Below are 133,943 nucleotides of genomic sequence, written 5' to 3'. Positions count from 1 at the left end.
CTAGATGAAGTAAATAGGACATATTTCTATCAAAATCTATCTTGACCAATACAAATCATGAATTCCGAATTCGTTTTGTTTAGATGTCAATTGTCACTAGTACAATTGACAGTTTGACAACACTCTATGAAACATAATTTTCAAAGGGCAACATCCAACTTGTACATGCACCAATAATGTACGTCTTTCTAACTTCGTATTAATTAGAACTAAAAAAAAAAAGGAAAATCACTAAGCTTTGTAATTATCTTATTCATACGACACATAACATCACACAGAGTATTCAGGCTTCATAATAAAAGGATTGACGAAATATGTTTCACTAATTGCACCCAACACTAAAGCAATTGTCATTGCAAATTATACTAGTATATACGGAACATATAATTTATGCATGCTATCAATGCTCTATTATCCTCTTATCTTTTTTACATTTCAAATTGTACTTGGTATGTCAAAAATTGTAACTCAACCTCATAATCATAATTACTAATAGGTAAAAATTCAACAAAACTTTCCCAACATAATCATAATGTAAATGGAGATAGTCCATTTTACACAAATGCACGTGTGAGTAAAAGATCAAATTATTGATATATGAAAAGTTCCATTAAGCAAACATATAGAGGTAATTGAACTTAAAAGCTTCTTTTTTTCTACCATTATTTGCACGCTAGATGTGATCATTTATAGTAGAGAGGCTTTCTTTTTGTCGAGAAAACAACATGATAATAATGCATAATAACTTTTTAGACGTAGAAAATTTTGTTAACATTCTAATTAAGTCATGAATCCAGCACACAACCTAGCTCATCACACACACACGCTCAATCGGAACACTAATACAAAGTGGCTATGTATGTCCCTCTTGTTTAGCTAGCTTTCATCATTGTGTCTTGTCAATTGTTACTACGTGCGGCTCTTTTCCCTTTTGCTTCCAATTTTTCCAACTCGAATATGTTCACTGAATAGTGGCGGATCTTGAGCAAAATTGTTAGGGGACCAAGGTCTAATCCTCTAACATTTTGCTAAAAAATAACAATATGTTAGAGGTATAAAACATATTCCTGCGCCTCAACCATCAGCTTAAGCTTTTGGTTGAGTTGGTCCTCTAACATGGTATCAAGAGCCAGCGTGACACAAAGGTCACGGGTTCGAATCTCATCCACCCCTCCTTCAAAGTGGAATTAATTCGCACCAGGTATGGGTGGGCCTGTGTTGCATCCACATTTCAAGCCCAAAGGGCCTTTCATGTGAGGGGGAGTGATAGAGTATAAAACATATTCCTGGGCCTCACCCATCAGCTTAAACTTTTGGCCCACCCCTATTTCTCTCCATCGTATATGAAGCATATATATTATTCGTGAGCAGCTAATGGCGTCCTTAATCTATTCAAAATCTAATATGTACGTAGCGAAAAAAATGTCCTTGAATTCCTCTAATTGTAGTTGACTCGTTCGTTGTTAATGGTTTAACAACATTATTGTAGGTAACCACACCCCGATGTTTAAACTTACGTTATTTCATCAACTTAGTATTAATTTAATTTAATATATTCTTATGGACATCAATTTTCGCAAGTCCGACCTCTTGTCCAAAACTAAAAATATGTAGTTTTATGGCCTTATTTGGTAAGAGCTTTTTGGAGAGCTTTTAATTTTATTAGAGGTTTGATCATTTTAAAAAAATAATTTGAATTTACTGTTTTATACGGAGTAATAGGGAAAAAAAATATCATTATAAGAGCTTTTTGAAATTAGCTTTTTGAATAATTAGTTTTTTTTGCAATTAAATACATTGAAACATCTAGCAATTAACAGTTATTTATCAAATATTTTTAAAAAATTAACTAGTCAAACTAGGCTAACTAGCGAATATAACTAGCTAGTCAAACCAGTTAATACAATCAAGCACTTATATCAATCTTACCAAATAGAGCATGTCATATTTAAACTATTGAAAAACAGTATTATGGAGGGAGACACACGAGAACTTGAAAAGCGATGAAATTTATGAAAACCCTTTTTTACCCTTGCTCTGCCCATGGGTTTATCTTGGCGGCTTTGAGCCAGAAGAAAATGTGTCAAAAAAGCAGCCTTCAATTCAACTATGCATTAAATTGAACTATCTTGTACGTACGTTAATTATGTTGGTGGAAAACGTTACATTCCAACAATACTATAGCTTGGTGAATGGTGATGTAGTCATGTATTCCCCGTCTAGCAACACAAATTAATACTTCGTATTACATTTCTTATTGACCTTCTATTTCATTCCACGCATATTAGTCAACAATCTAAAAACTATTTGGTGCTAATTAATTATATTCTTTATTTTAAACATGATCGTTATTGTTTAGTAACTATTGTTAGATTAGAATAATATTCCTTCAGTTTTGCAATGATAAGAGAATGTGAGAAATATAATTGATGTGATCGCTGATGTATGTAAACATATAGTATATAAACTATTAGGCTAATAATTATGTATTAATATTATTAATATTACCACTGAATTAGTTTTAGTATTTTAAGCTTACCATTGATAATTTAATTTTTTAGTGTTTACCATTGAGAAAAAATAAAACTTCAAGAGTACCATTAAGAATTTCCCAATTTAAAAATATAATTGAATTGATACGAATGGAAACAATTACCGTGGACACACATAAGACCTTCATGCAACTTGAATTGAATTGATACGAACGGAAACATATTACCACGATACCAAGACTCATTACCCCAACTTGATTTAAACTAAATCAATAAGTAGTATGAACAAAATCATATTACTATGGACACACACACACAAGTTTGGAGTATGGACATTATTCTCTATAATAATACATATAACTTTTTTTTTTTATTGTTTACTATTGTTGACTAGTGACTAGTTATATACCCAAATAAATGAGACATGATTGTAATTGTAATTTGTAAGTCATAAACTAAAGTAGTGAGAATATTCTTGTCAGAAATGGGGAGAGGTGAAATTAGGTTAAACATCAAAATCACGAGGGAATTGAATTAGAGATATCATTCTTGCTAGATTGCTAGCTGGCAGCAGCCGTAGCTTGCTTCTTAAAGCACAGGATCATTGCTCACAGTTTTCCTTATGTTTCATACGCATGTTATAAATCAATATGGTAAATCTTATAGATTAAGAAAAATCAACTTTTTCGTCTTTATTTAGTTGGCAATTGTTGAATATACAAAGAAAATTAACACATGAATAGTATTACTTTTCTTGTGGGAAAAAATTATTTACTTAAAATTAATTACTTAAAATGTATGGTTTGGAATATAAGATATAACTTTAAAATATTAATTATAAATTTATAATATTTCATCCAACGCATATTGTGTGCGACTAGGCACACCATGTCACCTTCTGACTGCTTGTAAAATAATAAAAATAATAAATAACACTTATAATACTGATCGAGTAATCCTTGTAATACTGACCTAAAATAATCCCGATAATTTAATAATGACTGAATAACCCTTATAACACTAACGAGGTAACCCCTGTAACACTGACCAAGTAACCCCCATCACCCCATGATGGTTGGCCACACCGTGTGATCAGCCACATATAAGAATTATAATTATAGTATATATCAAACTTGCAGTTTGTTGTCAGTACAATACATATATATAGTATATTGTCCCTTTTTAGGGATAGAGAGATTTTTTTATGCAATTTCAAATTTCAAAATATAGTGCCAATTGATAAGTCTATACTTTCTTCACCTTACTTAAGGTCTTAATTAAGTTACTACGGAGTAAATAATATCCAAGATATATTATTCACATGATGTCATATCTAGGTATAGAATTAATATATATATATATATATATATATATATATATATATATATATATATATATATATATATATATATATATATTCAAATGAATTTCATTAATAAGGTTGTCTAAGTTTAGTTCATTATAGGCATAAAAGTTTAATTAATTTAACACAAGCAAAAGTTAATCAAATTTAGGTTAACAGAACCTACCCTTAATAAAATTAAATATTCTTTTTGTGTGACTTCCCTTTTTCAATTACATAGAGAATTAGGGAAACAATAATTATAATTATATTCAAACTAAATTAATTCACAACTTAATAATGCTAGTTTACTAGATGGGTCAAGTGATCATGGTATAAACATAACTTTATAGATTTGCATGTAGGCATTAATGCACACAAAATCTATGGAATGTAGAAAATCTTTGATGGAAATGTCTTCTTCATCACTTTACATATACAAAAATGTATAGTATATGAATTTAATTTCTAAACCAAGGCTGGATGCATAAAATCATAATAATGGTACCCATTTCAAAGATTCTCATAATCCCTTAAGATGGGTTGTAATAATACCCAATTTGGCCCACTCAATTTTGAAACCCATACTTTGGCAACATACCAACCCTCTTTTCTATAAGCTACCTATACTTTTTTTCATTAACCGTGTAATAACTAATTAGGGAGAGAAAAAATCTATAGGATGTTACTTTTCGAATCTTTGCATAATTATGTTTAGAAAAGTGTGCATAAAATGTTCCTAAACCTATTTAGTATTGTTTTTTTAGTGTATAGTATGTCACACACTCACAACGGATAATGATGTGCATAAGATCTAGCTTGATCCTATTTCTTGAGTACTACGTATGATGTTACCTCTGATACTCTCACAGCTAATAATTTGTACACGAGATCTCAATCCAGCATTTCGAGTACCACGATGCTACTCTGATACTCACATAATAAATAATGACGTACACGGGTTCTTAGGTTGATCGACTTAATCCTTTCCCTAGTGGATACCTATTGGGTACTACGTACTATGTTACCTTTGATACTATATCGACATCCAACCAAGTCATATTCTTTTTATTACGGTGTATTACAAAATAAGAGAAATAAAGAAAGAAAATCTATTGCGGGTATCTTTCAAATATTTGCATAGATATGTAAGAGAAGTGTGCAAAAAATGTTTCTATTTATGTATAAGCATATAAGATCGAGTTGATATGAAGTTGAAAAAGTCATATGACGTGAGAAAAAAAAATTGGCATAACAATTTAAAAGCTAAATATTGGTTCGTCCTTTCATATCTTTGGAAAAATCTATACTAAGTTAGGTCATGGCATTGTCGCTTTTATAAAGATCTTTCTTTGTCTAACCAAGATTTTCTTGACTAATCTATTTAATAGCAATTTGCAAAGTGTTTGGAACTCAAGAAGAGAGCAACAAGTGGATGTAGATTACAGATTTTATCATTAGATATGGATCATGCATGTGAATAATGAAGCTTATTATTGTTGTAAATGTGATTTTTGTGGGACATTCAAATTTATACGTATCAAGTAATATGTGGTCTAATGGATATGGATGGATGGTATATACTAATAAGGTTTGACCCTTGACCATCTATCGTAGTCTTTAAATTACTCCGTATGTCTTATATGTGATCAAATCGTAACTTAGCCAAGCTCATTAGCGATAGGGATTTAGACATACTTTCTTCCTCGCCCCTCGATCACTTCTAAGGAGCATATATAGAGGGACACATAAAAAGTTATGTATGTTCAAATGAGTTAACATTTTACTTGTTCAAAAATAATAATATCAATGACGAAATACAAAAATTTCATTGCTTGAATTCTTGGTGTCACCTAAATACCTAATAGTCAAATTACACTTCTAGCTCTTTGCTTGATGGGAAGGGTAGTTGATCTAGGTATAGGTAAGAAATATTTATATCAACTCTCCATTCAACTCTACTTGATCCGATCCATTTGACCAAAAATGTGTATATCTACTTAACTTGCTTGTTTGATCTAAAAACTCTCACGTATCTATTTAAATGAGTCGAGTAAAATGTGATGGAGGTAGTACATTGCATAGATTAAACGCAAATCAATTCAATTTTTAGACAATCCATGTACATCATAATTCATAATATAATTAAATTAATATTACGGCTGGAGTAATAATAACCTAGCTTGGTAAATGATGAAGAGAGTAACTATTTACAAAACTTTAAATAGTAATAGTAATAGTACTAGTAAGGTTATAATTATTATCCACTAATGACCAGGCATTAGTACAGGTATAGTTGGGACCATGTTATAAATTATTGTCTTTCACTCTTAAGTTTCGTAATATAAACCACCAAGGCACCAACATCATCTTTAAAGTTATATATGGATTGCCACTTATTATTTTCGTCAAATATATCAAAATAAAATGGCCAAAATCCATATTAAAGAAATGGAGGGAATATGAGTTTACTAAAATAATATACGAGTAGACTTTTAGTGAGTTGAATTGGATAATTAAATAAAGAATACGCTTTTCTTCTTGTATGTTGTATCAATGTTTTTAAATTTAGACTTAGAAGCTTGACTTGACTATGGTTTACTAAGGAAGACTATGCTTGTACAATAATTATACTCGTAACACAATATAATAGTTGTTCATAATCGAAATATAAATTTTTTTATCAGGTACGTAAGAAAAATGAACATACATTACAATACATACCCTACCAAATTCGATCAGTATTCACAGTCATATGTGATATGTGACAACATAAATAAAACTAGCAACATAAATTGCTGAATAATAATTATATAATGAAGATATTAATGGGTTAAAAATTGAAAAAATGTGGAGTGCATAATTAATTAGGTTAATGAAGGACCATGAATATGTAGTCGGGACCATAGGTCCATAGCTTTTGCCATACTCCTTAAATTTTGTTTTCATAATATAAACCACCAACTTCTTTAAAACTAAATAAACTATGTTGAGTATATTTTGGCAATTTTCTAATTATTTTTAATTATTTTGGATAAGAGTTTTGATAATATTACTATTTTTAAAATTATGAATGCAATAAAATCATGTAAAATTTATTAGGAAGTTGATAGGAAAGAACCCTTGACTTAAGATCTTGATATCACATCTCCCTTGATTTGGTACATACACTATATTACCAAACATGTTCTTCATGGTAAGTCGCATTGGTAACTAAAAGTCTTAAAGTAACCAATTATCTAAGGGCAATACCTTAAAAAATAATTAATTAAAAATAAAGGAAAATAACTACATCCACATATCATAATTTCCAACCTTTTAAATTTTTTAAATTTTATTTAATATAACTTTTTTTTTTTTTTTTTTTGGATATATATAGGTATCTACCCTGTAAAGCTGAACTTAGATCTCCTACATTACTCCACTTATTTTCTTCTTCATTCATCTACAATTCAACATCATTTTTCTCTACAAAAAAGTAAAATGGCTAAATTTTCTCGTCCATTTTTATCTTACTTCTTCATAATATTCATAATTAGCCGCTTAATATCAATCATAGGTGTTAATCAAAGGTTATGGACCGACCTACTTCCTCTTAATCTTTTAAGTTTAGACATTTCCTCTAGGTTAAGCCTAGACAAATCATCTCTAGCCATGGCTTCCACTGATTTTGGCAACCTAGTCCACACGAACCCGGCTGCCGTGTTACACCCTTCTTCCGTTGGTGATATAGTTTCCTTACTCAAATTCTCTTACAACCATTCCTTCCCTTTCAAGGTAGCGGCTCGAGGCCGAGGTCATTCTTGTAGGGGTCAAGCCATGGTTGAGAATGGTGTTGTTATAGATATGCCATCTTTGAGCACTCCTACACGTAACAACATCAATAATATTAACGATAAAAATAATAATTATGATAATTATTATTATAATGATAGGATTAGGGTTTCTCATGATCCTTTACTAGGGTTTTATGCTGATGTTGGTGGTGAGCAACTTTGGGTTGATGTGTTACATGCTACACTAGACCACGGTGTTGCACCCGTCTCGTGGACCGACTATTTGTACCTCAGTGTTGGTGGAACCCTATCGAATGCCGGGATTAGTGGTCAAGCTTTTCGTTACGGTCCTCAGATAACCAATGTTCATGAATTGGATGTTGTTACTGGTATATTATCATATCCTTCCTCTAATATTTTGTTTGCTTCCTAATTATTATTGTTTTTCTAAACTTCTAATTAAACTTTGTATTATACGATTTTATATGACCTTGTGATTATTAATTATTTAACACTTATTTTTCAACAAGCTCCTTGGGACTTATGGATTGATTTTATTTATAACATAGCAAGCTTGGATTTTATCAGATTTTTTTTTTTAAACAAAGGGGTTATACACAGTTAATTATGATAATTATTAAATTCATAAAAAGATTAAAAAAGAGAATCTATGTATTTTGCTTACAAGATTATATTTTTATTAATATCTTAAAAGATTTTTTTTCCCCATTATTTTTCTTTGGTTTAGAAGATTTACTTTAATTTATTTGGTTTCAGGAAAAGGAGAATTAATCACATGTTCAAAGAAGATGAACTCGGAGTTATTTCATGCGGTTTTGGGCGGACTTGGACAGTTTGGAATTATTACTAGAGCAAGAATTAGACTAGAAGCAGCACCAAAAAGGGTAATTTAATTAAATTATACACTTTATACATAAACTTCTTTTATATTTGTTGAATGTGGTCCGGGTTATCGACAATATTCAACTTGGTGTTGCACCAAAATTATTTTTGTGGTAAACATTAGGGAATCTAGTAAGTACTCCGTGGTGTTATGACTTACATACGTCTTTAAGTACCATGTAATCATATGAAATGAGTCGAAATATTATGGTGAACTCTAAGGAGGATTCAAATATGTGACCTTATACACATAGTTGACAACTTGATTGACATCCTAGCAAGAGCTTCTAGTGAGCTTCGTAAAATTTTAGTTGAGGATATACGTGGTGTGGCCTTGCCTCGCCTAGAACTACTTACGTTCCTCTTCTTCATTTATTCTTCCATAATTTTAATCTTTTTATCCTCATCACAATCAAAATAAAAATTTTAGCTTTGTCGCAAAACTTGATTTGATTTAACAAATTCGCGACTTTGAGCTAATTTTCTCTCAAAAAAAGGACAATAAAAACCTTCTTTTATGTTCATCAATTGCTCTGATAATGAAATGGTCTGTCACATAAATGTTACACATGATATAATGTGGCTAATTATTATGAATGTTATTTCTTTCCTACAAAGTACATACAATAATCACAAGACTAATTGTACTAAGTAATTAAATACAAAGCACACATTAATTAAAACTTAGCTTGGAAAAGCCATGACAAAGGTGGACCTCTTTTGTTGTACCTTTTTCCATCTTAGTGTAGTCTAAACATGTGCTTTTACATCAATCGTCATCTTATTAATTAATTTGTATTTAACTTAATTAATTGTTTGATTAATTTTGTAGCTGAAATGGGTCCGGATGCTTTATGATGATTTTTCAACATTTACTAGAGATCAAGAACACTTAATCTCACTTTATGGAAATTACCAAGAGTTAATCAACATCAATCATGGTTTAAACTATGTTGAAGGTTCTATTATTTTGCAACAAGCTGATCCCAATAACTGGAGATCCTCTTTCTTTTCATCTAATGATCAAGCTAGAATTACTTCTTTGAATGTTCCTAATGGTGTACTTTACTTCTTAGAAGTGGCAAAGTTTTATTATGATCACGATGATGACACCAACACGGATAAGGTAATAATCAGTTGTTACATTATCCCAACCCCTCATAATATTTATCATTATATTACGTGATTTCTTTTGTGTTTGCTTAACATGTTATGGTACATGAACATGTAGGAACTTAAGAAGCAACTTGAGGGGCTAAACTATATTCCGGAATATATTTTCACTAGGGACGTTTCTTTCGTCGAGTTCTTGAATCGTGTTCGAAAAGGAGAGCTAGAACTTCATTCCAAAGGACTATGGGAAGTTCCACATCCATGGCTTAATATCTTCATACCGAAATCTCAGATTGAGGATCTTTATCATGTTATTCCTAACATCATTGCCAAGGATAACACGGGTTTAGCCGGACCAATCCTCCTTTATCCATTGAACCGTAACAAGTATGTCACACTCATAATTTTAGTATCTTTATCATTCATATGTTAGGGTGCGTTATCTTCACCTGAATTTATGTGATTTGAACATATCAGACTTAATTAGCCTTAAAACTTTATGAAAGTTAAAGATAATGCACCCTTAGTTAATTACACATTACTAATTCAAATTACACCAACAACATGATTATTATTCTATTCATAACATTTTAAACTCGGATTTTTGACGGGTAACCTATAATGCAGGTGGGATGACAAGATGTCCGCGGTAACACCCGAAGAAGATGTGTTCTACACACTAGGGTTGCTCCATTCTAGTGGTTATGATGATTGGGAAGCATTGGAGAGAAAAAATGAGGAGATATTAAAATATTGTGAAGAACATGGTATTAAGATTAAGCAATATCTTCCTCATTATACCACAAAAAAAGAGTGGGAAAATCATTTTGGACACAAAAAATGGAGAATATTTCAACAAAGAAAGAATTCATTTGATCCAAAAATGATTCTGTCACCTGGTCAAAAGATATTTAATAGTGTAGACCAAGGTAGGTGAAGATCAAAGTAGGTCCATGTAGAAGACTTGCATTATGCCTTAGCTTTAGTCGTTGTACATAGAATATTTTGTAAATGTTATGAAAATTCTCTCCATTTTGTCTAGTATATATGGATGGTCAAATTTATGCCAAATTGCCAATAGATAGATAGTAATTATACGTAATTATGGATATGTATTTGTCGTTGTAATTAGTTTTATTTAGACGTGAGAGAATTAATAAAATATATAGGGATATTTCTTTATCGTGATGGACTTATTTAAAGGCAGACTACAATTAAAACAAGTGATTTAATGCACTTATTTAAAATCTACTAAGGGCATGTTCACATTTACTGAACTAAGTTGAACTGAACTGAACTGATTGGAGCTAAACTGAACTGAACTGAACTGATTGGAGCTGAACTGAACTTAACTGAAATGAATATTTTATGAGAGAGGGAAATTAGGAGCTGAACTGAACTGAACTGATTGGAGCTGAACTGAACTGAAATTAAGTAAATATGAACAGGCCCTAAGTGAATACCTTTAAGTATTGTTATTGAACGTGTTACTCCACATATTATTATAACAATGCTTTATATCTTATAAGGATGTGCAATTGTGCACACAAGTTTGTAACTAAAATTGAAAAAATAAATTAAGATCATTCTGAAAATCTTATTTCAGACATATTTTTATAATTACACTTCTTTATTTATTTTTTATTTTTTTATGCAAAAAATTACACTTCTTTATAAGTGCATGCAATGTGAATAAAAGAAATATGTGTAGAAAAGAAGTATTAGCTAGTACAAGTGATATGCATTTAGTCAAACGAAATACATAACTCATTCATCAAATCGTGTAGGGAGAGTAAAAAAAGGAAGTACTATATGATTTGTAAGAGGTAGTAATAAATTCATATAATAGGTGTGAAATAACGGTTTGTTGTACGTTGAAGGTATGTAGTAAGCTAATTTAAGGGACTTTGAAAGTACAATAATTCATAAAGAATGACGACTTTGATGGCTTGGTAGCATGAACTATCAATATCATAATTCATATACAAAGACTTCGTATTCTAGAAGATAATGAGCTTATTTGAGCGGAATTAAAATTTTGAGAGGATGTCCGATCCAACGATATACTTACTTTGCACTTCGTGTTTTTGTTAAAAGAGGCACCATCAATAATACGTGTTATATCAACAGGGCCGTCCCTGGGCAGGGCATGCATTAGGTGCCGCTGTCTAGGGCCCAATTACAATTGATTCATTTTTAGTTATAGGAATTTGCTTAATCATTTATGGCTAGACTCTAGTCTAAGCATCTTCCCCTACACCCCTCCCTAACACATCGTTTAACACCCCTTCCCCCCATGTATCTACTTTCATAGTTTCTGCAGTACTACACCCCCACAAAATGAAGCTTACAATTACTCCCTACAATCCCAAAAAAAATTCAGTAACTTCCCCTACCCCACAAATATATATACAAAACAAAAAAAAAAAAAAAAAAAACCATCTTGATCTCTCTTTATTTTACCTTTCCATTATTTCTCTCATCTAAGCTCTAAAACTTCAACCATGGCGGACATTAAAGACGAAGTCAAACAACCGAAGCGAATTTTACCGAAAAAAACTAGCGGAAATCAAAAGAGTATCAATTTCAAAGTGATTATTTCAAATAATTAGTAAAATTAACATCTACTTGCTTCAATTTCAATTTTCAGTTTGGAGAAATCTATTTCAGAGAACAAAAACAATTATTCTTCAAAAATGTAAGCATATTACTCAAACTTCTTAAATTTACAAGAATCTATTCAAAAAATTTATTAAAATGTTTATAATGTAAAAATTGAGATGATGGTAAAACACCTCTACAAAAAAACCGGCAAATAAAAATCTCCTATTGTAGATCCAACACTTTCAAAGATATACAAGCGTTAAATGCTGCAGATGTAAAAATAGTGTCTCGGATGCTTAGGTAAAATGAACAATTACAAAGCACTATGTGTTCATTTTCATATCATATTATGAAATTATTTACATGTTTACCTATAAATACATGTTAATATGTGTTTATTAACATATTTAGATTTATTTTTTTTAAAAGAAAATATGTATTAATGATTTGTATAAAACATTATGAACGCATCATGCATACAAAACTTGAAATACCATACATTCAAATGTTTGTTTAATAGTTTATATATGTGCATTTACATTTATTAATATGTTCATTATTTTGAAATATTATGAGCATTTCTACATACATATATGAACATTTTTAAATGCATAATAAACAAAGCTAGATTATAGTTTTATACCATTTTAAGTGAAACATTTGATGGAATTTAGAGATGGATATGCTATTCATATTTTATAGTTCATATATGAGCATCTACCTGTAAAAATATGCCATTTATATTATTAAAAAATAATGTTCATTTGTAGATACATATATGAACATATATGAAATACATACTGAACATTTCATTTCTTTTCTTCATATCAAATTGATATACAAGCACAAGCTACATTGTAGTGATGTGTCATTTAAAGTGGTGTAGCAATGTGGATAACACAAACTGTGAAGTTTACATTATGAAACACGTGGAAACATTCACCGGTGATCAAAATAAAAATGAATTTGTGACTTAAACCCAAACAATGTAAGTCCATTAAATTAAATGTTAATTTACTTAAAATATATTGTTCATTCATATATTATTAAATAACAATTAACGTTATTATTCAATTTTATCAACTGGTAGACCAAATCAGGAAGCTGAAGATGCAATACACAACTCAGCTAATGTTTTTGAAGAAAACACTGAATGTAGGATCAACAGAAGATTATCAAGAAAATTTACAAAAGAGTAGTATTACATGTTCATTTCTAAATTAATATATGTTCATTTATACAAAGATATATGTTTTTATATATGGTCAATAGAACTTATAGATTTTACTCGCTTAAGAATCTTTATTTGGTATTTTTGTTTTTTTTTTCCTAATAGAATTTGATATATTTTTTTCTTTTCTTTTCTTTTTTTTTTTAATATTGTACGTTAAATAGTATTTCTTTTTTAACATATAACAACTCGGTGTTTTGTATTCATGAAATGTTCATTTGCAAATAATATACATGACTAACAATATTAAGGTTGACATACAACATTGCTAGCTTAATAGAAACACAACCTTATATCCATTACATGATAAAAATATAAAATCCAGTCTCATGAAACTAGTAATTTTAAAGCTATGGTTTCCTAATGTACTCCCTCATTTACCATTACTAGCTAGTGAACCTCTTAGCTACATTTGTATCAAAAAAGGCTAAGAACTTATCATACTTAATAGAAGTCTGTCCTAAACCACCTCGAACACTTCTTAGAACTTACACTAGTAGTAGCTTCAACAATTCTTGAAACACTTGTAGCAACTTGAACATTTGTTGAAGCACTAGAAGCAGTGTGAACATTTCTTGAAACAATAAGAGCAGCTTGAACATTTCTGATACCAGCTGCAATAATTATAATAAACAAATCTAATATCAATAATGTTCACTTATATAAAAACATTTGACCAATTAGAATAAAGTTACAATACATTATTATTATATTAAAAAACATATATATCTACACAAATGATCATTTATCATTACATAACTGAACATCTTTATAACACTACAGATTAACATATAATAAAATTTGTTCACTATTTAAAAGGCATATGAACATATATAAACCAATGATCACTTTCAGAAACTTAAATATTCACTTGTAGAATATTAGGGCCTGTTCACATTTACTTAATTTCAGTTCAGTTCAATTCAGTTCAGTTCAGTTCAGCTCCAATCAGTTCAGTTCAGTTCAGTTCAGCTCTTAATTTTCCTCTCTTATAAAATATTCATTTCAGCTTAGTTCAGTTCAGTTTAGTTCAGTTCAGCTCAGTTCAGTAAATGTGAACAGACCCTTAATAAAACTAAAAGACTCTTTACAAAAACTTAATGATCACTTTTAAAAACTATATAATCAGTTTTACAAACTTAAATATTCACTTACAGAAAATTTTTATTAAATATTTTAATAAGAAATATAGTACTTAATAGCAAAAAAAAAAAGTATTATTTTGAATATTAGGTGCCACTTGAGCAGTTGTAGGAATTTGTATATTGAAACAGTAGGAACAACTTGATCATTGGCTTGAACACCTATTATAATTGAAATTTGAACATTTCTAGGAACTCCAGGAAGGACTTCAGGAACTTGAGCATTCTTTTGAATACTAGGAGCATTTGTTGCAGCACTAGGAGGAACTTGCTTCTTCTTTAAACAAATATATCTTTTCATACATAATGAATCGTCTCTTCATCGCCTCTTACACTTTCCAACTCTAACTCCAAAACCTTTAATTTCATAAATGCGTATTCGTTATACATTTCATAAGTTTTCTTCTTCAGATTTAAATTTTGTTTCCCCACTAAATCAGGCTTACTTGTTTCTTCAAGAATAATAACATTCTGTTTTGTCACTGCAATAATAAAATGATGTAATAAATGAACATATATATTCAATAGCAACAATGTTCAATTATAATGACGGATTTGATCAATTAGAGTAAAGTTACCATAGAGTATATATAAATGAATATTTATCTTTACATAACTGAACATTATAATGACACAGTATAATAACAATTAATAAAATATATTCACTAGCTAAAAGCCTAAAAAGTATATGAGCAACTACAAAACAATTGTAATCATTAAAATTCACATGTAAACACATATTTTCATGCATATACAGCTACAATAAACATGTTATTTACTACTGAACACAAATATAACCCTAAAATGAACATTTACTATTACAAAAGTGAGCATTGTTTTAACTATAATTGTTTATATACAACACATAAAACTGGTAAAAACAATCAAATGAAAAAATTATTAATAACTATAAAAGCTCATATAAGATGCACATAACTGGAAAAAATAGAATATTAAAATGAAATTAAATAAGAGCGATAACTAGATTTGAATGAACAATCTAGTAATAAGATTACAATCAAACTATAAAATAAGAACAATAAAACGAAATAACAATCGAAGAGAAGAAGAATTGCGGCCAAATGTATAAATCAAATCATCATAATCACTACAATCAAACAATGACAATAGGAAAACAAAGAATTATCAAAATTAAAAGCATTACAACCAATACTATGAAATCAAATCTTTGTAATGAAACAATAACAATAAAAAAACAGAGCATTACCAAAAACAAAAAACCGATTGATTAGCATTAACGACACAAAATTACTCACACCAATCCTTAAACGAATCGAGTAATCCAACTCTAGCAGAAATAGCATATTCACAATCATAATAAAATAAAAACTAAGTTAGAAATCTCCATAAAAGAAGAAGAGAGAGAAAATTGAAGAAAAAAAAAGGAGAGAGAATATGAAATCTCTGTAAAAGAGGAGAGAGAAATTTTTATATAGTGGCTTGAATGAAAAGTAAAGTAGGAAAGATGAGAATTTTTTTTTTTTCCTTTTTTTACAAAAAAGGCAAAGTTGCAAAGTAAAAACGGCGTAGTAAGAAGGGGGTGTAGGGAAAGTTGCATAAACTAGAGTCTAGGGAAAAATTTGTAGGGCTTGAGTAGTGTGTTTAGGATAAGGTGTTTGGGCTTGACATGAACTCTTATTTAAAGGTATGATCTATAAATAAGATCCAGGGTTGCAGTAAGTCATAATTAAGTTACAGTAAATTTGACATCAAGGCAACCATGTTCCAAAAACCCTAAACACTCTCCTCACTCACGGCTCTCCCTCTCCCCTCACGTCCGTACGGTTGGCGCCCATAGGTGGTGGTTTGTGGTGGGTCTTGGTTAGTTTGTCTTTCTACTCCGTTGAATGTTGATTGAAGCATTCAATCACGACCAACTAGCATTAGTGGAGATTTAACTTGTGTCCGTGGACCAAGTAGAGGAATCACTCTTGGGGTTTTTATCTCCCATTGTTCTTGCTCGATCGCACGTGGAATCACGCTTCAAAAGTACAATTATATGTTCTTTATGTGTTTTGCAATGTTCCTTGGGATTAGGTGCTTTATGAATATAATTCATGTTTATTCCGTAATTAGTACCTATAAACTCGTACAGGCTATAGTGTTCACTTTAAACCTCTATTTATTTTTTAATCTATTTTTATCTCTTTTTTTCCCTCCAATTTCTCTTATCGTATTTTCTCTTTGTTGGGCATTGTTCTTCATTCTTCCCCAATTGAACCCAACACCCAGTTGAATTTCTTCACCAATCTTCAAATTTACTTCACTGAACTTCAATTTACCCAAAATCGAAGCAGGTAAATCTAATGATTCCCTCTTTTTTATTCAAAATTTCTGATTCGTTATTATTCTTGTTGAATTAGGGTTTATAATTGCAGTTATTTTTTTCCCCAATTATGCACTAGTTATGGCTACAATTGTTTATTTAGCATGTTTTTAGCTCTAATTTTGAGGAACCAGAAGTGTCATTTTGGGATTTTAGTATAATTATCCTGTTCATTTACAATTTTGAAGAGGGTTTTTGTATAATTGTTCCGAAAAATACAGTCTTAGAATTGAGATTACCAATTTTTATCGATTTATGCAATCTTGAGTGAAGATTAGCCAATCCAATTGCTAAATTGAGGCAATGTTGTAAATCACATTCATTTGTGGGACACTGAGACTCAGTGTTGTTATTTGTTCATAAAAACACAGTTATTTTAAATGCTTGCCCTTTGTTTTACAAAAAAAAAAAAAAAAAAAAAAAAATTACTTGCTCTTTGAATTGCCAATATTGGAATATTTGAGTTAGAACTTAGTACGAGTATGATAAAAATAAATAAATAAATAAAATAAAATAAATAAATAAAAATAAAAAAAATAAAATAAAAATAATGTGCATTAGTAATCATGACAACCCACATTTAGATAAGGAATTAATTAGTTGTTATAGGGCTGCAGAATTTGAGGATGGACTGGTTCAGCAAGTGAATTCGGTTTAAACTTCGAATGGGAAGAATCCTAGTTTTTGAGAACACGAAAATAAGAAAAATAACAGAAAAAATTAAAATGAAGAAAATTGGGGGTTTGATAATGTTTCATTTGGTGATCCCCTTATTTATTGAACCCTTTATTTATTAAATGATGAAACTTTGGAGAGTGAGGGATAGCTCAAGTGGTTAGAGCTTCCCTCCCGGTTCCATAAAATTCGGGATCGATCCTCTCCCCGCCCTTGTGGCTCTCTAAACACCGAAAAATAAAAAATAAATGATGAAACTTTTGGTGATCCACTTATACAGATGGTTTAAAAGGCTCAAAATTAACTTGATTATTTCGTGATCATGTTAGTATTGTGCTGTCCTAACAGATTAGCTCTACTCTCAATCTCTCAAGTCACAACCCCTTCCTCCCTAACTTCTCATTTTACACCTTCGTCCCGCCCTTGTGGCTCTCTAAACACCGAAAAATAAAAAATAAATGATGAAACTTTTGGTGATCCACTTATACAGATGGTTTAAAAGGCTCAAAATTAACTTGATTATTTCGTGATCATGTTAGTATTGTGCTGTCCTAACAGATTAGCTCTACTCTCAATCTCTCAAGTCACAACCCCTTCCTACCTAACTTCTCATTTTACACCTTCGTCCCACCCTTGACTTCTCTTCTCACTTTGTTCATTTCTCTAGCATAGTCATTGACTCGTCGCCCTTGCCAAATGATTCTGTCACCTGGTCAAAAGATATTTAATAGTGTAGACCAAGGTGAAGATCAAAGTAGGTCCATGTAGAAGACTTGCATTATGCCTTAGCTGTAGTCGTTGTACATAGAATATTTTGTAGTTGTTATGAAAATTCTCTCCATTTTGTCTAGTATATATGGATGGTCAAATTTATGCCAAATTGCCAATAGATAGATAGTAATTATAGGTAATTATGGATATGTATTTGTCGTTGTAATTAGTTTTATTTAGACGTGAGAGAATTAATAAAATATATAGGGATATTTCTTTATCGTGATGGACTTATTTAAAGGCAGACTACAATTAAAACAAGTGATTTAATGCACTTATTTAAAATCTACTAAGGGCATGTTCACATTTACTGAACTAAGCTGAACTGAACTGAACTGATTGGAGCTAAACTGAACTGAACTGAACTGATTGGAGCTGAACTGAACTTAACTGAAATGAATATTTTATGAGAGAGGGAAATTAGGAGCTGAACTGAACTGAACTGATTGGAGCTGAACTGAACTGAAATTAAGTAAATATGAACAGGCCCTAAGTGAATACCTTTAAGTATTGTTATTGAACGTGTTACTCCACATATTATTATAACAATGCTTTATATCTTATAAGGATGTGCAATTGTGCACACAAGTTTGTAACTAAAATTGAAAAAATAAATTAAGATCATTCTGAAAATCTAATTTCAGACATATTTTTATAATTACACTTCTTTATTTATTTTTTATTTTTTTTATGCAAAAAATTACACTTCTTTATAAGTGCATGCAATGTGAATAAAAGAAATATGTGTAGAAAAGAAGTATTAGCTAGTACAAGTGATATGCATTTAGTCAAACGAAATAAATAACTCATTCATCAAATCGTGTAGGGAGAGTAAAAAAAGGAAGTACTATATGATTTGTAAGAGGTAGTAATAAATTCATATAATAGGTGTGAAATAACGGTTTGTTGTACGTTGAAGGTATGTAGTAAGCTAATTTAAGGGACTTTGAAAGTACAATAATTCATAAAGAATGACGACTTTGATGGCTTGGTAGCATGAACTATCAATATCATAATTCATATACAAAGACTTCGTATTCTAGAAGATAATGAGCTTATTTGAGTGGAATTAAAATTTTGAGAGGATGTCCGATCCAACGATATACTTACTTTGCACTTCGTGTTTTTGTTAAAAGAGGCACCATCAATAATACGTGTTATATCAACATGGCCGTCCCTGGGCAGGGCATGCATTAGGTGCCGCTGTCTAGGGCCCAATTACAATTGATTCATTTTTAGTTATAGGAATTTGCTTAATCATTTATGGCTAGACTCTAGTCTAAGCATCTTCCCCTACACCCCTCCCTAAACACATCGTTTAACACCCCTTCCCCCCATGTATCTACTTTCATAGTTTCTGCAGTACTACACCCCTACAAAATGAAGCTTACAATTACTCCCTACAATCCCAAAAAAAATTCAGTAACTTCCCCTACCCCACAAATATATATACAAAACAAAAAAAAAAAAAAAAAACCATCTTGATCTCTCTTTATTTTACCTTTCCATTATTTCTCTCATCTAAGCTCTAAAACTTCAACCATGGCGGACATTAAAGACGAAGTCAAACAACCGAAGCGAATTTTACCGAAAAAAACTAGCGGAAATCAAAAGAGTATCAATTTCAAAGTGATTATTTCAAATAATTAGTAAAATTAACATCTACTTGCTTCAATTTCAATTTTCAGTTTGGAGAAATCTATTTCAGAGAACAAAAACAATTATTCTTCAAAAATGTAAGCATATTACTCAAACTTCTTAAATTTACAATAATCTATTCAAAAAATTTATTAAAATGTTTATAATGTAAAAATTGAGATGATGGTAAAACACCTCTACAAAAAAACCGGTAAATAAAAATCTCCTATTGTAGATCCAACACTTTCAAAGATATACAAGCATTAAATGCTGCAGATGTAAAAATAGTGTCTCGGATGCTTAGGTAAAATGAACAATTACAAAGCACTATGTGTTCATTTTCATATCATATTATGAAATTATTTACATGTTTACCTATAAATACATGTTAATATGTGTTTATTAACATATTTAGATTTATTTTTTTTAAAAGAAAATATGTATTAATGATTTGTATAAAACATTATGAACGCATCATGCATACAAAACTTGAAATACCATACATTCAAATGTTTGTTTAATAGTTTATATATGTGCATTTACATTTATTAATATGTTCATTATTTTGAAATATTATGAGCATTTCTACATACATATATGAACATTTTTAAATGCATAATAAACAAAGCTAGATTATAGTTTTATACCATTTTAAGTGAAACATTTGATGGAATTTAGAGATGGATATGCTATTCATATTTTATAGTTCATATATGAGCATCTACCTGTAAAAATATGCCATTTATATTATTAAAAAATAATGTTCATTTGTAGATACATATATGAACATATATGAAATACATACTGAACATTTCATTTCTTTTCTTCATATCAAATTGATATACAAGCACAAGCTACATTGTAGTGATGTGTCATTTAAAGTGGTGTAGCAATGTGGATAACACAAACTGTGAAGTTTACATTATGAAACACGTGGAAACATTCACCGGTGATCAAAATAAAAATGAATTTGTGACTTAAACCCAAACAATGTAAGTCCATTAAATTAAATGTTAATTTACTTAAAATATATTGTTCATTCATATATTATTAAATAACAATTAACGTTATTATTCAATTTTATCAACTGGTAGACCAAATCAGGAAGCTGAAGATGCAATACACAACTCAGCTAATGTTTTTGAAGAAAACACTGAATGTAGGATCAACAGAAGATTATCAAGAAAATTTACAAAAGAGTAGTATTACATGTTCATTTCTAAATTAATATATGTTCATTTATACAAAGATATATGTTTTTATATATGGTCAATAGAACTTATAGATTTTACTCGCTTAAGAATCTTTATTTGGTATTTTTGTTTTTTTTTTCCTAATAGAATTTGATATATTTTTTTCTTTTCTTTTCTTTTTTTTTTTAATATTGTACGTTAAATAGTATTTCTTTTTTAACATATAACAACTCGGTGTTTTGTATTCATGAAATGTTCATTTGCAAATAATATACATGACTAACAATATTAAGGTTGACATACAACATTGCTAGCTTAATAGAAACACAACCTTATATCCATTACATGATAAAAATATAAAATCCAGTCTCATGAAACTAGTAATTTTAAAGCTATGGTTTCCTAATGTACTCCCTCATTTACCATTACTAGCTAGTGAACCTCTTAGCTACATTTGTATCAAAAAAGGCTAAGAACTTATCATACTTAATAGAAGTCTGTCCTAAACCACCTCGAACACTTCTTAGAACTTACACTAGTAGTAGCTTCAACAATTCTTGAAACACTTGTAGCAACTTGAACATTTGTTGAAGCACTAGAAGCAGTGTGAACATTTCTTGAAACAATAAGAGCAGCTTGAACATTTCTGATACCAGCTGCAATAATTATAATAAACAAATCTAATATCAATAATGTTCACTTATATAAAAACATTTGACCAATTAGAATAAAGTTACAATACATTATTATTATATTAAAAAACATATATATCTACACAAATGATCATTTATCATTACATAACTGAACATCTTTATAACACTACAGATTAACATATAATAAAATTTGTTCACTATTTAAAAGGCATATGAACATATATAAACCAATGATCACTTTCAGAAACTTAAATATTCACTTGTAGAATATTAGGGCCTGTTCACATTTACTTAATTTCAGTTCAGTTCAATTCAGTTCAGTTCAGTTCAGCTCCAATCAGTTCAGTTCAGTTCAGTTCAGCTCTTAATTTTCCTCTCTTATAAAATATTCATTTCAGCTTAGTTCAGTTCAGTTTAGTTCAGTTCAGCTCAGTTCAGTAAATGTGAACAGACCCTTAATAAAACTAAAAGACTCTTTACAAAAACTTAATGATCACTTTTAAAAACTATATAATCAGTTTTACAAACTTAAATATTCACTTACAGAAAATTTTTATTAAATATTTTAATAAGAAATATAGTACTTAATAGCAAAAAAAAAAAGTATTATTTTGAATATTAGGTGCCACTTGAGCAGTTGTAGGAATTTGTATATTGAAACAGTAGGAACAACTTGATCATTGGCTTGAACACCTATTATAATTGAAATTTGAACATTTCTAGGAACTCTAGGAAGGACTTCAGGAACTTGAGCATTCTTTTGAATACTAGGAGCATTTGTTGCAGCACTAGGAGGAACTTGCTTCTTCTTTAAACAAATATATCTTTTCATACATAATGAATCGTCTCTTCATCGCCTCTTACACTTTCCAACTCTAACTCCAAAACCTTTAATTTCATAAATGCGTATTCGTTATACATTTCATAAGTTTTCTTCTTCAGATTTAAATTTTGTTTCCCCACTAAATCAGGCTTACTTGTTTCTTCAAGAATAATAACATTCTGTTTTGTCACTGCAATAATAAAATGATGTAATAAATGAACATATATATTCAATAGCAACAATGTTCAATTATAATGACGGATTTGATCAATTAGAGTAAAGTTACCATAGAGTATATATAAATGAATATTTATCTTTACATAACTGAACATTATAATGACACAGTATAATAACAATTAATAAAATATATTCACTAGCTAAAAGCCTAAAAAGTATATGAGCAACTACAAAACAATTGTAATCATTAAAATTCACATGTAAACACATATTTTCATGCATATACAGCTACAATAAACATGTTATTTACTACTGAACACAAATATAACCCTAAAATGAACATTTACTATTACAAAAGTGAGCATTGTTTTAACTATAATTGTTTATATACAACACATAAAACTGGTAAAAACAATCAAATGAAAAAATTATTAATAACTATAAAAGCTCATATAAGATGCACAAAACTGGAAAAAATAGAATATTAAAATGAAATTAAATAAGAGCGATAACTAGATTTGAATGAACAATCTAGTAATAAGATTACAATCAAACTATAAAATAAGAACAATAAAACGAAATAACAATCGAAGAGAAGAAGAATTGCGGCCAAATGTATAAATCAAATCATCATAATCACTACAATCAAACAATGACAATAGGAAAACAAAGAATTATCAAAATTAAAAGCATTACAACCAATACTGTGAAATCAAATCTTTGTAATGAAACAATAACAATAAAAAAACAGAGCATTACCAAAAACAAAAAACCGATTGATTAGCATTAACGACACAAAATTACTCACACCAATCCTTAAACGAATCGAGTAATCCAACTCTAGCAGAAATAGCATATTCACAATCATAATAAAATAACAACTAAGTTAGAAATCTCCATAAAAGAAGAAGAGAGAGAAAATTGAAGAAAAAAAAAAGGAGAGAGAATATGAAATCTCTGTAAAAGAGGAGAGAGAAATTTTTATATAGTGGCTTGAATGAAAAGTAAAGTAGGAAAGATGAGAATTTTTTTTTTTTCCTTTTTTTACAAAAAAGGCAAAGGGGCAAAGTAAAAACGGCGTAGTAAGAAGGGGGTGTAGGGAAAGTTGCATAAACTAGAGTCTAGGGAAAAATTTGTAGGGCTTGAGTAGTGTGTTTAGGATAAGGTGTTTGGGCTTGACATGAACTCTTATTTAAAGGTATGATCTATAAATAAGATCCAGGGTTGCAGTAAGTCATAATTAAGTTACAGTAAATTTGACATCAAGGCAACCATGTTCCAAAAACCCTAAACACTCTCCTCACTCACGGCTCTCCCTCTCCCCTCACGTCCGTACGGTTGGCGCCCATAGGTGGTGGTTTGTGGTGGGTCTTGGTTAGTTTGTCTTTCTACTTCGTTGAATGTTGATTGAAGCATTCAATCACGACCAACTAGCATTAGTGGAGATTTAACTTGTGTCCGTGGACCAAGTAGAGGAATCACTCTTGGGGTTTTTATCTCCCATTGTTCTTGCTCGATCGCACGTGGAATCACGCTTCAAAAGTACAATTATATGTTCTTTATGTGTTTTGCAATGTTCCTTGGGATTAGGTGCTTTATGAATATAATTCATGTTTATTCCGTAATTAGTACCTATAAACTCGTACAGGCTATAGTGTTCACTTTAAACCTCTATTTATTTTTTAATCTATTTTTATCTCTTTTTTTCCCTCCAATTTCTCTTATCGTATTTTCTCTTTGTTGGGCATTGTTCTTCATTCTTCCCCAATTGAACCCAACACCCAGTTGAATTTCTTCACCAATCTTCAAATTTACTTCACTGAACTTCAATTTACCCAAAATCGAAGCAGGTAAATCTAATGATTCCCTCTTTTTTATTCAAAATTTCTGATTCGTTATTATTCTTGTTGAATTAGGGTTTATAATTGCAGTTATTTTTTTCCCCAATTATGCACTAGTTATGGCTACAATTGTTTATTTAGCATGTTTTTAGCTCTAATTTTGAGGAACCAGAAGTGTCATTTTGGGATTTTAGTATAATTATCCTGTTCATTTACAATTTTGAAGAGGGTTTTTGTATAATTGTTCCGAAAAATACAGTCTTAGAATTGAGATTACCAATTTTTATCGATTTATGCAATCTTGAGTGAAGATTAGCCAATCCAATTGCTAAATTGAGGCAATGCTGTAAATCACATTCATTTGTGGGACACTGAGACTCAGTGTTGTTATTTGTTCATAAAAACACAGTTATTTTAAATGCTTGCCCTTTGTTTTACAAAAAAAAAAAAAAAAAAAAAAAAATTACTTGCTCTTTGAATTGCCAATATTGGAATATTTGAGTTAGAACTTAGTACGAGTATGATAAAAATAAATAAATAAATAAAATAAAAATAAATAAATAAAAATAAAAAAAATAAAATAAAAATAATGTGCATTAGTAATCATGACAACCCACATTTAGATAAGGAATTAATTAGTTGTTATAGGGCTGCAGAATTTGAGGATGGACTGGTTCAGCAAGTGATTTCGGTTTAAACTTCGAATGGGAAGAATCCTAGTTTTTGAGAACACGAAAATAAGAAAAATAACAGAAAAAATTAAAATGAAGAAAATTGGGGGTTTGATAATGTTTCATTTGGTGATCCCCTTATTTATTGAACCCTTTATTTATTAAATGATGAAACTTTGGAGAGTGAGGGATAGCTCAAGTGGTTAGAGCTTCCCTCCCGGTTCCATAAAATTCGGGATCGATCCTCTCCCCGCCCTTGTGGCTCTCTAAACACCGAAAAATAAAAAATAAATGATGAAACTTTTGGTGATCCACTTATACAGATGGTTTAAAAGGCTCAAAATTAACTTGATTATTTCGTGATCATGTTAGTATTGTGCTGTCCTAACAGATTAGCTCTACTCTCAATCTCTCAAGTCACAACCCCTTCCTCCCTAACTTCTCATTTTACACCTTCGTCCCACCCTTGACTTCTCTTCTCACTTTGTTCATTTCTCTAGCATAGTCATTGACTCGTCGCCCTTGCCAAATGCTTTATAGTTCTGCTTCAATCTCTTCACTGCCGCTGCTGCCATCACCACCACCCAAATTATCATCTTCTCTTGTTCCAATTCAAGGTATAATGTTTTGATTCATCAATCAAACAACTTCTCATTTTATTCTCTCTGCCTCTGCCTTTATTAATATCGTTTCCAGTTTCCAATTCAATCATTTTATCCAGCTTTAAGTTTTAAATTATTTCATTTGTTAAATTTGTCTAAAACCCTTGTTACATTTTTTTCGACCCTACTCATTTCTGTGTCAGTTTATGCAATTATATCTATAAATCCCTACTCATTTTTCTGTATTTTGGGCAATCATACTATATAACCAGTTGAGAAAATGATAGATGATCTATTTCGGGGGATATAAAACTCTTAAGTCGAATCAGTTGCTGCAAAATCGATTATGGGGATCATGGGTTTTCTTTCATTGCTGTCAAAAGAAGTTGTTCTCACAAAATTGTTGATGATGTTCAGCTAAAATTGGCTTTCTATTCTCAGCATTAGAATAATCGTAGAGATATAATCATGGAAAATGTTGGTAGTTGTTCAATGGAGGAACTACTTTTTGTTGAACATATAATCCTATTATTCACCTATTCTTCTTTCTTACATGTATATGTTGAAAATAAAGGTTGTATTGGGTTTTATGGGTGGTGGGGATGAAGGTTGGACGGGTTTTCAAACTATTAGATTGTATTATTGTAGCATTAAGGTTATCAAATTTCCAGTGTGCTGATTAAGTTTGCAGAATTTTTATGTTTTGATCCATAGCTTTTGGTAATGATGCTCAATTTAATTTCTGTAAGTGTGTGTTCCATAGCCTATAGTCCTAATTGTACCTCTATTAGATTTTTTTGTGCCTGCAATGTATTTGTAATGTATTTATAATCTATTTCTGATATATCTGTAATACATTTTCAATGTATCTTGGATTCTCATGTTGATTATATTTCTACCGTAATAAATTTATGCAAGGGTTTTTGGGTTTTCAGGAAACACGACATTCGGAAATTATCTTCAGGTTCGATGGGGTCTCGTTTGCAAATTGAAGGCGATGAGTCAGTCCTTTGTCGTGTAACACATTCGAATCTCAAAAGCTTCAATGCTGATGTTCGCTTTTCACTTCAGGTTCGTGAGCTGGTTTTCATTTAATTACGATGTCTAGTCATTTGGAAAATCCTAATTCAAATAAATTTAATGTGATATATGCGGTCAGATGACTGTTGAAGCCATGAAAGAGAAGCTCTGGAAAAAATGTGGTACCACTGTAGAGTCAATGTCCCTTGAGCTTTATGATGACGCAGGAGCTAAAATTGCTGATCTCACTGATAATGCAAGATCCTTTGGGTTCTATTCTCCCATGGATGGGTAAGATAGCTACCCGTAATTTTTTTCTTTTGCATTTGTTGTTGACTTAATTCTTTGCAATTTTTTCAATTGATATTGTGTCTGGTATGTAAATTAGATGAATTTCATTTTAATGTTTTTCTTTTTTCTTCTCTCTCAATGGGTCACAAAAGATATCGGCTACATGTTGTAGATCTTGACCCAGCATCAGTAACTTCTGGTGGCTGGCTGGAAGACACGTCTTTGGTGGAGAAATACAAAATCTCCGATGAAGCTTATAAACAACGTGATGGCAAGTACCTTAAAAAATACTTTGAATCCTTATTTATGTAATATCTTGGATACATTTTAGTGTTTCTATCTTTTTTCTTGGGGTGTATATTTTTTTAACTTAGCTTATTTTAATTTAATGTATGATCATTGATGCAACTTTTTTTTTTTTTTTTTTTTTACTATATTTAAGAATCTGTTGGCTAGACTATCTTTAGTCTTGTCACTCTTGTGCATATTCTTTACCCCAAATGTTCTTTGCCAAGCAATTATAGGAAATCTTTCTGGACTTCTTTTCTGCTATCCTTAATGTGAATGTTTTGATTCTGCAGGTACTTTTAGAAAATTCAAGGAAAAGTTAGAACTTAAAAGCCCTTCAGGTGCCAGTACTAAGGTAAGCTTTGAAGATATTGCTATGCATATGGGATCTTTGTGATATTGCTCATCTTGTGTGTTTTGAATCTGCTCTTCTACTTTGCTGTGTTTCTGTGAAATTTGTACATGTAAATGTATCTTATTCATCTAACTTTGATTACTACTGGTGAAGTGTGTAACTCTCAATTGGTCTGAATGTGATTACAACACCTCCATTCTTTTGACAATTTTTGCTCTTTCTCTTATGCAGTTACCTGAAAATTACATGGAAGATCTTTGTGCTAATATCAAGGTTAGTTATTTTCTGTTCTTAACATATAGCACTTTCAGTCCATCTCTGTTTGATTTGTGGAGCTGTATGTCATGTGACATGTAGCTGCACTTTATACTGGGATGCTATCGTATGATGTAATGAGGTGATTCTTTCTTCATGTTTGGCATACAAACAAATGCTTAGGGGCTAAAGAAGAGCATACCAGCCATCAAGCCAGTGGCTTACCAGATTGCTTTTTCTGACCGCCTTGGTCAAAAGATATTGAAACTGAGGATCTAGATCACTAGTATCTATTTTGTCATACTTACTATAACAACCACTCGGTATTTGACATTCTTAGAGTTTTCAGTTAACATTCTCTATTTACTACATTCTTTCAGTTTTTTTTTTTTTTTTTTTTTTTTTTTGTTTTTTTTGGGGGGGGGGGGGGGGGGGGAACTAGAATTTATAGGGGGTGTTGTCACTCATCTTTTTTGTAGCCCTGTTCTATTCTCAATGTTGAGAAGCTAAGTGCAACATACCTGATAACTTACAGGCATTCTGAAATAGTTGTACTGCATCTTTGAATTAGTGAAAGAAATGTTCATTCTCTTACCATTTTATCAATAGGATATCAAGAAATACCTTGGTATTCCCCTGTTCACTTTCTAAAGTTTAAACTTTTAAATTTTATTGGAAGCTTGACTGGATTGATGTAGTATGTTATATCATTATGTTTGCTGGTTCTTCGTTTGGATGATGTATTGGTTCTCTCAGTTTTAGCTCTTGTAACAACATAATCAGTTTCAAGATCACCTGTACTTGTAACATGATTCGATTCAGTATACCATTCCGTTTTTTTTCCTAACTGCTTTCAGGAATCCCTATACTTTGTATAGGATTGTTGATGACTATTATTGAACCTTCCATTTAGTTATGTGTTATGGTCATTTGTCAACTTTCACTATGTGTCTTATACTTCACTTTCTCATGTAGCCTAAGAACAATTTCATGTTATGTGCTGAGTACCTGAGTTTCATTAACTTTGAAAATCCCATCCCTGAAACTGCTCTCCTCATGTTTTTGTGTTATCAAAAGGGCCCTATGCGGTATACTCTATCACTGCTGGTATTATTTCATGCTTGAATGCATGAAAACAGCTTTGTATATGCTAGCCTAGCTGGTTTATAGCTATTCACCATTTCCTGTCTTTTAGTGTAATTTTTTTTTGTTTATGTCTTTTTGGTTGACTGGCTGGCTGAAAGCAGCGTGCTATCGTGCCTACCTATAACTTCTTACTTTTCTTTCAGGTGGGAGATAGATGCCAAGTTCAACCAGGAGACAAACGTGGTATTGTGAAATATGTCGGCCAAGCAGAAAATCTAGGCCCTGGTTTCTGGGTTGGAGTTCAGTATGATGAACCACTGGGGAAGCATGATGGATTGTAAGTAAATCAAATCCTCAGCTATTATTCACGTAGCAACTTTCAGATGGTCTTACAATTCCTAACCCTTGTAGTAACCATGTGTTTCTCTTGTTAGAAACTTTCACTTGAAGATGACTAGTAATTCTTGCAGCCAAACGTAATCCATTGTATGTTAAGATTGTTCATTTCAACTTTTCATGTTGCAGGGTCAAAGGGACTCGCTACTTTGATTGTCCACCACTTCACGGTGCAATGGTTAGACCAGATAAAGTACAGGTTTGTTTTTTTTTACTAATCCAGCAATATTTTTCTGTCATTTATTGGAAAGGACCATTAAAGTCCTATTCATCTACCATGATAATAGGCTGATACATTAGTTAGTAATTAGAAGTTTCATTCGGATTACTTGATTTATTGAGAAAGATTTGTCAGCTGTCCTATACTCCTATCCCTTTACTAGCATACTTAATTATGCTAGAAAAAAGTTAGTATGTACAAGACATTCAATTTGTCATGCCTTTATATATATATATATATATATATATATATATATATACACAGTTTCATGCCTTTCTATAAGTCCTATTCATCTTTCATGAACTCAACCTCTTTTATGCCTCAATAGCTTACTGGGAATGCTGGTTATATTTAGTTTTTGCTTTCCGAATAATGAGTTTGTTGCTGTGAATCTATCATGGGTATCGGGTACCAAGGAGATTTTCTTTTAATTTTGGAGTGTGAGTTCTTTTCTATTGCCTCTACAAATACTTTCGTTTGTGTGCACTTTAGTTTAGTAAATCTAAGCTTTCTGACTGATACTGCAAGTAGGATATTTGCTGGCACCCCAATGATATCGAAACGTTACATTATATGTTCTGAACGTTCATTTTCCAGGTGGGAGACTTTCCTGAACGTGATCCATTCGAAGAAGAGGAGATATAATAACAGGCCCAAACGGCTGATATAACATCTAAAAATTCTTATTTGTCAAGTATTTTTGCCAATGTTCTTCAATTGAGACAAGTACATTGCTGACCTGCTACTGGAACGGAACTTTACCGGCCTTGCTGCAAGAAAATAGACGAAGATAAAAGATTTCTATCCTTTATTCTTTTTTTTTTTTTTTTTTTTTTTTGTGTGTTTTTTTTTCCAAGTTACGGACATATATTCCAGTATGTATCTTGTCACCAGAATTCTATAGCAACTTCAAGATTTGCGTGCATCAAATTGTACTTTTGTTGTTCCTAATTTGAAGCATATTTTGTAGCAATCCCATTTGCATGCCCCCGGTTTACAATAATTTTATTGTACATCGAACATTTTACGAAAAGTTACTCTTTTTCGTACAAAAGTGACCCTTTTTCTTTATAAAAGTGACCCTTTTTCTAACAAAAGTGACCCCTTTTTTTCACAAAGTGACCCCTTTTTTCACAAAAGTGACCCTTTTTTTTCATAAAAGTGACCCTTTTTTCACAAAAGAAATTAAGCTATATATGTAAAACAAAGTATCAAAATCAACAAAAATAAACACAAAATTAAAGATAACAATGTATAATCTATGTGCAAAGAAAAGGAATGACATTCAGAATGCTACGTCTATAAGCAATTGATTCGTTCACATGGATCATCTTGGAAGAAATTCATGCACAAAAACCATTGGGATGAACATAAAGGATTGGCTTAATTTGAAGCATCCTCGGTGAGAACAGGGATGAAAGCCTAGCATGAGGGGATGAAATCCGTTCGAAGGAGGTTTGGATTAACGATCGGAATTGACAACAGCGGGGAGGTTTGGGGGTTATTGAGAGATTGGAGGAAGGTTTTTGGTTGGAGAGGGGGGTTTTTTGGTGGTGATGGCGGAGGTAAAGGGGGAGGTGGAGGTGGAGGCGGCGGCAGCGGGGGTTAAGCTGGAGCAGGGGTTGAGGTTTCACACTCTCTCTAGCTCACTCTCTCTCCTTTTTCAGGTAAAGGTTGAGCTGATTTACAATAATGATATTGTACATCCGATGTTTTCTAATATTTGTGATTTTGTAGTGATTGTTCAATGTACTTTTTATTAGTTATATATTTGTATCGCGCTTTGGTCTAGCCTTGGCATAATTTTCAACTATCAACCGTATTTAATCATTGCTGCTATAGCCTGCATCCACAGTATATTAGGCTTGATTCTGAGATTTTTTAATGTCCAAAGCAAAACTCCTACTGAAAAAGTTTTATCTAATTACTAAAAGTTTATCTATTGTTATTAGCAGTTTCTCTTTCTCTCTCTAGCGGCCTCTCTCTCTAAAAAAACCCTACCGTTTTTTCTCAATTTGCTTCGGCCATGAGGCTCGCCGGCGGGAGTGCGGCTCACCGCTCACGCCACGTCGGCGAGCCTCTGATCTACTTCTTTAGGTTGTTTTTTTCCTTTCTCGTTTTGGTTTTTTGTAGGGTCGGCCTTGTAACTTGCGCCGCTCCCCCGTTTCGGCCGCTTCTGTTCCTCACCGGCCTCGCTGTCGGCTTGCCGCCGTCTCTCTTTCCCGCTTCCCCGCCGTGTCTCTACTCCACCGTTCTGTCCGTCGTCGCGACGTTTTGTAGGAGAATGGGGAGGGAGAGTTATCTCCCTTTGAGTCCCTCGCGTAGGGCCGTTCTCAATCTGGTGTTTCCAGTTGTCGTTGCCGCGGTTCAGGGGTGTGTGGGGTTTGGGCTTCTCGGGCGGGTCTCGGCGGTTCGGGCTTTAATGTCCGGCGGTATGTGGGTTGGGTTGGTGAACCTCGGAGCTTTGGTGGTGGTGCTCGGATTGGCGACGGGGTGGGTTGTTAGGGTTACGTTCGTAGTCCTTGTTTTTAAGTTTCTTCCTGTTTTTTCTTTTAGTGGTGTGTGTGGTGTTTGGGTTTCCTGTTTCCGTCTTTGTGTGTTTTTTGGGTTTGTTATTTTTTCTTTTTGTGTGGTGTGTTGGTGTGCTATGTTGTGTGTAGATCGGTGTACCGATCTTTTGGTGCAGGATTTGAGCCGAGTTTTTTTGGCTATGGGGCTTTGGTTTGATCTTCTGTTGGTTGGGCTAATGGGTTATGCTTCCATGCCCCGTGTTTGAATCGGAGATTGTCTTGTCAATGGTGAAGTGTACGACACCAATTTTGATTTCAGGTTGAGGAGTACAGGATTCTGAGCCAATGAAGGTTCACGTCAGAAACTACAACATATTGCCAGACCCCCTTGCAAGAGGCTGCATAGGACAGCGTTATATGAGCCAAGGGTATTTCAGAAAGTCATTTTGCACGTGCAATTGTAGTTTCCTTTATTTCGAACTTGTAACTGGTTCTTTTGTCTTTGTATTGTTCGATTACGATTTCTTATGTAAGTGCCGTATGGCTTATTATTAATGAATTTTAATCTCCTCCCTTTCAAAAAAAAAAAAAGCTTGTCTATTAGTTGAAGTTTGTTTATGATTAGGATTTAATTAATAAACAATTCATTGATGAGTTGTTTAAGGACACTATAACCTATTAAATGAACTGAGACTAAACAAATATCTAAGTTTAGTTGAAAGCTTTGGTTCGTGTTGGAGCTAGCAATCTAGCATAAGTTTTATGAACATCAATAACAGATAATAATTTGCATGAGATCAGGTATCCATCAGCCATCAGGTACTATAAAAAAATAGGCAAATTTGTCAAAAAAAACCCTTTTAAATGCACTGTTTTGCGGAAAAAAAACCTTTTAAAAGCTTTTTTGTAAGAGAAAACCCAAACTTAATTTTTTTTGTTGAAGACAACCTAATACCTCTTATTCACCTGATTAACCACGAATTACTTCTAATTACTCTCTAACTATTTAATAATAAAATTAGTTTTTAAATAAAGAAAAAAAAAATACAAACCACCATGTCCACCACCAACCAGCCACCCACTCCTTTTCCCCCTCCCCTAGCAGCAGCCCTACACCGCCTAAGCCACCAGAATCGTAGCCCCCATCCAAGCCAACCACGAAAACCACCCTAGCCACAAGCTACTACCAGCTAGCCCACTCCCGTCGCCAACCACCACCAAGATCACACCGCCTTACTCCCATCGCAAGCCCACCACGAAAAACCACACCCAAGAAACCGCCTTGGAGGTTGAAGTGCTCCTCGCGAAAGAAGTCGGGGCGGACAAAGCTTCTGCAAGGGCCCTCCTCTTCCCGTGGAAGGAGGAGAGAGAAATTCAAGGTGAAATTAAAGTCTTCAATTGATAAATTAGGGTTTTTGTGAGATAATTTAAGGAAATTGAGATGGAGAAGCCATTGATAATCATAATTGAGCTAGGAGAGAGAAATATGAAATTAGGAATTTTTGGAGGAAATTGATGAAGAAGAAAGGAGGGGGTAAGGGGAAAGGGATGTAGGGCCGGCGGTATGGGTTCAAGCCGGCGGCTCAAATGGGGGGAGGGGGCTGCTATCAAGGGAGGGAGGAAAAGGAGAGGGAGGGGTGGTTGGATGGCTGGTGGTGGGCTAATGGTGGGCAGGTGGGGGTGGGTTTTCTTTTTTAATTTATAAATTAATTTAATTATCAAGTAGTAAATGAGAATTAGAGGTTAATTAGAAGAAATTAGAGGTTAATTAAGTGTATTAGTAGGACAAGGTTATTTTAAACAAAAGAAATTAAGTTTGGGTTTTCTTTTAAAAAAAAAGCTTTTAAAGGGTTTTTTTTTTTTTTTTTGCAAAACAGGGCATTTAAAAGGTTTTTTTTGACAAATTTGCCAAAAAAATATTACTATTTTTAGAGTTGGAAAAAGTTGACACGACAAGAATCGATCACGAAAAAAACGGATTAATGCTAAGAATTTATGACTTGTTTAATAATGAATTGACATGACAAAATATGTTAATTAGTTAGGTCATATTAGTGTTGAGATTACCAACGCAAAATTAACACAACTTAACCCAGAATAATTACCAATAATAATTATTTTTTATACTAAATATGTAGTATCAGGTCAATTATATTTTATGCGACACAAACCGGATTCGAAAAAAGTGGGTTAGTGTCAAAGATATTCAGCTTGTTTATAAAAATGGGTTAACACAACATGACACATTTAATAAAACGGGTAAAGTTAGTGTTATGATTTCCTAATTTGTATATCTTCGACACGAACACAAAAAATAATCTGACACAACACATTTGCCAGCTATAGGGGGTGTTTGGAAACTAGTTTTTCAGCTGACTTTTGGCTTTTAACTTTTTCAAGTTGGTCAAACAGCCAAAAAACATGTTTGGCTATTGGCGTTTTTAAATGGCTGAAAAGATGGCTTTTAATCCAAAAGCCAAAAGCTAGTTAGAGCAGCTTTTGGCACATGGATTTTGGCTTGTTGACAAAATTAACTTTTAATTAATAAAAATTAGTCATAATGAATGATAGTTAGTAATTAAGGTCTAATAATTAATAATTAATAATTAATAAATTTTAGAATTTTTTTGAAACATAAATTATTAGTATAATAATTATTATTTAATAATAAGTTTTTAATAATCTAATATATTATATAAATAAAGTAGGCATTTTTCGGGAGCATTTGACGCTCCACATATGAAAAGGTATTATTTTGACCAATGAAATATTAGATTAAAAATTTATTTTAGAATTAAAAAATTCACTCGCCACCTAAGCAAAAGTGACAAATAAGATTTATGAATTTTACCACCTAGGTAAAAACAACGAATGATGAAATTTAATTTTTTTTAAAAAAATTAATAATTATCTTTTTTCATATATGGATGCAAATCTTCGATCGTAAATATCTTTAAGCTCTCCCTACTCCCTAGCAAATAAAATAAAAAATTAATTCAAGCGCCACGTAAAATAAATAAAAGTACAAAAGATAATTTTAGTGTTAAAATTAAAAATATATATATATATATATATATATATATATCTAATTAATATTTAAAATGGAGTAATATTAGTAATTTATACTCCCCCGTTTTTAAATACTTGCTCCATTTTCCTTTTCCGGCCATTTTTAAATTTTTGCTCCATTTCCTTTTTTGGAAAGTTTTTATTACATTTAATTCATTTCTCACACTTAGTGGACCCAACATATAACTATCTCTCCTCCTATCTTCCACTAGTTTTGCTTTTTACAACTTTTTATTTTCTCAACTACCCCACTATCTCCATTATTTGTTACTTTTTCCAATTTCTCCTAAAACTCCGAGCATGGAAAAATGGAGCAAGTATTTAAAAACGGAGGGAGTAGTATCTTATTATTTATAATTATCAATTTATAAGTAATATAGAGTTATTTTTAATTAATAACCAATAATTTATACAAGTAGTATATTATTATTGATAATTATCAATTTATAACTAAAATACAATTATTGTTAATTAATAACCAATAATCAATTAATTTAAATTGTAATTAATTTTTAAAAAATTATTATCTATATAATAATTAGCAAGAAGTAAAAACTTATTGTAAATAATTAATAATTAATTTACAATTATTATTACCAATAATTTACTATTTTTAATTAATATCAAAGTACTATATTAGTTCATTAGTGTTGATGTAGTTTAACAACAGCTAACACCCAACAGCCAATTTACCAAACACTACAACACTAGTCAAACAGCCAACTCAAAAGCCAATCTAAACAGCCAGTTAAACCAGCTGACAACCAACAGCCAACAACCAATTGCCAAACAGGGCCAATGTAACAATTTCTTCTTATTTGTGGTAAAAATCATACTCCCTCTGTGTGTGTGTGTGTTTTTTTTTTTTTTAAGTATTACAGTTTGACCGACACATAGTTTTAAGCAATTTAATTGACTTAAATAAAATAAGAGGTAAGTTGGGTAGTTGGAGTATTAAAAAATTGTACAAGAAAGATAGTGGGGTTAATAGTGTATTGAAAAGTAATGAATGTGAGAGGAAACATATAATTAAAAAAAAAAAGTAGTATTGGGTTTGGGTGGGAACCATGAGAGGAGAGAGATACGAAGTATAATATTTTAATGTAGGTTTTTGCCAAAAAAAAGGAAGAGTAACACTTTAAAAAGGAAGAGTAACACTTTAAAAAAACACGGCTGAAAATGGGAAGTGTAACACTTAAAAAAACACGGAGGAAGTATCGTAAATATAACCAATTGTGGAAGCTTGATATAATATTTAATGTGTACAACAAGTAAGGCTCTGTTCACTTCACCTTAAAAAATAATATTAAGTAAAAATAATTTTATTTCAGTAAAATAAGTTCTGTTCAGTAAAATTCAATTTTCTTAAAGAAAAATTATAGTAGAAAATTAGTAAAAATAAGTTCAGTTCGTTCGACAAAAACAATTTTAGTTCAATAAAATTAATTTAAGTTCAGTAAAAATAATTTAAGTTCAGCAAATATAATTTTGTTTCAGTAAAAATAATTTCAGTTCTGCAAAAATAAGGTGAAGTGAACGGGACCTTATTGTAAAAATATTGTAGAAGTATTAAAAAGTAAAAGGCTAAGGTACAGTAAAATAATGGGAAGGGAGGCTAGTTATTATTTTAGGAAACAAAAAAAATTGGAAAACTTACTTAGCCCATTACAAATAGACGTTAGAATCGAATATAATCCCATAAATATAGGGAAACAATATCTTAATTTGATTTAATTTCCAAAAATAAAAATCATGATTTAATTATTTCTGACTTAGGCTGCACGTAAGTGTACACTAGCACCAGCATATGCAACATAAATTCAGCAAAGAGAATACAACTTGATCCAAAAACACAAAAAACAAATAGAGTCAAGAAAGAAGAATTAAAGTGATGGATTCAACATTATCAATCATTCAAGTACGATTGAATAACTACGATGAAGAAATGAAAAGTCTAACTGATTTATTAGCATCATACAACAATGTTTGTATTGATACGGGCTTCACTCCATTTTTATGTGTTACACCACGAGGTGCTACCGAGTTGATGAGATACGAAGATATGAAATACAACACCGGAGATTGCAATTTGTTTCAAGTCGGATTAAGTCTTTGTGATGATCAAGGGAAGATAGGTGGTTGTTGGCAGTTCAATCTATGTGATCCTCGTACGTACGTTCAAGGTGAAACCACTAGTATATTTCACAAATTCAAACTTGGTTTTGGTAACATTGTGGAAAACTTCCATGGAAAAATCAAGTGGGTTACATTTCATGGTATGCACGACTTAGCGTTCTTGATTAGTAGTGTGCTCGAATTATCGATACCAAACACGAAAGAGCAGTTTCTTAAACTAGTTAAGAGAGTTTTTGGAAAGTTTTATGATCTTAAAGCGATGGTTAAGCACTATGAGAACTACTTAGGTCCTTTGAATGAAGATGTGTTAGGTTTGGGGAAAGTGAATCAAATGGTAGGGTTTAAACTACTCGGAAAGCGTCATCATGCAGGATCCGATAGCTTAGCAACGGCTCAACTTCTAAGCAAGTTCTTTGAATGGGATTGTTCTAACTCTCGCTTGGAAAATTTCCAAGACTACACAAAATTTGAAGGGATACTCTACGGCATATCTCCATCTCAAACAAGTAATGCAATTCCTCATCATATTCAAGAGGCTGTTCATATGCGTCATCATAATACAATGTATCTTCCTAACGCTCCTATGTTCAGTTATGCGCCTCGTAGTCCATTTTCGAGGATACAAGCTCCGCTATATACGGTAGTAAGAGATGTATTGGGCATCCCTTATGTTGTTTATGGTAATGTGCCCTCTACGGTACATGCTCCATCAAGTGTTGTAGTTTCTTCAATACCCCTATGTTGTTAATAAAGATTTTATGTGTTGGTTCTTTTACGGTTTATTTTTCAATAGAGATTAGATTTTTTTTTTCCATTTTTTTTATTATTTTATTTTTGGATAAAAAGGATAGAGAACAAAATTAATTTCACCTAATTTTGATAATAAAAAACAAAAAAGCAATTACGGAGTAACTTACTGTACAGTACAATTTTACTAAATCCGTTTTTCAAAAATCTAATTGTCACATTATTTATTACTCCTTTTAATCTAATTGTCACATTTATTAATCCTAACACACAAAGGCAATAAACTTTTTATGGAGATGAGTAATCAAGGTAGACGATGGTGAAAGATAAAATATACGCAATGAGCTCGAGTAATTTCAAGTAGTACGTATCAATCGAGCATGAAAAAGTTTTGCATTTTAATCTGCGTTTTAAAATAGCATTTTTCTAATATTCTAAAAGGCTAACATACAATATATTAATTGAAGAATATTATTTTCCATGACATTTTTCTGGGGTCGTAAATTTGCATGAACAGGATTGCTGACAGTTCAACTCAAAAGCCAATCTAAGCAGCCAATCAAACCAGTCAACAGCCAATTACCAAACAAGGTCATAGCTAGTGTAATTGCCAAAAATTACTAGGTTTTGTTATCTTTCGCAATTTAGCATCACAAATTCTACGACGCTCAAACTCGGTGTTTCAATTTCGCGACTCAATCAACTATCATAAGCCATTAAACCCTAAACACACCTCACTTTTTTAAGAGTTGTCAGTTTGTCACCGATAGTCAAGACCACCACCTCATAATCAAATACCCGCTCATGTTGCTCTGTGCTCATGACCCCATCCTTTATCAGTTCATCACCAATACACAAATCCGATGTCAAAACACTCGAATCTAGACCGCATCTTGGTACCGGGTCAGCTCAAGCCCATATTCTATCTCTCCAACTTTCTTCTGTTGAAAAATGAAGATATTGCCAAGCTCCTATGATAAATTGATAACTGGTTATGGCAATTTCAGGGCATCAACAATATTGTCACCCCTTCTTAAACCCCACTTCATCTTCTTGCTTTCTCTCTCCTAAACTTCACACCAATTTCCCTCCTTTCTTCCTCAATCCTCTCAACTTCAAACTTCACTGTTCACAGAACAATACAATCCAACTAGAAACCCAGAAATCCCAACCTCTTAACACTTACAAGAAGAAAAGGAAGCCAAAACCAAGCTTTTCTGATCAAATTCGTGATAAATGGTCTGTCAAACCTGTTTCTCATACCCAGAAATTTCCATGGCAGATTCAGCAACAACAAGATGAAGAAGATGAGGAAGAGGAAGAAGAACACCCACCTTCAATTTCATCGTCAGAATTTGTGGGAAATCATAAGGAGGTAGAATTAATTTCTGGGGTTGCTCAATCTCCTAAATTTGATGTTAATTTGAATAATAGAAGCAAAATTGAAGAACCCATTTCTGATTTTAGTAGAAAATTTGATAAAAAGTTGAGTAATAAAGCTAGTAATCATGTTAATATTGAATTGGGTAATATTTCGATTTCATCTTCAATTGCTGAGAAAAAGGAATTGACAAAAACTGAGCTAATTAGTGGGAATTCAGTGAATAATTTAGCTCCTGAGAAAGTGGTTGGATTCAAGGAAAATGTTGAGAAAAATGCTGCAACTGTTAGGTTGCAGAAAGATAGTAGTAGTAAAGTAACATTATCTAGAAGCAACTATGATGATGTTAATGGTGGCGATTTTCGGAAAGTTAAGGCTGTTAGTGAGAATGATGTTAAAGAGAAAAGGTTAGATAGGTTGCCATGGGTACATGATCCTGAGATAGCTGATGAAGAAAGGCGGTCGAAGAGCAAGACCTGGTTAGCCGAGAAATCGATTCCGGAATATGAACTTAATAGATTGAGGAATGTAGCATTAAGGATGAAAGAGAGGATAAAAGTTGGGGCAGCAGGTGTTACACAAGCCTTGGTGGATGCCATTCATGACAAATGGAAGATTGATGAAGTTGTGAAACTCAAATTCGAAGGGCAGTCCACGGTTAATATGAAAAGGATGCATGAGGTTCTTGAGGTCAGATTGCTTTTCTATATATTTGTTCTTGATTCCTGTATTTTCATACATGTTTGTAGACTAAAATATTAAATATGGCATGATTATGCATAGGATAGCTGCTTGTAGTTTTTCATTATATTTATGCTTCTAACATATGTTTTCATAATTTCATTGTTAAGTTGTATACTCATGCTTCATATTTGAATGTGTGATGTAGTTGGTTTAGGCTTTTGGAGTGTTTGAGTGTGTGAATTTAAGGTATGTTTTCATATTATTTGCTAGAGTAAAACAGGAGGCTTGGTGATATGGAGATCAGGTAGTTCCGTGGTGCTATTTAGGGGATTGACCTACAAACTAGACTGTGTACAAACATATAAGGAAGTGAAAAAAGTAGATTTAGATGTTTCAAATCCTCCAGAAAAACGCGCTCCTGATTCTGCGAGAGTTCAAAGGAAACTGTCTGAAGAAGAGTCGATGGAGATAAGTGAGCTCAACAATCTGTTGGATGAGTTGGGTCCACGATTTGTCGACTGGTCTGGCCCTCCTCCATTGCCTGTTGATGCAGATTTGCTTCCAGCAGTAGTTCCTGGCTATAAAACTCCATTCAGACTTCTTCCTTATGGTGTACGGCCTTGTTTAAAAGATTCGCAAACAACTCAATACCGTAGGATTGCAAGGAACACCCATCCACATTTTGCTTTGGGTATGTCAGAAATGATTACAGTGTTCACAGTATAAATTATAAAATCTTACTGACTCAAGCGATATTATTCAATTGATTGTGGTAGGGAGGAGCAGAGATCTCCAAGGTCTGGCTGCTGCTATGGTAAAGTTATGGGAGAAAAGTGCTATAGCCAAAATTGCCATTAAACGTGGTGTCTTAAATACTTCCAATGAGAGAATGGCTTGGGAGCTTAAGGTAAGACTTGTCTTGTTTGTTTGCTTGGTGAATTTCCAGAAAAGTTGAAATCTAATACTAATTCCTTTTGAAAGTGAGGGTGATAACTCTCATTTTTGTTAACTGAATTATGTAAGTCCAAGATCATTGCTAGTCTGTCTTCACTTGTAATCTAATATGCATCAGATATTGAAGAAAATTATATTTGACGTGTCAAATGAAAAGCTTTGATCTCTTTTTGTCAATAATGCAAGGGTGTATAATATACCATGTTTTCTTAGAGAACTTTCAACTTCCAATTGCAGAGACTGACTAGGGGGACATTACTCTCAAGAAATAAAGAGTACATTGTCTTTTATCGAGGAAATGACTTCTTGCCCCCAAATGTAACAAAATCGCTGAAGGAAAGGGATAGGCTGTCGATGCTTAACTATCAAGAAGAAGAAGAACGGCGGAATGAATTAGCTTTGGTTAATTCAAACTCCAAAAACTACAAGGTTCCTATGGTCGCGGGGACTCTTGCAGAGACCGTTGCTGCAACCTCTCGTTGGGGAAAGCAAGTAGACAATGAAGATGTGGAGGAGATGATAAAAGATTCAGCTCTGGCTAGACATGCTTCACTGATTAATTATCATAAAAAGAAGTTAGCTATTGTAAGTTATTGTTACTTTATAAAGGATTTCACATCCCAATTCAAAGACATAATGCGCTGTTGAATCCTCTGAAAAATGCTCTCTGATTCACCATTTCTTGTTCTAAATTGCTTGCAGGCAAATCAGAAGCTCAAGAAGGCTGAGAAGGCTTTGGAAAAGGTGCAAGGATATCTAGAACCAGAAGAGCTCCCTACAGATTTAGAAACGATAACTGATGAGGAGAGATTAGTATTCCGTAAAATTGGCTTAAGCATGAAGCCTTTCTTGCTTGTGGGTAAGCATGTGAACTTAATTCTTAGGTATATATATATGCATCCTAAAGAACTACTTACCAAAGCTGCTTCTTTTACAGGGAGGCGAGAAGTTTTTGATGGTACCATAGAGAACATACATCTGCACTGGAAATTCAGGGAGTTGGTGAAGGTAATTGTGAGGGGCAAAAGTTTTGGACAAGTTAAACATCTTGCAATATCGTTGGAGGCAGAGAGTGGTGGTGTGCTTGTATCAATAGATAAAACTACTAGAGGCTATGCAATCATTCTATATCGAGGAAAGAACTATCAGCAACCTCTTCGGTTGAGGCCTAGGAATCTACTGACAAGAAGGCAAGCGTTAGCTCGGTCAATCGAACTGCAAAGACGTGAGGTGAGCTCTGGTGATCTATCTTTTATCATTTGATATAATGAAAACATTCCTCTTACATTTGTCGTACTTACTCACACAGGGACTGAAGCATCATATATCGAGTTTACAGGAACAGATGGAGTTGCTGAAGTCTGAAATAGTATGTATTCTTACTAATACGTATTATATACATATATTTTATTGCATCTTTGAAATAAAGTTTTAAGGTTGACCCACTTTTTTTATAAAATTTTGCAGGAAGATATGAAAAATGGAAAAGAGATTGATGATATGGCGTTTTATGAAAAATTGGACGATATTTCTATTCCTTCCGATGATGAGATGGAAGAGGTAAGATTAAGAGGGGTTTTGTATGCTTGTACAAACACTATAGGATAATTTTGGAGGGAAAAGAAAGAGGAGATTGAATGATGCATTTTCACTTGGACATAAAATGGGGAAGAGTAGAATATTTTCCTTTCCGTTTAAGAAATAAAATCCATTTAGCAGCTCGAAAGATTTGGAAGGATATAAATGTCCAACTCTCTCTGCCCTCACTTTGATTCTCTATCCTGTCTTTCCCTTCCTTCAATGGTTGCTAAGAACACTGAACAAACATACCATTAGTGTGGGAGGTAACAAGGCATTTGAGCACAATTTTGGGTTGGTAAAGACTAAGAGTTGATGGGATTTCGCCCAAGGGATCTTTAATGTCACTGAGTTCTTGCTGATTAATGATTCGATTTTCTTAATTGTAGGATGAAGATGAAGAGGCCTACTTGCAAACATATGATAGTGGAGATGAAAATGGTGCTGTCATAGATGCCGAGTCATCTCAAGATTATGATTTAGATGCATAGAAGTTACCAGAGTAATTATAGGTATCCAGATGTATGAAACTGACCAATGTACTCTGTATATAATTATCTAAGATATATACAAAAATTTACTGAAAGCAGTTTCATTCCTTTGGTATGACAATCATCATTCATTCATTTATTAGCAACTGTGTGCGTCACAAACTCACAACATTGGGACGAGTTTTAAAGAAGAATTTCCATGAATAGTTGTTTAAGCTATAAACAAAATTTCAAAGCTTTATATAATTCTGTTAGTGAATTCAGTCTTAAAAGCAAAAGCCATTGCTTGTGCAATTACAATAACCCGTCTTTATCAAAGAAGTATGACATGCTGGTACCAGCTACCAAGTGAACTATGTGCTTAAAATCGCAACGTAATAACTATGTTTTCTTAAAAATGTGTTGGATTATACAGCCAAAATTCATCACCATTACAGCCTTTTTTTCCCTGGCTTCCACGCGTAGTTTTCGTTAATGGAAGCAAAGCAAGCCATTGTTAAATTGCTCCTGAAATTTTAACGAGTGACAGTACTACCACAGCCTTTTTTTTCCCTGGCTTCCACGCGTAGTTTGCGTTAATGGAAGCAAAGCAAGCCATTGTTAAATTGCTCCTGAAGTTTTAGTGAGTGACAGTACTACCACAGATGATTGATTCTACCTAATTTCATAATTATAATTGTTATCGGAAAATTTAACTTATTTATTCATAATCTATCTCAACACATACCCAGCAGGCCAGCAGTCAGCAAATACTGAATATGCTTGAATTTTAAGAGTCCTGTGCTTAACATCATCACATTCACCATTGCAAAATCAATTTTTGATAGGTAAGGAGGGTCATATCATGCGGGAATCTCACACAGATCAACCCAACCCGGTTTAGCGGGCTAGGTCCTTTGGGAAGGGGGGGAGGGAGAAGGGTTAAGGAATTCCCACCCCAAAGTACCTCTAGTGAAGTTTCCCACAACCTCTTGGTTGTGAGATGACAAACCCTGGTAATTGGTGCCATTACAAAATCTATCGTCATGATAGTTTACAATGTAAAATTGGCAGGTAGATGTCTGTAGAATACATATTATTGGACCAAAATGTAGACTAGAGTGCATGTTGCAATCACTAATCCTGAAAAGTCCGCATTCTCGGGACCTTCTGTAAGGCCCTAGCAGAAAAGGATGCAATTAAACTTGAAACATTGAACGGGTTGAAGTCGTCAATCAGACAGAAAATTAGTCCACATAATGAACATCAATGGGACCTGTTATTACCATTTTATCGAGCTAACATAAGTCTTTGATTTGGGGCATCATTTTGAGAAAATAGTACATAGTATCAATACTAGTAGAAATAAGAACAAAAACAAAGCAAAAATTTTTCCAATGCCACACAAACCACAGAGCGGTTATTATCCCTCCTTTCACCAGTGAAACCCATGATTGTGGCATTCAAATATACATCAGTCTAGTGATTAAATAAACAACATGCCTCAGAATCACGCACTCACTTCTGCCTTTTCTTCTTCCTTCTTTCCAGTTTTGCTCATTGTGTTAGCACCTTGCTGCTCCGTCTTCTTTTGGGCACGAATCAAAGCTCTTCTAGCACGGGGCCTCATTTCTCGCACTTGTCTAGGAGGCATAATGTATGGCTCAAGGGGTTTATCAGCAAATGGGTGTTCATCGCCAGTAAATATCCTAAGTTTACGGTCTCTATCCTGCATCCATTAGAGTCAAAAGTAAACAGGTTTTTCTAATTGATTCCTTCACAGATCAGCAAAATGGTTGATATTAGCTGTACCATACAAAATAGGCATCATGTCACAGAATATAACTAGTAGAATATAAGGCAAAATACGAAGCAATAAGAAGGTAAACAATAGAACATATGAAACTAGAAGGGAAAGTGCTAAAAGACGAGAATATAAACAACTGTAACATAAGATCTCCCAATGGACTTCATAAAATAAGTTTTTAGGCTCAAGAAGTAATATACTTACATCACGTAATTTATTTCTAGGAAGCATGCGCAGGACAGCTTTACGAATAACTTCAGTAGGATCCTTGGACATCTGATCCTTCAAACTTCTTTCCTTGAGGTGACCCACATGCCTATACAACCAATACAGACAAGCATAAGCATAAAAGGTTCAAAAAAAAAAAAGCAAGTACATCAGTAAAGCATAAAATCAGACAAATTCTGATCTCAAATTCCCCACTTTGCAGACCAGTTTAGCAAACATCTAACACCCATCTTCATTTTCCCTTCCTGCATCTCATACAACCTCCATAGGAACACCCCCCTCCCCCCCGGCAAATAGTTTGAACTTTGAAACTATCTCTGTATGATCACTTTTACAAAGTAATCTACTAAACTTGTAAGACAAAGCATCCGACATCGCCATCCACATAACTTTCTACGTTAAGCAAGTAACACTTCTGGAAAGAATTCACCACCCAGCATAGTATCCATCATATTTATACCCAAGTTGTCCAAGGAGCTTACCCAGTGTGCCATCGATAATATTTATCAGTAAGTTTCCTCCCTGTAACGCAGATGTCTTTAGCATTGAGGACAATGCACATATCTCCATCATCACGATTAGGAGCATATGTAGGTTTATCTTTCCCTTGGATCACAGTAGAAATTTGAGATGCTAACCTCCCAAGAACCTAAGCAAAAGCAACAGAATAGTTACAGAAAAACCAACACAAATCCATAATACAAGACAGCACTGAGCTAAAACAATAATGTAAGCCAACGTGGAGTATTAAAACATAGTAGATCTGAGCTTCCTTCAAAATTGGAGGAAGGGAGCCTGAAGATGGTTAAGCAAGATAGTTACAATAGAGAAAAACTAATTGATGAATCACCTATCGTTTTCAAGGGTCCGACTCAAATTATAGATCTTACCCATACTTTCTATTTTTTAGAAGTATGAGTGTTAAATATATTATTCTTTTTCAGAGATCCCGAAACTGATACTAGTTTGCTTGAAAATAAGGATCCAACAACATAACTTTCACCTAAATATATAAGATCATAAAATGGGAAAAAATATAGATCCTCACCTGGCCTTTGGCATCAAATACCCTCCAACGCAAACCATCCAAATCAATACGCCTCAAGCCAGCAAGGGCTCTCTGCAAAAAGAAAAAACATGGTATGTCAGCAAATGCATATAAGTTGAGTATACTAACCAAATCTGCACAGAAAATCAGATACAACAGGGAACTGTCTCAATGAAGACAATAAATAGCATATCATCCCTTCAATACATTGGAAATGCAAATCAGTCCATTACTGAATGATCACAAATTCTTAAACACGATCAAGCAAGACACATAGCTAAACACAGCATCCACTACCAAATTCCAAGAGAAGATATGCCTACTAAACTATGGATTCGAAAAATTCCTATCATCATGACACTACTAACAAGCCCTGACTCTGCAGATAATTGGATGCTGAAGTATAATCGCAAAGCCTACAAATGACTCCTCAATCGACACAAATGTCGCATCAATGATCAACACTATGTTTCGACAACCGATTAGCTCTCTCCATATCCTCATTCGCTAATCACCAAGAAATTCAACAGAAGCCATTCCCAAATCAATTCAAAAAGCTACCTAATTTACCAAAACACAAGAATTTCTAAACCTTACCCACTGTTCCATAGTTCAAGTAGTACAACTAACAATCATCAACCAAAGCAATGATACATCTAATTACACCACAGTTCTTTTGGGCATTTTCACAAACACATTGCGCGCATTCAATAGTGGGTCGTTTCAAGTACCAAAAAACAACATGGGTACTTAAATTTTACCCAGAAATCATAAAGGGTACCCCAAAAATCCCAGAATTGGAAGTTATAATATACAAATTGAAGCAAATGATAAGTAAAAGTAAAAATCAGAAGGAAGAGAAGAGATGAGATTACCTTCATGTTATTATTGAAGGCTCCTGTAACCATCTTCATATTGAATGCAAAAGTAAGAACAGATCTTGAACGATATACAAGAAGCAAGCTGGTTGAAGAATGGAGGGTTGCTGCTTTGAGAGGACTGTTAATTTGTTAAACCCTTGAAGAGAAAGAGAGAAATAGCAATAAGGGAGAATTAGCCTGATACTCCGTATTAATTTTTATACGACTATTTAATAAATACTTCGTATATATATTTCTTCTACTTCGTACTGTAATTTTTCCCTGGGCGGGATGGGCTGGGCTGGGCCGGGCCAGTTTCAGGTCTTTTTTTTTTTTTTTCGACAAGGATGAATGATGAGAATTGATCCTTAGACCCTCTAGAACCGAGAAAGAAACTCTAACTACTAAAGCTATCCTTCACTCTCAACATTTTCGGATTCATTGATGGGATAATTTTTTTGCGTGTGTGGAGAGTCACCGGACACAAGGACAAGTGATGTGAATTGATCCAAGATTTTTGAAATCGAATAGGATAATATAAATGGGGTTTTTGGGTCATGTTCGGGTTGAATTAAAGTCATTTTTCTATTTATTCCCATTAACCTTTATTTGGTTTGTGAAGGGATTAAAAACAATTTTCCCAATGGTGAAACATTATAATTTAAGTGCTTAATAATGAGAAACATTTTCTTTTATAAAACAAGAAAAGTCTCATTTTTCTCCATTCTCCTCATAGTCCTCACCTCCTTTTTACTTTTCACTTGTCCATTCTCAAATTTTCACTCCTATTTTTATTTATTTATTTATTTTTATTTTTAACAACTAATTAACTATCTTGGTAAGGAATCAAACAAAAGTAAAATTAACACAATTGTGGTTTTCCTTGTAATAGAATTTCCATGAAAAACTAATGTTTCATTGAAAATGTTTTAATTACATCAATCCAAATAGGGCGTACATGGAATAAATTTTTTTGACATTTACATTTAGAAATATTAGACAAGGTAAATGAAGAAATTGATTCAAATAATTTTACCAACGATAATTTGTTACGTCATTAGATTTATATACCTCCCGTGCATTCACTATTTCTAATTTTTTCCTTTAATAACATGGTAAAACGTTGTGTTGTAAATGTTTTTTTTTTTCCTGAAAAATGCAAATGTTATTCAAACATAAAGGACGTGAATCTTAGGTTATCCAGAACAAAGAAAAAAAAAACAAAAAACAATCTCTGATTTTTTTTTTTTTTTTGAAACAACTGGTAGTCGATTATATTAAGAAGAAGAGGACATTGAGTCCATCAAAACATACGGGGCAATCTCACAAGGACAATGATTAACCCACACTTATTCAAGACCGAAAGGAATAACTCTAGCGAGACAATGGAAGAGTTATCAGTTTCGAAAATGACTTTCTTCAAGCCAAACATATTAGTCAATTTGACAGCATGCACCAAAGCCTTCCCTTCTGCAATAATTGGCTCAGGCCCGGTTATGGCCCTGTGCAAAGAGACCAACAGCACAGGGCCCCCCAAACTCAAAGGGCCTAATTTTTGGTAGCAGCCCAGTCCTTTACTTTGTCAATTTGTCTGTAGCATACTGTGTAGGATGTTACTGTCATATACTCACTTCTTGGGTATAGTAAAATCTACTACAGTAATTATTTTATCCTATTCATACTTTCCAATTTCCACATGTTCTTCAGTAATGCACTAATGCCTAGGAAGTAGGAAATTCAAGAGTTTTCGGATTTTACTATTTCTTTTACTCCGTACTAACTTTCTTCTCTGTTTTTTCTTTTCTTTTTAATGGGACATTTCCCAACTCTCTTGTTTCACCCAATTATAATTATCTATTTATCTTATCAATTTACCATCCTCTTACCTCTTTTAATTTTCAGCTAACATATATTGTGACATGTCAATAATATTCATTGTAAATAATATTTTCACAATCCTTCAATAATCTTCAATATAATAGCACTTTCAAGATTTCAAACTCTTTTTTTTAAGGCAAATTTCAAGATTTCATACTTAACAATTACATCCCTTGATTTCCAGCTATCATCAAATTCACCTCTTATAAATTTTAATCAATTTAATTGTTTTTATCAACATCTAACTACTCAAAACGATTTAAAGTTAAACTATACATTGTATAATTTTCAATATATATTCTCATTTATTGTTAGTGAAATTTTGAATTTCAATTTAAATATATATTGTAGTAGGGGCCAATTTTATTTATTTATCTATTTCATTTTTTTGTTGAGGGCCCTTTTTAATGATTAGAATAGGGCCCCGTAATGGAATGGGACGGCCCTGAATTGGCTCCCAAAATCCTCGAACCCTCCTAGTTGCAGAAAACAGAAAAATCCTTGCCACCATGCCCATCCCAATCCAGCCAGCAGGGTCAATATATAGAAGCATCACAATTGATGATCTTCAGTTCTTCCCAATGTTGTTTGGTGGTGCTATCCAAGTCTTGGGGCTAGCTGACGCAACTGAAGCTTGCAAACTCCCATACACCTTTTCTGCATAAAGCTTAATATCCGCAGCAATTCGTCTAGTGCATCACCTACTCTAATTATTAATTTAACCTACATACAAAACTTCACCCTTAAATTAACATCCTTTTCTTTCCAATTTTTGTTAATAATTTCGCCTCTCTAGCTTTATTTATACCTTAATTTTTACGGCAGAAATGATTCAAGAGCACTTTACTGATTTATACCTAATTCAAGAGCACTTTTAAATTAATTTATCAATTTATCTAAATATTAAAAGAAAATTATACTAAAAAAAAAAAGTATTTTTAATTTCTATAGTCAGCTTTTAAAATGAACACAATTTGTATATGCATTACTGATTTTAAACTTACAAAATTCAAAATTGAAAATGGACAATGCTATCATAAGTGCCATACATCACATAACATATTGATTTCTTCTCATTTGATTCCAAATTTTCAATAATCCTTCATTTGATTCTAGATTTCCAAACCTATGTCGTCCTATTATATGCGACTCTCATTATATTACGTCAAAAAATATCATTCTCCATCGGTTCTTTTCATCTCACTTTCCATATTGATTTTTTTTTTTCTTCCATACTCACTTTACTTTATTTTTCTACTAGATTAGTACCTGTGCATGGTAACGATAAGTAATTTTTCCTAATTTAAATTATATGAAGTAAGTAATCTATACACTTTAATCATCACTAAATGTTTTACATTTAGCGGTATTACACATTTTTACTGGACTTTTCTTTCTCTTAATTTGTTTATTCTGTAATCAAATGAGTATTTTAAAGAAATCAATGATTGACATTATCCATAAAATCAGTTAGAAAATAATTGAGCTTATTCATACATTGCAGATTTTTTTACAAAAACAATAATAAAAAAATGAATAATGACATCATATATTAAATTGGCGGGAATATTTTAATGAGGAAACGACACAAAAGATAGGGAGAGGGGTTGATTATGTCAACAACGTTTTGTGTTCCTATTAGTTAATAGAATAGATGGACTTATTTGCCCCTTTACCAACTTTGCTTGTTTACCCTACAATCATTATACTTATTCACACACTTTTAGATTTAAATTTATTCACCTTTTTTTAATTCTTAACCTCACCTGTTTTTTGTACATACATTATTTCTCACAAATTATCATATTTTATTGTACACCCACTCATATTGTTCTATATTTTCTTAAATTGTGTATCTATTATAATTGAATGAATATAAAAGAACGGAAGTACTGCATACATTCTACAAAATATGGTGAAAATGATATCTCGATTATTTTATACGTTATTCTTTTTGATAATTTTTTTTTAATATGATAAAAGATAAGGAAAAAGAAAATAGTAGTAATCCTTCCTTGCTAAGGGAATTTCTATTTTCTAATGCATTGCAAGAGGAAATGAAAAATAAAGAAGATTTATTACAAGCTTTTCTATACTACTCGTATCACTTAATAAATGATTATCTATCATGATGAATGGTATCATTCATGCACCAAGAAATTTAATATGTAGTACTCATTCTTTTTGACTGCAAAACCCCACGACCATTTCACAACCAATCTAATTTAGACTTACTAAAAACGAATGATAACAACCAATCTAAACTTCCCAAAAAAGACAACCACACCTTCTTGGAAGGTGTCTCACGGTCTCACCTTGAGTGTTTGACCATAACAGGGATTAACTACTTTATCCCCATTTCTCTTACTCCTTTATAAAAAATAAAAAAAAAAAAAAATACTCCTACTTTATCTTCTTAATATATACGGTAGATAATTTTTTTTTTTTTTGAAACCATATGGAACATAATACATAGACTAGTATTTACATTATTTCAAGAAGAAAAAAAAAACCTAGTATTTACATACACTCCACTACTCCAGTACTTCTTCAAATTAGGGCGTTTTGAGGATCATGGAAAGGAGGGATAGTTTGTCCCTCCATGTCCTCTAGGAGTAACCTGGATTCGATCCTCACCCCACCTCTCATGTGATAAAAGGGTATTCATATCCCCCGTATCTTACCGTGTAAGAAAAAAATTAAAAAGGGCGTTTTAGTCATCTCTCTTCATTTCATTTTACGTCATTATTATAGAGTAATACTCATAATATTCTAATTTTTATTTTCCTATTGAACTTTAATCTTTAGTCATTATTTTATGTTGTCTTTCTCTCTCTTTTTTTATTTTTTATATTTTTTTTAATTCCTCTTTTTTTCTTACCCTTACTCCCACATAATATTCCTCCAATACATTTTATTCAAGTTGTTTTAATATGTGTGCAAATTATAATCGTAATTTGTTTTTTTACAAATAGAGGTAGTATAAATAATTCAAGTAAACTTTTAATGCATATACTTCGGGCCTGTTCTCATACGTTTATTTTCAGTTCAGTTCAGCTCTAATAAGTTCAGTTCAGTTCAGCTCCTATTTTCCTTCTCTTATAAAATATTCATTTCAGTTCATTTCAGTTCAGTTCAATTCAATTCCTAATTCCCTTCTCTTATAAAATATTCATATCAGTTCAGTTCAGTTCTAATAAGTTCAGTTCAGTTCAGTTCAGCTGGATTCAGTAAATGAGAACATACCCTTCGTATTTTATTTATCTTGCATTAAGTTTTTTTTGTTTTTTTTTTTTCCCTAAAGATATCCTCTTTTATTTACTTTAATTTTGCAAGAACTTTTTATAAAACCTTGACAATTTTTTTTTATAGGAAAAACTTTGACTATAATCTGTAAAAAAAAAAATCTAAAAATCAAAGAAAAAAGAGATAAAAAAAAAAATATAGCTGGCAATATACACTCAAAGGGTATACTCGTCATTCCACATCAAATACATCTCTCCTAATAAATGCATTACATTGAGCCTCTTTTTTTTCATTTACCGCTTTTCATTTTTTTTTTCCGTTAATTTTTTTTTCTACTCTTTACTTTCTCTCTCTACTCTCTAGTTTCATCATCAATGGCGGCTTCTTCTTCTGCTAACGAAGTATGGCCACCTGGGTTCCGATTTCATCCTACTGATGAAGAATTAATCCTCTATTATCTCAAACGTAAAGTCTCTCGTCGTTCTTTGAAGCTTGATATTATCGCTGAAATTGATGTTTACAAGTTCGAACCTGAAGATTTACCTGGTACGTTTTTTTTTTGAGAAAAAAAAAAAATAATGCTGATTGTTCAATCTTGGGGATTTTGTGAACTTTATTGTTTCTGGGTATTTGTTTGATTATTGATTTTGTGAAAGATTTACCTGGTACGTTTATTTTCGAAGAAATTATTATTTTTGGTATCGATTTTGATGTTGTTGTTATGACCTTGTTTCTTTTGTTGATTGTTGAATTTTGGGGTTTTTGTGATGTTTGTTGTTTGTAGGTATTTCTTTGATTGTTGATTGTCGAATCTTTGTGAAAGATTTGTTGAATTTCATTTAGGGTTTATCTTTGTTCCATGATGAATCTTAATTTCATTTAGGGTTTTTGTGAATTTTGTTGTTTGTGTGTGTTTCTTTGATCTTGTTTCTTTTGTTGAATCTTTGTGAAAGATTTGTTGAATTTCATTTCATCATTTTTTCAATGATGAATCTTGATTTTATTTAGGGTTTTTGTGAATGTACGCGGTGTGATGATCTTGTTTCATTTTCATGAGTATTGACTTTTCATTTTTTTTTTTGATCGTTGTGATATCATGGAAGATTTGTTGATTATGGATGATTCTTTGTTGATTCTTGATTTGGGATGTTGAACTCTTATAATCTTGCCCTTTTTTGAATTTGGGTGATTTTAGGAACTTAGCCATAAATTAAATTTATCTGATTGCATCTGAATTATTTGTAGGGTTTCTCATCTATAACGGAATTCATGCGATGTGGTGGGTATTTCTTTAATCTGGTTTGTGTTGCTCTGATCTTGAATTTGTATGTGGGGTTGATGGTGTAATTGACCGAAATGTCTAATATTCAGATGTTATCTTGTGTATTGTTTTTTTTTTTTTTTTTTTTTTTTTTTTTTTTTTTTTTTTTTGTGAGGAAATATCTTGTGTATTGTTTACTAAATACCATAGTGATTTTGTTATTTTTTATATTTTATTGTGGTGTAATTATGTGTAGGACTTTAGGGTTTCTCATAGTATTTGATAGGTTTTAACTATTAGATTGCCTTTTTAGCGGAATTTTTGCGATTTGGTAACATTGTTTATGTTATGTTGATCAGATCTTGAAAATATGTGTGTGTGTGTGTGTGGGGTGATGGTTTAATTGACCGAAATGTGTAGTAATTGATGATATCCTATATGTTGTATACTAAAGATTGTAGATAGTTCATAGGTTTAATTTTAATAATATGACAACATCTGTTGCAGTGCGAAAAGTCATTTAGCAATAGTCCTGCTATTTCATGTAGCTATGAGAATAGACTAGTTTTCATCTATATCATGGTTTGATTGAGTTTGATGATATCACCGTTTTTGCGCATGTCGTTAATAGACTATTGTTACATCATGAATATTATGTGCATTGAGCAACCAGTTATTAATAGGACTTTTTGTAACTTGGGTGCAGGGCTATCTTTACTGAAGAATGGGGATCGGCAGTGGTTCTTTTTCAGCCCCAGGGATAGGAAGTACCCAAATGGATCAAGGTCAAACAGAGCTACTAAACAAGGCTATTGGAAAGCAACTGGAAAGGACCGTTCTATTACCTGTAATGCCAGGAATGTTGGTATCAAGAAAACTTTGGTTTTCTACCTGGGTCGTGCCCCTACTGGCAAACGCACAGACTGGGTTATGCACGAGTATGTATTAGAGGAAGATGAGCTGAAGAGGTGCAAAAACGTTTATGATTACTATGTGATTTATAAGGTCTTTAAGAAGAGTGGTGCAGGTCCTAAGAACGGTGAGCAGTATGGAGCCCCTTTTAAGGAGGAGGATTGGCCTGAAGACGATTACCCAAGAAGCACATCCAACTGCAACCAGCTCTTTACTGCCCAGCAGATGGTCAGTATTCCTCCAATTGATATTTGTCAGAATGCCCAGGTTGTTCAATCAGTGAATGACATTGATGAGTTTTTAAACGGTGTGCTTGATGAGCCGGCACCATTGCCACTAAATGATGATGACGACTTTGATCAAGCTCTGTCTCAGGTTGGTTGTGTTTTCCATCGTCAATGCTGACTTTTAAATGTTTTTCTTGTTAATATATATAGTCAGGCTTATAAAGTAGTGAGGGTCGTGAGAATTATCTATAATGTATTATCAACTAAATCTAGTGGCAATTTGGTAAAATTTAAAGATAAAATTTAAAAAAAACCCAGCCTTGTCCCCTTTACCAATCAGTCCCACATGTTGTCTCTCATTCTCTCTTCCCTATCAACGTAAAGCATTAAAGTTGCCATGGAACTTCAAAATGGCGCTAGAAATCCTTTTACTTTACTCTCACTCCTCGTGTCTATGTATTCCTTCTGGTCTCTGTGTAATTTGATTATTAGGTTTAATTATAAATATAATTGCTGAAAATCTATATGGACCTGTGTGATTAGCATGTCAGGTACACCTGCAAGGATCATTCTCATTTGGCTTGATAATCACATACAATGATATCAATTCTCATTTGGCACTAAACCTGAAAAGTTTGTTTATTGTATTTGTAATGAAAACCTAATGTACTTGTTACTGAATGTACCTTAGCTTCTCACCATAATTATACCATAACTTTTGAATTCTGCTTTTTATTTATCATTTTTATAATTATTCTTTATTTTTTATGGAACTATTATGCTGAAGTTGCGTGCTATTCATGTTTCAGTTTATTGGTGAAGAAGATCATAGTTTGGTGACAAACCAATCATTTGTGGAAGTTAGTACTTTTTTCCGGGATGATGATTTTATCGAGATGGATGATCTTTTCGGTCCAGGACCTGCCCAAGGCCTCGATACATCGCTATCACAGCCAACTAATGCAGAAATTTTGGGGAATTCAAACTTTAGAATGGAAGATGGGGAATTTACACTTCAGAATTCACAGCCTACTTATGGAGAAATCCAGGGGAACTCGCACTTTGGAATGGAAGATGGTTTGAGTGAATTTGATTTGTATTATGATGCTGATGCCATATTACATCAAGTGGGAGCTAGTGATTCGACACTACCTTTTCAATACCATAGGTCACAGTCACAAGGAAGTGAATTGGTTAGTGAGACGTGGACTTGTGAGCCGAATTTATGCGTCGTCAACTCCACAGTACCATCCACAGGTACATACTCACAGTTTCCATGCTAACACTTCAACCTAGCATGATGCATTATTTTATGTAGATAGCCCGGATTAATATACTTTTGACCAGTCAAACTAACCCTTGTGAGTCACTGTTCATTTAATCATTCAATTGGGTGGAAAATTGATGGTGTTTTTTGTATATTGAAATGGAGATGGCAGCTTGTCCTCAATCAGCTCACATAGACTAGTTTTTTTTTTTTGGAGGTTTTTGGGTATGTTCATGTGTTGTATATGGTGGTCTGTCAGATCCAAATTACTATCTAGTTAGATTTTGGGGTTGTTTGGTAAAGAGAGTTTTGCCAAAATAGTAGCTTATTTGATCAAAGGAGAGAGAGTTCACTTCACAAGATCAAAGGAGGTTCCATCCCAAAGCCATATGGCAATAGGAGGAGTAGCCCTTAGCCTTATAAAGTGTTTAACTCTCTCTTTTTCAACCAATGTGGGACTCTTACATGTGTTACTTGGTGGAATATACTTCAACATATGTTGTCAATTTATCATGTCTTACACACACAAAAAAGTCTTAATTTGTCATTTCAAAATTTTGCAACAAAATAACTGTTGTTTATTATCTAATTTTATCACACTTCTTTTCAAACCGTTATTCTACCAGCTAGTCAAAGTTTCTAATATAAACACCTAGTCAAACCAGTTAATTCAAACTAGTTGTAACTTATAATGAACTAAATACCAAACAAGGTATTCTATGCTACTCCCTTTGTTTCTTTCATTTGCTGAGACATAACTTTGACCATTAATATATCTAATTGTTTATTAGTAAAATTTATAACAAAATTAAATTATGAAAATAGACATTGCCACTAATCTAATGATATATTATGTAATAGCATTTATTTAAGTCAAACAAGGTATGTGAATAGTGTAAAAGTTAAAGGCATGTATAAAAAAAGGAGGGAGTAACACTTCAACTTGGCATGATGCAATATGTTTTGTAAATAGATCGAATTTATGTAGCTCCTCAGTTTTCTTTACAAATGCAACATTATGCCACACGTTATGAGAAAGAGATAGATAAGGCAAATAGACAAATTAGCTAAAATGGCTTGAACACAAATAACATGTGTTTGTCTTAGTGGTGTTCATATTATATTGCTAATTTGTTAATTTTCATTTTCTAATCACTTTCTTAAAATGTGCATCAAGATGACATGTTGCACTTCTTAAAAACGGAGGAAGTACTTTTTTATAGCCAAACTAGCTCTTTTGATCACAATACTTTATTTATTTACTTTATATCTATGTTATCTTGAATATACTTCCTTTTGTTACTTTTTGTTGTACTCGCTTACTATGTTGGTTCGTTCATTTTTTGTTTTATTCAATTTGCATCGTTTTATATTTGGCTTATCCCTTTTGCCATCTTATCTCCTTAACTCTGCAATAATTATACTGTTCCACACACTTTATTACTTAATTTCAACTTTTTCTTTCACAAACCCATATTTTATCTTCTCTTTCTTATTTATCCTAACTATCTTACACCCACTTACATTCTTGAACATATTCTTAAATTGTGTGCTTATAGTACATAAAAGAATGGAAGGATTATAACTTTTCAATTTCTTAACCTTTTCCTTTAGTTTCATCATTCAAGTGGTGGAAAATTCAAAGTTCTTTTTTTCGTTCTTTCTTTTTTTTTTTTTTTTTTTTTTTTTGGTGTGGTTGTGTGTGTGTGAAATGGAGACGGTTGCTTGTAATTGATCGGTTCAGAAAAGACTAATTTTTGCTGATATTAGAAGTTTTTGGGTATGTCCATCAGGTGTTGTATATGATGGTGTGTCTGAATCAATTCAAAAGCAAAATCAGGAAGCTGAAAGTTCTCAATCTTGGTCTTCTTTATGGTCCTTTGTGGACTCTATACCTGCTGCCCCAGCATCAGCTGCTGATAGCGCCTTGTTGAACAAGGCGTTTCAGCGGATGTCTAGTTTCAGTAGGTTAAAAATGAGTTCTAAAATCTTCATACCCGCAGTTTCAGGTAGTATCAATAGTAAATCTTCGAGTACAAATGCAGGAAGCAGATTAAGAGGATACTTCTTTTTTTCGTTTTTGGCTGCCTTATTTGCTGTAGTATGTGTCTTTATTGGCTCAAATGCTAGTGCATTTGGAAAATTACATTGCCGCATGAAATTGTAAAATTTATTTTCCCTTGGAGCCCTCATAATTGTATGTATTTGTGGGAACCGAAGGAGAATTGTGAGAGTAAATATGTAATTTATTCAGCAATTGCTGGAGTTATTCTACATGTTGATGATTAGTCAAATCTGAATATTAGAAAAAACCTGTTCATTAAAATTTTTAGCTTGCTGTCTGCTGAAGGAGAAAATTCAAGTTTATCACCATGATAAACTTGGTATGGGATATGTTGGTCTCTTCTTTTTTTTTTTTTTTTTTTTTTTTTTTTTTTAAATAAACAGTTGGGATAAGTTTGTCATTTCACGGATAGGTTTGTCATTTCACAATTATGTAAGTGACATTCGAGTAATGGCCGTTAGTTTGACGTTACATTCTTCATGTATGAGTAAAAAACTTCATCTTCATCTTCTTCTCCGATAATAAAAACTTTAAATTCCCACGAGTAGCTTCGATGGAGAAGGACAATAAAACCCTACCCTTAAGGGTTAATCATGCTCTTTACTGTAATTTTTATAGGGTTCTGGAAATGTGGTGGTGGATATGGCATGATTGTCCATTAACTTCGTTTCTCAAGGTTCTTTATGGGTATTTGTCTTCATTGCGACTACCATCGTTCCTCCATTTTTGAATGGAGAAGTTGGTTCATTATGGTTTATCTTTTATTCTCTCTTTTTATTCTATTTTTTTTTTTTTTTTTTTTTTTTTTTAAAGGGAGAAAAGTAGGATCTTTAAGTTGTCATCGACCATCAATGGTGGTGAATGGGCTTTTTTCTTTGGTTTCTCTCTCTACTTTTAAGATTTTTTTGGATGAAATTATTTAACACCTTGAAGTAACGACATTGGTTATAGGTCGTCAAGTGGCAACTGTCAAAACAGTAGAAATATTTACCAAAGTGTCATTTGATAACAAAAGTGATCACCTTGGGCTTGTCTTGCTCAACATTGGGTTCAATGTATGCTATATTATAATTACGAGTAGAATAACATGAAAAAATATAGTTGGAGTCATGAAAAAAAATAACTTTCTGGATTAAACTCAAAATAAATTAAAAGTCCATAAAAATTGAATGTGAAAAAACTACTAAACTAGCAAACCCTAGCCAGAGAAGAGGGGGTTAGTGTTAGCCGGAAAAATGAATGATGTTGGCAACTACGATTGACTGATACTCGAGCTTTTCTCTCTTTACAAAGCTAAAAAAAGATACTCCTTGGTATATCATTAATGATTTTGAACTTCAAAGTCTATTCATCATAGTGTTCCACTGTTCCATAGTTTTCCTGGCAATAGCGCAAAGTATAAAAGATGACAATACACTAGAATTGGTAAAATATGGGAATGGTTTTAACAATGTGGTCAAGCAACTTTCCTTATAATTCATAAACAATATAATTCCTTTAGTCATGCACTAACTTTTACAACTGTGTTAAGTTTTCTCATATGGTTATCCACTATTCAGGACCAAGGTCTTCGACGTTGTCAGGATTTTCGGGAGAGGCTTCCTCTGGGAAATATTCTTCGCCATTGAACATTTGTTCAAACATCTGCAAACCAGATATTAACCAAGTTAGCACACTCGGGTTTCAATTTCTTTCAAATGGAAGCCCAAGGGAACTCCCATCTTGGCACAACATTGCATAAGCCTAGAGAAAAGTAATTTAAGCAGTGAAGATATTACTGCAATCATATACAGGCCAAACAAGGTCTAGTTGCAAGAAATAGTAGATGCATCTTCTATAGTCAATTGGCACAAGTATCACTGCACAAAATCGAGTAAACATACCTTCTTTGTAGTGTCAATGAGGTTATTATAACTTAAATTTCCATCAGGAGAGGGGCTGCTGCTGATAGTAGACACTGATTCCTGCAATGAAGCATGGAGACAAACTATGGTCACCTATCGGAATTTTGCTCAAAAACCTCGTCCAATTATCATGATAGATAAAAGATGCAAAGCAACAGAAAACAAATATGATCAACTACAAGCTTTTTTTATCTTTAACATATAAAGAGAATTATTATAATCACCCATCAAATCTATACATATCTATCTTGTGCATATCCAAAATATCATTCACAGGATTACAGAAAATAATAATAGATGAGCTACAATGACCATCACAACGTTGAAACATGCATGTTCCCTAACTGTAGTAATACTCAAATAAAATAAATAAAATATATTTTGTAACTCAGAGGAAATGCCGAAGATGCTACTGACTACAAAATGACTGTATACAACAACCAAAAAAAGAATCCCCAAATCTCTAGCTTATAACCATTCATCTATTTACTCCGGAAGCACGAGGCATACTTAAAAAATATAAAGAGGGGCAGAAGAGCATTCTGGTCTTGTAACAACCATCAAGGTTCACACCTCTCACTTGCTCAAAAGATTGATATAATAATAGATGACTTTCAGAAACATCATAGAAACATCCATCAATTATCAATCCTATACCTACTTCACTTGGCCAAATGTTTGATCATATTAACCATTGAACAAAAGCATCCCACCACACAGCCTATCTTTTGCAAAATGAAAAAAAAAAAAAAAAAAAAAAAAAAAAAAAAAAGCCCTCTTCTATCTCCAGCTTCACCAGCAATTATCAATCTCAGTGGTTGAGTTCACACCTCATCACCCAAATTATCTCCTCTATCCTTGCCTCCCTCTTCTATTATGGTGACCATTCCTCCGCTCACAAAGGATTGTCTTTGTAAACCTCGGCAACAACTAGCTCCCCTATGTTTCACAGAAAAGGGTTGGGGGACTAAGAAACAGTTATCAATTGCTAGCCTATTACAGCAGCACCTTCTCTCCAAATGGCTATTGCTTTACATATATAAGTTAGGACGCAGCTTCTCTAACAGAGTAACAGCCATTGATTAGTGAGAGCAAGGCTGCATGTATGGGGTATGGGTCTCCCCTGACCATGTCTAAGTTGGGATAAACAAGCAGTAGTAGCTGGTGGGCGGTCTGCGTAACAATCCAAACCATTTTTTTTGCTGACTTAAGCAAAAGAAATTCATGTATGGTGGGATAAAAGAAAATTGAGGATCATCCAAATGACATAAACAATGAAGAATCCATTAAGTTGATAGAATCGCATCGATCCAATAAGAAATGACCAGGACCATAAAGACTGGATAGGGGATTGATCAAGAATGACATAGCACACAGGCACCTTCATGAGGAATAGCCTAGAGCAAAAATAAAAGCCATGAGATTATGATTATCCAGTCATGGTATACCAAGAAGTTTTGCCAGTATTGCCACTACTAAAGATAGCTCAATCTAAAAGTTGCTACACAAATGAATGCACTTCCAGAAACTATTGACTGGGTTGAGCCTAAAGAGCAGGAAAATGGGTATTAAGATCACCAATTTTCTCTTTTTATTTTTCTTTTGGGTGGGGTGTAAGGGAAGCAGTCAAACCTCTGTAATTTCCTGGACATATAAGGCAGTCCACACCAATGCTGGTTTTTCCTCTTCTGTAACTGCACTCTGATCTACTAACTTATCTTCAGGAATTTCTGGAGCCTTTAACTCAGAGCTTCCAGATGTAGGTTGCTCGAATAAAGTACTAATTGCAGCATTTAAAATTTTCTTCCCTTGGCTGGCATCATCACACAAAGTGGAGAGGTGCAAAATAAACCTGTTGAACAGGAAGTATGCAACATGAGTCATTTGCAAATTCCTTCTTATTTCTTCTACATGTACATTGCATCGAAGATAAGGAAAGATTAGATCAGACAGACACATAATGCACATAAAAGTACACAATAGTATTCATATGCCCAACATTTTTAAATATCTAGTAAGATTATTAGTTACTTTGCAGAATTAGAGGTGCTACATATGTCGCTGTTCCAAAAAAAAAAGAAGAAATGCAAATCATAGACAAGTTACAACTGGTCTATATCTTAAATAAACACATATATTTCTTAAGCTTGTCCAGGTTCTCAAATTTCTAGTAGGAATGTAGATTACCATTTCACTTGCAGAATGAGAGGAGGCCATAATACATTCCAAGAAATAAGGATATAAAAGCATATAATTGACTGTTTTATATTGGCATCCATCACCAAAAAAAAAAGAAAAAAAAGAAACTGGTTCCATTTGCCACTGATCTCACTAGTGGAATCAAAATTTGACTTCGGATGTATATCACAGTTAAGGTGTAGCTGCTCCTTTCAAGCATTACTAATAAAAGACCACAAGCAATCTCATAAGTAAAGTTCTGGAGTCAGGAATAATGTAAATAGAGACAGACAAAGATTTGTTGGCTTTTAAACTTACATGCCCACGGGGCACACTGCTGAATTGCTGCCTAGTTGGAGAACCCGGACTGATGTTGCCTGCTCAGCGTACAAAGCTAGAGATAAAAAATAAAAAAAAAAAAAAAAAAAAAAAAAAAAAAAAAAAAAAACAATAGCTTATAATCCCCCCTTAAACTATATATAAGAATCGAATAAGGCATCTACAAATCTTACATCTGGGAGGATATACTATCAAAAGGTTTGAAGCATCTGACTTCAATGATGTTCTAGTAATACATATCCCCCTTGCCACCTTTTTTATATCTCTTGGGATGGAATTGAGAACTTCGTTGCAAACCATCTGGCTTAGACAAAGTCAAACCTTGAGGAACTACAAATTGTGGGTCAATAAGCAATTGCTGACTCAAGATATCCTGACCAGAAGCCAATCTAACACCTTTATAAAGACCACTACCCTGCAGTATAAGTAAACTTGTCACATTATCTGGATATATACTACGTGCTATGGAGCTACTAGTTGAACACCTATTAACAATCACATTTCACACCTTATCTGCAAGCAAAGCTGTTACTGGCATTCTCAGTACCTGTAAAATTTGAAAAGAAAAAAAATAAGGTTTAGTAAAAGCCTATAATGTTAAAAATCACCTTCAGAAGAGAATTGCATCAAATTCACAATGTTAAAACAAGAAGAGAATATTAACATGGACATGAAATGAGCTCAATTTGGTTTCATGGTAATTCAACAGATTAGGACTCTAAATGAAGGGCAAAACATCTACAGAAATCTTAATAATATCATCAAAACTGGTCAATGATTGATAAAATTATTGCAAGATATTAGTAGCAAAGTTCATCACTTGAGCGATTTTAATTGTCAGCTTATCATAATTTCCCACCAAACATGACTCCTGAAAATCCCTCTTAGAATGGAAAGCCAGCTCCTGGTTATACAGACTATAAAGATGATGTCTTTATACAGATGAAGTCTAACAATAATGCTCACACACAAGGCCATTAAAGGAGGAGGGGGGGGGGGGGTGGAAGGGGTACTAGGCAAGCATTCTCACTCACACAGTTGAAACGAAGTTGTCTTGGCCTTACCCATACAAACAAACCAAAAAAAAAAAAAAAAAAAAGGTGTCTTATGCTTATCTTATCCCTACACATTTTCAGAATAGGGTGTTTTCATTATTCTCTAATAGACACAGCTGACTATCATTTACAGCAAAATATATGCAACACAAAAAAAAAAAAAAAAAAAAAAAAAAAAGATGGGAAAGGCAGTATTTTTGTTACAGTTCAAAAAGTCACAAGAGTATTCTATCGAATAGGAAGGTCCACTCCTCTGCTAAAAAGGAACCGAACAAACACATGTAGATGGAAGTAAAACAATGATTGAACCAAGACAAGACTTTCTCAGTAATTCTCTCAGGCACCTACATATATGCATCCTTTGACAGCAGCACGACGGCAGAAAGCTTGTGGCAACTCTCCTTGGCCATACATAGGATATAACATAGCACCTGGGGCATTTGGGAATCTTAAACAGGATGGGGAGATAGTTGACAGGTAGATAAACAAAACTTCAGCCTTCGTCAATTTCAAACAGAAAAGGAATAAGGAAAAAGGAAAAACTATATGAATATCAATAATCATGTTGATATAACAAATGCTCACCTTCCAATTGACGAGTGATACAGAGCTAAACGACTAATCCCATCCTTTGTCTTGAGCAGATCTTTGCAGACTTCTAAATTTTCTTGGTCATAATCCGCAAGTGCTATGGCGTACAAGATAATCCTAAAGAGATAAAAGTTATAGGTCATTAAGTACATTGTATAGGCAGACAAGAAAACAAATCCAACATTGAATCAACTTCGACTAATAACACCATCTTACATAACAGTAATACGAAGCATGAGTAACTATTACAATAAAATTAATTTAGATCAATAGTCTTGTACAGTTAACTTGAAAGTAAGAAACAAAAAACAAGGAAACACAGATGGATAACAAGAAATCAACATTGCAACAAAGTGACAATGGTAAGGGGGCAGAGGAGATGAGAAGATGTACCACTAGATTGATTATTTTGAGCTTAAAAAAATGGTACTGTTATGAAATACATGTTTCTAGAGGACAAATGGGACTTAATCTCCTCTCAACTAGTCAGCTTCTTGGTTAGTAGAAGTTCATCATGTCTAATTAAAATTACTAGCCCTCAATGTTTATATTTGGCCTTCCACTTCTTTCACGAGAGTTTCTAATCCGCATTCTCTTAAATCTCCACTTGGCTCACAAAACTTCTCTGCTTAAAGTGTCTCAACCATCAACGCCTAGTCCTCTCCATTTTAGCCTGAAGCCCTAAACCAAAGTTACTTTTGCCTTATTCAATCAAGTATAATTTTACTTTTATTTTCTATACAATGCACATCAAATGAAACATTTGGACAATTCACCGTAAAAATTAGCTCTAATCTTCCCAGACGATTCCAGATCATCAAATTCGATTTAATAAGAATTCTAACTACATTCTATTTCTAAGATTCCCTAGCCAACACTTTTACTGTAATAATTAGCTCAAATGTTTCCAGATGACTTCAAACATCACATTCAATTCCACAAGAATCCTAGCTACATTCTATTTCTGTAATACTACCCTAGACAACACAACTCTTTTTACAGTAATGAGTAGCTTTATTCTTCCCATATGAGCTCAAAACATCAAATTCGATTTACCAAGAGTCCTAGCTACAATCTAAACAGTAGTTCTATTATTCCCTAGACAATGCATTCTACAGTAATGATTAGCTCTAATCTTCCCTGAGATGAGTTCGGAATATCAAATTCGATTCAACAAGCATTTTAGCTACATTCTGCCTTCTAATTCTATGATTCCCTATACAACACTTTCTACTATAATGATTAGCTCTAATCTTCCCATATGAGTTCAGTACATCAAATTCATTGACAATAGTTCAAGCTACAACCTATTTCTATTATTCCCTAGACAACAACTTCCATTGTAATGATTAGCTCTAATCTTCCCATATAGGTTCGGAACATCAAATTCGATTAAACAAGAATTCTAGCAATACTTCCTACTGTAATGATTAGCTCTAATCTTCCCATATAGGTTCGGAACATCAAATTCGATTCAACACGAGTTCTACTAATCCAATAACACGCAAAAGAAAATAAAGCAAAAATCAATTCCTATCAAAATTCACAATAATTAAAAAAGATAAATTACCATTTAATCTTCTGATTCAAAGAATTGTTATTCAACCGAAACTTATTCAAAAATTCAATAAAAGGACTCTCCAAATCCTCCTCAGAAATAACACCTTCTCCCTCCCCACCCAAATGCTTCTGAACAATCTTAAAAAACTCCATTAATGTCCGCTTCTCAATCAAACTCAACCCCTTATCCTTAAAAATGGCGGCCCTCGAACCGGGTACACTCGAAAACCCCTTCTTGTCACCATCATAGATCAAACTAGCATCAACACCCTTAAACTCCAAATAATTATTAACCCCAGATTTCAACAACAAATCAATCGCAGAATCAGCACAAAACAAAACCCTAGGACCCGAAACATCGAAGCAAAATCTACGACTACAATCGTCCAATTCCGCCGGAAAAGGAGGGATCTCGGCATCGGAGAATAGGGACTTTGAGGAGAGAGAAACGACGTCGTATTCTTGGGAAATTGGAGAAGGTTGAGGAGGGTGAAGGGGAGGAGAGAGAAGGTGAGAGGAGAGTTCGAGAGGAGAGAGAGAGGAGAAATGGGAGCCGTAGAAGGGGTTGGGGTCGAGGTGGAGGACGGATTTTCCGGCGGTGGATGCGGCGGCGGCAATGATGGATTGAGGAAGTCCGGTGCCGATTATTGTTATGTCGAAGGTGGTTGGATCTACCGGCGGGAATTCCGGCGGTGGTGGAGAAGGGTCTGACATGGTGGTGGTTGTTGGATGAGTGGAAGAAGTGGAGTTGTATGGAAAATTAACAAGGGTAGGAAACAGAGTTTAGCAAAGTTAATTTACAGAGTAATTTATACAGTACTTTTGTGTCAGTTGATGTGTATAGCACTTTTTTTTTTTTTTTTCCTGAAAGCAGATGTGTATAGCACTTAAAAATAGAAAATAAATAAACAAATTATAACTTTAACCGAGTAACTCGAGGAACTCTAGTCACATGGTAGTGCCAGTCACATGGTGGCGCCAGTCACATATAAAAATCTGTGAAGTATTAAATTCATAATTTTTATATGTGGCTGACCACACCGTGTGACCGAGGTTACTCGAGTTACTCGGTTAGAGGTTACTTGAGGGATCCGGTCAGGGGTTACTTGGGAATTACTCGGTCAAGGGTTACCCAGTCAAGGGTTACTTGATGGATTATTTGGTCAGGAGTAACTCGAGTAAGTTCGGCCACACGGTGTGACCAACCACATACAAAATTTCCCCAGTTAAATTTCATTTGTTAGGAAATTAAAGATTTGAGAAGGAATAGGAAAAATAAATAAAGAAAAAAATGCAAGGGATTGTCGTTTAAAAAAAAAATGCAAGGGATTATGGAGTAATTAGATTTATATTCTTTGATTAAATGACACTCTTTAGAACATCATCAACTCTAGACAAGGTAAGCAGCAACTGTAGCATTATAAAGGGTGGTTCCTCCCATTCATATTACATAAAAATTGCTATAGTTCTGAGTCATACTTTAATATGATGAGATCCATGCTGGTTTTAGCTGCTCTTGTTGCTTTGTACTTCATAATGGACTGCAATTGAACTGCACACGATTGAAAGCATGTCTCATTAGCAAGCAAGGAGACATTGCCTTCATCATGAGACCATGACAACTTCCAGGTTAGGATAAACTATAAAGCATAGGTGACAATTGAGTTTCCGAAATGTGCAGAAAATTATGGACCATTTATTAAAACTACAATTTCCTCAAAGCTCCCATAGACTATAGGGTTGTTATGAGCTATCATAGATTTTGGCAACAAGAGTATACCACGAAGAACTGTTGGGAGCAGCTAATATAAACTGTTCAACAATTTAATTTTTTTGGGTGAATGTACACAACATTGAGCAATTATCGTGGATATCAAGACCTTAGCTCTCAACAGAAAGATCCTGAGCTATTTGCATAAATTAAAAACCCCTGATCCTTGATCCAGGAATAATGTAAGAACAAATAGTCTGCTGATGTAAACCTGTCAAAGAAATGAGCAAGAACCCAAGTAAGGCAACCATATCAGAGCTTGAGACACAATTATGCAAACAAAAATTGCCAGCCATTGAAGAGAAAGTAATCAGCACAGCATACCTAGCTAGACAGTTCTTTGTCTTGCTGCATGCATGACTTAATGAAGTCAGAGACGACTGGGACTAGTTCATCTTGGTGTTCAGTGAAAGAATGATTTGCTCCTTCAATGACGTGCAATTTGTGGTTCGGTATAATCTTAGAGAATTCATATGCATCCTCTACAGGAATGATTTCATCAGCAGTTCCATGAACAGCCAACACCCTGAAAAAATATAATCAGAGAGAAGATCATTAGGAAATTGAAAAAATGTTACCTTTAAGATAAACTAGAATTCATTACAAAACAAAAAGCCATTCATGAACAGTCACTTAAGCAGATCCCATAAAAGATATCCAATTGGCTGTTGAGAAGCCTCCCAGAAAAGAAAAAAATAAAAATATATTTTATCTAATGGCTTCTCTAATATGAAAAGAAAATTCTAATGGATCAGTGGTAAAAGCTTCCATGCAAAAGAACCAATGTCGTACAAGTCTCAAGTTCAGATCTCCATGTCACTGAAATGCAATTGTGTAAGTTGAAACAATGAGAGTGGATTACAAAGGCCAAAATGTAGGTGATAGAGGAGGCAGTTGAAAACAAATACTTTAAAGGTAGTTGAAAATCACTTTCGACAATATTTACAAATGAGACAATGGATGCTACTGAATACAAACTAAAATACTTTCGACAATATTTACAAATGAGACCATGGATGCTACTGAATACAAAATAAACCTACAGCAAATCACTTTCGACAATATTTACAAATGAGACCATGGATGCTACTGAATACAATCATTACAGGTGACAGGCATGGAATTTTTTATATTCATGAAAATGCAAGGTTTATTATCAGACCTACACATGACATGCAGGCAGTCTAAATAATAATTGTGCCATAGATGAGATCAATTGATATTCAATATTGCTAAGAAATGTAATATTGCTAAGAAATGTTGTATTCACTCCAAAGGTGTTGTGCTGATGCCTGATGGTTCTTAGCTAATGAAAACCACAGCATGCTTATTAATTCATTGCCAATCCAACAAATGGCTAGCAGGTTTTGTCCTAAGTACAAAAAGTGTTTATTTCATGTTTATGGTTACAACTACAGAGTATTCAAGACGAGCCCAATGAGCAAATTATAAGCTAGAACTAGTAAGAGAAGGATGCATAGCTTTAAACCACTAATATTGAATTCCCTATGATTAAGTAAAAGCTCAATGCAGTTCATTCCTCCTCTTCCTAAAAGGAGGAACCAGTCCAGCATGACAGATGAAACATGGAGACATGAATCTACAAAGTCCATCTCATACTGGATCCCAAGCCAACCAAGGTTGGATAGCTTTGTAGTTTGTACAGCTCTCTGGTCTCCACTTTGACGAAAAATAACTAACACTTGCTAATCAAAAGTCATTTTCAACACTATAAAGCCATATGTTAGAGTTTCAATGAACAGGTCACCTGTCAACCCCATGTTTTCTTTAAGTATTTAAGTAGTGACAATTAAAATAGAATATAAAGAGTAAGTACATATTCTAACTTTAACTCTTAAGTCGTGAGAAAAGAGAAGAAAACAATAATAAGTGGATCCGGTTCATACAAGAAAGTGCAATAATAAAATTGGGACGAGCACAAAAGGAAAGTGTGACGATTAAAACCAAATAGAAAGAGTAAGTAAATATCTTCAACAAGTCAGCATGAAAATAAAGAATTTGTCTTAATGTTATAGTGTGGTGAAAACAATGCATTTATAATAAGAAGGAAAAGAAATTATTTTCATTAAAAACAAATGAAATACAAGGTTTCTTTTTCAATTTTTTAATGGGGTTGAGAAAGATATATTTCAAACCTGCAATTATTGTCAATCTTTAGGGCTGCCTCATGCATATCTGTATTCAAACGCTCCATCAAACTTTCCTTGGTCACACGATACAATATATTTCCTAAAAGATACCAAACCATTGTCAAGGCAAGGTCATCAAGGACTTCAATTTTGACAATTGAAACAAGTATCAAGAGGGGAAGCAAATCCTAGCAATAAACACGCAGAAATGAGAGCCTAGAGCAAACTCAATCTTTGCACATCTTTACATACTAGATGGTATTGGGGAAAAGTAGACCCAACTGAGACAATGTTTTGGTTATTGGATTGATTGATACCTGTTTTTTGACACTCCACATCCATGTATCCATTCTTCTCAATAGTTTCCATGAAGTCTTCACCCAAACGTTCTGCTATGCCTTTCTTTAAGTCATAACGCCCAGACAGATTGATAACCGTGTGGATATCATGATATTTTGAAGCATATAGTAAGACAACATCACCTCCTGTAAGAGCATGCTTTCAGAAAACTTATCTCAAAAATACAAAGCAGTGATGTATTAATACATTCCCTTGAGCTTTACACATCCAGATAGCCTAATAGCTTGTGCTAGAAATCTAGTAAACTTCAAAGCTCAAACATTTCCCTAATGCTATTCAGCAAAAGCATTACATATAAATAGAAGAATAACAAAGTCATCACATTCCAGATAACATGGCCAAACACATGGTAAGATTATGTTTGCTTGAGTTCTATTGGTCTAAATGTAGGTTGTAAAGTTAGTGAAGCTTAGTTTTTATGCAACACACAACACATAAGATGTTTATGATTTCATTATTGCAATGTATGCCATAAGTTGTTTCATAAGTCATAACAACATTAATCTTTGCTAAGTTAATATATTTGCAGCTTTAGAAACCAGAGTATATATCATTTTATCCAAAAAAAAAAAGAACATTTAAAAAAAAAAAAAAAAAAAAAAAGCGTTTTCCTGATATTTTAGCCTGTTTTGGATTTCTCTTCCGAAGGCAGCATCTCAATGTGAAAAAATACCAAAACCCCGTGTTTTAGGCTTGTCTTTGGTAGAAGAAAGATTGGAAAGAAGAATGAATTCGATAACAAGTTCAGCAGCTACTGCCTCTTTTCCAGACTGGCTATATAGGCTGATAATCACTAATCAGCAGAGAAATTATGTCAATTGTAGAATGTTGATTCGCTAGAGAAGAAAATAATTTAAATTCATCAAAAGAATCTAAATTTGTTCTGTATCTAATCCTAAGAGATAATTTTTGTTCTTAAAAATAGGAACTAACCTTTACTATGGCCTACAATTGCACTCACACTACGGTTTGCCCCATTGAAATGCTTGACAACAGCACGTATATCTTCCACCTCTTTGGAGTAGTTTCCGTAAGCAAATGTACCATCGCTTTCTCTGAATAGCACAAGCAAGCAAGATTAAAGATTGTTCTAAAAAGAAATGATGTACAAAGTAATTAGGACAGATTGCATTAAACATAAGGGATGTTCCACCTGTCAATTATAAAACATAAATTGAAGAGAATATATGTAAGACAACACAGATAATGAAGTGCCAACAGAGGGTAAGGTAGGAAGCTCCCACTCTTTCATCAAGAAAATTAACCTTCTCCCTATACCAGACAAAAGGGTAAGCCGGTAAGGTACCTTTTTGCGATGCCAAACAAAAAATTAAACCAGAAAAATGTAGATGTATATTTTTTTTGATAGTATCTGTAAATATAAACGGCTGCAAGCACCATATAAAGGGATGCTTGTAAAAAATAACATTTTTTTTTTTTTTTGAAACCTTGTAAAAAATAACATTGCCAAAACTTAAAATCTTTTTAAAAATTCTACTCTTGCATGATGGAAAATAACATTGCATGATGGAAAATTTAACCATAAATACTCCGTAACATTTAAAAGGAAGAAATACAGGGTTTTTTTTTTTTTTTTTTTCTTTTCTTTAAGTTGTCCCTATATTGTTGAATTGCCTATGCACTCTTCCCTATTGAAGATTTTGTTTTCATACTGTGCTCCTCCACTCTGACGTCTTTGAAGATAATAAACATAGCCTAGATGTAAATCACTAGGAACTTTGACATAATCGCCAAACCAAGAAAATTTCATTCTACTAGCATGAAATTTACAAGATTATCAATCACAACATAACCATTTCCAGAAAAATCAAACCGATAGGCACTTATTCCTTCCTTCTCCAACGCACCAGAGATGTTTACCATGTTTTTGTTCTCCTGCACACAAGTACAATAGGATCCAATTCAACACAATGTATGACTCAAATTGATCAAAGATCAATTCTACCAAAATCAGCTATTATGAAGTTGCTGCTGAAAGACTTCCAATTAGAATATTAGATAATTTAACTAAATCTACCCGTCATAACAGCATTATATACATTGTTTGTTACAAACCTTACGACCTGTGAAGCCATGGCAAAGGATCACAACATCTTTGGATCCTGTATCATGTAACAGCCCAACCAGCTTTTCGCTTTGATCATTGACCACCACAATTTTTTGTGGCTCGTTAGCTGAAAGAACATGATATATTCTCTGAGTTATAATCAATCAGTTTAAGGATACCTCTCAACTTTAATTTTCTCTTCTACAATAACAGCATTGTTTCTAAATTTAAACCAACAATCCATATTAACTCCACTTTTTTTTTTTTTTTTAATTTATTATTATTATTTTTTATAAATAATAGGCATCAATTACAACACTGAAAATTGAACAAATGAAATTCACACCCAACAAAATAAATAATCAGAGCTTAAAGTAAATCAAAACCTAGAACTAGAAGGACAGTAATCACAATTATATCATAGCATAAACAAAGCTAAAAAAACAAAAATATAAAAACCCAATATTTTATTACTATTATTATTGCAGGAAATTCATACAAAAGTATATAAAAGTTATTGGATATTTGAAATTGAAAACCAATTCAAGTTGGATTGAAAATTGTTTGTATTATGAAAAGACAGAAAAGATTAAAATTGAATATCTGAAGATGAATACTAAGAAAGACCTGCGTTAAGCGACATTGTTGGATTTCTATTGAAGCGACGATTGAATGAAGGAGGAAATCGAAGTTGATGATGAAGATGAAGATGAAGTGGGTATTTCTTTGAAGAATAAGCTTTTCTGCAAATGTTTGATGTTTGATGATTGGTGAGCAGTACAGTGTCCAAGTTATGCAATAATCTCGCCATTATTCTTTTTCTATTTCCTTTTTTTTATTTAATCTTACCAATAACAATAATTGCTTCGTATAAAAAATGTGCTTTTTTTTTCCTTAGGGTGCACAAACAATATGCTACGTGCTACCTCTAGTCACTGTTCACTTCATCTTATTGAAAAAAAAAAAAAAATTCCCTTAGGAAATACAGGGTACTGTAATATTTTGTAAAAGTAATTTTAGTTTAAAATAATTTTAGTTTATAATAATTTTAAGTTAGTAAACATAATTTCAATTTAGTAAAAATAAGTAACTTTAAAAAAGAAATATAATAAAGAATCGGTAAAAATAATTTCAATTCAACAAAAATAATTTCAATTTAACAATAATAATTTCAGTAAAGCAAAAATAAGGTCGAGTTGATATGACGTTAATTTTATACCCAGGGACATAACCTGTATAAAAAGTTAAAAGAAAAAGGTATTGATGAAATATATTAATTAATCACACTATTATTTGTACGTGATTTTATCATGCAATCATAAACTAATACGGAGTTTCAAATAAGGAAAGATATTTAATTCATATTTGTAGCTCTAAAGGTTACATCTATGAAGCAACTTTTAATCATTTTAAATAATTTTACAATTAATGTAAATATTTATTGTATATCAAATTTATTTAAAAATTAAAATTAACATGGGTCAAATTTTTACGTGGACAAATGTTTCAAATTCCAATCTAAGGCCCTATTTTCTTTTTGAAATAAATATATATTTGGGTGCAAGATGCACCTAAAAATATTTTCTATCAATTATTTTTTTGTTCATTAAATTTATTTCTACATCTTATAATAATGAGAGAAAAAAAATTTAAAAAAAAATTCACCGAGGTTATTTGAAAAATATGTGTTAAGATGATTTAACAAATGTTTACATAAGTTTATTTGTTCAATCTTAAGTATGAAGCACAAACATTGATCAAAGAGGTGCAAGTGAATAAGTATTAAAATCAAACCGGGACACTTAAATAAACACGAAAGGAGTACATACGAAACATCAGAAGATACGATACGACCTTGGAAGAAATGGTATACCATTTGTTGCCAGATTTACAGCTTATACTCAACGACCAGTGCTCCACGATCAAGCATTAACACTTTCTTTGTATATTAAAAAAGAAGCATCATTAACTGTCACATATAATATTAAAATTGGTACTGATTTTGGTAAGGTTATATAAGAAGGGCAATGACAAGTACGTTATTTGTATACTCATATAATTTAACAAGCTCATAAATATGAAGGGAAGGAAATATGTTAACGTTGAAGTTCTGCTCATTGTTGCCATTATTGTCATGATGATGGCCACCAGTGCCATAGCCGCCCCGAGACGGTTAAGTGGTGGCGCCGAAGGTGCAAGCATCAATGCCCCCGGTGGTTTGGCAGTGGTCTGCAATGATCTTGGGAACCCTTGTTGGGCTGGTACATGTTGCCAATTACACTCATGCAGTGACTGGTTTGGTGGCATTTGCCAATGAGATTAATGGTCTCCTACGTACTACGAATGAAGTATATCTATATGAGATGTATTGTGTATGTATGTATTGCACCATTTGATGGACTTTGTGTTTTCAATTGAAATTTTCATTGTATGATGTATATCAACTTTAATTTGTTATTTGATCTAATGGATGAAGTATGTTTGTGTGTGTCACAATTTCCTTAACTCTTGTTTAATACGGAGAGTACGATTTGTTTCAACTATAATTGCATCAGTTTGACTACACATGTTTGCTAATGCATTATTTTGACTTCAAATATCTTTTACTCGTATTATATTTCTCTATGCACATAGAGAATACAGATTAACTTAATAATTTTTAAAATAATTGTTGCATATTGCAATTTAGATCGTATAATAGATCCTAATTTTTCGTTCTATTTTATTTTTCGTGAGATTCAAATTTAAAAAATAAGGCTATAAATTTTCAATTTTACGGAGTAAATCAAAGCGTTTATTTTTGTGAATTCGAGACAGAGAAAATAGAATTTTATGTTTTGTACAGTATAATTGTAGGGGATGGAATATGGATAAAGTACGGATAAAATATAAGTATTTTAAAATAGACTATTCCATATTATTTTAAAAATCGAAGACGCACATAGTTTTGTACTGTTTTAAGTTTAGGGCAGTATTATGTTAGGGGATGGAATACGGATAATGTATGGATAATATACGAGTATTTTAAAATAGTTTATTATTTTAAAAATTGAAGACTTACATGGTTTTGTACTGTGTTAGGTTATAAGTTTTGTGCTATATTATTACAAACATGGTTTTAAAATAGAGTACGAAGTATTAGTCTATTACAATAAATAAGAATCATAAGAGCAACCTCGGAAGAAATGGCGCACCATAGTCGTTGCCAGCCTGTACGATGTATCACTCCACGATTAGGCATTGACTTTCACTAAATTAGTACAGTACATTATTAAAAAGAGACATTATTAAATTAGTACATTATTAAAAAGAGACATCATTAACTGTCACATAACAACGTTGGACTTTGATTCTTTAAGGTATTATTAGAAAGGCAAAGACTAGTACAACTTACAAGTTACAACTGTACAAAAACTCACAAAAAATGAAGGCAAGTAAATATGTTGAGGTTCTCTTGCTCATTGTTGCCAATACTGTCATGATGACGGCCACCAATGCCGTAGCCACGACCTCGAATTCCAAAGCAAGACGCTTGGATAGTGGTGCTAGAGGTGGAAGCGTGAACGCCCCCGGTGAAATTGCAGTTGTCTGCAATGATCTTGGGAACTCTTGTTGGGCTGGTTCTTGTTGCCATTCCTGCAGTGGGTGGTTTAGTGGCACTTGCCAATGAGATTAAATGGACAAGTTAAATAACACGGATAATCCTTCATTTTCTTTATTGTTATTTTTGTTGTAATAAAAATGCCTGTCACTATCTCCCTTTTCTTTGTCTGATAGTATGTGTGTGTTGGTACTCCATACTACAAGTATGTATGATACTGTAACTCTCACTGAAGAGGGGGCAACTAGCGTTAGTTTTTTTTATGCATCTTCAGAGTTTAACTAAGACATTGATTTAAAGGTTTATGTAATTGGAGACTTTTTCCCATAAATTTCTCTAACCCTGGTGGGAATAGAACCTTCAACCTCAAGGTAGAAAGGTTTTTTCCTTACCACTGCGCCAATACTTATTTAAATAGTAATTAATAAAGCAGTAGCAAGAAGATCGACATCTCGTGTTGAAGTTCAAGGATTCACAAACTTAGTGAGAACTCCAGAGATAGTTTAGCAAGAGAAAGAGAAAGATGTGACTTAGTGAGATAACACTGTTTTCTTGGTTATACAACAGGATGATGATGTATTCTAACTGATCATCGTTAAGCCTAGAAACTCGGAATGAATTAGAATGAAGTTATTACAAAGAATTGATATTATTACAGGATTCTATTTTAAAATAATTGTAACTAACTTCTGTATATTCAGGAGTTTGATCATGAAGCTTCTATTGAGTCATTTGAGTGGTAACTTGCTGACTGCAAATGCTTGCAGTTTGTCCTTGAGCTGTGCTGGCTGCTTTCCTGATTACTTGTTGACGGGCAATACAGCTGCGTTGCTACGTACTTCAAAATAGACCAACAATTGGAAATGAATCACATGAAGGAAAGCATTATCTTTTTAGCCACAAAGCTATCAAGTTCCCAAAAGTTTAAGAAAATATAATGAACCATGTAATGATACTGCAATTTCCTTAAAGCTCCCATACTAAAGTCTAAAGGGTTGTTATGTGCTATCATTTTGGTAACTAAAAGTATACCATAAGAAACTTAAGAACTCTCAGGTGAATACATAACATTGAGCACATAGCGTGAATATCAAGAACATAACAACTTAGTCATTGAGGTTGATATACATAACACTGAGCAAGTGATGTGAATATCATTATATCAAGACCATAGCACTAAGCTAACTTCATAAAGTAAATATATAACCCTGATCCAGGACATCTGTAAGAAGTAACGGTTAGCTGCTGTAAACCTGTCAAAAAAGTGTGCATAAACCCCAGGAAACCGTTGCAGGGCTAGAGACTCACACAAACAAAAATTGCAAACCATTTGAGTGATAGTAATAAGCACAGCATACCTAGCCAGAGATTTCTTTGTCTTGCTGCATACACGACTTTATGAAGTCGACAATCACTGGAATTAGTTCATCTTGGTGCTCAGAGAAAGGATGATTTGCTCCTTCAATGATGTGCAATTTGTGGTTCGGTATTATCTTAGAGAATTCATATGCATCCTCAACTGGGGTAGTTTTATCAGCAGAACCATGAATAGTCAACACCCTACAAATTAATCAGAGAAAAATAACTAGGAAATTCAAATAATGGTACTCTAAAGATAAACTAGAATTTATTAGAAAGTGAAAGGCTGTTCATGAACACAAGTTACACAACATGGTTGTTGATAAGCAGATATAGTTCAGTAGTTGTGTGAGATTGTGCCATAACGTTATATAGCGGCAAACGTAAAGCATGTAAAACGAGAATGAGGAAAGGTGATATTCTTTTCATGAAAGCAAAAATGAATTAAAAGGGCTTTTTATTTATTTATTTATTATTATTTTTTTTTATTGTGTTGTGCTGAGAAAGCAATAATTTATCCTCCAAACCTGCAACTTTTGTCAATCCTAAGGGCTGCTTCCTGCATATCCGTATTCAAGCGATCCATCATATTTTCCTTGGTCACGCGATATAATAACTTTCCTAGAAGATATATACACATTGTCAAGATAATGCCATCATTCTCATCAAGGATGCCAAACAAGTATCATGGGGGCAAGCAATAATACAAGCAGAAATGAGAACCTATATTGGAAAAATACACATAACTGGGAGTCTAGGAAATTAATTTGGTTGATATTCCAATACCTGTTTTTTTACACTCCACATCTATGTATCCCTTCTTCTCAATTCTTTCCATGAAGTCTTCACCCAAACGCTCTGCTATGCCTTTCTTTAAGTCATAACGCCCAGACAGGTTGACAACTGTGCGGACATCATGATACTTTGAAGCATAAAGTAGGACAACATTACCTCCTGCAAGAACAGGCTATTAGAAAAATTCATCTCAACTGTACAAAGAATCGATAAATTAATGTTATGTTCCCTAGACTTCTCCACAAACAACACCTTAATGCAATTAGCAAAATCATAATAAAAAGTAAGAATAAAATCAAAGTCAAAACATTTCAGAGAACAGGGCCAAACACATGGTAAAGGTGCTTGAACTTCCTCATTATCTTGTGAAGTTGTGATTCTGAATTCTTCTTGGGGCCATATGTAAGCTGTGAAATTACCAGAGCTTATATTTATATGCAAAGCACAACACATGTGGATATTCTCATAACAACATGACATTTTGCTAAATCTACTATATCTGCAGCCCTCGAAACCAGAGTCTAAATCACTTTCTGTCAATTGTGGATGTTGATCGACTAGAGGAAGAGTAGAGGATTTGCCAGGAATCCAGGGAAACAAAAGGCTGTTAGCTGATTGTAAACCAAGTTGGAAAGGACTTTGACAATTGCATGCAATAGATAAGTGGACACGTCAAGAAACATAATTTCAAATCTAGTAAATGAATCTAAATTTGATCTCTGTCTGATCATATTAAAGCCTTTTGTTCTTAAATATAGGAAATTAGGAACTAACCTTTACTATGGCCTAGAATTGCACTCACAATACGGTTTGCCCCATTGAAATGCTTGACAACAGCACGTAAATCTTCTGCCTCTTTCATGTAGTTTCCATTTAGGAACTAACCTTTACTATGGCCTAGAATTGCACTCACAATACGGTTTGCCCCATTGAAATGCTTGACAACAGCACGTAAATCTTCTGCCTCTTTCATGTAGTTTCCATAGGCAAATGCACCATCACTTTCTCTGCATGACACAAGCAAACAAAAAGAAACATAATGTAAAGGGTATAGAGTTGCATAAAACATAAGGTATATTCCACTTTCCACCTGTCAATTATAAAACGCAAATTGAAGTAATTGTATGTAAGACTACCCAAACTCTGTAAGTGCCCAAAGAGGGGGAACGCCAGAAACTCCCACCCTTTCATCATGAGAAGTAACCTATTCCCAATGCCAGCCAAAAGCACCAAACCAGAAAAAAGTAGATATATATTGTTTTTAACAATTCATAATAAAGCTGTCAAAAAAAAAAAAAAAAAAAAACTACTAGCACTATACACCATACAAAGAAGGAAAGATATGGTATCATTTTTTTTTTTAAATATCAAAGTAATCCCAGCCTGGCCGTTTTAAGGTTTTTTACACCATGTCCTCCACCCTAACACTTTGTTTGGATAACGAGAATTTGAAGGAAAAGAAGAGAAGAGAAATGGAGGGGGAAATTCTCTTACTTGGGTAAAAGATTGGGGGAAGGAAGGGGAAGGACAAGGAGGGATCCATTTTCCCTCTCTCTTTAATAAGCATAATCTCTCCAAAATTGGAGAGATTTGGAGGGAAAATGGAGCTCACCTCCCCCTCCCTTTCTTTTCCCTTCCCTTCTTTCCCTTCCTTCTTTGCTATCCAAACAAAGCGTAAAGATAGTTTAGATGTAAACCACTACACATCTTGATAATTTGACATAATCTACGAACCATGGAACTTTCTTTCTATCAGCATGCAATTTACAAGAATATCCATCAGAATATTTCTTTCTATAAGCATAGAATTTACAAGATTATCAACCATCACATACCCATTTCCAGAAAAGTCAAACCGATAGGCACTTATCCCTTCCTTCTCCAATGCACCACAGATATTTACCATGGTTTGTTGCTCCTGAAACAAGTACAATAAGACCTAATTCAATAATAATCTATCACTCAAATTGATCAAGAGCATATTAACCAAAATCAGCTAATTGAATTTCTCACTAGAACACTTCCAATCAGACAAAATTACGAAATCTGCCCATCGTTACTGCATTATATTTGTTCAGTACTGCTACCTTGCATCTCAAAAATAACATCGAAATTAAGTCATACATCGATGTTTTACGAACCTTTGAACTTTTGAACCCGTGGCAGACTACCACAACATCTTTGGATCCTGTATCATGTAACAGTCCAACCAGCTTTTCGCTTTGATCATTGACTACAACCATCTTTTGTGGCTGGTTAACTGTAAGAACATGATTTTTCGGTCAAGGAACCTTTTGTCTTACATTTTATTCTCTTTTAAAATAACAGCATAGTTTCTGAAATTAAACTAAAGTTCCATATTAACTCAAATGAAATAATTTTTACATTCAGTACTTGTTAATAAACAAATGAAAGAATCAAAACTTACAGTAAATCAAAACCTAAAACCAGAAGCACAGAAATCACAGTAATCATAGTTAAATAATTAAATGCATTAAAAACATTAAAACTCCACCAAATTATAATTATTAACATGAAAATGAATAAGAACAAAAACCCAAAAACACAAGGCAAATTTCAGTACAACTAGAGCTAAATTCATGCAGAAAATTCAAACAAGTGTAAACAAAAGTTAGTGGGTATTTCACCTACAAATCAATTCAAGTTCAATTAATTTCTCTATTATGAACATCTGAAAATAAAAATTAATAAACAAGCACCTGGGTTAAGCGACATAGTTAGAGTTCTAGAGAAGTGACGATTGAATGAAGCAGGAAATCGAAGTTGATGATGAAGATGAAGAAGAAGAAGAAGTGGGTTTCTCTTTGCAGGATACGATGTTTCTGCAATTGTGGGATTATTGGCGAGCAATACAGTGTGCAAGCTATGCAATGATCTCGTCATTTTTCTGTTTAGTTTTTTAATTTTACTTTTCCATATTTGCTCAAATTAAATACTCCCTCCGTCCCCAAATGATAGTCCCTTATAGCCTATTTTTAGTCCCAAATTGATAATCCCATTTGCTTTTTTCAAGTACCATTAAAATCAATTTTTTATCAAAATTCTCTCTAATTACAACAGTATTTGTGCAAATTTATCTTTTCTATATAAATTTTGTTTTTCAATGTACTTTTATTACTTTCTCTCTCTACTATTTTACATACCCAATGTAAATTTATCTTTCCAATGTAATTTTACTACTTTTATTTAAGTTTCTTAATTCCCGTGATTTTTGCCCATAAGGGACTTTCAAAGGGGACGGAGGGAGTAACAATTTATTTGGAAAAAAAAAAATAATATCGTTGGATTCGTTATCAACTAGCCTCACGGTCACAAACTCACAATAAGGTTTTTTTTTTTTTTAATAAAAACTATATTTACTGTATTTTTAACTTATTTTAAACAGAAAAAACTCAAATAGACAAATCCTCGGGAAAAAAAATTCATACAAAGTACAAAATGAAACAATTACAAATAAAATACTACTTCCTTTACATATTATTGGCAACGATTAGATGTTTTTCCTTTCTACTTTATGTCAAATCGTTGCAAATAATCTGAAACGAAGGTAATAGTAAGTTTTTTTTTTTTTTTTTAAGACCAAATAACTTCATAAAATGTGATAAGTTCAGAAATTTTCATAATCCTGTCTTCAACAAGAAAGAATACTCCCTCCATCAATGACAACTTCAAAGCTACGATGTAGGCTACAAAATATATACTCCGTAGTGTTTATAAAGGATTAAAAAAGTTTGTGGACCATTTATCATATACAAATATACAATGTCCTTTCTCAAATATTTTACTTTCTATTCTAAACTGATGTGAGCTACCACATATTGTAACAGCAAAATCAATCAGGAGCAGCCAATTTAAACAGTTCTACAGTTGTCTTATACACACCATTGTATAAGTAACATGACTTAGGTTGTGCCCATGGATTACATATATACTACGTATGAAGGACCTTATCTCTGAAGAGGGAGGTCTTGAGCTAATGAATAAACCAGATGCCCTGATCGACGAAATCTTTCAGAACAAATGATCTGCTTATGTGCACCTGTCAAAGAAGTGAAAGCTAAATAAGCAATTCAATAGCTCAATTCCCAACATACGAAATATTGCAAGGCATTCTAGAGGTAGTAGTAATAAGCACATCAAACCTAGCCAGCACTTTCTTTGTCTTGCTGCATGGATTTATGATTTAATGAAGTCGATGACAACTTGGTGTAGTTCTTGTTCGTGTTCAGTGAAAGAATGATTTGCTCCTTCTATGATGTGTAATTTGTGGTTTGGTATTATCTTCGAGAATTCATATGCATCCTCAACAGGGATAATTTCATCCGCAGATCCATGAACAGTCAACACCCTATAAACATAAAATCACTAGGAAAATCAGAACAATGTTCCTTTCTGCAGTACAATAAAATTTATGGCCATTTATGAACACAATCTTCACTCGCTTCAGAAAAATCGTCTAATTGAATGGCTGTTAATAAGCTTATCTAGTTTGTGAAATGATACAATAAAAGACAGCAGTATACAAATGCTAAATTACAGGTCATTACTTAATAGTTTTGGATATAGAGGTAGTTAGAAAATGCTTCTGTCAACATTCACAAATGACGCCATAATAATAATGCTGTCGGATACAAAATCAGCCTGCAGCCCCTTAAAAGAATCTCATTCAATTATTCAGATAGCAGGCAGATGTTTTTAATCACAAGTAAGACACATCACTCAATCGATGCACGGCGTGCAAGTAGTTTGAGTTATACGTGTGCCATATGTATAATCAATTAAAATTGCTACAGAAATACAGTATGCACTCCACAGCTGATGCACTGGTGATCCTAAGCACATTAAGTGCTTAATTCATTCATTGTCAACTCAACAGATGACAAGCAGGTATAGTCCGAATTGCAAGAGTTCATTACAAGTAAAACATTTCAAGTGCAGAATTATAGACAAGACTAGCCCACTATGCAGTCTAAAAGGAAGCACTCATTTCTACTATTAGTATTTAGTTCACTTCCCGTTTAAAAGATAAACGATTGACAAATAAAATCTCTATTAGATATAGCACCCCAACACCCAAAGGGGACTAACACGAGAGATGAAAAGGGGAGGCTGAAACTATGATTTCCTCCTCATTTATATTTATAATTCCAAGCTACTCAAATTGCATCTTAAGCTTTAAATAACTTTCTTTATAGCTCTCCAATCTCCACTTCAATGAAGATTCATAGACACTAACCAACCACCAGTCACTTTTACCCCTATAATTCCATATGTTGAGTTCCATTGAATAAGTCGCCCCATCTTTACTATTCAAATAAATTCAGGTTTTGCAATCTCCAGATGGAATTGTGCTGAGTTACCATGATAACATATGTTGCCAATAACATTGCTACAAAGCATAAAACAAGCTCCCACCAAGGCAAGTAGGGAGTTTGAGATTTAAGAGGCTCAAAGGTCGACATCCATGGTTCCATACCCATGCAATTGCAAAATGGCTCTCAGCCTTATCCGTCCAATTGTAGACAAGGTGATTTTTGTTGAACTTTTGATCCAAAAAGGAAACTCACTGGCATACAACTTAGTTGCATAAACAAACAGCACTATAATACGTGACTTGACATAGTAGACACTCACTGTAATTCTGTAAACCTATAAAGGCTTCCAATTTTGCTGTAGATGGACAGATTACATTGTATTTCAAATATCACAAGTATCATAATTTACAGTTGTACCAACACACCGAGCCTGAATCCCAACAAGTGAAATCAGGATGAGAACAGTGAATGCACCGAAGACACATAGCAATCATTTGAATAAACAGTCGATTGTGTATTTTAAGACCTATTTCTATTAGTTTCTATACAAAAAACTTCATAAGGGATCTAGATGTTGAGTTGAAAATTTTGTCAAAGATCATTCAAGTGGTTTCCTACAACTTTCAGAAAATCTATGTACAAAACTTGGATTCATCATGAAAGTAAAGAGAGCACGTCAAAACAACAGTGTGGCGAAAGTAAAGCATCAACAACAATTACAATGACCTAATTTGTGTTAAGAAACAGATATGTTATCTCAAACCTGCAATCTTCATTAATCCTAACAGATGATTCATGCATATCCGTACTTAAGCGATCCATCAAATTTTCCTCCGTCACACAATATAAAACTTTTCCTGAAAGATGCCAAAACATTGTTGGGGTAAATTTCATAAAGGACTTCAATTAGACAAGTTATATTTGAATTTTTTTCCCGTAATATTAACTCTACTTGTCCCTTGCCTAGTTATTTTGCGGTGGAATCGTTTCCCATGTAAAGAATCTCTCCATTGGTCACCTCAACGAAAGATTTGAACAATCTTTACAAACATGCCTTGGTGCTCCTGAATCGATGTACCAAGAAATATCACCATGTACACATAGGATTTCAAAAGCCACACACTAATAACTCATTAAAGAATTAAATGAAATTTGTGCACAAGTATTACTTGCTTGTCATGGGGTTAGCTAAACTCGCCTTTCCCACCTTGAGCTTTCTTGTTGATTAACTTTTTCTTCCAAATGATACAATCTTTTTTGAAATGACCGGGTTTTCTACAAATCCAACAAGCTTGTGAATACCATCACTTCCCCTTTAGGCATTTTGCCTTTGTTTTTTTAAAATCATTTTCTCTCTTCCTCTCAATAGACTTAGCATCTTCCATCACATTAACCGTGGTTGAACTAGGATTAGCATACTTTTGTCCCTTTTGCACTCGGAGTTCCTCCTCGATCCGAATGTGGGAAGCCAAGCCCTAGAGATTAACCATCTTTCTTATGCTTAAAAACATTTCTAAAATCTTTCCAAGATGACGGTAGTTTATCAATTATAGAAGAAACAATGAAGGTCGTATCAAGATTAATATTGAGTTGCCAAAAACTCCTTAGAATTCTTTGGATTTCAAGAAATTATTCCATAACCGGCCTACTATCAATCATCTTAAAATTATTAAACTTACTAACAAGAAATTTCTTGCTAGATGCATCCTCGACCATATACATAGATTCTAATTCATCCCAAAGCAATTTAGCGGATTCATGAAAATGATATACATCAAACAATTCATTAGACATTGATAACTTGTTATCAAACATGATTTTAGGGTACTTTTAGGGCTTGTTTCCGTGTCTTTATCCACTTACTTGCTCTATCTTACCTTATTTTTATGTAATTTTGTGTATTACGTGCTTCACGAGGTGTTCGTGTTTTTGATGCACTTTTCAGGTGAAAATGACGATGATCCGAGCACCTTTGGTGATGGAGCGACGAGTGCAAGGCAAGGGGAGCATCATGCGGGACCCACGAGGCAAGGAGGAAGCGTTTTGGAGTCGTTAGAGCCCCGAGGGAGGGCTGCACGGTCGTGCATGCCTTAGCACGGCCGTGCAGCACGGCCAAAACTGAAGGAGAGTTTCTGCCCCAGACAGCACAGACGTGCAGCATTCTGCACGGTCGTGCATAGTTTGGCACGGACGTGCAGATGTTGCACGGCCGTGCAGACTGGCCTGAGTCTGAAATCGAGCTACTGCCACCCTCTGCACGGACGTGCAGAATTTGGCACGTCCGTGCAGAGTCAGTTTTGCGACTTCTCTTGTTTTCTCCGTCCTTTCTTTTTGGGGGTCCTTTAAATAGCCCCTTTGGACGTTTTTGAAGGGGGTGGCCATTATTATTCCAGAAATCTATTTCTCTTAGTTGGTAGCTCAAAAATACTCCAAAAAACACTAGCTTGTAATTGTAGATTTTAGTTATTTGCTTGGAAATTTCAATCCAAATCTTTGTAGAACAAGTTCCACCATTGTTATTCAAGTTGAAGCTTCTAGTAACCATTTCTTACTCTTTCTCTTCCCTCTTTCTTGCTTTAATACTTATTATTCTTCATTGTTAATTGTTATTTGCATGCTTAGATTGTTAATTTCTACTTAATTCCTAGTTTTAATTTGGTCATGAATTACTTGAAACACTTAATTGCTTTAATCTCCATGGATTGTGAGTAGTCTAATTTCTGGGGTTTGGGTGAACCCTCAATGTAGTCACCAATAGCTTGTTGCATGTATTAATTTGGTAATTGTGGGATGTTAATTAGTTGAGTTTAAGTGAATTAATTGTTAATTCTTGTAATTGGCCATTGCTTGAATTATTTATCTAGCTTTTTCAACGAAGGATCGAGAGATGAATTTGAGAGGGCTCCTTATGCTTAATTGACTTGATTTGCCATGAGAATAGGAACTTCTAGTCAAGGGAATTGTATGTTACCGTGATAATGCTTTAACACTTGTTTCTTGCCCATAATCACGAGAGTAGGTTATGTTCTTGATGTCAAGTAATCCCTCTAGCTTGAGAGAGTAGTAGGGTGCCTTAGGTAACTTCCCCTAATTTATCTCCCATTTTACCATTGCTATGTTTGCTAATCGTTATTTGTGATGAAGTTGAGCGGTGTAACCCATATCCTAGATCTTCTTAATATCGTTAATCACCTCTTAGAATTAATTGATTTGAATTAGATCGGTGTGACATAATACCAATTCCAAAAACCCGACTTAATCTAGCTTGTTTAAACACTAACATTTGGTGGTTGATTCAACGCCTCTCATGGGTTCGACCCTTTCTTGCCCTTGCTACTAGTTTAGCAGGATCGAGTTAGGTCTATTATTTGATAGGTTGGCGACGCTCTATCAAGTTTTTGGCGCCGTTGCCGGGGAGGCAAAGTCACATTGAATAAGTTATTGTTGAATGAGTCTAGATATGTGTATATGTGCATAGCTTTCTTGTTTTATTTTTGTTTATGCGTGTTTACTTTGTGATAGTCATTGCTAACGCTTTCTTTAGCTTTGTTTGACTATGCATGACACGGAGGAGTAAGCAATCACCGCTTATCCCCGTAGATCCGGAGTTGAATAGGACTTTAAGGAACGTAAGAAGGCTCTTACAAGGCACGCCGGAGTTTTCATTAGCCTATACGGATTCCGAATCGGAGGATACATTGGAGATTGAAGAAGAGATGAATGAACAAAATCAACCACAACCGATTCTACAAGACTATGACCACCCCGATGCATTCCAACTTCGGAGTGGCTTACTTCTTCCCACCACCAATGCAAACAACTATGAGTTCTCTCCTCAACTCATAAGGATGATCCAAAGTGAACAATTCGGGGGGAGTGTAAATGAGTGCCCTCTAGCTCATTTAGACAATTTCCTTGAGTTGTGCACTACCATCAAGCAAAACAATCTCACGGAGGAATTCATTTGGATGCATATGTTCCGGTTTTCTCTTAGGGACAAGGCTAAATATTGGTTGAGGTCCGTGAAAGAAGGGTCCTTGACAACATGGGAAGAGGTTACAAAAGCCTTTCTTGGGAAGTATTGTCCACCCGAGAAGACCGCGGAATTGAGAAGGAAGATCACAAGCTTCACTCAAGAGGATGATGAAACCTTGGGTGAAGCATGGGAGAGATTCAAGGACTACAAGAGGAAGTGTCCACACCACGGATTGCCTTCATGGATGATTATTCAAAGCTTCTACGACGGTCTTACTCCTACTTCGAGGACCAACCTTGATAATGGAGCGGGAGGTAGCCTTAAAAAGCTACCGGTAGAAGAAGCCGAAAGTATGATTGAGGAAGTTGCTAGGCATTATGCCTACCGGTATGATCGAAGAGAGAACCAACCAAAGAAGAAGGGTATGTATGACTTGAGTGCAATAGATCTTATTGCCTCAAAATTTGATATGTTAGCTCACAAGCTAGACCAAGCGACATCTTCTTCCGGTCCCTCTACCTCTCAACAACAACCACAAGTTATGTCTTGTGAGACTTGTGGGGGTAACGATCACATGGCCTCATATTGCAACGCTACCACGGAGCAAGTTGCGGTCATGAACCAAAGGAATGACCAACCATTCAATCAAGGGTGGAAGCAAAACCAAGGGTGGAGACCATCCAACCAAAATCAATCCAACTATAACCATCCTCCTCAAAACAACTACAACCAACCCCCTCCACATCAAAATCAACAAGCCCCATACCGCCATCCTAACCAACAAAGGCAACAACAATTCAATCAACCACCTCCTCCACCTCAAAAGACTTCCCTTGAAACCGCTCTTGAATCTTTTATAAATCAACAAGGGAAGAGCAATGCCGAGATGAGCTCTAACATTCAACAACTTCAAGCGCATAATAAGATAATTGAGAGCCAATTGGCTCAAATTGCTCAACAAGTTGGGAGCTCCACCTCCAATGCTAGTGGTCACTTTCCAAGCTCAACGGTAGTGAACCCAAAGGAGCATATCAAGGCTATCACCTTGAGATCGGGGAGAGGGTATGAAGGCCCGGTTATGAGTGAAGATGAGCCACAAAAGAGAAATGAGGGAGTTGAAGTGAGAGATGAGGGTGACTTTGAGAATGAGGTTGTAGGAGTTGAGAGAAAAGAGAAAGAAAAGAGTGGTGAGGGAGCCACAAAGAGAGATGAGGGAGTTGAAGTTGAGGTTGAGAAGCCTCCCATGAGGGTGTACAAACCACCAATTCCTTTCCCTCATAGGTTGGTGGAGAAGAAGCTCAATGAGAAGTTTTCAAAGTTTCTTGAAGTTATGAGAGGACTTCAAGTAAACATCCCCTTTCTTCATGCTATGTCACAAATGCCTACCTATGCAAAATTTCTAAAGGATCTCTTATCCAACAAGAGTAGGCTTGAAGAGAGTGCAACCATCTCCCTTCCAATGGAGGTGAGTGCAATCATTCAAAACAAGCTTCCCCGAAAGCTTGGTGACCCGGGTAGCTATGCAATACCGGTGAAGATTGGTGATATGGAAGCTATGGATGCTTTGTGTGATCTTGGGGCAAGTGTAAGCTTGATGCCCCTTTCTATTGCAAGGAACTTGAAGGTTGGTGAGATGAAACCAACAAGGATGTCCATTCAACTAGCCGACCGCTCGGTTAGATTACCATTGGGAATTCTTGAAGATGTGCCGGTACAAGTTGGAAGAGTTTTTGTACCATGTGATTTCGTAGTAATGGAGATGGAAGAGGATGACAAGGTGCCTCTTATTTTGGGAAGACCATTTTTGAACACCGCGGGAGTGGTGATTGACATGAAACAAGGCAAGCTCACTTTGAATGTGGGAGATGAGAAAATTTCATTCTCATTCTCACAAGCTATGAAGAAGCCTTTGTATGAGGAAATCAATAGAACCGATACTCTTGAAAGAGACATAGGAGAATTGAAGAAAGTGAATGGTAGCAAGGATACTTTACAAGCAACCCTCACGGGAAACTTGTATGATGATGGTGAAGAAGCTAAAGGGTACAAGTTGTTGCTTGACCAACCTCTACATAGCAAGGCAAAGGAGTTTGAAGTACTTGAAGTGGAGGTAAAAGAGGAGAGTACTACGCCTCCTCCTAAGGTTGAACTTAAACCCCTTCCCCCTTTGCTTAAATATGCTTTTCTTGATGATAGTGAGACTTATCCCGTTATTGTCAATGCCAAGCTTGATGACACTTCTCTTGAGAAACTCCTAGTTGTATTGAGGGAGTATAGAAGTGTCATTGGTTATACAATTGATGACATTAAGGGGATAAGTCCCACAATATGCATGCATAAAATTTTACTTGATGATGAACATGCTTCCTCTATTGAGCATCAAAGAAGGCTCAACCCCAATATGAAAGAGGTTGTTAAAAAAGAGGTTTTGAAACTCCTTGAAGCGGGCATAATCTACCCTATTTCCGATAGTAAGTGGGTTAGCCCGGTTCAAGTAGTTCCAAAAAAAGGAGGCATGACCATTGTCAAGAATGATAAAGGTGAGACCATTTCTACAAGGTCGGTCACCGGGTGGAGAATGTGCATTGATTATAGAAAATTAAATAAATCCACCCGGAAAGACCACTTTCCACTCCCCTTTATTGATCAAATTTTGGAAAGACTAGCATCACATAGTCACTATTGTTTCTTGGATGGGTATTCGGGATTTTTCCAAATCCCAATCCTACCCGAGGATCAAGAAAAGACTACATTCACATGCCCTTTTGGTACCTTCGCTTATCGAAGGATGCCATTTGGATTATGTAATGCACCTTCTACATTTCAAAGGTGTATGATGTCTATTTTTTCCGACATGCTTGAATCATCAATTGAAGTATTCATGGATGACTTTTCGGTTTGTGGTTCATCTTTTGACATATGCCTTAAAAACTTGGTGAAAGTGCTGAAAAGATGTCAAGAGGTGAACCTTGTGCTTAATTGGGAAAAATGTCATTTTATGGTAGAAGAAGGTATTGTGTTGGGTCATGTTGTTTCTTGTAGGGGCATTGAGGTTGATCGTGCCAAAATTGAGGTCATTGAGCGCCTCCCTCCCCCCACTAATGTGAAGGGGGTAAGGAGCTTTCTTGGACACGCGGGTTTTTACCGCCGGTTCATAAAAGATTTTTCTAAAATCGCTAAGCCGCTCACTCGATTGTTGGTAAAAGATGCCCCTTTTGTGTTTACTAACGATTGTTTGCTAGCTTTTGATAGGTTGAAGGAAGCTTTGATCACGGCTCCTATCATTCAACCACCGAATTGGGAGCTCCCTTTTGAGCTCATGTGTGATGCTTCGGATTATGCCGTTGGAGCCGTCCTTGGGCAAAGAAAGGACAAGAAGCTTCATGCCATCTACTACACTAGCAAAACATTAGATGAAGCACAAAGGAACTACACAACAACCGAGAAAGAGTTTCTAGCCATTGTCCATGCTATTGAGAAGTTTAGATCTTATTTGGTGGGTTCCAAAGTCATAGTCTTCACCGACCATTCGGCTTTGAAGTACCTATTGTCCAAGAAAGATGCCAAGCCAAGGTTGATAAGGTGGGTCTTGCTCTTACAAGACTATGATATTGAGATTCGGGACAAGAAGGGTGCCGAAAATGTAGTAGCCGATCATCTTTCACGGCTACCGGTCTTTGATGAAGAACTTGGGGGTTTGCCAATTGATGATTCATTCCCGGATGATCAATTGTTTGCAATCATTCAAGCTCCGGCTCCTTGGTTTGCGGATATCGCAAACTATTTGTCTTGCTCTATACTCCCTCCCGACCTCACCTATCAACAAAAGAGGAAGTTCTTACATGATGTTCATCAATATTTTTGGGATGACCCCTTGCTCTTCAAACAAGGTGTTGATGGCCTTTTTAGAAGGTGTGTCCCCGATGATGAGATTCATGATGTTATTGCTATGTGTCACTCCTCACCTTGTGGAGGGCATATGAGTAGTAACAAGACATTGGCGAAAATTTTGCAATGTGGATTCTTTTGGCCCTCAATGTTCAAAGATGTTTGGGGGTTCGTTAAAGCTTGTGACCGGTGTCAAAGAACCGGTAATTTGACAAAGAGAAGTGAAATGCCATTGAACAATATTCTTGAGTTGGAAATTTTTGATGTATGGGGAATTGACTTTATGGGACCTTTCCCTTCTTCTTTTGGGAATAAATACATTTTAGTGGCCGTTGATTATGTGTCAAAGTGGGTGGAAGCGGTTGCATCTCCTACAAATGATGCTAAGGTAGTGGTCAAGTTGTTCAAAAAAGTCATTTTCCCAAGGTTTGGAGTGCCCCGCGCCGTCATAAGTGATGGGGGATCGCATTTTGCAAAGCGGTCTTTCAAGGCTCTTCTTGAAAAGTACGGTGTTAGGCACAAGGTGTCATTGGCTTACCACCCTCAAACAAGTGGTCAAGCCGAGATTTCAAATAGGGAGATCAAAGTGATCTTAGAGAAGACGGTAGATAGGTCAAGGAAGGATTGGTCATCAAAATTGGATGATGCTTTATGGGCCTACCGCACCGCCTTCAAAACTCCCATTGGCACCACCCCTTACAAGCTTGTCTATGGGAAGTCTTGCCATTTACCGGTGGAACTTGAACATCGTGCTCATTGGGCTATCAAAACCTTAAATTTTGATATCCAAGCCGCGGGTGAAAAAAGGATGCTCGACCTTCATGCCTTGGAAGAATTGAGGTTAGATGCATATAAGAGTGCAAAGATTTACAAGGAGAAAACCAAAGCATGGCATGACAAGCACATCAACAAAAGAGAGTTCAAGGAGGGTGACAAGGTCTTGTTGTTTAACTCCCGGTTGAAGTTGTTTCCGGGTAAGTTAAAATCAAGATGGAGTGGCCCTTTTACCGTCACAAAGGTTTTCCCCTATGGTGCCATTGAGATTTCCAATGAGAGAGGAGAACCATTCAAGGTTAATGGCCAAAGGTTGAAGGCATACTTTGATGGTTTTGTTCAAGAAGAAACAAAGGTAATTCATTTGGATGAATTTGATGTCCCTCATGGTTGATTTTGAAATATGGTCAAGCTAGTGACAATAAAAGAGCGCTTCCGGGAGGCAACCCGCGCATTTTTGAGAAAAATTGATGAATGAGAGAAGTAAGAAATAAATTAATGGGATTTGTTATGACGCATATTCACCAATTATGAACTCATAACAATATCCAAAAAAAAAAAAAAAAAAAAAAAAAAAAAAAAAAAAAAAAAAAAAAAAAAAAAAAAAAAAAAATCGTGAAGTGCAGGTCTGGAAGACTGCACGGGCGTGCGGAAGTTGGCACGTCCGTGCAGAACTGGAAAAATCGAGGAAAGTTTCTGCCTCCCTTTGCACGGACGTGCAGAATTTGGCACGTCCGTGCTTAGTCTTGCACGTCCGTGCCTGTTTCTGCACGTCCGTGCACGTCGAGGAAGAGGCATTTACGTGCAGTTTTGCACGGCTCAAAACAAAAAAAAAAAAAAAAAAAAAATCACTCTCTCTCCTCTCGCCTCTCTCTCTCTCTAACTCTTCTTCTTCCTCCCTTCAAACCTTCTCTAATCTCCTCAAAACTCCATCAAATCTTCAAATATTTCCACAAAAATTGAAAATCCTTCACTTTCTAACAACAACAACAACAAATTACTAACCTTTTCTACCTAAAACTCCCACAAATTCATCAAAACCCCATAAACCCTAACTTAAAAATCAAATTGGGGGTTTCTTGAATCTTCAAATTTTGGGCAAATTGGGTGTTCTAGGAGCTTCAATCAACAACAAGGAACGTTAGTGGAGTTCATTTGCGGGTTTTACACCCACGATTCATTGGGTATAATCTCTCCAACTCTCACTCTTTACTACTTGTTCTTAGTTGATTTTAGTTGATGTTTTTTGTTGTTTTTGGTTGAAATTGTTGATTTGGTGTGTTGATTTGTGATTTTGAGCAAAAAAAAAAAAAAAAAAAAAAAAAAAAAAAAAAAAAAAAAAAAAAAAATTTTGTTGATTGGTTTTGGTTGTTCTTGTTTGGTGGTTGAGACTAATTGACCTTGTTGGTATTAATTGTTGTGGACTATTGTTTGGTTGATTTTAGGAGGTGTGACTTAGAGCCTTGGTTGTGTAAGTTGTGATTATTGTGTGCTTTGTGGACTTTGTTTGGATAATTTACTCAATCATGTCTAGGAGAAACCCTACCCGAAACACCTCAACTAGGCAACCTAGGCAACCTAGGCAATTAGAAGTTGGACAACCTAGCAATGTCCCACCCATGACAACTTCCCTTGGAATCCATTACCAAAAAAATGAACACCGCATTAAACATGAGTCAATAGTAACTAGGAAGTTAAAACCAACTAAGTTCTATGACGAAGGAATTGCGGAAAGATTAGGGGTTGAGAACGATGTGAAACAAATTTTCTACTCTACCGGTATCCCTTATTGGCTTGAAATGCATGCATTAACTTATAAAAGGCTCACCGTAGAATTTCTCTCATCCCTATACGTTCATCGGGATAACAACAATGCACCTAGGTACATGACCTTCCAGCTTATGGACCATGAGCACCGCATGACAATAGAACAAGTAAACCGTTGCTTTAGGTGGCCCGTAGGAAAAAGGTTTGGCCCTAAAGACAAGCCATCTAGGAATTACCAAGCCGGTAGTTTTTGGAGAAAAATTACCGGACTTTTTGTAAGAGACCCTAGATCGGACAAGGCCACAGCCATCATTCACCCCGCCTTTAGACTCGCCCATAGGCTCATTGCTAACACTATCTTCGCTAGAGGAGATAGCGCGGGAGTTGTGTCTAATCGCGAGTTGCTTTTTCTATGGCATCTTTGCGAGGGGGATGATAGACTAGACCTTGGCGCATGGTTGGTTGATCACTTAGAGGACGTGGCCAAGGGGAAGGGAGGGATAGCTATAGGAGGCATGATTACTTTTATTGCTACTTTTCTTGAGGTTGATTTTTCAGGTCTTGAGGCTCTCCCAGGTTCAACAAGGATCGATTTAGCCACAATCAAAAACATGCAATGGGTGGAGCAGGGTAGAGGAAACACACTCATTTGGTACGTGAGTGGTGCCCGATACGCCGACCTCCCAAATCCAATGAACACCGTCATCTACGACGCATCCAACTGGATCTTTGAGTCGGATTACAATTGGCAACCGGGTGGAGTAGATGACGAGGAGGAAGAAGAGGAAGGGGAGGAGCAACCTCAAGCCCAACATCATCAAGAACACCCCCATCAACCACATGGACAATATCAAGAGGAGCAACCACATCCTCACCATTTCCAAGGAGAGCAATCCTTCCAAGGGGCTTTCCAACAACAACAAGGATTCCAATTTGGAGAACCGGAAGTTGGTACAAGCTCGTTCTCCTACGAGCAATATTTCCACCAAATGAACACCAACTTCCAAATGATGAACACAAACTTTCAAAATCTCCAAACCGAGTTCGGGGAGGTGAGGAGGTCGAATGAAACAATGACTACGGCCTTCACCCAAATGAGGGAGAGTTTTGAAGGTCTTCGTGGGGACCTCGGAGAGTTCCGGAACGCCTATCGGCAATTCTACCCGGGAGGCTCAAGCCCCCACGATCCCAACCAATGAGGTACTCCTTCTTTGCCCCTCCTTATGATTTTCATGCTTAACATTGGGGACAATGTTAGTGATAGCTTGGGGGGGGGTTGTGATTTGGATATCTTGTGAGTTGGTTGTGCTCATTGGAACTTGTTGTGTTGGTTGTGATTTGGTTGTGTTGTTTTTGTTTGATTTGTTCCCTTGCTTGTTTCCCGTTAATCCAAACCCAAAAATCCAATCTTCCCATAAATCCAAATTTTTCTTCTCCTTTTTTTTTTAGTTTAATTTAGTTTCTATCTTCTCCTCTTTTAGTTTAATTTAACTCTTACTCTAATTTTGTATATATGCTAAAAAAATAATAATAAAAAAAATAAATAAATAAATAAATAAATAAAAAAAATGATGAAAAAGAAAAAAAAATGCCCAAGAATGATTCCTATATGACGATACCTATGTGAATTACTTGCTTGATCGTTGAGTGATGAGTAAGATTTCCTTAAAAGAAAGTGTATGCAAGGGTTCGGTACATTTAGGAGTTTATTAAACTTGATTGCTTAGGTGCATGCTTGTAATTAAGTCGATGAATGTTCAATTGCACGGTTAGTTCATGAACTTGTCTAAGCACACTTGAAGTAGGATATGTTTCAGTTGGTTTGCGGTCCCTTGTGCCCTTGATTTGCCTCCACTCTTCCCAAAGCGAAGCTTCACTTGAGATTTAGTAGGTTATTGCTTGTTAAATAAGTGGTAAAATAAACCACTCTTTTATCCTCTAGTAATTATTAATTATTAAAAAAAAAAAAAAAAAAAAAAAAAAAAAAAAAAAAAAAAAAAAAAAAAAAAAAAATGCCGCTCAACAGTCAAAAAAGGCGGAGCAATAAATAAAGTTCAAAATTCAAGAACTTTATAAAAAAAAAAAAACCATAAAAATTCTTTTTCTTTTGAGGTCAATTTGTGGACGCCTCCCACATTATGTATATATTTTAGTTCATCTTGTAAAAATCTCATAGTGGAGTTTAGTGGAAGGAGTTTGTTGGTGTATCTTGGGAGGTGGACTTGTACTCCACTATTTTATAACCGAAAATAAAAATGTGCCACGACTTGGGAGTGACTAAGTGTGTTCTAATGAACTAGTAAAAAGTTTAAGTTAGCGTCCCTTTGCAATCTTGTTTAGTTGCTTCTTGGTCTCTAACTCATGTGTACACTAGTATGATTTGATTTCCGCAAATTGCTCTCTTTTCTTGCTTGTGTTCACATCCCGATAGGTTGACTTGGGCTAAAAACTTTTGTTTTCTTTGGAAGCATGTTTTGATTGTAAATAGATATTTTGGTTGTTGGAGTTGTGGGTGTTTCTCTTTGGAAACCCTCACGAGAGATGAACTCGTCCTATTAGGCGACTTATAGGTTTAAACGGCTTCTCACTTTTGCTAAAAGTGATTGTTTGGATTAGTGTGCTTTTGCTTCCCGATTTTGGCATAGTCCTTGCTCTCACTCTTCGCTACAATTTAGTCCCTCTCCTATTTATTATTGTTAGTTTGCTCGAGGACGAGCAAGAGCTTAGCTTGGGGGGATTTGATAACTTGTTATCAAACATGATTTTAGGGTACTTTTAGGGCTTGTTTCCGTGTCTTTATCCACTTACTTGCTCTATCTTACCTTATTTTTATGTAATTTTGTGTATTACGTGCTTCACGAGGTGTTCGTGTTTTTGATGCACTTTTCAGGTGAAAATGACGATGATCCGAGCACCTTTGGTGATGGAGCGACGAGTGCAAGGCAAGGGGAGCATCATGCGGGACCCACGAGGCAAGGAGGAAGCGTTTTGGAGTCGTTAGAGCCCCGAGGGAGGGCTGCACGGTCGTGCATGCCTTAGCACGGCCGTGCAGCACGGCCAAAACTGAAGGAGAGTTTCTGCCCCAGACAGCACAGACGTGCAGCATTCTGCACGGTCGTGCATAGTTTGGCACGGACGTGCAGATGTTGCACGGCCGTGCAGACTGGCCTGAGTCTGAAATCGAGCTACTGCCACCCTCTGCACGGACGTGCAGAATTTGGCACGTCCGTGCAGAGTCAGTTTTGCGACTTCTCTTGTTTTCTCCGTCCTTTCTTTTTGGGGGTCCTTTAAATAGCCCCTTTGGACGTTTTTGAAGGGGGTGGCCATTATTATTCCAGAAATCTATTTCTCTTAGTTGGTAGCTCAAAAATACTCCAAAAAACACTAGCTTGTAATTGTAGATTTTAGTTATTTGCTTGGAAATTTCAATCCAAATCTTTGTAGAACAAGTTCCACCATTGTTATTCAAGTTGAAGCTTCTAGTAACCATTTCTTACTCTTTCTCTTCCCTCTTTCTTGCTTTAATACTTATTATTCTTCATTGTTAATTGTTATTTGCATGCTTAGATTGTTAATTTCTACTTAATTCCTAGTTTTAATTTGGTCATGAATTACTTGAAACACTTAATTGCTTTAATCTCCATGGATTGTGAGTAGTCTAATTTCTGGGGTTTGGGTGAACCCTCAATGTAGTCACCAATAGCTTGTTGCATGTATTAATTTGGTAATTGTGGGATGTTAATTAGTTGAGTTTAAGTGAATTAATTGTTAATTCTTGTAATTGGCCATTGCTTGAATTATTTATCTAGCTTTTTCAACGAAGGATCGAGAGATGAATTTGAGAGGGCTCCTTATGCTTAATTGACTTGATTTGCCATGAGAATAGGAACTTCTAGTCAAGGGAATTGTATGTTACCGTGATAATGCTTTAACACTTGTTTCTTGCCCATAATCACGAGAGTAGGTTATGTTCTTGATGTCAAGTAATCCCTCTAGCTTGAGAGAGTAGTAGGGTGCCTTAGGTAACTTCCCCTAATTTATCTCCCATTTTACCATTGCTATGTTTGCTAATCGTTATTTGTGATGAAGTTGAGCGGTGTAACCCATATCCTAGATCTTCTTAATATCGTTAATCACCTCTTAGAATTAATTGATTTGAATTAGATCGGTGTGACATAATACCAATTCCAAAAACCCGACTTAATCTAGCTTGTTTAAACACTAACATTTGGTGGTTGATTCAACGCCTCTCATGGGTTCGACCCTTTCTTGCCCTTGCTACTAGTTTAGCAGGATCGAGTTAGGTCTATTATTTGATAGGTTGGCGACGCTCTATCAGACATACTGTTAAGGATGTGACCACGGCATATGTAGTCATCATTCTCCTACTTGTGTCCTCTTTCTAGAGGCATCCAACGTCTCATTTTCCTCCTCCGAAGGCTTCGGGGATGTGAGAACACAAGCCACACCGAGCGACATCAACAGAAAATGCATCTTCTTCTACACCTTCGAAAATCCACACCCTCGTACTTATCCAATTTCTGGAAATTAGTCATCATTTCATTCACATTTGCCATCTTTTTAGTAATTATACTTTTGGTTTGTTGGGGATTTTGTGTATACAAGTGTCACAAAGAAGAAATGGAAATGAAAAATCAGAAAATAAACTTAGAGGCGTGAACGGATGCACTTTCCCAAAAGTATAATTCCGAAGCTACACTACAACCGGCTATCACGAAAGTCACTTAGGAGATACAACGAAGGTCAATTACAATCACAAGTAGGATGATTGCAATACAATGTAATTAAGTGTTTGTGATTTTGGGAAGTTGAACATTAACTTGCAAAATGGTTTTCAAGAAAAGCAACCAACTGATTTCTTGAACTCATGATTTCATCATATATGTATAATATGTATATATATATATAGAGCAATTAAAACAAGTGAAAACCGTCACTCAAACGCCAGAAGTTCCCTCGCGCCCGACCAGGCGGAGGCTCGCCTTACTGGGCGAACATGATACAACAAACCTAGGCGCTTCCCCGACAAGCAGAGGCTCGCCCGGGATATGTTTCAACAAATTTTTATCTTTGTCCTTGCCCCCTAACGGGCGGAGGACCACTTCTCTAATTTCATAGAGGTGACCATAAGTATAATTAGTTAATTACTACAAAGATTGCAAATGTGAAGGAAATGATGACAAATTTCCAGAAATTGGACAAGTTCGAGGGTATGGATTTTCGAAGGTGGCAAAAGAAGATGCATTTTCTATTGACATCACTCGGTGTGGCTTATGTTCTCACATCCCCAAAGCCTTCGGAGGAGGAAAACGAGATGTTGGATGCCACTAGAGAAAAAAAAAAAAAAAAAAAAAAGTGGGAGAATGATGACTACATATACCATGGTCACATCCTTAACGGTATGTCTAATGAATTGTTTGATATTTATCAATTTCATGAATCCGCTAAATTGCTTTGGGATGAACTAGAATTTATGTATATGGCCGAGGATGCATCTTGCCAGAAACTTCTTGTTAGTAACTTTAATAATTTTAACACGATTGATAGTAGGCCGGTTATGGAATAATTTCATGAAATCCAAAGAATATTTAAGGATTTTTTGGCAACACAATATTAATCTTGATGAGACATTCATTGTTTCTTCTATAATTGATAAACCACCGTCATCTTGGAAAGATTTTAGAAATGTTTTAAAGCATAAGAAGGATAATATTAATCTCGATGGCTTGGCTTTTCATATTCGAATTGAAGAGGAAATCCAAGTGCAAGAGGGACAACATGATGTTAATCCTAGTTCAATCACGATTAGTGTAGTGGAGGATGCTAAGTCTAATGAGAGGAAGAGAGGAGATGATTCAAACAAAAACAAAGGCAAAAAGGCTAAAGTGGAAAGTGATGGTCAAAAATCACGAGCTTACAAACCCAGTCATTTTAAAAAGGATTGTACCATTTGGAAGAAAAAGTTGAGCAACAAGAATGCTCAAGGTGAAGAAAGCGAGTCTAGCCAACCCCATGACAAGCCACAAGCAAGTAATACTTGTGCACAAATTTCATTTAATTCTTTAATGAGTTATTTGTGTGTGATTTCTGAAATCCTATGTGTACATGGTGATACTTCTTGGTACATCAATTCAGGAGAATCAAGGCATGTTTGTAAGGATCATTCATTGTTTAAATCTTTCGTTGAGGTGACAATGGAACTGTCATGCGATGGTACAACGAATTTCTATCTTTGTCCTCGCGCCCTACCTGGCAGGGGACCACTTCTCTAAACCGAGATATCCCTTGCTCTGATTCTTAACTTAGTTAATTTGCAACACCTTATCCTAAGCAAATTAATCAAACCATGAAAATATGTCATCAATACTCTAAATTATTCAACATCTATAGTTATCAAACTCGAGACTTGTGTGGTAGTCTGTTCTTTGTAGTCCCACTGAGCCATGACTTACAAGTAACAACTTCGTAAACATATTTTCTACTTATTAATAACTCGAGGCCAACTATGAATGTAAAAGTTATTGCTTGTTGGGCCACGGGTCGGGCCTCTGCCAGCGCCCCCCCGGTGGCTGGTCATGTGAGATATCGATAGATAAGTCTCATTCTGTAGTTTTGTAATATCAATATTTTATAATTTTTGTTAATACGTAATTTAAGATATTGATGGTCAAAGGTATGTCTTGAACTCCGTGCAAAACAAAATAGACACTATACAATGGGATGGAAGGAGAATATTATAATACTCCATCCATCCCTTATTGATAGTCCCTTATGGACAATTTTAAGTCCCAAAACGATAGTCCCATTTGTTTTTTTCAAGTACCATTAATATTGATTTTTTACCAAAATTCCCTAATTTGCAACAATATTTGTGTAAATTTAACTTTCCCAGGTAAATTTTGCTTTTCCATGTACTTTTATTACTTTCTCTCTCTACATTTTGCATAACCAATGTAAATTTACCTTTTCAATATAGTTTTACTACTTTTATTTATGTTTATAAATTCCCGTGAAAATTGCCCATAAAGGACTATCAATAAAAGACGGAGGGAGTAATTGATTAATAATAAAAATCCAAAAGTAAATTTATTTGTCGATGATTCATACATTATTTGCTAGACGAATACTATTTCAGATTTTGCATGAAATGTTATTTCATAATCAAAATTCAATATCAACTTCGGAATCCATACTTGAACTCCAACAATTATCAGCCAAAAAAAAAAAAAAAAAAAAAAAATAGTCATTGACGGCAATTTCTTTAATCCATTTTAGAATACGGTTCATTCATTAAATTTGATTTATTACCAAATAATCAAGGGGTTGCCACTTGCCAGGTGCCTCCAATATAAGGTTTGTACATTGACCGGAGCTCGGAGGTGGTGGTGGGGAGGAGGACAACACATGGGTGTTAGTGGTGGTGGCTTCCAGTGAGTTGCACGTGGCCACGTGGGAACTAGTGGTGGTGGCTGACTGGCTGTGCACGTGCTGCTAACTTTGGTGAGTGAAAATGAAAGTGTGGGATGGAGTTGGTTTATAAGAGGAGAAAAAGGGTACTTTCCTCCATAGATGCTGGCATTAGTAAGTAGTTCACGGGCGTCATTTAACAAACTCTAAAAATAAAGAGTAACATTCCCTGCCGTTTAAGGGTTAGGTTTACTTTTGAATAGGTATGTGATCTACCCTATCACATACACATTCCCAAGCATGAAAGTAGCCATGTCAAATTTGTTGAGTATTGGTTAAATAAGACATAAATAACACTAAGGGTATAATATATTGTAAAGGACTGAGTTCGATCACCCAGCAAAGTCAGTGTAACAACACTGATTTCGGATTTTGAATAGCAAATTAATAAAGGTGAAAGCTTAAATTGATTGATAATAGTGAAAGGATTACAAACGATAATTAAATAGCTTAAGGCTATCAATCTTCGAAAGTGAGTTTAGCTCACAACTCTCCAAAATGGCTTTAGGCCATAACTCTCTAAAGGGTTCATACTAAATTTCTGCTTATCTATTTCCTTCCCTTCCCTCTCTATTTATACTAAGGACTATTAACCTAGTGAGCTAATATTACTAGAATACCTATACTACCCCTCCTTAGGTTGATCTATTACATATATAATATAAACAAACCAATATCTACCAAATTCAGATGATTGTAACAGATATTAAGGAGTCAATGACACAAGTATCAAGGGGAAAACGGAAATACAAACAGAAATGATAGTCTGGAGCAAACTCAAATTTTAGCACAACTTCTCAAATAAAAATATTGAGTAAAAATTCACATACCTGAAACAATGAATTGATCAATGGATCTATACCTGTTTTTTTACACTTGACATCAATATATCCATTCTTCTTGATTCTTTCCATGAAGTCTTCGCCCAAACGTTCTGCTATGCCTTTCTTTAAGTCATAACGTCCAGAAAGATTGACAACCGTGCGGATATCATGATACTTTGAAGCATACAGTAAGACAACATCACCTCCTGCAAGAACAAGCTTTCAGCAAACTTTCAGCTATACAAAGCATTAATGGATCAGTATATTTCCCTTGAATTTTCAATAAATCCAGATAATATTAATGCTTGAACAGGAGATCTTTCAAAGTTCATAGCTCTACATCATCCTAATGTTATTCAGAAGATGGGGGTTCACCCATATATACGATCTTAAATGTTAGAATGGCCATTATTATCTCAGTTTGTGGACCTATGAGATTTTGTCTGTACAGATCCCACAGCATGGTTAACAATTGAAAGATGAAGACGAAGAACTATTAGACAATAACAAACACTGAAAATTTTGTTGCAAAAAGGAAATTCACGGTTGTTAGCTTATTGCAACTCAGTTAGAAAATTTTTATTAGCTTATTGCAACTCAGTTAGAAAATTTTCACAAAAGTATCTGATATTATAATTGGACCTGCCATGAAAATCGACTTTTATCATAGGAAAATCTGAATTTGTTCTTCCTTTAGGAAATTAATGTACTTAGAGATAGGAACTAACCTTTACTATGGCCTACAATTGCACTCACAATACGATTTGCCCCATTAAGATGCTTGACAGCAGCACATATATCTTCTGCCTCTTTCATGTAGTTGCCGTAAGCCCATGTACCATCACTTTCTCTGCATAGCACAAGCAAGCAAGATTGAAGATTACATAAAAAAAAAAAAAAGTGTCAAAAGGTAGAAGTACATAAAAGACAAAAAACTTCAACCCGTCAATTATGTGCCAAAAGCTAGAGAACATAATCATAAAGAACAGATTTGGAAGTACTCAAAATAGGGGGAAGCTCCTATTCATTAGCCATGATAGCTGATAGCCATTAAAAAGTAACCTCTTCCAAACACTTCAATAAATCAATAAGACCATAATCTGCCACCAAATAACCTCTTCCAAACACTCAAAAAGTAATGGTCATTGGTATCCACATCCAGACAACTAACAACCCTAAAACCTAATCTACCACCATCGCCCCAAAAACACTTCCATAACTCACCTAACAACACCACAATGACACTGTTATCCAGGACATTAGACCAACTACAATTAACCAGGACAGTAGTAAATTTGGGCAATATAGAATGACACTGTTACATAAACTGAAAATGAAACAAACACCACAAAATTCAAGACCGGGAGCTAACCCATTTTCCTAGCAAACCAAAAAAAACTGAACACTCTGCTTCCTAGATCTCAAAAATCCAAATTCTCCAATTGTAATTCAAAAAACCTTCCTGGCTTCCTCCAATCAGCAGCCATCAGTCACTTCTTCATTTAAGAAACATAATTCGAACAAAAAATTCAATGATGTTCATGGCAGGTAGCTCAAGGCTTTAGCAAATGGCTCCAGAAGATTGCCAACTGCATCCTTCCCACTTGGCTGTAACTAGTTGTAAGTCCACAACATGGACTACTGCAGTATTATTGTTCTTGACAAGCAATTTAAACACACTAATACCAAGTTCTAAATTCTAAAGTTTCACACAATGACGCAAACAAGTTGAAGTGGAAGCTTAAAGATTTTCTACAAACCAAGGAAATTTCTTTCAATTAGCATGCACCTTACAAGGCTAACAATCACCACATACCCATTTCCAGAAAAATCGAACCGAAAGGCACTTATCCCTTCCTTCTCCAATGCAACACATAAGTCTACCACGAGTTTATGCTCCTGAACACAAGTACAACCAGAAGCCAATTTAACACTAACGCGGACTCAAATAAACAAAAGAACATTAACATTTCTATAATTTTGTCATAACCATCTCAATTAAACTGCTATTGGATAAAGTAGCTTATGAATTTGCTACTAACCTTACCACCTGCAAACCCATGGCAGACTATCACAACATCTTTGGACCCTGTATCATGTAACAGCCCGACAAGCTTTTCGCTACGATCATTGAGTACAGTTATTTTCTGTAACTGGTTTACTGTAAGAATATGATAGCATATGAGTTAAAATCAGTCACAGTAAATCCCACTTACATGTCAGGTTTTCTCAGCTACAATTATCTAGCAGAATAATTACAATGTTATATTCAAAATTCCCATCCCAGAAAAAACATTGACTTTCCTATTGATTGAACAAATTAAACTTAACAATCATTCTTACCCACAACAAAATTTTGGAAATTTGTCAATTTCAATTAATTTATGCAACAATTCATACAATTATCAGAAATTTTTGTGGGTATGTCATTACAAATTTACTTACTTTCCACAATATAAATGGCTCTAAAACATCAAAAATTCAAAATTAAATGAGAAAATCGAATACCCAAAATTGGAAAGAAATTGAGTGAGTAGTGATACAAGAGGAGAAAGAAAAGTGAAACAAACCTGGGTTTAGCGACATTGTTATAGTAGTTGTTTTGAAGTTACGATTGAATGAAACAGGAAATTGGAATTGATGATGAACTGGGAAATTATGTTGAGGATATGATCTTTTCCGGAATGTGGGATGATCAGCGAGAAGAACTGTGCCCAAGTTACGCAATGATTTCACCATTTTTTTTCCTTAAACTTGTGTACTCCAAATTTTATTTAGCCTTTTTTTTTTTTTTTTTTTTTTGGTTGGGGGGGGGGGGGGGGGATGATTTAATTTAGGGGCGGTTTGGTTTGGGTCAAATATCATAGGGAATGAGAATCAAGTGTCCTCATTCCCTTTGTTGTTGTTTGTTAGACCATTTTTCTCATTCCTTTTACCCTCTTCATTACCCCAAATCTCTCTAAGTTCATTCCCCATCCCCCTAGACTTTTCCATTCCCATTCCCTAGCCACCACCATACCACAACATCACCACCTTCCTACCTACACACACCACCAAGAAACCCAACCACCGCACTACCCACGCTTCGCCGCCTCTCCGACGACCCTCGCTGTGTCTCCGACAACCCTCGCCGCCTCTCCCCCTCCCTCGTAAAGCTCTCCCCTCCTCCCGCGAAACCATCCCCAGCCCCGTATAACCCTAGAATTCCCTCCCTATCCCCACAAAACCGCCGTCCGTCCATCCCTTCACCGTCAAAACCCTAGCCGCTAGGATTTCGAGGGTGGGTGAGGGTCGGACAGCGGGTTTTTTGGGGAGTAAAGGATGTTTTTCAGGGAGGGATGTTTCTAGGGTTTTTCGGGGCTAATTTTAGGGGAAGGGAGAACTGCGCGAGGGCCGATGAAGGGCGGCAAAGGTGAGGCTGGTGGTTTGGTGCAGTGGAGGGATGGTGGCTAGAAAAGTTGGAAATTGAATGAATTAGGTGGTTATGTGGTGGTGGGCTGATGGGATTGTTTCCCTTTGTTTTTAAAACAAACAACATAGAGAATATTAGGTATTTTCATTACATTCCCTTTGTTCATTCCATTCTGTTTACCCCGGGTGAACCAAACGGCCCCTAAAAACTTTGTATCTTCATAACTTATTAAGAAATTGAAATAGGCTTATTTGGGCAAGTGCGTGAATTGCTTTAAATATAAATAAATACAAAGAAAGCAAGTGCACGAATTACTTAAAATACAACCTCAAATATATATAGTGTTTCAAACTATGGTTGTTAGTGGATGATTGTGTCCTTACTTTAAGTTACTCTGTACTAATTTTGCATTTATCACGTGTTGTAATACTAGTGGAGAGTTAGGAATTCAATTCCCATTATTAATAGACTAGTAGTAACGGTTGTGTATGTCTGTAATAATGGGTACTTTGACTTTTTTTTTTTTTATTAAACTCGACTAAATCGAGCTAAACCGAACTTAACTAAACTAAATTGAATGAAGCTAAACTGAGTTTAACTGAACCGAATTGAAATTTTGAAAACTAAGTCCGATGAAACATGGTCTATCTCTATATAAGGTTAGTTGTAATCACTTTACAAATAAGGTTTGAGTAAATGTATGATATTTTTTGATGTGTTCATTTTATATATATATTTATCCCCGTCCCTTGGTCGTAATTAGTAGTGTTTTTGGCTCCTACGAGCCACTTTTATTACTAATTTGTGTTTTCCAGTGCTTTGGTAGTTTTGCTTGAGTTTTGTAGGAATTTGCGTACTTGGAGCATTTTCCCGGGTTTTCGAGGAGCATCTACAAGTGTTGGAAGACCGCGACCCAGTTCGATAGCCCAAGACCGGTTGGAGGTATCGATCGGTGACTAAGGGCTCAGTTTGATGGCACTTGGGCCAAGTTCGGAGGCCCAAAGGTAGAAGCTCGAGGCCCAAAAGCCTCGCCCAAACCACCAGGCTTCGCCCGGAGGCGCGCCCGGCCGGGCGGGGCGAAGCAATGCAAGAGGAAGCCCGCGCCCGGATTCGCGCCCGGCCGGGCGCGAGAAAGCTTCACGAGGAAAAAGGACGGGCCCGGTCGGGCGAGCCACTGCCCGGCCGGGCGCGAGAAGGAGCTTCACGAAGAATAGAACGGGCCCGGCCGGGCGAGCCACTGCCCGACCGGGCGCGAGTAGTGCTTAGGGGTTGTTTATTTCCGATCAGTTTTTGTTTAGCGAATAAGCTTGCTTAGTATTAATGTGATTTTATTAGGCAAGATTAGATACTTCTTTTTCACTTCTCTTACTCTAGATTTTAATTCTTTCTCTCACTACTTAGACTTTCTCTCTCTAGACTTATTCTCTCTTGTTCCTTAACTCCATTGTAATTCCGCCGTCTTGGTACGATTTCTCTCTTAATTAATCTCAGTAATTTATTCATTCAATTTCTTCATGTCTAGTTTAATTATTATGTTCTGTTTAGTTTTAATTATGTCTGAGTAGTTTAATTATAGGGTTATGGGGATCCATAATTAATATGAAGGGATAATTTGTTATTATTGATTATTGATGTTGCATGGTAATTTCTTATTGAATTGTTTTAATTCTTTGCAATTAGATTATGAATCGAGCAGATGTAATTTGATTGTGAATGTTTAGCAATATTGAATTGATGAATCAAGCAGATGTTAATTTGATATTAAAGGCTATTTTCAATAGGAACTTAGATCTAGTAAATTGCGAGAGCCTGTTAGATCTATGTTGGTTAATAAATTGCGAGAGCCTGTTAATCATGTTATTTGTGCAATGTTAACTGTTGATTGTTATGTTTTATCCCGGAATATTAATTATTGGTGAACCTGTGACCCTAGGCCTTCTTATTATTGACTTTCTCCCTAAACTTAATCTTCGTAGTATAATTTCACATTACAAACAACAAATTGGTTACCTTAATAATTTAGATTATATTAATTAATTAGGAGTAGAAAGACCAGTTTCCCTGTGGATTCGACCCTACTTCCCTATCTACTTTAGTTAGAGGATTTAGGTAATATTTTTGATTAGGTGATACGACTTTAGTCTGTCATTTTTCCACCACTCTTATCTTTACTATTATAATTTCAATAATGTCCACTAACCCATTCTAAATAGTAAGTAAAACTTACTAATAGACCACAATGAAGGACTTCTCAAAAAAAATAAAAAATAAAAAATAAAAGACCACAATGAAGGATTGTAAAGACTCTCTCAGTCTCTCAACTCAATGAAAATAACCAAGAAGCCCAAATTTGCATTCAATTCAATTGAAATGAAAAAAAACTTGACCCCTGCCTAAAATCTTACCCTCCATTGTTGATTTTTTGAAAAGCTTATATCGGTTTTACCGGTAAAAAGCTTCAATTTTTGTTTTGTAAAGGGTTTTTTTTTTCATTTTGTATGTATATGAGATATATATTAATAATGTTTTCTCCTTTTGAGAAAAACTTTTCTCCCTCAAAAGAAAGAGTTTTCGATCTCTTTGAAAGACAAATTTTTTTCGCCTTCCTTCGAAACATAAAAATTTTAAACGTCCTTCAAAAGACATGATTTTCAACCTTGTTTGAAAGACAAGTTTTGTAACCAACTTACGAGGGGTAATTTTCTTATACTAAAATTTAGATAATAAAAAAAAAAAAAAAAAAAGGTTGACTAATATCCTCAAATTTATTTATTTTTTTGAAACAACTAAAATCTTTTATTTATTTGTGTTTGTTTGTGTATTATTATTATTATTATTATTATTATTATTATTATTATTATTATTATTATTATGCACAAACAAACATAGATAAATTAAAGATTTTAGTAAGCCTTTTTTTTAAATAACTTTTTGATGGTAATAATTAGTTTTACAGTGCAAATTAGTAAATGTGTGCCAAGATTACCCTGTAATGATTCCCAAACTAGCGAGTTAAAGAGGATTCTTTTTTTGAAATTGTAAGCAGCAGGTCAATTGTAAGAAATTTCATATTAATAGTATGTAGTAAAAAGAGATTAATTTGGGAAAGCAAAAAAAAAAAAAAAAAAAAAAAAAAAACCGTCTCATATCTACTACTCAATGCCTATGCCTTTTGTTCTCTTCATCTAAAATAAAGTGTTCTGATTTTATTTTAATAAGGTTTGATCCTATCGAATTTTTAATATGATATTTATTAAACTTTGACCTTATGTTTATAGCACTACGTACTCCCTCCGTCCCCGAAAGAACGACCCATTTGGGTTGATTACACGGGTATTAAGAAAGTTAAATAAAAAGCCCGTCAAAAAAAAAAGTTAAATAAAAAGAAGTAAAAGTATATTGAAAATATAAATTTACATGGGATTTGTAAAAAAATAGAGATAAAAAGTAATAAAATTACATGAAAAATCAAATTTTTATATGGGGAAGCTAATTTTGCACAAATATTGTTGCAAATTGGTGGGTGTTTTAATGCAAATGGGTCATTCTTTTTGGGACTAAAATTAAGCCAAATGGGTCGTTCTTTCGGGCACGGAGGGAGTAATATGTAAGAAAATTCATAGTCAAATGAGATTTTGTGAAATTCTTCACATTGTTTACTTTCTAAACATAATCTTTATTTATAAATTACATAAACAATTCAATATATCAACAATAAGTAAACAAATTTTGAGAGTGAGGGATAGCTAGCTTAGTTGGTTAGAGCTTTCCTAACAAGTCTAGGGGTTCTTAGGATCGATTCTCATCACTTGCCTTTGTGGCTCTCTAGTCCCAAAAAAATAAAAAATAAAAAATAAAAAATAAAAAAATGATACTACGTATTTAAATTTTTGGTCTAATTTAATATGGCTTAAATCTCACATAAATAAGTTTCTAAAATAAGGAAAATGCTATACATATCCCTTAGGGCTACATATAAGCATTAAATTTACACTAGAAAATCGTAAAAAGTTAGGAAATCATGAAAATATAAATACTTATTGCCCTGATTTACGCGTGTTTTTTTTCATGAATTCCTAATTTTATACAATTTCCAAAAGTGTATTTAATGCTTATATATAGCCCTTAGGGCTACATATAGCATTACCCAATAATTAAAGGAGAACAAGTTCCTATATTTTGCTCAATTGAGCATGCAACTAAGGAGTTAAAATAAAAGGTGGGTACTTAACTTTCATGATTGTTGCAAGTTGGGTTCTCATGTTTGGGTTATGGCAAATTGGGTACTCTTACCTGCCTGAGTTTACTTTTCCGGCGAATAACTTGCTACAACAGGTAATTTGCAAGTTAATATTTTTTTTAAAAAATAATCAATTTGGTGGAATTTATACATATAAACAGCATTTTAGCTGTAATAAACAAAGATTTACTGATTATTGAACATTCGGACTCAACAACTAATAACCCAAATCACCATATAACCAAATTCTCCTAAAATCAGTACAACAAACATAATGATGATCTGATATATAATCAAACATCATAATCAAACTAAACAAAACTCATATCAAAGTTGTTAAAATCATCATCTATAACAGTCAAAATCACCAGAATATCCAACACGCAAAGGTACCAAAGAGATTTCCATCTATAACAAGAAAATCGAACCGAACCCCAACTGCCAAACCGTTTGACAGTGCTACATACATTTGTCCAGTCGGGCATAGATGCATACCAGTTAGGGCTGAGCAAAACTAGCTACCCGAAAAAACCGAAAATGCGTTCCGTTACTGTTCCGAAAATTAGGGTACCCGATCCAATAACCATAACGGTTCGGGTACCCGTGGTTTTTGGGTATCATTTTAAAATTAACGGTTGCCCGTTCCGATCCGATAAGTAAATGTTTTTGTTTTTTTTTCCTACTTAAATTTATTATTCCAATATTTAAACTCTTACTTTACTTCATAATTACTACTACGTATATAATATCAATGATTAGTAATATTCTTAATAATTTGGTCAAGATCATGTAGCATTGTTGTTAATTGGAGTAAAAAATATCATAATAACCAATTTATTAAATTTAATTATCACTATTGGATACCTTATTGGGTACCCAATAACCGATTCGAAAATCCGGGTACCCGAACTTATTGGTTCGGTTTATGGATATCACTTTTAGTGATATTGATTAGTACTAACGGTACGGATACCCGTCCCATGCTCACCCTTACCAGTATACCACTAATTAAAGGGGAGAAAAAACTAACGAGGAGAAAAAACTAACAAATAACTTTTACGAGGAGAAAAAACTAACAAACAACTTTATCTTCCCGAAAACAAACAACTTTATCTAACCAATCGCGAACTTGAAAATTACTTTTCTTATTTTCAACAATTACCATCGGTAAAAACAAAAATACAACCTCAATAACGTATATGGTAGATTAAAAGAGAGAACATGTAAGAGAAAGAGTGGATTTTGGAAAGGTCGTGCACCAACGTTGAAAAGGTCCTAAACCATTAAAGAATAAAAGAGCTTGAAGTATTCCATAGTCGAATTTAGAAGTTCAAAAAGTTAACCTACTCCCTTTATGTTCTACTAACTATGATTAATCACACTTCACACATAATTACTAATTTACTATGTATGTATATATCATCATCATAAATCTACTTAATTTAGAAATGTCTTGTTCACACTTACACTAAAGATAAGGTAGCAATCTAGACACGATTGCATTAAATAAAATAATAAATTAATAACGAACAAAAGAATTTTCTAAACATAAATAAAATAAAGTAAACTTATTAGAGAAAAATTTAGCCAATATGCCTTCCTACCTTGACCCATTTCAAAATTCCTCTCTTACCGCATACTTTGACCACTTTGACTTTTCTACTACTTTTCTTCTTCTTCCTTTTTTATTTTTTTTTATTTTTAATTTTTTTGGGTGGCTACCCTTTTATATATCTTTCTCTCTCTATAATCCTCTAATAACCTTTTCTTCCCCCTTAAATCTCAAAAAGAAAAAGAAAAAAAAAAAAAACCCAATTATTATTTGCTTCACTATCAAGAATATTCAAAATTTTCTTTTCACACTATATACTAACACTATATAATTTTTCTTTGTTTTTGCATGTACTTATTACAAACACAAAGATACACTACAATCATTTGTTGGGAAGTCATTTTTAAGCTAAATAGTGATCATATATATTCCCATTTTCAAAAGCATTGTATACTTTTGTTTATTTAGACTCGAAATTTGTGGATGTAGTAGATGATTCGCGACTACTACTTTTAATACTTTTCAAACTATCATACCATTCCATAGAATAATCTTCATTGTTCATTACCAACAAACAAACAACCTTCCTCTTTATTCATTAGTATTACAAATAGTATTAGTCTTATTGCTTAGTTGATAATCAACAACTACCCTGCTGAAATTGTACATTATGCAAGTTCATTCATTGAAATGGACTCGGTCTTCCAACTCGATAATGGAGACCGAGTTAGCTACCTCTGTAGTCTGATGCAATCCTTTGGCGCCTCCTACATTTGCCTTTGGACCTATTCACCTCATCTCAAGTACGTACATACTTTTATATCTTATACTACCTCCGTTAACTTTTAGTTGCAACTTTTGTTTTTTTCATTTGATGAAATTGTTGTTTGGGTGATTGGGGAGCAGATTTTTGTACTGTGAAGACGGACACTTCAAAGAAGAGGCAAGTTCTTCGACTGGAGTATCGATTTCACGACGACTCTTTAACGAGTACAAACAGTCTGTTTTTCCTGTTGGGAATGAGTATGATCATTGCTTTTTTTCATCCATTATTTACAGTAAATTTTATAGTTTATATTATACGAATAATTTTATATTTTACGACAGTTTTGATTAAATTAAATTGTATATAACAGCCTTGTCCCAGGACTTGCATTCAGAGATAAAAATCCCAGTTTAATTCTGCAGGAGATAGATCTTCAACGCCTTGCATCAATCGAATCACAACGTCGATTCTACAAGGTAATTAAGAATATTTCTATCTTATGTTATGTGATTATAGAGTCTAATCTAACTTCATGCAAAGTACTTAACAGTAAATTCTTAATTTTGAATTTTCTGTTAATACTATTTAGTTAGGAAACTAATTTATTTTTCCATTTTTACTTGTTTTATAGGAAGCAAACATAAAGGTTCATCGTTGAAGGGATTACATGATCTGAGATTATCACAGTTTTTTTTTTTTTTTGAGCTGAATCATGTTAATTTTTTCTCTTAATTATTTTCTTGTTTACATTTTTTACTTGATTCATGGGAATTATTTGATTTGATGCAGACTGCAGTATTCTTTGGGTGTGAGAGGGGTGAGATTGAACTCGGCATGTCCAACAATCAACAAGTAAGTACGCATCAAAATCACCTACATGTCACCCCTTTATAAAGTTAATCTACTTTAATTTACGTGATTTGAACTAAATAAACATTGCATGTTGTATATCATATACTCATGTACATATACAATTTATGTCCTTTAAACGTTATAACAATAGATGACATAATTTACTACGTAGTAGCATTACATTATTTTACATGTGATATTATGTATATATTACAATCTAATTAATAATGTTTATATATGTTTGATAATAGAATTTGGAGATGAAGATACAAAACTTATTTTCATCACTGGAGTTTCTGAGGCCAACAGATCAACAAAACAAACCATCATCCTCTTCTTCACAATCCATGGATAGTCCTGAATACACCTCACTCTTTTACAACTTCGCGAGTTCTTCAACCTTCCACCTTCAACCAGAACAACCTGCAGCTGTTATTAGGAACACGCAATCGATCCCTATTACAACGACGACAGCAGCAAATACTGCAACATCTTCTGTTAATCCTTCTCAAATTAATCATTCTTTGCTACAAAACATCCCTTTCCCTACAGCAGAAACCACTGATGCCGCCTTAACAAAGGCGTACTTAGCAATTTTGTCATCTCCTTCTTCATCATCAACTGGTGGTGAGAAAAGTTGTCCATATGGTTATCAAGTAAGGCAAAGGGCAAGTGCATTTACGAGTTATCATCATAGCTCGTGTTCAGGATCGAGTTCTACTCAAAAGAGGCTTGATTTGAGGAAGCAAACCTTGCTAAAACGCGCTATTGCCTTCTATAGAGGGATACATTTAAGGAGGATTCAAGAGTTTTCGTTACAAGGGTCCGGTCGCCCTACTAGCAATCAGTTGCACCATATGATATCTGAAAGGAAAAGAAGAGAAAAAATCAATGAAAGTTTCCAAGCTTTAAGATCCTTGCTCCCTCCCGGCACCAAGGTAAGAACACAAGCCTTATTCGGCATCAAGTTTAATTTACATAATAAAAACATGATATCTCCGTTTCATATTAATTGCAACTTTTGAATATTTTATATCTCACTAGTAATACCTCAAAGTTGCAAATAATATGAAACGGATTGCAGTATAAATCAATATTTTTTTATGCGAATCTTAATGAATGCAGATGCATTTCCTTAAGTTAAAATTCTAGTGTTATATTATTACATGTGATATTAGTGTATAGGTTTGAATTAATGAATCAAAATTAGAAAAAAGAAATTTAAGATAATTAAGCTTTTTTAATTTAAAGTATAATAACAAAGAGTTCAATGTATATTAAGAACCACAATCTTATTATGGTACAAGTATAACTAATATAATGTTGCATCGATGAATTATTTTTTACAGAAAGACAAAGCATCAGTATTAAGAACAACAAAAGAGTACTTGAGCTCTTTGAAAGCTCAACTCTCGGAGCTTAACAAAAGGAACCAACTCATGGAGGCACAACTCAAAACGAGGAACGAGCCTAGATCAACCAATACAACAAGTGTAGACGTCTCAACAAACGAAAGAGTAACGATTAGGGTTACGCCGGTATTAGAATCAACATCAAGAGAAAGAATGGTGGACTTGCAAGTAATATTGAGGATGGAAACATCGGTACCGGATTTGGTTATTAGAGTGTTAGAGTTTCTTAAGCAAGTCAAAGAAGCAACAATGGTGTCAATGGAAGCTCAAACTCATCAAGAAACTACATCAACTAATGATCAATTTCCTACAAATTGGGTCACATTTAGGCTGAGAATTGAGGTACTAATAATAATAACGTATAAGTATATTTTATTTTGTTTTTATTTGCATGCATGCAATTAATAATAGTTATCATTGCATGTTACAGTATTAGAGTTACGTGGTATATATTCTATTATACAATGGATATTAATAAATTGTAGTTTGAATAAGGAATCTAGAAGTCTTGAATATATACATAAGTTCGGTAAGCAATATGAACACTCTTATTAATTATATAATTTATGTAAGGTGATAGTTGATGGTATTTATAGATTTGCTACTTAAAAATGAGAAAAAATTACAAATGTATTTTAATTAATGATACGAGATTTTGAACGATATAATTGGGGTTAGTAAGTAGAGACTAAGACCTACGTAAGAGAGTTTTTTTATTTCCAAATTAAAGATAACAATAAATTAAAGCTACATATCAACAGAAAGAAAAAGAAAAATTTAAATAATAATGGATTAATTATTTGAAGACGAAAGGAGCAGTACTACTCGAGAAACTAATAGTTAAATGAGTTCCATGTATATATTTAAATAAACAATATCAGAAAATGTATCAATGCATCAAGTTGGTGATATATAATAATACAGCAAATTAAATAAAATGTACTTTATAATTCGAATAATTCTGAAGTATAGAATAGCTGCTTTTATTAAAAAGTTGATGGTGACAATAACTTGTAGCAAAGTGTTAGTTGATAGTGGGTACTTTGTTTTGCATAAGTTATGTTAATTAGTATCTTAATTGATGGACAATTAAATTATATAGTTGAAGTGTTGAACAAATCAGATTTAGTTTGACTTAGTCTTCTGAGGGGGCGGGAGAGGTCCAATTCGTGGACTGAGTTGAAGGACTTTTATAAGGACTGAGTTTAATTTGGAGTTTTGAGTTCAAATTAAGAATGTTAATTCTTAATCGTCTTAAAATCATAATTAGGTACTCATATGTTATAAGACGTCTGGTTGTTGTCATTAGTATATTATATTGTTTAAATTAAGAGCATCTCTAATGGATGTAATAATTATCAGAACCACGTGTAACAGGATTTGTCACACCGGCATTTTTGGTACTCCATTTGTTAGCTACATTCTATTTCTAATGGTGAGATGCAACATAAGTAACTTATAAATAACTTCACATATATATCAAAAATAAATAAGCCAAATGATTATATAGTTCATTCTTTTTAATAGATATATTTAATCAATTTAGTTTGTTTTGGCTACATAGTTTTAAGTAGATACACAATCCAATGATCAAACAACTTCCATGCAACAACAAAAATTGCCCTAATACGGAAAGTACGTGTGAAAAAAATCTTTTTTTATGGCATATCCCTACCTTAATAATCTGGAATTAGGGTAATGTAACAATCAACAAATCTGTAGTAGAGAGGGATTAGATTAGAAGTATTATACTACGTATTACTTATACTATTATGGAAAAGCTTAAATAGTTTTATACAAAAGTACCTTAATTAATTAGCTTATGTTATAGGATCGGAGCTGAGTTATAATAAAAATTTACCAAACAAAACTTGACGCGACCTAGATTAGCTAGCAGTTAATGTTTGACAAACTGATCGAATTTAAGTCATGAGATCAAATCACGTAAGGGTCCCATTGGAGATTTAAATTCCGGCCTTTATCCTCTCCTCCCCTCTGGATGGATATGATGTTATGATCCTTTTGATGCATATCAAGGGGATTAGTGCGAAGTTAGTCCATTGTGGTCACTAACCTTACCTGAAACCTAAGAAAATTGAGTGTATGTAAACATTATTATCAGTTGTATTCCTAGATTATCTAATTTTATTAGTAGATTGATACTATCTTTTTTGTATGGTATGTTACCATTTGTCTTGTTTCGCTTTTTTCAATGCATTACTTGAGCATCAATAATAAATCCGTATCTTTGAAACTTATTATAATTTTTTTAAAAAGTTGTTATCATGAAATCACTTATCAATGTGTCAAAAAAAAAAAAAGAAATCAGTTATCGAGAGAATATAAAGTTCAATTTGTATTGAATTCTAATAAAAATAATTACAAAATTAGTTGGGAGCAACATTAAGATTTGAAGGTCATATACTATGCTTCGTAGTTTAATGAGTATTGAATTATTATTGAAGTTTCATTGAAGAGTTCTTATGATATTCAATTCCTGATGAGAAGTGATCATTACTCAAACATATATAATTAGGGTTTTTTTCACCATTTCCTTTTTATACTATAAATGGCTATACGACTGATCAGTCTTCACGCCAAAAATGACCATATAATATGTTTTTTTGACTAGTAATTTATGCATGTGAATTGTTAGTACTTTATTAAACTAATAATTAAGAAAATTGACGAACTATATAATCATCAAAAATTGACCCTTCATGCTTAAATTACTTGTATGTAGGGAGAAGAATGGGATGAATCTGCTTTCATTGAAGCAATTCGAAGACTTCTTGCTGATTTGGCATCTTGACGTCATTGACAATAACATCTTGTATTTTGATTGCTAGCTATTACGCCCATTCATTCAACAACATTTTTGGGGCGGTGTTATTATTAATTCCACGTAACTGATTATGGCGACAAATTATTATTTCATGCAATTGAGAGTATTTAGGATAGTGATTTTGATTCAATATGTGAATTAAAGCATGATGAGCAACATGTGTCCTTAGCTTCCAAACACACAAATATTTTGTGAAATTGTTTTTTTTTTGTGAAATTGTTAGACCTCCTAAACTCACCATAAATTTGTTATAATTATAATGCAACAATTTTGCATGTAGGGGAGGATTTCTTGTATAACAATTAGGAGTAATTTTTTAGAAAGTGGGGCTTTAAAAACACTGTATTAATGTACTCAAAATCATAGCTTAACATTCAAATTAATTAGTATTCAAAGTAATTCTTCTTTCTTTTTTAATTGCAACGTAATCCTTTTAAAAAGTTGTATATTAATTGCAATACTACTTTCTTTTTTTTTTACCAAGGATTCTAGCTATTTCTCTCTTTATTACCTAGATCTTTCGTTTTTCTCTCTCTATCTTTATCCGCTCCTAGATTTGCGCATTCTCTCCACAACGCAATTAAAAGCGAATGGAAGAAGTCTTTTCACTACTTTTTAGTGGTAAATGAAAAATTAGGGCTTATTTGAATGAAGCTCTTGTTGTAAATTAAGTGTTTCAAAGGCTATAAAAATATAAGAATAATGTGTTTGTTTGATCAAAGGAAAAATGGTGTGAAAACATAACATATTCCGGCGCAACCGGGGTGCACATTGTATCACCGGTACGTTACCTAAGGTTACACACCACTCTCACTCAAAGGCACTTTTGGGTGAGAGGTAGAGCCATATAAACTTATGCCCAAAGAAGAAGAATGTGTTTAGCTCTTTTTGATATGTATAATGAATATGTCATGTACGTAACCACTGATATCTCAACCAAAGAATATATATCATTCACAAGGTAATATGAAAGGATGAAGAAGATGAAAGACGAATATATTAATTAGAAATTAAGAAAATTATAACCAACCCATAAACATCCCATTATGAAAGGAGTTAAGTGTATGTAGGTTGCAAAGGAATCCCAATAAAGAAAACAAGAAAGCCAAGAGAATGAATCTAGACATGGAAAAAGTCTACTCCACAACCCACCTGTGGGCAAACGTAATAGGGTACAACCTACTTGTGGAGTAAGACTGGTCATATTATAGAAAAGTCATAAAACTAACCAAGAAATATGGCTTTTACTCTCTTTCCTCCAACAATTCTAAACAAATTTTTCAGCATCAATATATGTTTCCTTATAATATGAAGACAATTACCTTATAAATAGGGACATGGAAAAGGTTCATTGAGTTCCAATCACAAGTCTTTGTCACATATGTTATGTAATGTTTACATCACCTTATTTTCACTTATATATTTCAAGAAAAAAAGTTTGGAAAAATAATTAAATAATTAAGTTTGAAAAAACAATTAGATAATTTAGATCAACAAAAATATCAAGTATTATTTTACAAATAAGTGAATATTCAAAGATGATATGGTTACAATTCTACTTCATTGTCATTATTCTGACTATAAAACAAACAAACAAACAAACAAAAAATCGCAACCCATCCCTCCATTTATCTTATATTCTCATCACTTAATGAAACGGTTGACATTTTTGTCATTCATAACATCATCATATGGCCAATCTTTTTAAATATTTTAATTAATATAAATAAATAAATAAAAATTAATTTGATAGTTAAAAATCATGCAAATTTTATAATACAATTAACAAACACATATGAAATTGGATTAAATAATGAAAAAATGGCTTAAAATAATCCCAACTATTAGGCGGTTAATATAACCTCAGCTACTTGCTATTAGCAGTGCCACCTTTTGTACTAATTTGCAAAATGATACGGCGGTTACCGAAAAAAGGTATCTTGAGGAATATTTTGTTGATATTCATTATTACATTAAGAAAAGAGTAAAAGGTAGAAAATAAGGGTATACATCACATGAGAAAGGGTAGGATGGATTTGGTGTGTGAACACAAACAAAAAGTGTATAAAATCATACCTAAAGTATAATTGGTGCAATTAATATGCAACTTCCTTTAAAGAAAAATGGTGCAATTAAAAAAAAAAAAAATGGAGTAATTATTATATATCTCTACCCCTTTTAACCCCCCACCCCCCCCCCCCCCCCCAAAAAAATAAATAAATAAATAAATAGACGTTATGTTAATAATTTCCATATTACCCAAAAATAATGCCCCACCACTCTGTTAGGCACTTAGGCTAGTTAAGCTATGTGGATGATGGAGTACTAACCTCAACTCAAGCCTCTATTAACCATAACTAGGGATCTTAGTTATTCTTTGTAAACATTTTTTGTATCCTCTTTTAGTTCTAAGGTTTAAGTAAGAGGAAACTAGTTATTTTGGAGGGTGAATGTAGGGAAACTTTTGGTTTTAGAATAATTTTTTAAATCAATTATATCAATATAATAATGTATTTAAATACCCTATTTACTTTTACATGATATTAGAAATTAAATTTTGTACAAATTTTAACTAACTAGCCTAACATAAAACACTACCTTTGTTTTTTGTATTCATTAGTAATCTTTTGACTTTTCTTATTTGTGGAGCAAGCCCCGGTCTATACCCTTGATAAACAAATTAAGTTTATCAAATGGTATTTTCGTAAATACGTTGCATTGAAAATTGTGTTTTTTGATTAAAAAAATATTTTTTTTGCACCGTTTGTTACTATTCATCTTCGTTCTTCCTCCCACCTTCTTCTTCTTCCTCCTCTTGTTCATATTTTTTCTTCCCACCCACCTTAATCTTCTCCCTCCAATCTCTACCCACTTTCACCTCCTCTTCCAAGTCCGTTTGACACCCTTCGTCGGCGAAATTAAACGAAAATCTTATTAACAAAAGGAGAAATTAATGGCATGGTTAACCATAAAGGGTGGCTGAGTTTTCCTTCCTCCATTAAATTCGACTTCATACCACCATTTCCGACGGGTTCGTGCCGGAATTAAACGAAAACCCAAATAACATAGTGAAAATAACAAACATGGTTAACCCTAGAGGTAGGTAAGCTTTTCTTCCTCCATAGATGTCACTTGTTCGAGTCATAGTGAAAAGGGGTATTTTCCACCATTGAAATTGAAGGTTAAAGGAGGAGAGAGAAAATAACAAAAGGTTGAATGAGGAAAGAAAAAATCAGAAAATACCCAAAGGTTGAAGGAGGAGAGAGAAAATAACAATTAACCAAAAGTTAGATGTAATTTACATATACACACCTTGAAGGTTATAAACTTGTATTTTCTCTTATTTGTGGGTTTTATTTTAATTTGGAATATTTACCAATTTAAATAAATTATTCATAACCTAATCTTCCATTTTTCTGGTCAAAGAACTTGTTCTCTTCACCTGAAACAAGCAGATTTGGTCTGATTTTTTTAAGATCTGATTTGAATTTTATTATCTGGCCTGGGTTAATCTGATTTGATAGTTAGACTAAACTTTAACCGCATTTTCATACTAATTTATAAAGAAAAAAAATTCATCAAAATAGATCTTGTTAGATTCATCTCATTATGAACTTTTCAAATATGTAATTTTCATTATTTTTGTAATACACAATTAATAATTTTTAACAATAAATAAATGATAATTAAATGTTCAAATTGATTTGATTGTTCTGGTCTGTCTGCTCTGATCTGAATTTATCAAGGAATAAGTAATAAGTATCTAAAATAAGCTGAAGAGAATAAGTCCAAAAGACCCAAATTAAACCCACTTATCCCGATTTTTCCATCAAATGCCCAATTGTTTTGATGTGTTTTTGCTTAAACTCTTTCTAACATTCGTGTTTCAAGGTACAAGGGTCAAAAAAAAAAAAAAAAGAATTTTCATTTTGTTACAACTCTTACAAGGAACACGCTTTAAAGGATTAACTACTCCGTTATCAATAGCTCGAGTGATAGCTTAAGTTGTTATGACTTGTTTGCCCAACATTAACAATTCTTACTAGGAACATGTTTCTATAATTGTATGGATTAACTAATTATTGGTCCAAGAGATAACCTAAGTTAATGTGGCATGTGTGCCCAAAATTAGACAAATAACCCAAAAAAAAATAGGTTAGTAAAAATGAGAGGAAAACTAAAACACAAAAAGAGCGGTAATTGAAAAAAATATTGTCTCTTTTTTTTTGAATGGAATAGGGAGGGGTGATTTCATTAAATAATAATAGTCATTCGGCACTTACAATCATCCCTTAAGAGATCTAAATTCTCAATACAAGAATTAAATACCCCTAAACTAATGGCATCGCTTCTGAACTGCTCCTGGATAATTTTAGATGTCTTTACATCGTTCTTGATGGAGCTCCATTGATGTATAGTCGCAAAAGAGATATAACTTGATTGATCATCAAGATCGGCAAATTTGCCAGACGAATCTTCTAAATTTGCACCCTTATACCAACAGACGCGCAATTCCACAAATTTACAAGACGAATCTTCTAAATTTGTATCCCTGCACATACTAAAACCAAACAAACAAACAATACTAAACCCTACATGGAGGGACTGACAAATCCCTACATTAAGGGACTGACAAAACCCTACATGGAGGGACTGGCTATAATCACCATACTGATGGTGATCTTTATTAGCAAAAAATATTAAATTAAAGAAGAATTTAAGTTTTAATATGGTGGCTAGGTTTGAAGAGAAAGAACATAGAAAATTTTAGGGTTTTTGAAAAGAGAGAGGTAGTCCTGTTTAAAAATTAAAAATAAAATAAAATAAAAAAAAGAAGAAGATTATTGTCCCTTCGATTATAAAAATCATGTCTCTATCAATCATCAATATACGTACTATATACTAAAAGACACACCAGCAATGACACATGTCATTTCCTGGCGTGTCCATTACCTGGCGTGTCCATTATCTTTTTATTTTATTTATTTTTTATTTATTTATTTTTTTTTTGAAAAAAAAAAGTTATATAAGGAAAAAATCTTTCTACATATAAGTAATACTTACATATGAAATATACTACAGTAGAAGATTTGATTTAGCTTTCCAAAAAAAAAAATATTGACAACTAATAAGTTAAGCAAAAAAAAAAATTAAAAATAATATTCTTAACATACAAGTAATTTGTGACATGTGGATGTGGACAATTTTTTTAAGGAATGAAAGACATATTATAAATTATACGAAGTATACGTTTATATATTTTATTCTTGGTTTTTTAACCATGTAATATTAGTTACGGGCTTAAATAATAAAATGTGAATATTAAATCAACAAATAATATTTTTATCATTTTTTGATTTTGTCGTGTTTTTAAAATCAATTATTGAAAAGTACCGTGTATGGTACGGGAACTAACCTAGTTTGCAAATAAAAGTTTCATTTCACCCAAAAGTGTTATAAAAATCTATCTCACCTATATTTATCCATTTATTCACTTTTAATATTTTTTTATTTACTTTTAATCAACCAAGCCCTACTAACCGTTTTATTGAAATAAAAAATTATGCTACAGTAACACTTAATAATGCGTTGGAAACATTTATACAAGAGATGGGCTAGAAAAAAGATAATGGTCCCTTCGATTGGAATTATAGATGTTGCCCAAATTGACTGTCTAATTGGCAAATGAGTTTTGGGGGCGCGACTAGTAGTTTGGTGGGACAGAATCCAGCAAAGAAAAAGTGAGAGTCAAATTCAAGATTCAAGGAGACAAGTAAAGTTCAAACCTCGTTCATTCTAATTTAACAATCATGTCCAAACAACAAGCGCATCTACAGTAGTTACTAGTTTCTCACCAACTCATAGCCGACGTGGAACATAAAGAAAAATCGTCATCCTTAAAAGAAACGGAGGGAGTAAATAATAATGGCCGAGGCCCAAAACGAACGTGGGTGGTTGAAGCAGTAAGGGTGTGGTTGTGGGTATGGGAATAGAGGTGGCTGCAGACGACGTTGTGACTTGAGTGCAGGCATACAGTAATATCAATAGAAGCAGCAACAATGCCATTTACAAACCTTTGGCATGCCAAATTTTATCTCATTTGCCTCTACAATGGTCTTCAATTTCTTATTTCATACTCGCAAATTTAGTTTCTTATGTCATTTGCCTCTGAATTTTGCATACCAACAACTATACCTGCGACAACAAACAAAAAATCAAGGAGGCAAATTAATATGGTCATAGATAGTAAGATAGCAAACCCATGTCCGAAATTGTAAAAGGGGTGAAAATTGAACACGGATATTCCTGCTTTTACTAACAAAATTAATACGAAGTAGTAATGTGCAAAATCAAAAAAACGTTACTCCATAAGATATTGTTGTAGCAATGGGAGAATATAGATACCCTTTACAAAAATAGAATAAATAGTTATAAGCTTCCTCGTGGTAATTACATATATTTCGTACATTAGAGTTCGTATATACAAGATTCATACCCATTTGACAGCTTCCCAAGCAAATACTTGGTCTAACTCTACCAACTCTTTGAAAGACAACAGCATTTAAAACAACTGAAAACTTCAAAATTAGCAAAAACTTAAGAGTCTCCCTTTCATTGATATTACCTGGATCATCATTTATCAACCAGACTTCAATCTGATAATTATTTACGAAGTATTAATTTTATTATTGTGACATGAAATTGAAAAGGACTCAAGTAACCTTTCCAGTTTCCACCAACGAATCTAAACGGGCCATCTATAAATTCCAACCACTAAACAAGCATATTTCCTAAATAATTTGACAAGTCTATTATTATCAGCCAATCATATCTATTAAGACTACTACAACATCAACATAATATAACTAATATAATTAAAATTAATTTTTACATTTGACTTTATAAATTTTACAAAAAACACCTTTGACCATTAATTAAATAAATTGTAAAATCTTTAACATTAATATATACTTGTATGTGACACAAATCTAATAAGATTTCATGTGGAGGACTTTTGTATTCATATATATATGGTTAAAGTTAACAAATTTTGGATTTGTAAAGTCAAATAAGATAAATTTTGGGACATGAAGTATTAATAAGAACACACACAAACCCAATCCAAAATAGAAACCATACAGCGGCCAACGCCATTAATTCAAGGACATGATAATGCAATGCTCTCGGAATTATCAAAGGTTAGCAACCTAACAGAAGCAACAAAGATGTCTTACGCAACGAAGCATGCAATAATATAAGAGGCAACAAACATGTCAAGACTAGACTTTCCTCCTGCCAAAAATGTCAACATTGATTAGTAGTAAAAATGGATGATGCCAACATTGTGAGCATACCATGTAATCGTGGAACATAAATCAAAAGGTTAGACAAAAAAACAATTCCTGGGAATTTATGCTCAACTAACTCAGTCTGTCATAATTACAGGGGCTGTACTGCTTAAGGTTTTGTCAATAACTAAAGTAATTTCAATTATGGCCCTAAGAGTAAACAATAGTAATCCCTTTGAACCTCTAAGATTGCCCCAGTTTTCCTTTTGGTGTATTACTTTAAGTTTGGCCCATACCACAAATGGTCAAGAGTGACCGCCACATAACTCTCACATACATCTGAACCCACCAGTTTTCTCTCGCATCAACTCCACCCAACTAAAACTTAGAGATATATACTCTAATGCCCAACTAAAACTAAAACTATTATATACTCTAATGGCCAATGGGGCAACCTAAGAGAGACGGAGGGAGTAGTATTAAATTGAGTTTAAGTAGACTCCACGGGCTTCCAAAAGGTGAAATTAAGCCCTACAGGCTACAACAAGACACCACAAGAAAAAACAAAGCATGGAAACTTTTAACACTATAATAACCTTCTCCAGCTCAAATCCTCAATAATGGGATTATGGGACCCTGCTTAAATTCTTTTCAACAATTCCACAGAATGCTTAGAATTCAAAGGGTAATATATTTTTCCAATGCACAAAATTTCTTCCTAGTTAATCTTTATTCTTCCAAGAGGAAGGGTGGAGGAAGTGGTGGTCACACCCCATAGTTGATGTCCAAAAACAATGCATCAAGGAAACTACTAAGAAACAGGAATATATTGAATCTACTTTTTCACTAACCTCCTTTGATTTCGAAGAACTATGTTGGAGTGCAAAAACTTCAAATGATGTGAACCCCACCAGGCCACCAATGTCACTTCAGTAATCCAATCATTCCTGCTTCCCTCCACCAAATTATCTCTGTTGAATAGCTTTCATCAGAATTTCACAACCAAATATGTCCTTGATAGGAAGAATCCAGCACAACACAATATACCATTGAAAAAAAAGCACATTCAGCTTGAAGAATCAATTTCAAAGAAAACGTCAGCAACAAAAAGGACTTGGAGATGGCCTGAGCTAGAGAAACATCTCTAAATTTCAATATAATGTAAGCTCAATGATTTACTTCAGCCACTGTAATACATATTGAATGGAATAGTAAGAAGAAAAAAATTAAAATAATAAAAACAAAACACCATTCAAAGTCAAACACTACCTTAGGAGTACTACGCACCCATTTAACATGAATGTGTGACAACATAAATGGAAAAGATATAGAGCCTTTATCCAAGAAAAAATTGAAAAAAATATTAGTGAGCCTACAACGCCTAAGTCCCAAAATGATTTGGGTTCGGCTAACATGAATCATTATAAGGAACCGTCCGACAAAGAAAGAGCACCCAAGTAAAAATGTAAAATTTAAGAGAGTCTAAAAATATTACCAAGAATAAAATTAAGGAGTGGTAGTGATAAAACATGTGAGTAAATTAATCTAAGAATTCTGGCACTCAGCTTATATCACCATGATAAACAGTAAATAGAACTTAAAGAAATCTGAGATCCTATTGACACCAAAACCATCAAGACTGTAATATGCAGACAACTTTTGCTGAACAATACTCATGACTTCATAAAGTGACATTATACATCTGAAACAAGCTAAAAAAAGGAAGGACGATTCAGAAATATATTTCAAAAGCAGCCTGATATGCTCCAGATTATACATTTCCTACAGACCCCCAAGGAAAAAAGGGGCATTTTAGGATGCCACTCAATTGCAAGGTATCATCCAATTATAGTTTCAATGCTTACCACACATATTTAAGTCTGTAGCCATCACAATCAGAAATGCAAGGGTAAGAATCCCAAAATCCACACCCATTATGGACTCACTATTGGAGTGTTCAAGCCAAAAAAATCAAGCAATTAAACTGAATAAGATATTACAGTGAGACTACAATAAGAAATAGCTCCTTTTGCACGCCAAAGTAAACTCAATGAACCATAATCATTTTGGGTTAGTTAAAAAGTGAAAAGATCAATCAACATTTTTCATCTGAGAAACGTTAATCGGTGCAGTGGTCTAATATTTGACAGAAAAGCATACCGACAAAAGCATAGAGATAATAAGCTTAGAAGATAGAAGTTTTTCCAAATTAGGAGAATAATGTATAACCCTTAATAGTTATTACCATTTCAGTAGCCTTAGCTTGAATCAGTACACTGAAAGTGAGTGAAAGCCCATGTAACTAATTATCGATTTCTGAAGACCATAGTATCTAATTCTCACAATAATCTTTCTTAGGCTGTTGGAAAATCTCAGATGCTTGATGCTTCTTAGTTTTGTGTTCCAAACCTTGAATCTCTCCAACAGCAATATTCTAAAATTCGTATAAAGTGGTTTCTACTTTCCCCAACAAAGTAAGAACTTTCATATTAAAGACTTGGCACTTGATATTCAACATAACTTTCAGACAAAAGAAATGGGGGCAAGCTACCCATAAAGGAAAAAACAGAACTATGTAAAAAAATAAAAAGCACGCACAGGGTACTAATTAGTGTTTTAGTCAGTTAACTTTTATTCAGTACAATATGAACAATAGGGCCTCATGAATACCCCACACATTCCATGCCCCATCTAGTGCATAGTTTAGTAGTTAGCAACGTAGAATTACCTAAAAATTCTCAACAATTCAACATATATGGAAACAGCCATTTGATTAAACACTACTACCCTACCCCCTAACAAGAAGAGGACTGCAATAAGTCAATAACAGCTAGACAGAGTACCAAAATATTACATATGAGACACAAAGGAGGTATATAGTAGAGTTTTATTCTCTCCAGTAAAACCACCTAATAATTCAGGTCTGTGACAGAGCCAAACTTGTATTATTTCAGATTGTATATCAAAGAATCAGTGCAGTTTCCGATTCCAGTCAATTAAATTTATCATCAACAGAACAACTTTCCACGTTAATATTTCAAAATTATGATGCACGACTTATATCTTAATTACTTGTATTAACTATGGGGAAAACCGGAAAAGGCATGTAAAAAAAACCATACACATCTTTCTTTCACAACTAATCTGGTCCTCGCTTGTAGCAATTGCTTTTTAAATTTCTGATTATATATCAATTATTATACAACCAGCTCAAAGGACAAAGACTAAGAAACCATTTATGCTCAAGAAGAATGCCCATACAAAGGGTGTGGCCGTGTGGGTAATGATATATTTAGGAATCCATTAGTTGGTGAGGCATCAGAAATCAAGGAAAAATTATTTTTGGGGGGGGGGGGGGGGGGTGGAGGTCTTTTGTGATGCATTAAAATGTTTAGTTTATTGCAAAGTATGCCATCAGGACAAAAACATGATTGCAATGTAACTACATGACAAAGAAAAAGGAAACATTAAATATGAAAGAATTAACCATCCATAGCATACTACGTACCAAAATAAGATAGAGTTGGCATAATAAGGCTTTAGCATTTCATGCCCAAAGGCAGAGCCATACCTCACATTGCACGTAATTTCTTTTGAAGAATACAGAATTGTGCAAAATATCAGCACATTCCTATTCAAGCAAAATCCAATCTGGTGACCTTCCTGAAGCATTTCCTACATTCTGTGAACAAACTTCAAGAATTATGAATCCATGACATCCAGTCATCAACCAAAACCTACTTATATCAGCAAATTTTATCTAGCAGCACAGCAGTATATCCCGAATTCAAACAAACAAACAAAACCAAAACCTTATTCCCAAAAGGATAGGATCAGCTGCATAGACCAAGAATCTCTCATGTATTCAAGTTGAAGTAAATAATCAATTCCACAAGTATAATTCAATATTCCTTTTGCTCATTCCAAATTTAGTTTCACAGGACACCAGACAAGTTAATTATTAGTCTACAGAGGGTTATACTGATAAAGTGATTACCATCTGAAAGGAACTCCTAAGCTGCAAAATGATACTTCACTCTTCATGAATCTCAAGATAGGATATGCATAATATCAATCACAATTTCCCTGAAGCATATAATATACATAATATAAGTGCACAACTTGAAACCAGAAAACACCTTGCCTGTATGGCAAATCCGATAAGAATAAACAATGCCAATACTGTATCCAGCCAGGCTTTCAAGTAATGATACATCAGCAACACTGAACACATAATCATATGTCAAACAAGTGGTATCCATGCCTCCTTGAAAAGGAGAACAAGGATTCCAGAGATCCATCTTTCATAAAGGCACAAAAACAAAATTACAAACAAAAAAAGGAAAAACAAAATGATTAAAACCCTTGAGTTTCTTACCCTCTTATATGCCAAAGCACATCAATCGAAGACTCGTAGCGAAAAGCAACAAGCCACTGAAAGCAGCTCAAACAAACTCCAAAAGAAAAAGTAAAATGATGTCCATATGCATTAGCAGTTTCACCAACATTCCAAAAGAAATTTACATATACATTCAGCCTTTCATCATACAGGGTAAAAACACATATCTCTCAAATTCAAACATAAGATTCTGCATTAGCAAATTCTATAATTTACATAAAGCTGTATAGCCGAAAATTTTCCAAGTAAGTAAAAGAATAGAAACAACATCAAGAGACAAAAACTTCTGATTTCAATAAAGAGACGGGAACTCCAAAATTTTACAAATAGAGAGATGTATCTTCTATAGAAAAAAAAAAAAAAAGAAAAGAAAAGTGAAGCAGATATTGGCATTACATGAGTAAACTCAAAAACATACATTCAAAGGGCACATTGAGGAGACCTGTTACGAAAATCGAAGAGAAAATTAAGCACGCCTTTTGCTCAAACGCCAAGAATTAGGTTCATGATATCTATCATAAAGCGGCTCAATACGTTCTTGACGCTTCCGCTTGCTCATTTTTGTGGGATCTGCAACTTTGAAAAATCTAGGAGCCAACTCAACAAGCCACTTTGGATCCACAACAGTCACCTCCCTCATATATTCTTTTGTGGTCATAACCAATTCATGGTAGATCACCCAATCTGGTTGTCTCTGAAATAACGCACTGCTAGGATGGATGTAGACAGGCTGATTTTCAACCAGCGTTCTGTAACCCTCCTGCGGATCTTTCCTGGCTGCATGAAAGAAAAATCCAGCAGCGATTGCTTTCCTTATCTTGGTAAAGTCCTTCCCAGCGCTCACAACATCCAATTTATACCTGAGAAAGAAATTAAAAGAATTTAGTGAAACAAATCTAATATGTTTGGCCTTCAAAGTACGCTAACTGTATCAGTATTTCAATAGCACCAAATCCAAAAAAACTGAACCAACAAAAGCAAGATTTAAATATTTTAAAAACTTAAACCCAAGTAACAGATCCAAAAAGACGAAGAGTATGACTGTATGACCACAAGCACATTTGACCCAAAAGTATGATACTCTCTCTGGACTCTGGCTACAATGAATCAGATTCCATATTCAGAAACAATCTCAGAACTTGTTATAAAATCAATTTGTGGTTTATAAACTACTGACTGCTAACAAAAAATTATATAAATCAAGGAATCTGGAAAAGATGTAGCAATCCCATTCCATTCTAAATTAATTCCAAGAAGTCAATATGAAAAAATTAAAAATTAAAAAATCTCCCAATTCCACCATCCAAGGCCCAAAAGAATTATTCTCTCCCACATTATGTTTGTTTATAGCTACAGCAATACAACTTTAAATTTAACCAGAATGACGCAACATAAAATGTCACAATGCATACTATATTCAATTAATGATACCCGTCTTATAAAATGGGTTGACTGAACTAATGCTCATTTCTACCTCTTTGATTCTCCCCTATGCATTCATCTAATACAATATTTTACAAATGATTTTTTTTTAGAAGTGCCAGTCTGAGTGATATAAACAGTGCAAAACCAGGTGAAAGGAATATCACAAGTTAAGATGGCTTACTTGTCCATAATACTGAGAAGTTGTTTCCTGACATCTTGTGCCCTACGCAAAGATCGGGACTGGATAAAATTTTCAAAGCACCATGGTCCAGAAAAATTTTTCGCTTTCCAGGCCTCATAGACAGCAAGCAGGGTTAAATGATCACCCTCAGGCTGGAAAAATTTGGCCCTCTTTTGATCTGCTTGTGCTTGTTTCTCCCTAGGTCTGTAGAACACATTGCCTGTTGTAATCATTGCAATTATGGTCAAAATCTCATCACTACAGCCAAGGTCCACACTGGCCAAAAGCATCTTAGACAACGGGGGCTCCATGGGGAACTCTGCCATCTTCCGACCCAATTTGGTCAGAAGGCCTTCCTCATCCAAAGCTCCCAGACTATACAATTGCTCCATAGCAGAAATAAGTGCTTGAGGAGAAGGAGGATCCATAAAATCAAAGGACAGTAAATCATTAATGCCCATTGCTTTCATAGTTAACGTAGTCATCCCAAGATTGATTCTCTGAATCTCAGGAATTGAGGTGGGAGACATTTCATTCCGATATGCACTCTCTGTATACAGACGATAGCATTTCCCAGGCCCCGTACGCCCAGCACGACCTGCTCGTTGCTTGGCTGATGCTTGTGAAATTGGGGTTATAATAAGAGAATCAAGCCCCTGCTTTGGATTATATACATTTTGCTTTGCAAATCCCGGGTCAACCACATAAAATATCCCATCAATGGTCAAAGAAGCTTCAGCAATATTTGTAGCCACAACTACTTTTCTCTTCCCAGGAGGGGCAGGATCAAAGATCCTAGATTGCATTTCACTAGGAAGGGCACTATAAACTGGAAGAATTATTAGTTCAGGGACATTTTTGCCAAGAACTTTCATTCTATCATAAAGACACTGGCACGCAAAATCAATTTCCTCCTGCCCAGTAAGGAAAAGGAGAACGTCACCTTCAGGCTCTGTCAAGTGAATCTGTAGCACTGTGATTAAAGCAGCATCTAGGTAATCAGTCTCAGGTTGCTTGGTATACAATATCTCCACAGGAAAAGTTCTGCCAGGGATAGTGAAGATATTACAATTAAAAAAGTACCCTGAAAATTTCTCTGCATCCAGTGTAGCAGAGGTGACAATCAAACGAAGATCAGGCCTCCGATTAATTAGCTGTTTGAGCAACCCAAACAAGACATCTGTATGTATTGTTCTCTCGTGAGCTTCATCAAGCATAACAACTGAATACTGACTTAGATTTTCATCAATCAGAATCTCCCTAAGAAGCATACCATCTGTCATATACTTAATCACGGTATCTGGACCAGTACAATCCTCAAATCGGATAGCATATCCAACTTCCTCCCCTAATCGACAACCAAATTCCTCAGCAACCCTCTTGGCTACTGACATGGCTGCCACTCTACGGGGCTGTGTACACCCAATTTTACCTCTAGTGGTGTAACCTGCCTCTGCAAGATACTGAGTTACCTGTGTCGTTTTTCCAGATCCTGTCTCACCAATCACAACCAAAACCTGGTTATCATGCACAGCTTGGATCAGCTCTTTCTTTAATTTGTAGATGGGCAAGCTATTCCTTTGCTCCTGAATTGACAGCTTGGACTTCTGGCCAAATGCCAGAGCCTTACCATAAGCTTCCTTCTTCCATTCTGGCATATCATATGCTGATAAGCCAACACCTCTCAACTCTTGTGCAAGGTGTCTCTCCCCAGTTTCTGGCATTGGATCTTCCCAAGGACGATTAAGATCCTTTGGAATCGAATCAAGCATTGTCCTCTGCTGCTGCTCTCGTACTTCTCTTCTCTCTTTAGTAAGAGCAGACTGCAGAGCAGCTGCTCGGCTCATGGAGCCCTCTGGATTCTTAAAGATTTTAACAGGTGACATGTCTGCAGAGTATCGTGTTTGGCCCTGCAGAAAAGCAGGTTCATCTTCGTTCAATTCTATCTCAAGCTCTTCTTCAGCTGTTTCTTCCTGATAAAGCATCCCATCACCTTCATCATCGAAACTGGGAAACTCCCTCACACTCAGAACCCCTGACGCGATCAGCTGCTGTGTTTCCCACTTTTCTGGAGAACTCATACGCTTCAGAGGGCGACGTGAAGAACCAGACACATTCTCTTCACCTAATGGAATCCCAGAAAGACCTATCCTCTTGTTTGACCCAATTCCACTACTAGGATTCGCCCTTAATGTATCATCTTGTGAACTCTTCTTCTTCAGAGGGAGCAAATCTTTCCCAGTATCTTGATCCACATCCTTCATTGAGAAACTCAACTTCTGGCCCGAAACTGAAATCACCTTCACATAAACCTCTTGACCCCTCTTCACAACATCCTTAGGATCAGCAATCCGCCTATTTGCTATCTCAGAAACATGAACCAACCCCTCCTTACCCTTAAAATCATTTAACTGAACAAAACACCCCATTGACATTACTTTGGAAACCTTTCCCTTATAAACCCGAGTCAACAATTCAAGTTCCTCAGACTCCGGCCTCTCATTCCTCCGATTGCTACCACCTCCCCTCCTATCACCCCCTTCCTCATCACCACTCCCATTGTCATACCTATCCCTCCTACGCCGTTCCTCCACCACACGCCCTCCCTTCCCATGTCGATCATCGTTCCGCTCATCATCACCTTCCCTAAACCTCTCCTGCCTACCCTGTCTTCCCCTCTTATCCCTATCCCAATCCCTTTCTTTATCCCTACCACTCTCTCTACCCCTTTCGTTATCCCTACGACTACCCCGATCCCTATCCCTACCTCTATCCCTATCCCTATCTCTATCCCTATCGCGCCGATCCCGGCTCGGCCCACCCCCATCTTTATCACCCTCCTTCTTCCGCCGCTCCTCCGCCTCAGCCTCAATCTCCCTCTCCAATTCCCTAACCCTAGCTTTACCATCAGCAATCGACAACCCAGAAAAACTGGAATCACCCTTCCCATCAAAACCCTTATTCTTAGGTTTAGGTGGTAAAATAGCATGAATAATCGTCAACAAAGTTTTGACAAAATAATCGGGCATTTCAGCACCGTTTTTCTTCAATTCACTATCAAATTCATCGACTGTCTCACAATTATGACCCAAATCGATGATAAACTCAGCAAGAATTTTGTCGCCAACACCAGCATGAGTTTCGAGTTCAGAACATACCTTTGATACGAGAGACATATACTTCAAACCTTGGAGATTGTCGCCCTTGATTTCTTCTTCCGCCATTGTTGCAGAAAATCGAAGTTCGAAGGTTTTACGAATTTTTTTGGGGTTTCAAAAAAAGAAATTAAAAACCCTTGTTAATGAATTATGATCGAATAAAAACGTTTTATATATTAGTATGGGTTTTGAGTTTGGCGGTTTGTGGTTTCACCTATTTTTGTTAATTGACTTGGGTCGCAAGCTCGCATACATAGATCTTAACGATAATCCTATCATACTACGGAGTACAACATATATTTGGAATGTATTTGTATATAGATTTTTAAGATAAAATAAAATAATAAAATAAAATACAATAAATAAAAAAAGTTGGTTTAGAGTTTTATTTTCAA

The 133,943-nt window shown here is 34.1% G+C and overlaps 11 protein-coding genes, 1 long non-coding RNA gene, 1 other non-coding gene and 1 pseudogene across 15 annotated transcripts; 6 read left to right on the top strand and 8 right to left on the bottom strand.

Moving 5' to 3' along the window:
- Positions 1-7,267: 7,267 nt before the first annotated feature.
- Positions 7,268-10,734, top strand: LOC145611886 (cytokinin dehydrogenase 3-like). Its single transcript, XM_081667267.1, has 5 exons — positions 7,268-7,999; positions 8,388-8,515; positions 9,346-9,639; positions 9,745-10,013; positions 10,254-10,734. The coding sequence occupies exons 1-5, from the start codon at positions 7,318-7,320 to the stop codon at positions 10,561-10,563; spliced, it is 1,683 nt and encodes a 560-aa protein (XP_081523393.1). The 5' UTR covers positions 7,268-7,317; the 3' UTR covers positions 10,564-10,734.
- A 15,099-nt stretch (positions 10,735-25,833) lies between these two features.
- On the top strand, positions 25,834-30,889 carry LOC145611386 (tubulin-folding cofactor B-like). The gene is made up of 9 exons (XM_081666710.1): positions 25,834-26,009; positions 26,930-27,065; positions 27,154-27,305; positions 27,458-27,576; positions 27,887-27,948; positions 28,180-28,221; positions 29,493-29,626; positions 29,815-29,884; positions 30,503-30,889. The coding sequence occupies exons 2-9, from the start codon at positions 26,964-26,966 to the stop codon at positions 30,548-30,550; spliced, it is 729 nt and encodes a 242-aa protein (XP_081522836.1). The 5' UTR covers positions 25,834-26,009; positions 26,930-26,963; the 3' UTR covers positions 30,551-30,889.
- A 6,486-nt stretch (positions 30,890-37,375) lies between these two features.
- Positions 37,376-38,368, top strand: LOC145610521 (putative CCR4-associated factor 1 homolog 8). Its single transcript, XM_081665844.1, has one exon. It carries the CDS (start codon positions 37,376-37,378, stop codon positions 38,366-38,368), a length of 993 nt encoding a protein of 330 aa, XP_081521970.1.
- A 760-nt stretch (positions 38,369-39,128) lies between these two features.
- Positions 39,129-43,597, top strand: LOC145611666 (CRM-domain containing factor CFM3, chloroplastic/mitochondrial-like). Its single transcript, XM_081667018.1, has 9 exons — positions 39,129-40,438; positions 40,703-41,123; positions 41,209-41,339; positions 41,624-41,971; positions 42,089-42,245; positions 42,324-42,616; positions 42,696-42,755; positions 42,854-42,946; positions 43,354-43,597. The coding sequence occupies exons 1-9, from the start codon at positions 39,362-39,364 to the stop codon at positions 43,453-43,455; spliced, it is 2,682 nt and encodes an 893-aa protein (XP_081523144.1). The 5' UTR covers positions 39,129-39,361; the 3' UTR covers positions 43,456-43,597.
- Positions 43,598-44,669: 1,072 nt separating this feature from the next.
- LOC145611824 (uncharacterized) lies at positions 44,670-47,548 on the bottom strand. Its single transcript, XM_081667194.1, has 5 exons — positions 47,393-47,548; positions 46,518-46,589; positions 45,952-46,118; positions 45,446-45,557; positions 44,670-45,163 (listed from the first exon to the last, which is right to left on the bottom strand). The coding sequence occupies exons 1-5, from the start codon at positions 47,429-47,431 to the stop codon at positions 44,945-44,947; spliced, it is 609 nt and encodes a 202-aa protein (XP_081523320.1). The 5' UTR covers positions 47,432-47,548; the 3' UTR covers positions 44,670-44,944.
- Positions 47,549-52,797: 5,249 nt separating this feature from the next.
- Positions 52,798-58,444, top strand: LOC145611168 (NAC domain-containing protein 17-like). The gene is made up of 4 exons (XM_081666447.1): positions 52,798-53,047; positions 54,469-55,049; positions 55,711-56,158; positions 57,962-58,444. The coding sequence occupies exons 1-4, from the start codon at positions 52,876-52,878 to the stop codon at positions 58,333-58,335; spliced, it is 1,575 nt and encodes a 524-aa protein (XP_081522573.1). The 5' UTR covers positions 52,798-52,875; the 3' UTR covers positions 58,336-58,444.
- Positions 58,445-59,524: 1,080 nt separating this feature from the next.
- Positions 59,525-66,574, bottom strand: LOC145612153 (rab escort protein 1-like; annotated as a pseudogene). Its single transcript, XR_014106546.1, has 9 exons — positions 65,871-66,574; positions 64,295-64,417; positions 64,058-64,157; positions 63,163-63,201; positions 62,828-63,069; positions 62,634-62,709; positions 61,770-61,989; positions 60,117-60,197; positions 59,525-59,877 (listed from the first exon to the last, which is right to left on the bottom strand). The product of XR_014106546.1 is annotated as a rab escort protein 1-like (transcript).
- Positions 66,575-67,393: 819 nt separating this feature from the next.
- Positions 67,394-73,025, bottom strand: LOC145612154 (uncharacterized). 2 transcript variants are annotated; one of them, XR_014106547.1, is made up of 9 exons: positions 72,837-73,025; positions 72,218-72,336; positions 71,976-72,037; positions 71,075-71,196; positions 70,099-70,266; positions 69,788-69,881; positions 67,956-68,157; positions 67,741-67,842; positions 67,394-67,412 (listed from the first exon to the last, which is right to left on the bottom strand). XR_014106547.1 is itself a non-coding variant. In XM_081667526.1 (8 exons), the coding sequence occupies exons 1-7, from the start codon at positions 73,018-73,020 to the stop codon at positions 67,956-67,958; spliced, it is 951 nt and encodes a 316-aa protein (XP_081523652.1). In that variant the 5' UTR covers positions 73,021-73,025; the 3' UTR covers positions 67,423-67,842. The 2 variants fall into 2 exon arrangements, 1 of the variants encoding a protein (XP_081523652.1); XM_081667526.1 differs by lacking the exon at positions 67,394-67,412 and having other exon boundaries at positions 67,423-67,842.
- Positions 73,026-76,353: 3,328 nt separating this feature from the next.
- On the bottom strand, positions 76,354-80,858 carry LOC145611081 (uncharacterized). Its single transcript, XM_081666315.1, has 8 exons — positions 80,685-80,858; positions 80,106-80,224; positions 79,800-79,882; positions 78,850-78,971; positions 77,956-78,123; positions 77,697-77,790; positions 77,169-77,370; positions 76,354-76,648 (listed from the first exon to the last, which is right to left on the bottom strand). Exons 1-7 carry the CDS (start codon positions 80,698-80,700, stop codon positions 77,169-77,171), a joined length of 804 nt encoding a protein of 267 aa, XP_081522441.1. The 5' UTR covers positions 80,701-80,858; the 3' UTR covers positions 76,354-76,648.
- Positions 80,859-81,645: 787 nt separating this feature from the next.
- LOC145610376 (uncharacterized) lies at positions 81,646-105,247 on the bottom strand. The gene is made up of 8 exons (XM_081665720.1): positions 104,588-105,247; positions 104,060-104,178; positions 103,834-103,916; positions 102,746-102,867; positions 102,056-102,223; positions 84,064-84,157; positions 82,128-82,333; positions 81,646-82,024 (listed from the first exon to the last, which is right to left on the bottom strand). The coding sequence occupies exons 1-7, from the start codon at positions 104,754-104,756 to the stop codon at positions 82,162-82,164; spliced, it is 927 nt and encodes a 308-aa protein (XP_081521846.1). The 5' UTR covers positions 104,757-105,247; the 3' UTR covers positions 81,646-82,024; positions 82,128-82,161.
- On the bottom strand, positions 87,404-87,510 carry LOC145612870 (small nucleolar RNA R71). The gene has a single exon (XR_014106781.1). It is a non-coding gene; the product is annotated as a small nucleolar RNA R71 (small nucleolar RNA).
- Positions 105,248-111,897: 6,650 nt separating the features above from the next.
- LOC145612523 (putative transcription factor bHLH041) lies at positions 111,898-117,451 on the top strand. Its single transcript, XM_081667876.1, has 8 exons — positions 111,898-112,024; positions 112,128-112,244; positions 112,358-112,463; positions 112,619-112,633; positions 112,777-112,839; positions 113,091-113,777; positions 114,189-114,593; positions 116,995-117,451. Exons 1-8 carry the CDS (start codon positions 111,912-111,914, stop codon positions 117,061-117,063), a joined length of 1,575 nt encoding a protein of 524 aa, XP_081524002.1. The 5' UTR covers positions 111,898-111,911; the 3' UTR covers positions 117,064-117,451.
- A 5,477-nt stretch (positions 117,452-122,928) lies between these two features.
- On the bottom strand, positions 122,929-128,024 carry LOC145612637 (uncharacterized). Its single transcript, XR_014106668.1, has 3 exons — positions 127,957-128,024; positions 125,237-125,356; positions 122,929-123,291 (listed from the first exon to the last, which is right to left on the bottom strand). It is a non-coding gene; the product is annotated as an uncharacterized LOC145612637 (long non-coding RNA).
- A 1,034-nt stretch (positions 128,025-129,058) lies between these two features.
- Positions 129,059-133,763, bottom strand: LOC145611398 (putative pre-mRNA-splicing factor ATP-dependent RNA helicase DEAH5). The gene is made up of 2 exons (XM_081666725.1): positions 130,391-133,763; positions 129,059-129,644 (listed from the first exon to the last, which is right to left on the bottom strand). The coding sequence occupies exons 1-2, from the start codon at positions 133,612-133,614 to the stop codon at positions 129,251-129,253; spliced, it is 3,618 nt and encodes a 1,205-aa protein (XP_081522851.1). The 5' UTR covers positions 133,615-133,763; the 3' UTR covers positions 129,059-129,250.
- Between the last annotated feature and the right edge of the window lie 180 nt (positions 133,764-133,943).

The sequence above is a fragment of the Chenopodium album genome, chromosome 24 (assembly GCF_948465745.1).
Source record: "Chenopodium album chromosome 24, dcCheAlbu1.1, whole genome shotgun sequence".
Classification (NCBI taxonomy): domain Eukaryota; kingdom Viridiplantae; phylum Streptophyta; class Magnoliopsida; order Caryophyllales; family Amaranthaceae; genus Chenopodium; species Chenopodium album.
Note: the sequence above shows the minus strand (reverse complement) of the source record. Positions and strands in the feature narration are given on the sequence as shown.

Excerpts from the sequence above, each read along its gene's own strand:
- LOC145611886 (XM_081667267.1), top strand. The coding sequence starts at position 7,318 with ATGGCTAAATTTTCTCGTCCATTTTTATCTTACTTCTTCATAATATTC. Across the intron at positions 8,000-8,387 it reads TGAATTGGATGTTGTTACTG|GAAAAGGAGAATTAATCACA; the intron begins GTATATTATCAT and ends ATTTGGTTTCAG. Across the intron at positions 10,014-10,253 it reads TATCCATTGAACCGTAACAA|GTGGGATGACAAGATGTCCG; the intron begins GTATGTCACACT and ends CCTATAATGCAG.
- LOC145611386 (XM_081666710.1), top strand. The coding sequence starts at position 26,964 with ATGGGGTCTCGTTTGCAAATTGAAGGCGATGAGTCAGTCCTTTGTCGT. Across the intron at positions 27,066-27,153 it reads ATGTTCGCTTTTCACTTCAG|ATGACTGTTGAAGCCATGAA; the intron begins GTTCGTGAGCTG and ends ATATGCGGTCAG. Across the intron at positions 27,577-27,886 it reads AGCTTATAAACAACGTGATG|GTACTTTTAGAAAATTCAAG; the intron begins GCAAGTACCTTA and ends TTGATTCTGCAG.
- LOC145610521 (XM_081665844.1), top strand. The coding sequence starts at position 37,376 with ATGGATTCAACATTATCAATCATTCAAGTACGATTGAATAACTACGAT.
- LOC145611666 (XM_081667018.1), top strand. The coding sequence starts at position 39,362 with ATGGCAATTTCAGGGCATCAACAATATTGTCACCCCTTCTTAAACCCC. Across the intron at positions 41,972-42,088 it reads ATAAAAAGAAGTTAGCTATT|GCAAATCAGAAGCTCAAGAA; the intron begins GTAAGTTATTGT and ends AATTGCTTGCAG. Across the intron at positions 42,756-42,853 it reads AGTTGCTGAAGTCTGAAATA|GAAGATATGAAAAATGGAAA; the intron begins GTATGTATTCTT and ends AAAATTTTGCAG.
- LOC145611824 (XM_081667194.1), bottom strand. The coding sequence starts at position 47,431 with ATGAAGATGGTTACAGGAGCCTTCAATAATAACATGAAG. Across the intron at positions 46,119-46,517 it reads TATTTGATGCCAAAGGCCAG|GTTCTTGGGAGGTTAGCATC; the intron begins GTGAGGATCTAT and ends GCTTTTGCTTAG. Across the intron at positions 45,164-45,445 it reads CTAGAAATAAATTACGTGAT|GATAGAGACCGTAAACTTAG; the intron begins GTAAGTATATTA and ends TAATGGATGCAG.
- LOC145611168 (XM_081666447.1), top strand. The coding sequence starts at position 52,876 with ATGGCGGCTTCTTCTTCTGCTAACGAAGTATGGCCACCTGGGTTCCGA. Across the intron at positions 53,048-54,468 it reads CGAACCTGAAGATTTACCTG|GGCTATCTTTACTGAAGAAT; the intron begins GTACGTTTTTTT and ends ACTTGGGTGCAG. Across the intron at positions 56,159-57,961 it reads CTCCACAGTACCATCCACAG|GTGTTGTATATGATGGTGTG; the intron begins GTACATACTCAC and ends TATGTCCATCAG.
- LOC145612154 (XM_081667526.1), bottom strand. The coding sequence starts at position 73,020 with ATGGCGAGATTATTGCATAACTTGGACACTGTACTGCTCACCAATCAT. Across the intron at positions 72,038-72,217 it reads ATGGCTTCACAGGTCGTAAG|GAGAACAAAAACATGGTAAA; the intron begins GTTTGTAACAAA and ends ACTTGTGTGCAG. Across the intron at positions 70,267-71,074 it reads AATTGTAGGCCATAGTAAAG|GAGGTGATGTTGTCTTACTA; the intron begins GTTAGTTCCTAT and ends ATGCTCTTACAG.
- LOC145611081 (XM_081666315.1), bottom strand. Across the intron at positions 77,791-77,955 it reads TGTGGAGTGTAAAAAAACAG|GAAAGTTATTATATCGCGTG; the intron begins GTATTGGAATAT and ends TATATCTTCTAG. Across the intron at positions 77,371-77,696 it reads AGGATTGACAAAAGTTGCAG|GGTGTTGACTATTCATGGTT; the intron begins GTTTGGAGGATA and ends ATTAATTTGTAG.
- LOC145610376 (XM_081665720.1), bottom strand. The coding sequence starts at position 104,756 with ATGGTGAAATCATTGCGTAACTTGGGCACAGTTCTTCTCGCTGATCAT. Across the intron at positions 102,224-102,745 it reads AATTGTAGGCCATAGTAAAG|GAGGTGATGTTGTCTTACTG; the intron begins GTTAGTTCCTAT and ends TTGTTCTTGCAG. Across the intron at positions 82,334-84,063 it reads AGGATTAATGAAGATTGCAG|GGTGTTGACTGTTCATGGAT; the intron begins GTTTGAGATAAC and ends TTATGTTTATAG.
- LOC145612523 (XM_081667876.1), top strand. The coding sequence starts at position 111,912 with ATGGACTCGGTCTTCCAACTCGATAATGGAGACCGAGTTAGCTACCTC. Across the intron at positions 112,245-112,357 it reads GTTTTTCCTGTTGGGAATGA|CCTTGTCCCAGGACTTGCAT; the intron begins GTATGATCATTG and ends TGTATATAACAG. Across the intron at positions 113,778-114,188 it reads TGCTCCCTCCCGGCACCAAG|AAAGACAAAGCATCAGTATT; the intron begins GTAAGAACACAA and ends TATTTTTTACAG.
- LOC145611398 (XM_081666725.1), bottom strand. The coding sequence starts at position 133,614 with ATGGCGGAAGAAGAAATCAAGGGCGACAATCTCCAAGGTTTGAAGTAT. Across the intron at positions 129,645-130,390 it reads CTTCTCAGTATTATGGACAA|GTATAAATTGGATGTTGTGA; the intron begins GTAAGCCATCTT and ends TTTCTTTCTCAG.